The 140371-nt window shown below is 55.1% G+C and overlaps 2 protein-coding genes across 2 annotated transcripts in view; one reads left to right on the forward strand and one right to left on the reverse strand.

Moving 5' to 3' along the window:
* The first annotated feature begins 28354 nt into the window (after positions 1–28354).
* Positions 28355–114118, forward strand: ITPKB (inositol-trisphosphate 3-kinase B). Its single transcript, XM_032393936.1, has 7 exons — positions 28355–30329; positions 101905–102004; positions 103234–103447; positions 106995–107199; positions 108438–108539; positions 110038–110109; positions 112326–114118. Exons 1-7 carry the CDS (start codon positions 28422–28424, stop codon positions 112539–112541), a joined length of 2817 nt encoding a protein of 938 aa, XP_032249827.1. The 5' UTR covers positions 28355–28421; the 3' UTR covers positions 112542–114118.
* Positions 114119–126489: 12371 nt separating this feature from the next.
* The window catches only part of STUM (stum, mechanosensory transduction mediator homolog), a 59126-nt gene continuing 45244 nt past the window's right edge, over positions 126490–140371 (reverse strand). The window contains exons 2-4 of the mRNA XM_032393923.1: positions 136724–136903; positions 133336–133344; positions 126490–132336 (exon numbers count right to left, since the gene is read on the reverse strand). Of these exons, the coding sequence (XP_032249814.1) occupies positions 132302–132336; positions 133336–133344; positions 136724–136903 (224 nt within the window). The 3' untranslated portion in view covers positions 126490–132301. The remainder of the gene's footprint in view (positions 132337–133335; positions 133345–136723; positions 136904–140371) is intronic.

A 140371-nucleotide genomic window follows, 5' to 3' on the forward strand; every position in this document is an offset into this window, starting at 1 on the left:
GCAGACCTGCCTGACTGCAGACGGTGGGGCCCAGAGGCTAACTCATGCATGTGTCAACCCCACTGCCCTTTCTTTTCCTTTCCTTTTTTTAAAAGATTTTATTTATTTATGTGAGAGAGAGAGAGTGCATGTGTGTGCATGAGCGGGGGGGAGGGGCAGTGGAAGGAGGGTAGGGAATCTCGAGCAGATTCTGTGCTGAGCGTGGAGCCCAGTGTTCGGCTCGAGCTCATGACCCTGAGACCATGACCTGAGCTGAAACTAAGAGTCGGACGCTTAACCGACGGCGCCCCTCCCAGGCACCCCAAGAGCGCCTTTTCCACAGCGTTCCGTAGACAAGGTTTTCCAGGGAACACTGACCCTGGTTTTATCCAGGGCTTCACCGAGAGTGGGTCCCCATTTCAGGAAATCCCATCAGCTAAGGTCGAGCTCCTTGTGCGACTTGACTCACAAACCACACACTCCTGGCGGCCTGCACTTGGCACCATCACGTTTATGGAGATTCCCACACCGATGCCAATATCTTCCCTCCCATCACGTGTTCCGGAGAAGGTGCACCCAGTTATGTTCCCGTGTTGAAATATGCACCATTTGGTTATAAATATGTTCCTTTTTTCTTCCTCTGTGTGACCTGTGTGACCTAGTTAGGGCTTCACGGTGATTTTTTTTTTTTAAGAAAATGTATGCATGTAAGTTGTATTATGTATTCATTCCCTTCCAGGAGATGTAAACTGTGTGTGGGTCAGATGGGGCTGATGTGATAGCTCTCAGGCTTGGTCGCTGTTTCGTGTCTGCTGCGTCAGAAGTCCGTCTTCCCTGGTAACCCCCAACCCCAAGGCAGGCCTGACATTTTGCACATGGCGTCCTGCCACCCTACCACCCCAATTCCTTCCGACCCGCACTCTTCCACCTAGCTGTGATTCAGTCTAGAAATTCCTCTCCGCCGAGGGCTCTAAGCAGCCAGCTTGCTGGAGTTGGTACCTGCGACTGTGCCCTTCCAATGCAGAAGGAGTGGATGCCTTGGCCACACCGGTCTCCCTGCTCCGGGGGCTTGGCTCAGACCCCTCCCAGAAGGCCTCCACCCCCAAGGCGGTGACCCGTGCTCATCACATCTGTCTCCTGATTTGCAACTGCCTGATGGTTTCTCCCCCTCTAAATGCAAGCTTTTTGAGAACAGGAGCTGTGACGTGGCCCTTGGTCGGGAGGGGGAGACCAATAAATCTTTGCTAAAACCAAAGGGACCCAAGGGTCACCGGCTGCCAACTGCCCCTTGGTTGGGGGAGTCCCGGCACAGGTCGGGGGACAGGGTGGGCAAGGGCCTACTTGAGATCAGTGGTGTTTTACTCAGGACTTAGCATCGTGGGGGAGGGACCCTAAGTCACAGGGCCAGTCAGAGATGGGCTGCAAGTGTCCTGGGGGGCATGGATAGGTGTCAGGGGTCTGGGGAGCGATAACCACTGTGCCTGGTGGTGACAGCCAGTGACCGAAGTGAACGGCTCCTGGGCAGGGTGGGTGTCCTACCTGGGTGGTCCGAGCCTGGTTCTCCAGTTCTCACCTACCCTTCTGGTAAACCCCTATCTCAGATTCTCGCCCAGCCACCCCCAGCTTCCTTCTTCCCGTTTCTCCCACCAAACCTCAACCTCACCCCTGCCACCCCTGGGTGGGATCCACCTGGCTCCCCGGGTGCTCCCCCTGCCCTGCACCCATCAGGTCTCAGTCCGCTGTCCGCCCCAAGCTCTGGCTGCCCCAGGACACTGCCCTTGCTCTCCAGGTGGACAGGGGCATCCCAGGCCTAGTGAGGCAGACCCCAAACCCAGAGAAGCTGTTAGATCAAGACCCATGTTCCTTTGTTCATAAGCTCTTATGCTTCATTTTTAGTGCCCAGCACCACACGTAATGAATGAGGAATGATGTTCTTAGTTCCGAATGAGTGCGAGGAGCCGTCGCTGTCAGCTTTGGTTTCTCCTGCTCTGCCCAGAGACCTACCAGAATCATACGAAAGAAACACTAATCCCTAGTGATTCCTTGCTTTGTTACCCTGAGAAGGGCTCCGGGCTCCATGACATTCTTTTGATAGAGGGGAATAGAGAGATTATTAGTTCAATCTTCTTGCCACACCGCCCGGAATGTGTGCTGAGCCAGTGCGACTCCATGCTCAGCTCAGTCCACGCCAGCACAGGACAGAGAGGGTGTCACCTGCTGTCACACAAGCCAGGTGCTGGCACAAGTATCCCTGCTGTGCAAATGCAGAACAGAGGCGCACAGGGACTCAACAAAGATCCCACAGCTGCGTCCAGCAGTCCTGGATGCCAAGCCCCGAAAGATGGAAATAGATGGCAAAAAGGCGAATGAGGAGAAAGTGAGCAGCAGATTAACACCTCTTGGGAAAATGTTAGAATTCCCTGACAAGGGCGCCTGGGTGGCTCAGTTGGTTAAGCGACTGCCTTCGGCTCAGGTCATGATCCTGGAGTCCCTGGATCGAGTCCCGCATCGGGCTCCCTGCTCGGCAGGGAGTCTGCTTCTCCCTCTGACCCTCCCCCCTCTCATGTGCTTGCTCTCTCATTCTCTCTCTCTCAAATAAAAAAATAAAAAAAGTAAAAAAAATCTAAAAAAAAAAAAAAAAAAAGAATTCCCTGACAATCCTCATCTTCTAGAATCTGGGGCAAAGAGGTAGCACAAGGGACTGTGGGCCAAGCGAGGCACATTTTCTCTAAAAAAAAAAAAAAAGAAAGAGGGGCGCCTGGGTGGCTCAGTTGGTTAAGCGACTGCCTTCAGCTCAGGTCATGATCCCGGGGTCCTGGGATCGAGCCCTGCATCAGGCTCCCTGCCCCGCGGGAAGCCTGCTTCTCCCTCTCCCACTCCCCCTGCTTGTGTTCCCTCTCACACTGTCTCTCTCTCTCTCTCAATTAAATAAATAAATAAAACCTTTAAAAAAATAAAAAATAAAAAAAGAAAGAAAGAAAGAAAAAGAAACACTCTAGGTTTTAAAAATCCATTGGCTGGGTGACCAGAGAAAACCATCTGCTGTCCCTGTTCCAAAACAATAAACAGACTTCCTCTTACAAAAAGGGGACCGCAATGACGATTTAACACAAACACACTCTTCTGGAAAAACCCGCGGAGAACGTGTCTCACTGTCCCGCCAGAGCCTCAGAGCTGATGGCACTGGGTTGTGGTGACAGATGGAGACCCATGTCGAGGCAGTTTCTGGTCTGGATGCTCCCAGGCCACTGAGCTGCAGGCCGCCGTGGAGGACGGTCCCCAGCCCGTGCTTCTCTCTGCCCCACACACACGTGCACACACAGTGCAGCAAGTCCAACCACACACAGAAGCTTTGTCCCTGGGCTCTGGTGCTCAGGTCTGTAACCCTCGACCTCCCTCGTGTTGACTGACAATGGTTAGGCCCCAGAGAAAGGCCTCTCCACTCCTCTTGCCCTGTATTTTCAAAACACAAGGTGCCTGCATCTGAATGCCGCGAGCCTGTGGACTGTGTCACCGTCAATGCTGGGGACGGACACTGTTTCTGGAGCGGAGACAAATCTGAGCAGTGGAAGAACGTGGGTTAGAGACAGATGAGTTAAGTGGCTCAGCCCTCTTCCCAGCGTGGGTGGGATGAGCTCGCAAGCCAAGAGGCAGCGTGTGGCCCCCATGCACCGTGGGCCCCCCAGTGCGGCTCAGTGTTTGCCACAGCTGTGCGAGCCAGCCGTGGAACATTCTGAGGCATTAAACAACTCTTAAATCTGTATACACAGTCAGTCCTCATGACTTGCAGTGATCACGGCCTGTAAAATCCCCACAGACACTGAATGAGCAACACCGAACACTGTTCCTATGGGAAAAGCAGATCGGATTCCTGTGTGCCTCTGCTCACAATTTCTTTGTCAACCGATGAATACGTAACCTTGTTTTATGTGTGTCTCTATATATAGGTGCCTTATTTAATACATACTGTTGTTTCGCTGACCTTGAGCTTGTGCCTGAACAAAGCCTATCTAACAAACCTTTTTCCTCTGCAGGCCCCTCACAGCCGTCTGGGCTCAGGATCGCTGGACAGCACACCGCTCTGCACTTGGGGGCCACTTCCAACAGCAAAGCCACTCCAGAAAAGCACAGAAATTTGATAAACATGGTACTAAATAGACCGCAGGGAAGACACTTGTTTTCCCCACGTGAGAGGTGAAACAAGGAGGCAGAGCACCATCTTGTTCTAAGGAAAAATCTGTGTCCTAACATGGCCGACAGAGCCAGCGAGGGAGTCCCAGTCCAAGCCCCAGGGCTCTTCCGGGTTCTTCTCTCTGCTCTGCTTCCCGGTTGGGCCAATCCGGGTTCCTCTCCCTTCCCCTCTTCGCGCATGCGCCGAGAGTGCCCAGTATGCGGAAGTAGAAGTGTATAAATTGCCCCCTTTGTGCTCAGGGCTCAGACCTTTGGAGACCACTCTTCTCTGAGCCCGCCAGAGTTAAATAAACCTCCTATCCTCCAAGATCTCCGGTGCCGCTTGGTTCTTCTGTAGGGAGATCTAGTCCAAGTTCCGTAACAGTTCAACCTCAGCTTGGAACACGTGTGTCAGGAGATCGAAGTCTTCACCACGCAGGGTGTGTCTGCAAATGCCCTGGGAAGCGCTGCAAGTATTGATCTGGGGCTTACAAAAATGTTAGCAGGTGGGTGAATTCCTAAACACAGAATCATGAACAAGGAGGATCAAACAGGTGTGATCCCCATGTAACTGGTATGAAATGAGACGCTGACTCTTCATAGTATATGAACTAGCTAGGCACGGGAGGCTAAATGCAAATAGTTTTATTTTTATAAAAAGGTAATAAGATTTAATTAAATTTTCAAGATTTGATAAAAATTTTGTTTTTATTTAAATGATTTTGATCAAAACGTTTATATTCATGAGTTATAATTTACAGTTTGGCGTTTACTTTTATTTTTTATTTATTTTTAAAAATTTTTATTTATTGGGGCGCCTGGGTGGCTCAGTCGTTAAGCGCCTGCCTTTGGCTCAGGTCATGATTCCAGGTCCTGGGATCGAGCCCCGCATCGGGCTCCCTGCTCCGCGGGAAGCCTGCTTCTCCCTCTCCCACTCCCCTGCTTGTGTTCCCTCTCTCGCTGTGTCTCTCTCTCTGTCAAATAAATAAATAAAATCTTTTAAAAAAAAATAAAATAAAATAAAATAAAAATTTTTATTTATTTATTTGAGAGAGAGAGAGAAGGAGAGACAGGGAGAGAGTACAAGCGGGGAGGAGAGGGAGAAGCTGGCTCCCCGCTGAGCAGGGAGCCCAACGTGGGGCTGGATCCCAGGACCCTGGGATCATGACCTGAGCCGAAGGCAGATGCTTAACTGACTGAGCCACCCAGGCGCCCCTGGCGTTTACTTTTAATAGGCAAGGTTCAATGTTTTATTTTTTCAGTTTTTTTTTAAAGATTTTATTTATTTATTTGAAAGAGAGAGAATGAGAGAGAGAGCACAGGAGAGGGGGGAGGGTTAGAGGGAGAAGCAGACTCCCCGCTGAGTAGGGAGCCTGATGTGGGACTCAATTCTGGGACTCCAGGACCATGACCCGAGCCGAAGGCAGTCACTCAACCAACTTAGCCACCCAGGCGCCCCTATTTTTTAAAAAGAGATTTCTTTTTTATTTTATTTATTTAGCTTTCTAAGTAGGCTCCATGCCCAATGTGGGGCTTCAACTCACAACCCTGGAAGTAAGAGTTGCACACTCTACTGACTGAGGCAGCCAGGCATCCCTAAGTTTAAATATTTTAAAAGAAAAATAATTTTTTAAAAAAACATGTCATTTTAATTTTTTTCGTCAGAGTTTAGTGAAAATATATTAAAATTTTGTGTACTTCAAATATAATTCCTCTTATCATTTACTCTTTAGATCATTACTATTTGGAAAACAAATTATGTGAACATCTAATTACAATTATAATGAATAATGTTGCTAAAATGAAGACAACAAAAACAATTCATATGGAGGGGCACCTGGGTGGCTTAGTCGGTTAAGCGTCTGACTCTTGGTTTCGGCTCAGGCCATGATCTCAGGGTCGTGAGATCAAGCCCCAGGTTGGGCTCCAAGCTCAGCGGGGAGTCTGCTTGAGATTGTCTCTCTCCCTCTTCCTTGGTGATGCCCCACCCTCTCTCTCTAAAATAAATAAATAAAATCTTTAAAAAATCCAATTTATATAGGATAAATACTATGATAATACGCGATTTATGTGGGTATTTTGTTACTCATCTAGAAACTGCCAGCCTATCACCAAACACCAGGTGTGTCCTACAATAATAAAATTTAGGTACTTTGATATCTTGTTGACTTGTGGTCACATAAAAATAATAAATAGCTTTACACATATTTTTAAGTGTTGTTGCTATAAAAACGAATTTATCAGGCTAAGAGGGTGGAACATGTCTTATTTAGGAGTTTACTGGTGTGATTTACCGCTTCTCACCATTTAGATGCACAGCGTGTGGGGCTCCGTTTGTGCTCTCGCCCTGGGCCCACACGCATCTGGTGAGGGCCTGTTACTATGGAGACTGAGGGCTTTAGGGTGTTTGGGTATCTGTATCCAAGATGAGCAGCAGCCAGCCCAGCAGACATGCTGATATTCTGGTCCGGCGGAGCACCAGCATGGAATCAAACTGGAAACCCCCAATGACCTGCTAAACATCATCCCAGCACTGGGAAAAGCCACCCCAGCAGGCTGGTAGAGACAGGGAGGGGTTCAGAATATGCAGGGCGGCCCTGATGTGATGGCCATGATGGGGGCAGGAGATGATGCTCGGGGAGGTGGCAGGGCCGGAGGTTCCTCTGCTCCACTGATCCAAACATGAGCTGAATGCTCTCCACCGTCCCACTCTGGAGGAAATGCCACGGACCTCTCTCCAATGGGAATGTGTCCAGGTCCTGGGCATGCTGCTCCACCACTCTGAGCACAGAAGGTTCTAGGCTATGGAGCTGTGTCCTGGGGCTCCCAGCTCTGACTGTCCCTGAGCCAAGGCCCCTCCAGAGTGTGTCTATAAGGAACTATGCACGACGCATGGAGGCTGCCTGCCCGAGGATGCAGACTTGAAGCTTCAGGGTGTGTGGAGCCTTGGGGAACACAGAAAGTGACCTGGGTTCCGCTTCCAGCTTCTAGTTTCCCTACTAACTAGCTGTGTGACCTTGGACGATTGCTTTAACCTCTACGGGCCTCTGCTTCCTCATCTTGAAAACAAAAGCAAAGTCTCGGGTGATTGTTCAGGTCCCTCTGGCTTTGTAACTCCACCACGGATCTGCCAGAGGGATTCCTTCTGTGTGTCTTGGACTGGGTCCAGTCTCAGGATTACTTATTTCAAAAGGTAGTTGTTCTTTTGTTGGTTGGCCTCGGGGGGACCCCAGATATTTTATGATGTTACGGGGAGCAGAGGTGACTGGCAGCCAGTAGCACCCTCTGCCTCAGGCCCGCATCACAGGCCCCGGCCCAGCCTCTCTGGCGGAAGTCAGCCCAGCCTTGTTCTGTGGTCAGACTCACTACCTTCTGGGAAGGCCCACTAGACAAGAGGTCCCTTCACAGCACTGAGTCTGCTGGACGGAGACAGGCAGCCCTTGGGTTCTTTAATGGGGCTCGGTTTGTAACTTTTTTAAACGATGACTTATCTTTATTCACTTATTCAGTAAATACTTAAATAGGGATTTATAATTCCTACTTTATAGTATGGCTGGGAAGAGTAAGCAGTTCATATAGAACTGTGGACATTGCCTAACAAAAAAGTGCCAATGGGCTTCAGCTGTTGAGCACGTGCTGCGTGCCAGGCACGCACTAGATGCTGGAATGCCCAAAGGAGGAAAGCCAGACGCTTGGGGAGCGGACGGAGGGGAGACGGACATGCGCCCAAGAGCACACTACGTAATACAGGAAGAAACAGCAGTTATGGGGGTGTAGACAGAGAGGTGCTGATCCCTTCTGGGGCAGGAGAGAAGGATGGAAGGTTTGGTGGACATCCATGGCTCCCCTGTACCCAGCATCGCATCCCTTCTGTTAGGCAGGGAGGGCTGATCCCAGATGAGGGCAGGTGACCCACGTATAGCCAATCAGAATATCCACATCCCCGATGATAATCATTGGGTCAGGGGTGAGCAGGTGGCACACATGGGGACAATCAGAAAGTGACTGAGGACTTTCATCAAACCTCCCAGAAAAGCATTCATTCTCTCCTGGTCTAGGATCATGAGTTTTAAGGAAAATGCCTGCCTGGAGCTCCCAGTGACTATCTTTAACTGTAAGTGGAGAGAAACTGAAGCCCTGTCAGAGGAAAAGCTGGGAGGGAGGGAGAGAGACAGAGAGACAAAGGAAACAGAGAGATATGGCATTCTAAACCCCTGGATCCAGCTGGGCCTGAAGCTACAAAAACTCCTGGTTACACCAGCCAGTAAAGCATTCCTTTGCAATAATCGCAATATCGTAATAATCACAGAAATTCGCAATAATCAGCTTTGGCTAATACAGAACATTTTTGGCTTACTTTAAACACAGAAAATTTTAAAGAAGAGAGAATGTGTGACCTAAAATTTGAAGAACATGCTGGATTTCATCAGATAAAGAAGTAACATTAATCCTTGGGATTCAGGCACAAATCATCATTCCCAGGAATTCTTGGGAGTTCCCCAAGATCATATTCTGCATTTTTACAAGACTTTATTTACTCATTTTTAAATGTTACTGAGTGACCTAATAACAAACAATGAGTTGTGTTTCTGTGGTAGAATTATAATCCATGTTTCAGAGGCTGCCTGTTTTAAAAAGACATAATAAATGTACAATTTATTGTTGTTAAGAGAAAATATACAGTGCTTGTAGTTACATATTTCAATACCGAAAAAATTCTCTACCCAATGTAGATATTTGTAATAGAAAACATTGGAAGGAGGAAAAAGGCATAGAAAATAAATACCAGGGGTGCCTGGGTGGCTCAGTCGTTAAGCGTCTGCCTTCGGTTCAGGTCATGATCTCAGGGTCCTGGGATCGAGCCCCGCATCGGGCTCCCTGCTCAGCGGGAAGCCTGCTTCTCCCTCTCCTTCTCCCCCTGCTTGTGTTCCCTCTCTGGCTGTGTCTCTCTCTGTCAAATAAATAAATAAAATCTTAAAAAAAAAAAAATACCAAATACAAGTCATTTAAACAGAGAAAGCATTCATTGCCTTAAAGAATAGGCTCCATTTCTGTTTCACAACACACGTTCCGGAGGCAGAAAAAGACCTTTCGTTTTGTGTTGGCGCCGGGTGAACAGCTGGTCTTAGGATCCATCCACGCTGCTCATTCCCTATTTGATGATGAAAGCATTGTGTCTCCTCGCTCCGATGGAGGTTTTGGCTTTGAAATCATATTGCTTTGGCTAGTTCAGACGGTTAGACCGTCAGCAGCTTCCATGGCCAGGTCACCTTCGCTTCTGCTTGCTTTCTTTCCGGGGTCCAGCTGGGCAGGCAGGTGCTCAGCCATTCTGGCTGGTGGGAGAGCCAGTGGCTCGGAGCCCAGCTCCACCTCGGGGGTCTCCAGGCAGCTTTGAGCCCATGGCAGCCACTCTCTGCCAAACCTTCCCCCCTAAAGTCCACCCTCTGTCCAACACCATGCTCGGCCAGGGGCTGGGCACCCCAACTCCTGGGCAGCTCGGTGCCCTCCTCTCCTCATCCCTGCCCCACGAGTTCCAAGGCCCTCAGCAGTCCTGACCTCTGAGCTTTGCCCCTCCCCCCAGCTCAGAGAGACCACCTGTCTCTGCATCTCCTTGCAGGGGCTCAGAGGGTGTCCTCAGGAGAAGGAACCCCGGGGGGACGTGGAGTCACCTGTGTGTATCCCTGTTCTCCAGCACCTCAGCCACGTGTTTCTGGTGGTCCATTTCCTGGAAACAGGTGTCTCCTCTGCTTGGGCACTTTTATAGTTGTTTAAGCAGGCCACTATTTCTAGGACCTGTCCCTCCGACATGGCCAGATAGGAAAGCCCATGCCTGGTTTCCAGCAGAAAATTGCTATTATTGTTTTTACCCACCGTCCAGGTTTATAACATGGATGTTTTGTTGGGCAGCCATAATTCCATCCCTTTCTTTTCCTTTTAGCAACAATTCTACATTTAAATGGGTTCAATATTCTCTCCAAGTCTTTTTACAACGGTCTCTCCGTTTTCGAGTTCTTCACTTCATTCCCCTGCAGGTTTGATTTTATAACAAGCAGGAGTTTTTTGTTTGGTTTGGTTTGGTTTTTCAGGAAGGACTAAGGGTGCTGCATTCCCTGAGCCCTTTGCAAATGCCTGCCTTTTGTCTTCCTGCCCTTTGTCTTCCTACAGGAAGCAGCACCTGGTCCAGCCATCATTCCTCGGTCCTGCTTACTTTATGGTGCTCTGTTTCCTTCCTTAGTTCTTTCCCTAGTGCTTAAAAAAATCTTCAAAAGTGTTTCCTTTTGAAAGGAATGTTGTTTCCTTTATTCTCCTGAAATATTGACACCTACAAGAATATGCATACTGTATAGATCATAAGTCATCACGATATAACACACAAACTCCTCACCCAGCCGGTCCCTGGCACATTTCTTCTACTGGTGAAACTCCCCTCTCGCTCCTCCCAGTGGTAACTTCCCACCCCGGTCCTCACAGGGGATCGCGGCCCTGGTTCCTTTAGAGATTTGGCATGAAATTTTCCTCCAGGGACACACCGCCTAATTTTGTTTGCTTTTTAACATGCTAAATGCAGCATGTTTCTGAGATTCGGCGACATTGATGTGTGTGGCTGTGGTTCATTTGTTATCGCTGTGATAGGGAGGGTATTCAATGTATGAATTTAGGAATAAACTGCAATGTCCTTATCTGTTCAGCTGATAGGTTGTTTCTGGTTTTTTCCTATCACTCTTGTGCCTGACTTCCAGCATAACTGCAATCATTTTTGTAGAATATGTAATATATCCAAGCATGAAATCGGCAAGATTGTAGCTGAGGTGCACATTCAGGTTTGCAAGCTAATGCCAGATAGTTAGAGGTAAAACAAGCCAGTGACAGTGGACGGCCTTCCGCCAGCTCCGACCCATCTCCCTGGCCAGGAATGTTGCTTGCGTGGACACAGAGTCCCCTCAGTTGTTGTGACCCTGGGGTGGTTTGGTTTTTCTGTGAAGATGCTTGAAGAATTTGTTTTTAAGATTTTATTTATTTATTTGACAGAGAGAGAGAGAAAACACAAGGAGGGGGAGGGGCAGAGGGAAAAGCAGACTTCCCCCTGAGCAGGGAGCCTGATGTGGGGCTCTATCCCAGGATCTTGGGATCATGACCTGAGCTGAAGGCAGATGCTTAAGGACTGAGCCACCCAGGCGCCCCCGGAATTTTTTTCTGATGCTTGAGTTATGATGTCTTCTCATGGGGGGCCTGGCTTTTGCCTGCTGCGTCCCCCCCTTTCCCTCCATAGCCTGCTTTCATAGCTGTGTTGCTTCTCCTTCCCATCTGCTCGCACTCGGGAGGTGCATCCGCAGGTTTAATTTGTTCTGATGGAGGGCAGGTGACTTCTTGACTCTTCCCTCTTGCAGCTGAGATCAGTTTGTTTTTCTCTGTGTCGTTGTGGGGGTCGGGGGGCCTCGGGGTGGGGGGGCAGGAAGCTCCGCGGGCTGGGTGTTGGCCGTAGAAACCTGGGGTCTGCTCCCTCTGTGCAATTTTGGAGATGTGTCAGGCTTTACCCCTCCGGCTGGGCAGTAACACCGAAGGCTTTCATTGTTGCGGGGTTTGGCTGGTTGCCCTGGAGCCTTCACTGTGGTCAGAATTAGCCCCACTGTTCACTCCCCACATTTTACCACTTTCTCCCCAACAACCGTTTCTATCTCAGTCCGCGGAGGAAATGCATATGGATACCTACAGTCTCCGCTTCCCGGGGCTTTGGAGGTGCTAGTCAGAATCCTCAGGACCTTGAACATTCTCCAATGCAGCTTCCAGGGGAGGAAGGACCAAGCTAGGAGCGAAGCTCCCTCCTCCCCCCCCCCCCCCCCCCGCCCCACCCCGGGCTTCTCTACTCCATCCAGCATCTTGTTTCTTGTCTTGGTTAACTGTTTGTGAAGTTTATTGTACTAGCTATCCCTCATTCCTAATTTGATTGCCATTGATGACTTTTTTTTTTTTTGCTTACTCTTTATTTTGGCTATTTTTGAGGTATCGACAGAACAAAGTCTACAAGAAAGTTCCAATCTGCCATCTTATACAGAAGTCCTTTATCTGTTGCACGTTATCTGGCTACATCATAAGAATGTAAATTCCACAGGGGCGGGACTCTTGTTTGGTTCATCCGTGTCCCCAGGTCCTCAAACAGTGCTTGGCATATAGTAGGTGCTCAGTAAATATTGATAGGAGAAGTGGACGGATGGATGGAGAAGCAAAAAATCAATTAGGAGACTGTCACTGTGGCTTCATGCAAAGATGAGGTGAGCCTGACCATTGGCAGCAGAGATGGGGAGGGAAGGGTGAATTTGACATACACTGGAGGCCAGAGTAGAACTGAGTGTGTATCCCAGGTGGGGGAGGGGTGGTGAATAAGAAGCACAATTCACTCCTTAAGGTAAACTGAAGACCCTAGGGTTTCTAGCTTGGATGAATGAGTGGTGTCATTAGATTCCTTTTTTTTTTTTTTTTTTTTAAGATTTTATTTATTTGACAGAGAGAGACACAGCAAGAGAGGGAACACAAGCAGGGAGAGTGGGAGAGGGAGAAGCAGGCCTCCCTCGGAGCAGGGAGCCCGATGCGGGACTCGATCCCGGGACCCTGGGATCATGATCTGAGCTGAAGGCAGACGCTTAAGGACTGAGCCACCCAGGTGCCCCTGGTGTCGTCAGGTTCTTAATTAAGGGAAGGAGCAGAAGATGCTGGGTTCACCTTGAACTTGCTGGGTCTAATATCACTGGACTGCCTTGCCCATGGGGCTGAAGTTCAGGAAAGAACAGGGCTGGACAGAATCTGGGGTGTCATCAGCTAGGGTGAAGGTGGAGGCACCAGGGTTAAATAAGAGAGTGGGGCAGAGGTATGAACCACTTACCCGCATTTAAAGTGAGGGAGAGACCAGAGGCAAAGAAATCAGATTCCATGAAGCTCCAGCTCCCAGAAAATGTTTCCAGAAATAGAAAAAATGACTATGCAGATGTGTGTCCCATTTGTGCCCCGTTTGACTTCCTCCAGGCCCACCTTCTTCCCTATTCTGCCACCCTTCACCCAAGTGTTCGCAAAGTACAGGAAGAAAATGCAGATTTAGATCATCTCAAAAATGTGAAACTGCCGCCTTTAGCAACAGGAATGGTTTGATTCTTTGTGCACTCACTCAAGGGCACGGTATGAGTCATCTGAGGTTCTGAAAATTCAGCAGGAACTAGGCATTTTAATACCCTAATTGGCGAAGTGAAGGGAGGTGGGGGTAGAAAAGCACCAGGCAGGAAATGCTGAGTGTCAGACGAGGGAAGATCCCGGGAAGGCTTACACCTTAGGCTCTGGAAACAGTGACGTCAGCACACGGGGTGACCCCAGTTGAGTCAGCTCTCTCCTTGCTTGGGACCCAGACCCAGGGCTGGGGACACTTCCCAGGATCTCCCAGCCTACCCCCCAGCCCCGCCCCACCCCCTTGGTCCTACAGCCTGGGACTTGTTTCAGGGTTGGGTTGATGACTTCATCCTGAGTCTGAGTCCAATCTCTGCCGGCGACACCAGGGGCCAAACAACCTGTGCCTCCCGGGCGGCATCACGGGAGTGGGACACGGGGGATTTGGGGCCAAGCGGAGTTGCCTTGGACTCCAAGGGGCTTTTGTTACTGAATTGCCCCAAGCAGATCTGAACCAGGAAGCATTGCCCCGTGAGGCAGGTAGGCGTTCCTGATTTATGAATTCTTTTTTTTTTTTTTTTAGATTTTATTTATTTGAGAGAGAGCCAGAGCGCACAGAGGGAGAGGGAGAAGCGGACTCCCTGCTGAGCAGGGAGACCAACGTGGGGCTCGATCCCAGAATCCTGGGATCATGACCTGAGCCGAAGGCAGACGCGTAACGACTAAGCCACCCAGGCGCCCCTGTTTTATGAATACTTATCCTTCTTCAATCAGCTAGCTGAGCCTTCAGAGTCAGGTTGATTGTCACAAAAATTACAATTATAATCACTAATCACAGGAATGACTACTTATTATTAAATTAATACTAATTTTTCTATAGCTAATAATTAATTCTTATTTATACACTTATAATACTCTGGGATAGACTAACTTCAACACGTGATCTCACCTACCCATCATGACGAGTCCTGAAGGATACATTGTCATCTTCATTTTATTTCTGAGGAAACATGTTCACTCAGTTATTACTTCAGTAAAATGCATCTCTTGCCAGCTGCCGTTGAAAATGGGAAGAAAGGGGCGCCTGGGTGGCTCAGTGGGTGAAGCGTCTGCCTTCAGCTCAGGTCATGATCCCAGGGTCCTGGGATTGAGCCTCACATCAGCCTCACATCAGGGAGCCACTTCTCCGTCTCCCGCTCCCCCTGCTTGTGCTCTCTCTCTCAAATAACTAAATAAAAACTTTTAAAACCCACTTTATTGAGGTATCATGGACACACAAGAAGATAATCAGGCACATGCACGAGACTCTGACAGGCAGGGCCACATAGAGCCTCGGTGGTGACAGGGCAGGTAGACTTGGTGGCCGCATCCAGCTCCGGGGACGGGCCATGTCCTTCGTGTCTTGTGTGGCGCTGAACTAGTTCTCAGCACAACGTGGGCCAGGAGCTTCCCTGTCTCCTGCCCCACTGCCCAAACCTAATGTACTGGCATTATTCATGATTTGATGAGATCGCCAAAATCCTATACTGTTTTATCCTGACCTTCTGCTTATGGAAGCAAAACTCAGTCTCTGTGGCTGGCCGTGAAGAGCCCTGTCCATGCAAGGCTGTGCCCTGTGATCCTCCACAGCCATGAGCCCCAGCCCCCAAAGCGGGTGGGGTCGCGCAGGGACAGCTGGGAAAGGGGGCCACTGGGGAGGCAGCAGCCTCACAAAAACCTTAGCCGCTAACCATCTACCTTTACCACCGTGGCTGCCGCCTTGGTCCCAGCCTGCTAAGGAGAAGCCTGGAGTCCAGGCTGTGTCCCAGCCCAGCAGGGCTCGCTTTGTGCATGACCCTGAACAAGGCCTTGAAGTACACCTTGGTCTGCACCGCCCACCTCGGCTACAACTCGGGTTTCGTTACTGGCGGAGCTCCGATGGGCAAGGCCTGGGCTACATTCTTTTATATCTACCCTCGAGAGCCTGTGGGGTGAGCAGCTGTACGCCTACTTTGCAGTTAGGATGCTGATGATGCTCAGACGGGCTACCTCGCTTCCAAATTCACCCGGCTGTAAATGGTAAAGCGGGGGTTCAAGCCTGTGTCTATCACAGACTTTGAAACCAAAGGACCTTACAGTAATAGAATAAAAAGATGAACAGGAGGGGCACCTGGGTGGCTCGGTCGTTAAGCGTCTGCCTTCAGCTCAGGTCACGATCCCGGGGTCCTGGGATCGAGCCCCGCATCGGGCTCCCTGCTCCGCGGGAAGCCTGCTTCTCCCTCTCCCACTCCCCCTGCTTGTGTTCCCTCTCTCGCTATGTCTTTCTCTGTCAAATAAAAATTAAAAAAAAAAAAAAAGATGAACAGGAAAAGTTCAGCTATTCAGCCTGTCATAGGACCACAGCGATAACCTCATATGTGACCCCCCCACACACGGGGAAGCATCCCCATAACCGCTGGATTGATACAGATAAACTCCGATCTCACAGCCCCCTGAGAAGAAGACCCCTACCTGGTTTTTCCCGGGTGATTCTGAGATGGTGTAAATAAGATCTGTCTCCTTCCGTAGAGACAGACCCTGCAGGTGTTCACGCCCCTGTGTGATCGCCTCCCCTTGAGTGTGGGTGGGACCTGGGACTTGCTTCTCAGCCGGATGGAGCAGAGCAGGTGGGCCGTCACTCCTGGGACTGTGTTAGCAGATGGTCTCCAATGCCTTCTCAGCTCCCATGCTTTGCTGAGGCAAGTGGCCGGGCTGAGGATACATCACAAATCTGTGTTGTTGGAAGCCCCCGAGTTTCTGGTGGCTTGTTACGGCGATAAACAATCGGCTGCCAGCTGCTGAGAGGCAGGCGTGTTGTCCCCGGGGCCTTCGAGGTGCCTGCCCAGCATGGCTGCCCCGAAGAACAGGTCTCTGACTCCGCCCCTCCAATATGTCCCCCATATTGCCTCAGAGAGATCATTCTGAAATGCTGATTTATTTGTGTCACTCTCCTCTTTAGACTTGTTGGTGGCTCCCTATCATTTTAAATAAAAATCCAAACTATTTAGCCTAGCAATCAAGGAACGTCCCTGTCAAACTGCTGTGCCAGGCTCTTCTGGGCACTGCTGCTGACCCCCTCCCACCCTGGGCTCCAGCCACTCCCACCGGCCACCCTCCCAGCTGCCCCTCCTTGGGTCAGAGCCCCTGCACCTGCAGGCGCCCCCGCCAGAAGACGGTCTCTCTTCTTTGCCGGGTGAGCTCCTACTCATCCTTTACAGCCCCCTCTCCTGAAGCCCTCCCACCTCCTTCCAGAGCCCGAGCCCCGAGGTCAGCCCACCACTGAGCTCCCCTGGTGCCTTGCAGGCCGTTACGCCGTGCATCACACTGAATTAGAATCATTTTTAAGCTCAGCCCCCTTTCTAGTCTGAGTTCTCTCTGCAGAACTTGATACATGTTCTCCTTCTTCATGTCCTTTTGTTCCCCCTCTTTCTGCCTGGAAAACATGGCTTGAGGAGTAAATGCAGGGCATTACTAACAACACCCAAGGCTGAAGTGAGGCTCTCGCGGGTCAGAGGGCAGCAAAGCCGATTACTGTAGCGGGTGCACAGGGCAAGCTCTGTAGACACGTGAAGCGTGAATGCAGGGAGGTCTGCAGTTGCCCGAGATAGAATCTTGTGTTGCTGCTATTGTCCCCTCACTGTGAGGGACAGGCCGGGGACCCGAGAGACTTCCTCTTTCTGTTGGAGAGAGCCACCTACTCTGTGTCAGAACATTACAGAGTGACCTTTCCTGAGACTTTGTTCTCAAAGACCCAGCATGTAAACTGTAGTACCTTCCTGTCCCTAAAATATTAAATGATGGGACAGGCTTGACTCAAAGGCCCTCTCCGGCTCTCCTGGGCTTGCCGATTGTGACCACTCAGACACAAGCCTTGGTATCCAAACCACAGAGCAAACGGCTTCTCTATTTCATGGAAGGGGCCGCCTGGCTGGCTCAGTCGGTAGAGCGTGTGACTCCTGATCTCGGGGTCATGAGTTCGAGCCCCACGTTGGGTGTAGTGATGACTTAAAAATAAAATCTTTAAAAAAAATTTTTTTCTCACCACTTATTTTGTCCCAGGTGGGGAGGGGGGCACAGATGTCACACAAACCCAGTTATCCAGAGAAGGAGGCAGGGGAAGGGTATAGATAGTATTCCTGACTCCTTCCCCGTTTAAACTTACAGTGAGAGCAGCCTTAAGTCACAGACAGGCCGATGTGGGCAGGGATCCCTGGAGAAGGGGTGCATGCAGCGAAAACCGTGCGGCCAATATCTGAAACCAACAGCAAATGACTCAGTTTCAATTTAAATGAACTGTTGACATCACATTTCAACATGAGGGTTGGAGTTGGCCAAGTTCACATTTAGATATGAAAAGCAGGAGTACATCTTTTCAATCTATCTCTTATCAGTTCATGGTTGATTCCAGACAGTGAAAAAAATATATACGTATATAAAAAAACCCCACCGGCTCAGATAATGGCTGATCCATGGCTTTTGGGGTCTCCAAGCTTGGGTCAGAGCCAGTCCAACGGCGCAGAAATCTGTGATTTGAGTGGCTGAGAAGTCAGTGTGAAAGGAGAGCACTGTTTCAGGGTCCACACGGGGTGGAGGACACCTGTACGTATCCTGTGCTTCACTGCAGGAGTGTTTCCAATCAGCGTGGTTCCCTCCTCCCAGCCTTAGAAAATTGTTCATTTATTCCCCTTGCCTGAGTTGCAGACATCGATCATCCAAGAAATATTTATTAGCCTTCTTTACATTGGGCACTGCAGATGCAAATTGGAGTAAGGCTTTATTATTTCCTCCCTCAAAGGGGAGACAAAAGGTAGCAGGTTCCAACAGATTGTGTAGTGAGGAGGGGGTGTTTAGTAAACGTTTCAAGAAGGAATGAACGAAGAATATGCTATTATAATGGGGGAAGCCCCAATACTATGGCGTGTGCTCAGGATGACACTAGCTAGGACTGCGAGTGTTACACTAAAGTCTTTCTTCCTGGAGCCTGGGTGGCTCAGTTGGTTAAACGTCGACTCTTGATACCAGGCTGTGATCTCAGGGTCATGAGATTGAGCCCAGAGTCGGGCTCTGCACTCAGCGTGGAGTCGGCTTGAGCTTCTCTCTCTTCCTCTGCCCCTTCCCCCCACCTCCACTCACTCACAGGCTCTGTCTCTCTAAAAAAAAAATACATTAATTAAAATAAAATAAAATCTTTCTTCTTCATATCAACCTAGAATCATAACATTTGGCCTTTGCCCTTCCGGATTCCATCATGGGTTGGTAGTGTCAGGGGGCAGCACGACTCCATATTCGTTTAAAATAAATAAGGCTGGGGCGCCAGGGGGCTCAGTTGGTGAAGCGTCTGCTTTCAGCTTGGGTCGTGATCCCGGGGTCCTGGGATCGAGCCCTATGTCGGGCTCCCTGCTCGGCGGGGAGCCTGCTTCTCCTTCTCCCTCTGCCTGCCGCTCCACCTGTTTGTGCTCGCTCTCACTCTCTCTCTCTGTCAAATAAATAAAGTCTTAAAAAAAGATAAGGTTGTCTTTTTAAACATAGTATTTTTTTAAAGACTAAGGAATTACTCATGAATAAATACTGATGTGTAAGGCAAGGCATTAAGTGGCTGAGGGAAGGAGGGGTTGCTCACATAATCTGGGGTAGACCCAGAGCCTGCCAGCTTCCCAGGAATGGGGTCTGGGAGGCCCCCCTGCAAGTCAGGTGGTACTCTGCCTCTCTCGGCCCACAGCTGCTGGTTCCCTCGTGGGGACACGACTGTTCCGCACACCCTCGTGCTCACCCAGACCCCCTTTGCTCATTCCTGGTCCCTCCCTCTCAGCTCTTTATGAGGTTGACCTCTGGATCCTTCTGCTGGGCTCTTGGAGCAAGGACTCCAAAGTCCCACAAGAGGCCCCCTGTTTTCATGCCTGGCCATCAGCCAGCCTGTGGCTAGCTGTCGGTGGGACCCTTGTGCACCTGAGTCTAATCAGCGAGGAGCCCGTAGTGGCCCTTTGACACTGGCATTTCTAACTAGGGAGCGGGGCAGGCGGACTCACTCGGAAGGGCCTGTGGGCCACGAACAGGCGTCTCTTGTGTGGTTTTATGTGTGGCATAAGCCATCTGGATGTCATAAGACTTCAGAGTTTCTGAAGGTAGAGCAGAGAGAAAATGCTCAGAGGGCCCCCAGATCCCAGAGTCCCCCACCTGGTGATGGGGATCAGAGCAGTTTGGGCACAGGAAGGAAGGTCTCTGGTTGTGGAAGAAGCTCATTGTAGAAGCAAAGTTTTATCGAGTCTCTGCATGCGTGGGGCAGATTCTTAGATCCACTAAGTCTTGGATCTTTTTTGGTACGAGGTGCTAGGGGATTGAGAGCTACTTTTTAAGAAAGCATATCTTCTGGAGTGCTTAATCATGCATTGCTAATAGATCGTCCTAAGAACATTGTGGATTGGGTGTTATAATCCTTGCCATTTTACAGAGCTCCAAACTGAGGCTCAGAGAGTTTCTCTGCCTCAGGACACACAGCTATGGTATATGGAGGAGTCTGTAAGAACCTCAGATCTAACCGAGCTGCCTTCTCCACCCCTCCTTGGCAGCAGCCCCCAGGAGGGCACAGCCTGTTCCTGATGGGCTCATGGGTCTCCCCCTGGACCGGGGGGCAGGGAGGGGCTTTATCACCCCATCCCTAGGGCCCACAGTTCATGCTCAAGAGGCCAGTACATGAAGGAATGGTTGCATAATTGGCTGCATTACCCAGATCAAGGGAAAAGTGAGGGAAAAGTGAAGAAGTTTCCAGAGGGCCAGGGCAGAGGTGAAAGGCAGTATGAAGACCCTTCCTTGTGTGTGGCCTTGGCCACATTCAGCCTGTGCTGGGTGGGAGAAGGTGCAGTAACCTCCCTTAGGGACACAACTCGGCCTCAACTGTGCCTTGGGCTAATGGCTTTTTGGGAACTTTGGAAGTAAGATTTCAAGCAAGGAGTACAGGTAAAGGGAAGACCCCTCCCAGCCTCTTCCCACCAGCCAAGCTCCACGGTGGGAAGGCCTCCCCACTAGCTGGGAAATGGGAGGGGGCCGCTTTCCTGCTGGTGCTGATTGCTCAGTTTTGTTTGCTTATTTGTTTTGTTTTGTTTTGTTTTATTTTTTTGCACAGTGATTTGATTGTTTGATTCATCTCTTGTTTTGATTTAATAAACATGCATAGATCGACTCTGTGTGGGGCTAAAACCTAAGGCTGGAGAGATAAATAGATTGAGGCCCTTTCCTTGAAGGGAACAAACAAGGAGGGGAGGTTGAAGCATCAGATAATTTTACCAAGTTACAGATGATGGGAAGTGGAACGCAGAGTTAGTCCATGAAATTTTATGAGAGTATCACCGAATGAAGGATTTAATATTTTACCCATAGGAGATATTCTGTGTCTGGCACTGTGCTTGACACTAGAACAGGGCCCACAACATCCTCACGGAAGGCTACCTATCCACAGCTATGTTTGTTTTGTTTTCGTTTTTTTAAGATTTTATTTATTTGACAGAGACACAGCGAGAGAGGGAACACAAGCGGGGGAGTGGGAAAGGGAGAAGCAGGCCTCCCGCTGAGCAGGCAGCCCGATGCGGGGCTCGATCCCAGGACCCCAGGATCATGACCTGAACCGAAGACAGACGCTTAGTGACTGAGCCACCCAGGCGCCCCTCACAGCTATATTTTTTAAGAACCAGCCTGATCGAGCTTTAATTCATATGCAATCAAGTGCATATATTTAACACTCTATGATTTGCTAGTTTTCACTTGTGAAATCATCCCCACAACCAAGGTGGTGAACGTAACCATCACCTCCAAAATTTCCTTGTGTCCCCTCTGTCTTCCCCATCTCCCACCCCTCCCATGGCCCTCCATTTTCGGGCAGTCAACAATCTGCTTTCTGTTACTATAGATTTGATGGTGTGTTCTAGAATTTTCTACAGATAGAATTGTACAGTGGGTGCTCTGTTTTGTCTAGCTTCTTTCACTCACATGATCATGTTGAGACTCATCCATGCTGTGTGTCTGTCAATGGTTTATTTCTTTTTGTTGACGAGTAGGATTCCCTGCATAGGTGTACCACAATCTGTTCATCCATTCACATGTTGATGGACATTTGGGCTGTTCCTCATTTTTTGGCCCATCCGAATAAAGCTGCTTGTGTACAAACCTTTATATGGGCATATGCTTTCTTTTTTTTTTTTAAGATTTTATTTTTAAGTAATTGCTACACCTAGTGTGGGGCTCAGACTTATAACCCCAACATGGAGAGTTGCACACTCTACTGACAGAGCCAGCCAGGAGCCCCTGGACATATGGTTTCATTTCTTTAGAGTAAATACCAAGGAGTGGAATGGTGTATGTTTAGCTTTTTTTTTTTAAGATTTTATTTGTTCAGAGAGAAAGAGCACGCGCGTGCGCATGCAAGTGGGGCGAGGGGCAGAGGCAGAGGGAGAGAGAGAGAATCTCAAGCTGACTCCTCGATGAGCACGGAGTCCGATGCAGGACTCAATCCCATGACCCGGAGATCATGACCTGAGCTGAAAATCAAGAGTCGGATGCTCAACCGACTGGGCCACCCAGGTGCCCCGGTATGTCTAGCATTCTAAGAAACTGTCCAACTGTATTCCAAAGTGGTGATGTCATTGATATTCCCACTAGCAGCGTATGAAAACTCATTTCTTCTACAGGCACGTAAGGGTGTTTAGTTGTGGTTTAAATCACATTTCCCTGTTGACTACTGATGTTGAGTATCTTTTCAATGCATATTTGCCACTTCCATACATCCTTGGATGATATGTCAGCCCAAATTTCTGCCCATTTTTTACATTCTCTGATTATTGAGTTTTAAGAGTTCTTTATATGTTCTAGATACTACGCCTTTAATCAAATATTCACTTTGCAGGGCATCTGGGTGGCTCAGTCGGTTGAGCAGCCAACTCTTGATTTTCAGCTCAGGTCATGATCTCAGGGTCCTGGGCTGGAGCCCCTCAGTGGGGAGTCTGCTTGGGGATTCTCTCTCCTTCTGCCCCTTTCCCTGCTTGTTCTCTCTCTCAAATAAATAAATAAATCTTCAAATATACACTTTGTGTATATTGTCTCCCAGTCTGTAGCTTATCTTTTCATTTGTTTCAGAAGAGCATCTAATTTTAATGTAGTCCAATCTGTCAACTTTTTTTTTTTTTTTTTTTTTTGAGGATCAGCTCTGGTGTCGTATCTAGGAAATACTTGTTCAACTGAAGTTCCCAAAGATTTTCTCTTATGTTTCCTTATAAAAGTTTTATGGTTTTAGGTTTTACACTTAGACCTATGAGTTATTTTGAGTTAATTTCTGTACATGGTACAAGATATGGATTGAATTTCATATGGATATCCATACCCAGTTGTTACATCATTATTTGTCAAAAGATTCATCACAGACCTGTACCTCTGAAACAAATAATACATTATATGTTAAAAAAAAAGAAAAGAAAAGAAAATAGTAGGAAGGGAAAAATGAAGGAGGGGAAATCAGAGGGGGAGATGAACCATGAGAGACTATGGACTCTGAGAAACAAACTGAGGGTTCTAGAGAGGTGGGTGGTGGGAGGATGGGTTAGCCTGGTGATGGGTATTGAGGAGGGCACGTTCGGCATGGAGCACTGGGTGTTATAGGCAAACAATGAATCATGGAACACTACATCAAAAACTAATGATGTAACGTATGGTGATTAATATAATAAAATAAAGTTTTACAAAAAAGAAAATAATGAAATCATAATTAAAAAAAAAAGATTCCTTTCTCCACTTTTGTGCACCTGTATCAAAAAATCCATCTTCTCTATACATATCTGTCTATTTCTGGACTGTGTGTTCTGTCACATTTATCAATTTTTCTAACTTAATGCCAATACTGTTTTGTTTTGGTGATTACAGCTTTATAATAAGTCCTGAAATCAGTGAATCCTTCCACTTTGGTCTTTTTCAAAGCTGTTCTGGTGAATCTGGATCCTTTAGTATTTCCCTCTGAAGCTTACAATCAGCTTGTCAGTTTCTAAAACAAAACAAAACAAAAAAAACAGATGATATTGATCAGGATTGCACTGAACCTGTAGATTAATTTGGGGAGAACTGACACAGTAACAATCCGGAGTCTTCTGGTTCATGCAGGAGGGATATCTTTCCGTTAGAATATCATCAGAGGCGCCTGGGTGGCTCAGTTGCTTAAGCAACTGCCTTCGGCTCGGGTCATGATCTCAGGGTCCTGGGATCGAGCCCCGCGTCGGGCTCCCCGCTCTGCGGGGGGCCTGCTTCTCCCTCTCTCATTTCCCCTGCTTGTGTTCCCTCTCTCTCTGTCAAATAAAATCTTTAAAAAAAAAAGAATTTCATCAGTAGTGTTCTGTAGATTTCATTCTACTGTCTTATACCCTTTCTGTCATGGTGATTCTTATGTATTTCATAGTTCCTGATGCTATTATAAATATTATTCTTTTAAATTTGGGTTTCTGATTGTTCATGGCTGATCTATAGACACACAATTGATTTTGATGTATTGATCTTGTATCCCGCATCCTGGCTGTTATGGGCTGAATTACGTGCCCTCAAAATTTACATGTTGACCTTCTAATTCCTAGTACCTCAGAATGTCACTATATTTGGAAATAGGGTCTTTAAAGAGGTAATTTAGCTAAAATTGGGTGGGCCCTAATCCAATATGACTGATGTCCTCATCAGAAGAGGAGAGTGGGACACGGACACACAGGGCAGACCGTGTGGGGACATGGGGAGAAGATGGACAAGGAGGGAGGCCTCAGAAGAAGCCAGGCCTGCCACCACCCTGATCTCAGACTTCTTGCCTCCAGAACTGTGAGCAAATAGGTTTCTTTGTTTATGCCACTGGGGCCCTGGTACTTTGTTACCATAGCCCTAGCAAATTAATACACGTGCTAACCTCACTTAGAGCTTTGTTGTGGGCTCCATTGGATTTTCTGCATAGACAATCATATCAACTGTAAATAGAGCTTCGCTTCTTTCTTTCCAATCTGGAAGCCTTTTATTTCTGTTTCTCATCTAACTGCTCTGACGAGGACTCCCAGTACCACATTGAATAGGAGTGGCAAGAGCAGACATCCTTACCTGCTCCTCATCCTATGGGGCCAGTGTTCAGCCCTTCACCACTAAGTATGATGTTAACCGTAGGTTTTTTCATAGATACCCTTTGTCGAATTGAGGAAATTCCCTTTCTGGTTCTTAGTTTCATAGCTATGATTTTTAAAATTCCATTTCAAAAGTGGGAAGATGGAAACCCCAAATAGCTGGTCAAACTTTCCCTACCGTTTCCTACGGTTGTAGATATCTAGTGTAGAATATGGAGAAATTGTCACAAGCACGGATGCTAGATCCATACTGCACAGGTGTGCCTTACTTTCTTCTTCTGTAAAATGGGGATAATCATAGTATCTAGCTCATAGGGTTGTTCTGAAGATTACAGTGTGAACAGTGCCTGACTACTAAGAAGTGCTATGTAATTTTTTTTCTCCCCTATGTTCATTTCAAATCATGGAAGACAACCAGATTCTGCTTTAGGAGGCAAGCCAACCATGCTGACTTCCAGATATGGGTTTTGCTCCATCTTTTCCCCAAGCCATCATGCTCTTGGTAGCGCAGTTAGAATTTTAGACTGGAACAATTGTCATCTGCCTCTACCTCCGGCCCAAAGCAGGAATTCCTTCTGCAGGCCACCCCTGACCAGCTGCTGGCTCCCTTCTGAGCAAAAATTCTTTAGGCTAATTGCATGTCCCGGAAGCCCGAATTTCTCAGTTCTGGGAAAGTCTAGCCGTGAGGTGACAGTGAGATTTCCCAGGGACTGGGAAGCCAAATTTCCATGCTCACTGTATGCATTACTAGGTTCTCCAGTCGCTTCCACCATGACACCTGACAGAATGGGTCTCCTGGGAACTGGCAGCTCCTGGGAACCGAACTAGGGTCAAGGGTAGGCCTGGCATCTCTGCTTTAGCAACTGCCCAGATCCTGAGTCAACACCTGAATAAAGTCTAGGCTCCTTTTATTTAGCCCCATTGTGGGTGGGAGAGTAACTAGGCTCAATCCTTTCATGGCATATTTGGAAAAAAATTTGAAAGGACTCAAAGTCTGATTCCCAGAAATTCTTAGCTAAAGGAGCTCTTGGTTTCAGATTTGACACCAGTCTTTCCCTGATAGAGCAGCAGGCTGTTTTGCTCACTAGAACAGTATTGTTCCATAAACAAGCAAGAGATGCATCTGCTACAAAGTCAAAATTTCCATCTAAATTTTAGCTAATAGAAATATAAGGACGGATTCAGGCTCTAGATTTTTAAATCTCCTGAGCCTCGCAGCTGTGTTTTCACTCTTTCTACTAAATGCTGCAGTTTAGGATTTACGGAATTATGAAAAACACACTGGTGGCACCAGAGCTCAAATGGGGTAGGCTCCCCTGCCCCAAGTATTGACTGATGCACCTACACCCCCCTTTTTTTTGCTGATGGTGGGGGGAAAAGGCTCTCGAAAATGATCCAGCTACAAGAGACTGAGCAAAGGGTCTCAGGCTTTCTTAGTTTGAGGATCCTTTTTCTTAAAATAACTGAGCATTAAGTGCAAAACTATGCCAATGTCACATTTGCTGTGCTCATTTAGTAACAGATAAGCGTGCAAGGTCCGGACATGTTTATACAACTAGCAATTGCTCTGCAAAACCATCAACAGCTCACAGCCCAACAATCTTCCAAAATACTATGCGATGCATTTAAAATCTGCAACTTTGCAAGGAGGCACCCACAAAATACCTTCTTTGAATTTGCATATTTGTGTACGAGAACACACACCACACCGTTGATATAGGATTTGAGCTAGTCTTAAATGCTAAAAAGGTCCCCACAATTTGCTTTGCTTAAATGCACACTCAAAACTTTATTAAAAACATTTTTCAAAAATAAGCAAGACATCAGCAAGGCTCGGTGGAGGGGTGGAAAATGGATCGTATATCTTTAACCCGCAGAAGCTAAAAGGCTTTTTTTGTTGTTGTTGTTAGCTAACAATGGAAACTTTTTTTTTTTAAGTGTTTCCCTCCCTCGGTCTTGCCAAGCAATAGAAAAAAAAGAAGAAAAGAAAAACTTGTTCCGCTGAGTTCAACCCCAGACGGGCTCACAACTTCCTTCCTGCTTTCCTCCCCCAAGCCCCCGCCTTTCTCCCTCCTCCCGCCCCCCTCCTACCCCCCCCCCCCCCCCCCCTTTTTTTTTTTTTTTTAATCGCACATTGAACAAACACTGAAGTAGCCGGAGCAGACGCTGACAGGAGTAGTGTCTGCACGGCCCAGAAGGGCGTGCGGGGCCGGTCCGGCGGAGCCTCAGCGCGATCGCCGGCCCCAGCCCGGGAGCTCTCCCCCAGCGTTCGCGCTCCCTTTTTTTGTCTTCCATAACTCGCTCGGGAGGTCGATCCTGAGCTTTTTCACTTTTCAAGCCATCTTGTTCCTACGAGGTCTGCGTCCCTGGGCCGTACAGTCTGCACGGGCCCGGGCAGCTGAGAAATAGGTAAGTTTGGCGGCTTTTTCACGGCTCTCGCCTCCGAGCCCTCTCTCCCCTCCCCTGCCCCAGAGTCAACCTGGGCGTTCCGGGTTCTGGAGAGGCGCAGAGGTGGGCGGCGGGGACGCGGACGGGGTGTGAGCCGGGAGGGCGGCGGGAGCCGGGGCGCGGGGAGGGGAAGAGGGACGGGTTCGGGGTGTCCCTCCGGCTCGCCTTCCGGGCCGCCGGCCCCCGCCGCTTTCCCCGCGCGCTCCAGGCGCCCACGGCTCGGGCGGCCGGGCTGCTGGGCTGGCGCCGGGTGAGGCTGCCCAGGATGCGGACGAGCCCGGCCCTCGGCCGCTCCTCCCGGCGTTCGGAACGCGGGCCCGGGCGGGGTGCGGAGCCGGGCTGCAGGCGCGCGGGCCCAGGGGTGCCTCCGAGTGGGCGCGGGTCCCGGTGCCGCAAAGGCAGCCGCGTCCTCGGGTACAGGGCGTGCGGAGGGCTGACTCCCCGTGCGCGCGCGTACACACACACACACACACACACACACACACACACACGCCTCCGCGGGGCGCACACACACACACACACACACGCCTCCGCGGGGGGCGACGACAGGGAGCGGCGAATATTGGTTCCGGTACAGGGGACGTGCAGCGCCTCGGCCCCGGGCGCGCGCAGGCGCGCCCACACTCACAAAACACACTTGTTTGGGGACAGGCGACAAGGCCAGTGCTGAAAAATGCCTCGGCTGCGGCCCCGCCGCGCGCCCGGGCCTCCGTAGTCCGAGGGTCCCAGCCCCGAGCCCGGGGTCGGCGAGGTAAACGGCCGGCGCGCAGGCGTCCTTCCGCTGCCCGGCGCAGGTAGCGGCTGGGTAGGCAGGTCCCGCTCAGGTTCCCTCCGAGTGGGTCCCTGAGGCCAGAGAGGGTGGTGGCGGCAGAAGGCGGGCTTCCCCCCCTCCCGCTTAAAGCAGGGTTTGCTCGGCCCGAGGAGACCCGCAGACGGTGGATGGGGTGTCCGCACCCTCGGAGAGATCCGAACCAGCCGCGCCCGCACGCAGCACACTTAGGAACCAAGTAGCCCTACGGGGGCCCCTGCCAGCCCGCGTGGCTCTGGGGAGGAATCTTAGAATTGGACTTTGCAGGGACCTCCAAGCGCACATCACACCCTGGGGTGAGGGGTGGGAGCGCACTCGGGAAGCTCACACCCGCAGCCGGGCTCTGTCCGCGCCGAGCCGCGCCCTCGCGGTGGCTGAGACGTCCAATGGCACCGGACCTCCGACAGACGGGGCTTCCGCGGGACGGCCGCCCCCGGCCCCCCGTCCGGTGTCCCCTCCCTGTCGCCCCCCTCCCCCGCCCTCCGGGGTCCTGACTTTCCTCCTTGTGTCTCCACAGCGGCGCTGTCGTTTATGGAGCTTTGGGCGGGGGCTGAGCCCTCGGTGTTGCCCTCCCACCCGCAGCCCAGGCCATGCCACCGCCTCGGCGCGCTCAGCCGCGGCCGCCGGGCCTCCGGGGCTGAGCCGGGAGCCGCGCGAGGAGGAGGCGCCGGCGGCGGAGCCCGCTCGGGAGCCGCGGCGGCGGGCAGCGCGGCGGACCCAGTACTATGGCTGTGTACTGCTATGCACTCAACAGCTTGGTGATCATGAATAGCGCCGAGCAGGTGAAGAGCGGCGGCCCCCGGCCCAGCAGCAGCGAGACGCCCCCGCCGCCGGGCAGGGCCGTGCTGAGCCCTGGCAGCGTTTTCAGCCCCGGGAGAGGCGCCTCTTTCCTCTTCCCACCCGCCGAGTCGTTGTCGCCCGAGGAGCCCGGGAGCCCCGGGGGCTGGCGGAGCGGCCGGCGCAGGTTGAGCGGCGGCAGCGGCAGCAGCGTGGGCAGCCCGAGTTGGCCGGGCCGCCCGCGAGGGGACGGGCAGCAGGTGGTGACCGCCGGTTCCCTCTCCCCTCCGGGGCCGGAGGAGGCCCAGAGGAAGCTGCGAATCCTGCAGCGCGAGTTGCAGAATGTGCAGGTGAACCAGAAAGTGGGCATGTTCGAGGCGCACATCCAGGCGCAGAGCTCCGCCGTCCAAGCGCCCCGCAGCCCTCGTCTGGGCAGGGCTCGTTCCCCCTCCGCCTGCCCCCTCCGCAGCAGCAGTCAGCCCCCAGGGAGGGCCCTGGCTCAGAGCGAGGAACGGAGGACAAAGTCGTGGGGGGAGCAATGTCCAGAGACTGCAGAGGCCGGCTTCTCGGCCGGGAGAGGAAGAGCGCCGGGCCTGTGCCTCTCCGAGGGCGACAAGGGGGTGGCACATTTCCCCCACCCTGCCGCCCCGTCAGGACCAGGGGCTCAGGGTGCAGCGGTTTCTGCAAGAATGGAGAAGGGGACCCCGGCCAGACCCCACTGTGGCTCACCTAGAGCTATGGAAATTGACAAGAGAGTCTCTCCGCCTTCGGGGACGTGCAGCTGCCAAGCTCCCCCGTCGGGGCTGGTCGGCGTGAACTTAGGGATGGCCACAGAGGGGACAGCGAGAGCCACATCCAGTGGGCCACACCATCCACACGACGCTGGCCTCATTGAGCGGCCTGAGAGGGCCCGCGAGCTCGGGGGTGTGCACCCCGGGGAATCCCTGGTGCAGAGTCAGGGGCAGTCTCTAGGCAGCCAGACAAGCCCAGCCCCAGAGAGGGGCGGGCCCCGCAGCGGAGAGCCCCCTGGGAAGGTGGGGAAAGGAGATCCGCCGGGTGGCGCGCAGGGCCCTGGGGCGCCTGAAGCTGGAAGGCCAGAGGACAGGACTGTGAACGCGCAAAGCTCGGAGCTTTCTGAGGCCCCGAGCCGGGTCAGGCCACCCCCAGACCTGGGCTCTATAGGCCCCGAGGTGACCCAGGGTGGGGCCCCGGTGATCAGGGAGCCTCCACAGCGCTCCAGGGGAGTGGATGAAGGGTCTCCAACGGCGTGGGGCTTGCTTGGGGGCAACCGCTCTGCGCAGCCAGGGACCCAGGAGGTGGACGCAGGAATTTCCTCTGGCCGAATGCTGGAGGCTTTGCCCTCCTGGGAAGCCGTGAAAGATCTGAAAGAACCTCCGTGCCTTCCTGGGGACAGGCTGGGGGTGCAGCCTGGGAGCTCCAGGGCTTGGCTGGGCCCCATGGAGGCAGCCCAGCTGGCTTGGACGTGTGGCACAGGGGTGCAGTCGGAGGGTGCTTGGGGAAGCCCCCAGCAGGACAGAGCTACCCACCCCAGCCCAGAGCTGCTCTCCCCAGACGGGAAGGACAAGCCTTCCCCGAGAGAGGCCTGCAGCCCCAGCAGTATACCCGCCGTCATCATCACAGACATGGGTGCCCCGGAGGACGGGACCTTGGAGGAGGTACAGGGAAGCCCCCGGGGTAGCCTGCCCTTGAGGAAACTGTCATCTTCATCTGCCTCCTCCACGGGCTTCTCCTCCTCCTACGAAGACTCAGAGGAGGACATCTCCAGTGACCCTGAGCGCTGCCTGGACCCCAACTCCGCCTTCCTGCATACCCTGGACCAGCAGAAGCCCAGAGTGGTAAGTCACGTTCTGACATTTTCCTTCGACTCCTTTGCACGCCCCTGTTGTTCTTACTTTGTACTGAGTCATGAAGACTCCGATCAGGGCCCTGGGGCGGTCACAACTTACGATCGTCTCCAGGTGTGTGTGCTGGGGAGGTGGCTGGGCACATTGTAGTGGGGACAGTAAATCCAGTCACTTCGCTTGCCACTCCCATGAACATCTTAAAAAACGATATTTAAGGTACCTTTCTGGCAGGTCACGGCTCCCTTCTCAGGGAGACAATATTCCTGAGTGTTACCAGAAACTCCCTGATGAATCCCAGAAGATAATGAACAGAGCTGCTGAGTATAGCTTTTGTCTGAGCAGGCGAAACACTTAATTCTGTGATACCTTCGGGCAGAGAAAGACTGACAAGGTCATGAAATTATCTCGGCTTCTATTCAGGCTGGGAAAATGAGCCGTGTGATTCTATGTCGGGGCTCCGAAACCTGGGGCTGTGCTTGGGCCAGTGTTGTGGGTGAAGAACCACCTGGCCTCAGGTGGTTAAGTCAGGACAGCGCAGTATTTGTGGGATCCGTGTAACTTAGATACAGTTTGATGTAGGAATTAAAATAAAAACCATACTTTGACCTACACAGACAATTTTTTAAAATAGCAGAATGTTATATTCCATTATATTGCCTGAGCTAGGCACTGGGTGATATCTCTAGGATAGAGAGTTCCTAATGCATATGCTTGCTGGCTGGTGTAGGTACATTTTAGGTATGTTTTCAGTACATTTGTTTTAAGATTATTTATTTATTTGAGAGAGCGAGCACAAGCAGGGGGGAGGAGCAGAGGGAGAGGGAGAAACAGACTCCCTGTTGATCAGGGAGCACCATGTGGGGCTCGATCCCAGGACCCCGCGATCAGGGCCTGAGCTTCACCTCCTGAGCCCCCCAGGGACCCCTCAAGCGCCATTGTTTTGATTCACCCTACTAACATCTTTTTCTAGTCATGGGTATTTATTTCTGTTACATAGTTAATCTCAGTCCCAGGCTGTTTTCACTCTTAGGAGGATCAGAGTGTCTTAACGGAAGATGTTAAGAGTTGAAGCTAACACTTCTGGAAAGGTCTGGACTTTCTCTTACTTTTCCGGAGTATAGGGGAATTTCCTAGTTCAGCGTGCAAGGGGAGGGGTTCTGGTGCTACGCTGGGGGAAGGTCTGGGTTTTATTGTAGTAGGGAGCCGTCTGACTGCATCTTGAGTATCAAATACTATTCATCCTATGGCAGTAACTCCAACCACAGCTGCTAAGAACTTTGTATTTCTAGTTTGCATCCTTCTCGAAGGTGTTTTGGACCTCAAACCCCTTCCCTCTTGGACTTCCACTTAAGTAATCACAGTCTGAATTTTTGAAGACCAGGCATTCCTTTTCACGAGACTCTGCTTTCTCCGATGTTGGGGAGGCAAGTGTGTATGCAAAATTTGGCCCCAATTAGCCTGGCGTTTCGTGGCAGGACAGGGCTGTCACGGCTTGGTGGGGAGGAACGGTGCACCTGGGAAGGGATGGACATGCTTCTCAATGTAGGCGCTCACGTTTCTCTGACTTCGTGCCCACAATTATAGGCCTGGTGGAGAGGGTGGTCCTCGGTTCCACTCTTACCGTTTGCTTTCAAAACCCTGACCCGTCGCTGGCACAGCCAGGTCGCTTTAACTTGTTCTCCAGTTTTTCATTCGGCCTATCTAGTGGCGGATTAGCAGCTCCTGTTGGCTGTCTCTCAAAACAGCTTCTGTGTCCCTTTGAGAAGGGCTGTTGTCTGGAAGTCAGCTGAAGGGGAGATCAATAAGGAAGGGTGCTAATTTTTTTTTTCATTTGCCAGAGGGATGCCAACTGAGAGGCCAGATGGTTGAGTGGTGTGCTGTGAGCTAACAGGTCCACAGGTAGAAATGAGGCCTGCCCGGCGCCTGGGGGGCTTAGTCCGTGAAGCCTCGGGCTCTTGGATCTCAGCTCAGGTCCTGATCTCAGGGTCCTGAGTTCAAGCCCCATGTTTAAAAATAAATGAGAATAAACAAGAAATGAGGCCTGCCTGTTGTCCACCCTCCCTCCCACCTCTACACAGGTTTTCAGACATGCACAGAGGAGAGCCAGGGAAAAATCCCCTGCCAGCTTGGCTCTGTGTTACGTGAGGCCTAGGGGGGCCTGTGTGGGGGGAAGGGTGGGTAACCAACTGGAAATGATGGGATCCTAGGGACTTTTCAGCTGTTGGTTGAGGGCTTGCACGATAAGCTAAATTTTCTTTTTCTTGTACAGATTGTTATGGTGGAGCCCTATCTGTGTCACCAAACATCTGCTCATTGGGTCAAAAATCCCTTGATTACCTGATATTGATATTTTGTCTACGGAAGGCCAGACATCTTGATTGACCCGGCCTTTTGGCTGCGCTCCTCAGTGCTTTGTAGATAAGCCTGCTGCTTCTGTCTGTGGGGCTGCACTTCGCTGCGGGTGCACACACCCACAGCCGTTCACGCTCACGTGTGCTCACTCTCTCACACACCCTCACGTGCTCACACACACGCCCTCAGCCGTTCACACTCACATGTGCTCACACTCACACACCCTCACATGTGCTCACACACACACGCCTGCTCCTGTTCACGCTCACATGTGCTCACCTTCACACCCTCACACGTGCTCACACACACGCCCACAGCCGTTCACGCTCACACGTGCTCACACTCACACACCCTCACAGTGCTCACACGCCCACTCCTCTTCACGCTCACACGTGCTCACACTCACACCCTCACACGTGCTCACACACACCCGCACCCATTCGTGCTCACACGTGCTCATACTCTCACACACCCTCACACGTGCTCACACACACGTTCACTCACCCCTTCACGCTCACATGTTCACACACCCTCACCCATTCATGCTCACACTCATACACCCTCACCTGTTCACATTCACATGTGCTCACACCCACATACACACTCACACTCACACATGTTGGCACTCACATGCTCACGTTCACCCTTGGCCTCACATGTTCATGCTCACATGTATGTGCTCACAAGCCTTACATGCTCAGGCACGCACACACGCTCATACACGCTCACACACCCTCATATTCATGCTCATACATGATCACACTCACATTCATTCACCCTTATGTGTTCGCACTCACAATGCACTCAGGTGCTCACACTCATACACTCACCGTCACACATGCTCGCACACCCACTCACACCCACAGGTTTGAAATTGCATGTTCAGCCTCTCAGTCTTGCAACCAATCGCTGGTCCTCAGCCCCACACTGAGAATTTTTTTTTTTGCTGCCCTGCCTTTCCCCAGAGGGGAGGCCTTTTATGCCTTGTGCAGCTTGTTCTTTCCTTCTGTGGAGGAGTGACTGTGGGTGATGCTGTGTGGGCGGAGGCGACAGCCCAGGGAAGCCTGAAGCTGGCTGCTTTGTTTGCTCTCCTGCTGTTGGGTCCCCCTGCTGCTCATCGCTGGTGGAAGCCCCACGGCCCGTGTACCGGAATCTAGAAGCCCTCCCTGTGGTTAAAAATAAAGTGAAAAGCAAGTTGTTCGGGAGTGCACTCTGAAAATCACTTAGCCATTTAGATGATGCAAATTAGCCGTGGCCCTTTTACTGGGAGGGAATGTGGTCGGAAGGCTGGTGTCCCCCCTTGTTTCCATGGGCAGGAGCTGTGCAGACAGCCTCAGATGCATGCGCCGTGCCTCCGGCTTTCTGCTCCTGATGAGCCCGACCCACAGGCCTGTCCCTGAAGTCGAGTACTCCAAGGCTTCGCACCTATCTGTTTATAAAGGCTCAGATGCGAGACATTCGCTCAGAAGTAATTGTATTGCATGCCTTATGTCTGGGGCTTAAATTCAGGCACCTTCACACTTACTGTTCTCTGTGGTCTGAACAGAAGCGAACTGCACTTGAGCAAGGATGGTGCTCTTGCTTGTTGTTCTTTAAGACAACTAAAAATCCCGTCAGTACGTCTTGCCTTCCCTCTATCATTCCGTTACGAGTATGTGGGCCATGGAAACACCAGGCTTAAAGGGTATGTTAAAATATGCACGCATCTTACTTCAGAAAGTAGATTTTATTGATTTTTCCAAAATTGTGTTATCAGTTATATGTACAGAAAATAAGACAAAACACTGGCCTGGTTACCTGGGGGATCCGTAAAGAAGTATCCTAAAAACTCTTGCCTTCTTGGTACTTAATATTTTATAAGGGCCCTTGGAATTTTGTTTCCTTTGCTTTTTAAAAAAATTTGACTAGTTCTGTGTTTTGGTGTGTGTGTGTGTGTGTGTGTGTGAAAAAGTAACTCACACATGTAGTAAAAAATTCAGACAGTTTAAAATGGTTTTACGTGGGGGCCTGGCTGGCTCAGTTGGTGGAGCATGTGACTCTTGATCTCAGGCTCATGAATTCGAGCCAGGCGTTGGGTGTGGGGCCTACTTAAAAAGAATATTAAAAAAAAGTTAAAATGGTTTTATGTGGTTTTGAAAAGTGTAACACTTATTTTGGGTAAACCAAATTAAAACGTAAAAGCCTTAGAGGGGTACTTACCAAAAAATAAGTGTAATGGTGAGAACCTTTAAATAGAACATTCTTTTCTGGATAAGAATATCAAAGGCTCGGATTTGTGGGGTTTGGGGTTCAGGTTGTACATGCTGCTTGCTTGTGATGGGGCACACTTCTTTTCTCTCGGGTCTGTGGGGAGGATCTTTCTGACAAGGCCTCGGCACATTTGCGATCTGGGAGGACCCTGGGTCATCTGTGTGAGGTTCAGGCATTAGTTACTCTGCTCTGTTTAGGGATAAGGAAACCAAGACTCAGAGAGGCAAAGAGACCCAAGGACGACCTATGTGACTCAGTTTCCTCCTTTTAAAATGTGCGCATTTCGTGAAGATGATCTCCAGGAGGTCTGTCTAGTTCTGGCTCTGTGGCTGTATAATTCTAGACTTCTGAAGTAAAACCCAGCCTCTGTGAAGTCCACCTCAGGGTGTCGGAACATGTGGCCCTCAGACACTGAGGCCCAAACCGGGCACATTTAATTTTGTGCTTTTACTTAAGATCGATCTGTCTCTCTTTGCCAGAAGACCGGTTCTTTGTCATATCACATTGCAAAAGCGTCATATATTCTCGGTGTCATACCCGAGATACTCATAAATCGACTGTTATTAGAGGCGGTTGTGATCGGATGCCAGGGCACTAACCTGAAAAGTAAAAGATGCATTCCGTTCCCTGTTGTATTTCAGTTTGCAAACTCTCCTGCACAGATGATTGCTTTATCAAAGCGGGGGGTAAAGAGAAAAGGGGAGATCGATGCAGAGGCATTGCAGAAACACAGCTCAGGATTTACCTGGCCTTCAGGTTTTATAAGAAAAATGTGTTAAACAAACCAGGTGCTGCTTTTAGAGAGACGCATTTCAGGTGTTGGATAAATAATTTTCGGGACTTTGGTTTTTAAGCGTTGAAGTCGCTTCTCTGATTTTGTTGGCACGTACCCATCGCCTGTAGTCACAGATTAGATTAGTTCTGTGTAGTTTATTTATACTCCTAGGGGGATCGATAAGATTGTCGAAGCCTATTTTATTTTGGCAGCTTTCAACGTAGTTAGCTAAAGGCAGAATTGTAAAGTATTTAATGGAAAGAGTTTTAGATCTTGGTAGAAAAAACTGTGTAGACTTCCGGTAATCAGCAGATGATTGATTTAGAATTAACTCAGGAACCCCTAGCCCGTGTTGAGGTCACACCTTTGGGGTGGAAGGTTCTCTGGTTTTGACAGAAGATAAGGCTTGGGCATTACAGCTTGTGACGCCGAACCCTCAAACCTGGGACAGAGTGTGTCTTGCAAGGATTTTTTTCCTGACCAGGTACACTTGGCTCCAGGGAAAGACGTATTTTTCGCAAATCGGGGAGCACACTGTTGAGGAAATCAAACCCAGCCCAAATGTGAACTCTTTCATACTATGAAAAGCCATGTAGAGCGCCAACTGCTATTTGAACATCTGGATGTCCAGTTCTCCCGAGACCGCAAGCGCCCCTCCTAGGACAGGGTACTATTGACTTGGTGAGTCGAGGTCATTGGTGCTATCGACGGTCTTAGCACATGGAGCAGGAGCACCCAGCATTGTAGCTGTCCCTTAAGGCCAGTGGCCCCAGTGCATCTGGCGGTGGAGGCCCCCGCGGAGGTCTGGAAGAACCCGCCGTCCCAGTCCCAGGACCCTCCCTCCAGTCACACGTGACTTGCTGTAGTTCTGACACCAACCTTGAGTCCCACTGCGGTCCTCCCAGACCCCTGGTCATGCACTTTTCCAGGAGTGAACTATTATTTTAAAGACAATTCAGGTGGGGGCACCTGGGTGGCTCTGTCAGTTAAGTATCTGCCTTCAGCTCAGGTCATGATCCCGGGATCCTGGGATCAAGTACCACATCGGGCTCCCTGCTTAGTGGAGAGCCTGCTTCCCCCTCTCCCTCTGATCCTCCTCCCTACTTGTGCTCTTTCTCGGTCTCAAATAAATAAATAAAATCTATTTTAAAAAAAGACAACTCAGTTCTCCCATGCATGTATATGAATCCCATTAGGAAGTTGAGCCTCTGTTCTTGGTGTTAAAAAAATAACAAGAACTTCTCTATAGTGTACGTAGTTAGCATAATACAAAGCTGGGTCTGGGAGAGGCTCTAAAGCTCATTTCCTCCATTACCCACATTTTACAGATGAGGGACGCAAAGCCAGAGAAGGTTCAATACAGTGACAAGACCCACGTTTACAATTCTTTTCACTTAAAAACCTTGCTTAGTGGATAGGCTCCTCACTCCCCCTGGGAGCGCCTCCTTGGCTTTAAACACAGCACATGTTTTCAAAAAAGGTTTGTTAAGGGGAGGGAGGGATGGCTGAGTGAATGAGCGACAGTATGTCTGCTGCGTTATCTACCCATGAAGGAAATGTCTAACCATCTAGAAGGTGGAGAACAAAGAAAGGGGGAAAGGAATGATGAAGGCGAGCTCACTGCTTCCTCCTGCGAACTTGCTGGCGTAGGGGTGAGGGTACTTGACCATTCCAGTCTGCGCCTGGCCTGCAGGCCCCAAGGGAGGCAGAGAAACAGGTGTGACCTCACGGGCCGCTGCGCATCGAGTCAAAGTGCCCAGCACCACACCTGGCAGGCGGGAGGGGCTCAGCAGGTGTTAGTCGAGGCGGCTCGGGAGACATTCTGAGCTCTGGTGAGGCAGTGTCTGCCTGGAAAATCTGCCGGGCCCCTTGCGAGAAATCTCTGTAGCAGTCCTCGGATTTTGTTTAGGTTCCACTTGCATCCCAGTACAATCCTGGGAAGCGAGTCCCCCCCAGGCAAAATGGAACGCAATGAATTTCTCAAAGGCCCGGATTTCCAGGCCAGCTGTGAATCCGTCCCATGCAGTGGTGGGACATCGGGAATGAGGCTGCCGCCCCTTCTCTCTCTGGTTCCTAGAGTGGTTTCCCCTCGTTCAGTCTCAGGGATGGGAGTCCGTTAGGGCGGAGGTTCCAGGGCACACCTAGCGACTAGCTCGGTCGCAGCGCATTTGCAGGGGAGACCCTGCCGATGCTGTCACTGGAAGGCGGCACCTGGCAGGCCTTCTCTGATGAGGAGTGACTTGTGATAAGTCACTGCGCAGGCTTTTGACTAACTGGTCGGGCGTGTTTCTCAAGAATTCCATTAAGAATTAGCTGTTAGAAATCGGATCTTTCCCCTCTGTTGAGCTTTACTTGGGCATTTTATTGACTTGATATCCCCTGGTGGAAGGCCATTCGGTAGAAGGTTCCTCTGCAGGCCTCTTGTCAATACTACACATTCTTTATTTCCTGAAATGTTTACTTCTCTTTTGCACCGAAGCAGCTGAGTTTTACAGGGAACCAGAAAGGAGCAGCTACAGACAGAAAGCACACAGAACGAGCCTCTGCCGTTCATTTTTACGTATCATTTAAGGGGGGAAAATGCTGTGACTCCCCACCTCGGAATCAGTTGGAAAACTTCTCACCCGGCCCGGGCTGCTGGTGGTGAATTTCCAACCCAAGAAGAGCCTCCCTCGTGAAGTTCACTGTTATCCTGTTCATCTAGCATTTTACTTTTGTGGTAATAAGGTTCTGGTGGAAAGGGAAGATGAAACGATCAGCGTCTTGAACGGAGGCCTGGAGATTATTTCCGTTGACCTGGTGACTAAGATTAGGGGTGGCCCAATTTAGAGGTGATACGGTGTATTACTGGCGAGGGGTGAGGCCCCACCCGCGGCCCAGCAGATCTCCTCCCACGGGTTCTCCCTTTGCCCGCGTTTGTAAAGTTGGTCTCAGTGCATCAGAACGCAGGGACAGGGGACTTGTGCCTTCGGCACTGGGGGCTCCGAGAGCAGTTTACTTTCTTCACCCCTTCTGAAGGGTCCTCTGCCTTCTGCACGCCCCCCCACCACTTCCATCAGAATGAATAAACTGATGGTCCTGTTTTCCAAGAAGAAGCTGTAATATCTTCTATCCCATCGCACTTACCACTTTCCTACTCTGCAGGGAGGGTCCAGCCGGCCGCAGGGGCAGGGACGGAGGGATTTGGGGGCCGGCCATCCCTCAGCACGATCTTCAGTCTCTCTTGGTAGACCGCCAGCTGCTGGGGCCTGGGCGGTTCCAGGGGGAGGTCACTGCACCCCCCGGGCAGTTTCCAGCAAGTGCTTTTCCAAGTTCACGGACATTCTTTCCAGGCTCAGCTCAATTTGTTTTTTCTTCTCTATGGCAATTGATGACTGAGTCGTCAAGTGTGTGAGTCTGCAGGATCTCCCGTGAAGGGCTTCCTGCAGAGCTGCACGGGAGCTGGCTCTTCGTCTAGTCTTCTCTGTGCATGGGTGTGGCCTGTTGTGTTGTGTTTTCACAAGTTAGCTCCCCGAGGAGCAGATTTAACAAAATGCACCTCTTCACCATGGGAAGACTGCCCTGGTTGGGGTAGGGAGAGGAACTTGGGAGTATCACTTCTGTAATGCTTAAAATGCTTATCTAACCTGAATCTGCCAGCAGGAAACTGAAAAGGCCCGTGTATGACAATGACATAGACAGTTTGATCTCTTAACAATGTCAAGTGGAAAATCCAACTGCAGCAGCCGGTAGCTTAAGAAATGGCTAGGACGTTTTGGTGGGACGGCCAATCCTCACACCCAGGTTGCTGAGCCAAGGGGAGGAAATGTGGCTGCTCAGTGGTGGAGCTGGGGGGTGGGAAGATGCCGTTGGGGTTTGAGAAACTATTGGAAAATCCTCACGGATGCAGAAATGGCTAATGTGGCAGACATTTTGAATGCCTTAGAGTTGGTATTGTATTTTAAGATTTTTATGTATTTATTTGAGAGAGAGAACGCACACATGAGAGGGGGGAGGGGCAGAGGCAGATGGAGAAGCAGACTCCTCGCTGAGCAGGGAGCCCGACTCGGGACTCGATCCCAGGACCCTGGCCGAAGGCAGACACTTCATCGCCTGAGCCCCCCAGGCGCCCCTCTAGTTCTGCACTTTAGTCTAAGACATTTTGAATGCCTTACAGTTGGTATTTTAGCCTTTTCCACCCTTCCCCACCTCATCACAGTGGCCACAGCATTAAGCACTCATTAGCATCGAGCATCTTGCTCATTCCAAGTCATTCGGCAGGTGGCCAGTGCGGGGCCTCCTCTGGAAACTCTGCTAGGCGAACTCCGGGGGTGCAGGGTGCTAGAAGGACTAGTGCCTCTCAGATCCACATCTGGCCTCTTTGGGCTGTGGGATCCTCATCTGTGAAATGGGTATATTGATGAAGCCTTCCTACTTCACGGAGTCTTTGTGAGTCTCAAATGAGATCATTTTGAGAGAGTGATTCTTTCCTGCCTAAACTAGTTTTAATTATGAGCTTTGAAAGCTTTCCTAAAAGAGGATGGACAAGGGCAGGTGCTGCATGTGTGCAAGATGGTCCCACGTCGGTGTCGCCAACCCAGAAATTGCCTGTGCCAGCCTCTCAGCTAGAGTGGACTGCGGACGAAGCGTCCTGCCCTGCGCTTTGCTGTCTCATGTGCAGGTGGGGCGCAAATGTGATGTAAGTTTGAGAAGCCAGAGTGGGCGCGGAGGGGGCCGCGAGGCAGGGGTCAGTGTTCCCGGCACAGGGCCGTGAGCTCCTGCATAACTGAGAGGCGACCGTGCTCCATCTAGAGTTTGAGGGTACTTAAAGGGGGCATTGATTTTTTTCCAATACCACGTGGTGGTTTTCTCTTCCGTGTCCTGGAAAGCGAAAGGAGGAATCCAGCAAAGTCTTGAATTTTTCGAGCAGACGCGACATTCAGCAGATAGAAACTGGGCATTTCCTAGACCCAGATAGAAACTGGGCCCTGGATCGGGAAACCTCCGCACACAGCTGGCCGCCCACGCTGACAAGCGGACGTTTGTCCCAGCGGCGCCCACACATCGGGCAGCCACGCCCGTGCTCTGTCTGCGGATACCTGTGCTGAAGGAATGGCCTGGTCGATGCTCTCCCCGTCCCTGGAGACCTGCCCTCAAGGCAAAGCTGATGCCCACAGATAGACTTGAGAGTTGTGAAACTCAGGAACAAGTTGTATGGCCATGAATACAAGCACGTTCACTAAAGAGCTAATAAACGGAGTTGGTGTTGGCGTGTGAGACACGCAGGGGGCTCCCCATGTGTGCTGTGCAGCCTCGTGAAGGGGGACTGAATTTGGGCACTGGCCCCTGGAAAGGGAGTCTGGATGAGACCTTGAGGAGGCCGCTACTTCCATTCGAAGCGGCCAAGCAAAGGGACTGTTCTGGATCCAAAGGCTCTATCTAGGAAGTTGGAAAGGAAGAGGGAACTCGCCCCCTGACCCCCTCACCAAGCCTTAATGCCCTGTACTGAACTCCACGCAGATAGGTTTCCAGTGCATGGAAATGTGCTCTTGAAGGCTAAAATGGGGCCCCGGGAGACAGCCCACCCCCACCCCAACTGACCAGAGGAACGTGGTCAGGAAAGCTTGGCACGGACGTCTGTTCAGTAAGTATTTACTGAGCCTGAGCCTAAGCAAGGGCCCTGGGGCAGGCTGGGGCGTGGCGAGCCGTGGTGTGGCCTCGGTGCACAGTGCTGGGTTTGAGTGTGAGCTGTGTGACTCTGTTTCTGCCCGTCTGTAAGACGGGACTGATGTTACCGCCTTCAGGTTGTGGGGAGGGCTGCTCTGGTGAGCACAGAAGTAGGACGGGCGCGGGAGAGCCTGCAGACCCAAATTCACACCCTCCTTCTGCTCCAGAGTCTGTCCCTGGGGGCCTTTCACTTCTCTGCGCCTTAGTATCCTCATCTGTCCCTCCTGGCTTGTCGAGAAGGTGAAGTGAGACCCGGCCTTGGGCAGGCGTGGGTAGGGGTCGCCTTCGCTGAGTGTGGGGGAGCCCCCATCCTCATCCCAAGTACAGCTCACGCAGGATGATAAAACTGGCGTCAGGGTTTACTTTCCCAGAGGCCTGGCTTTGTTACCAGGGGCTCAGAACTTGAAGTTGAAGAAACAATCCACTGTATTCAGCTGCTGGCAAGGGGGTGTCAGGTTACCCCCCAGGGACCAGTCTCCTTTTATTCTGTTTTGGAGGTGGAAACTGGCCGAGGTCATCCAGGCGGAGAGCGCCCAGCTTTTGGAATGTGGAAGGCTCCATTCTTTCTCCCCGCCGTCCCCCCGCCCCCCACTCCTCTGCTTGCCCTCCACAGCTCCTAAGTCAGAGAGGGCATATATACATGCATATATAAGGAACGCCGCTGCTTTGTATGGCCGTGGCTCTTGGGGCCTGTGAGGTCTCTGAACAAGAGTGATTGGCCTTCCCTGTGCCCTCTCTGCTGGTAGGGGGTGTGCATGCTTACTACGGCAGGCTCTTTCTTTCGCTGCAGACCCCGCTGAGGCCTTGAGGACCAGGCTGGGGGGTCTCCGCAGGCCTCTCTGCGCCACCCCACTTCCTCGGATGGGGAGCGGAGGAGAGCCTGCTCAGCACACCTCTTGAGTCACACTGCTCTTTGCCATTGTCCTGACTGAGCTGTGTGGAGCCTGCTGGACTGTTCCTCAGGGCCAGGGTGGTAGACGGCGGTGTGGAGGGTCAGGTGGACGGACCCTGAGCGTACCAGCTCACATCGGAGCCCCGGCAAGGCCCGGGGGACCTGTGCGGGCTCTGGCGGGAGCTGGCGCTGTGTGGGGACAGGTCCCACCAGAGCAGCACGGGCCACTCCTCAGCCAGGCACGGACACAGTCTCGGGCACCCCCACCTGCCAGGCACGGGCTTCTGCTTCATGACATGCTGAACACAGGATGTGGAAATCCTTCTTTCCACCACAGCTGTAGTGTGGGGCGGGCAGCTTGCTGCGGTGACCCTTGGGGTCCCCGTCTTTCCTGCCTGCCGCTGGTCCCATGAGCCTCCATGTGTCCCAAGACGGCCGTGAGGCCTCTGGGCAGAGTGTCCAGGCACTGAAAGGTCCGCTCCTTCACGCGGCGTTTGGGGGCCGTGCCCCCTTTCGGACCTGTGTGTCTCCAGCCTGGCCTCTGCTTACATCTTCCCCGAGCCCCAGACTCCTGCCCTTTGCAGGATCCAGAGGCTGGCGTCTGGGAGGAATGAAACCACTAAAAGAGCTTGTTGGTATGTGGCAGCCTTGACCTCAGAGGCCGTGTGAGTGGCAGCGTGCTGGACAGTAGCTTCCTTATTGCCCCGACCTGGAAATGTACACAGCGCCACAATTAATTTCCATCGCGGGCTGAAGCCATATGGAGCAGCATCTGGGACCCTGTTGGCCTTGCGCTATCACACTATACATTAAAAACGGTGCTGCTTCCTCGGGAGAGCCGCCACCCACCCCACTGCAGGCCTCGATTTCCCCTCTGCTGCCGCTAGCCTCGGATACCACATCCCTGGGGCAGGGAGGGGCGGGGGAGGCAGGAGAGGCTCACCCAGGGGCTGCACTGGCTGGGACCCTGGGGTCCGTGTGGGTCAGCCCGGAGGGAAGTGCCCTGAGCGTCCCAGCCTGGCCTTTGGGGACACGTGACACTGACTTTGGAAAGAGGATCTCAATGACCTCAGGAAACAGTTCACTGTGACCCCATGACCAGGTGTCATAGAAGAGAATGTGAGTCCTGAAGGGAGGTTTCAAAGAGTCAGCTACATGGGGGCACCTGGGTGGCTCGGTCTGTGGAGCGTCCGACTCAATCTCAGTTCAGGCCTTGATCTCAGGGTTGTGAGTTCGAGCCCCATGTCGGGCTCCATGCTGGGCGTCCTTCCCTACATGAAGGACAGGATGGAGGCGACCTGGCTCGTCAGTACTGCCTGTGAAATTTGCTGGGAGTTACGACACTATTAAAAAATTCAATATAAATTAACTGTGTGGTTAAAAGTGCTGAGCTGGGGCGCCTGGGTGGCTCAGTTGGTTAAGCGACTGCCTTCGGCTCAGGTCATGATCCTGGAGTCCCGGGATCGAGTCCCACATCGGGCTCCCTGCTCAGCGGGGGGTCTGCTTCTCCCTCTGACCCTCTTCCCTCTCGTGCTCTCTATCTCTCATTCTCTCTCTCAAATAAATAAATAAAGTCTTTAAAGAAAAAAAAAGTGCTGAGCTGTCTTTGGGGGCACAATAATAATAAAATAAGGCCAGCTCCGATTCCTGGCTCATCTGTTATGTGCCAGGCATGGTCTATAAATTACTTCACTGAATTTCTGCAAGGTCTGTATTTTCCTTATCCCACGGCAAGCAGACTGAGGTGATACCAGGTGGACAAGGCTGCAGTCCGCAGCACAGCCCTTCCCCCCTGCTCCCCACGGTCTATCACCGGGAGGACACAGGAGGGTGGTGCACTGTGCACAAGGAGGGCTCGGTTCAGTTCTGGGCCCTGGGCCGGAGAGGGATGGGGGACTGGTTGCGTTGAATGCGGAGTGAGATGGAGGGGTCTGGGCAGAAGCCTTAGAGGTGGATGGTTGAGGGCATTCGGTTGCTTGTGCCTTGGACATATTCCATCTGGGGGGTGAGAGAGTTGGATTTGCATCGTTGCCCCAGAGTCATGCTTCAGTCTGGTTCAAGATTAATTTTCTATTCTCAGAGGTGAAACCAAGAGAAGATTCTTTTCCTTTTCAATGAATGGGCCTTTGTACAAAAAACACAGACTCAAGTTGATGGAATGGGAGCAAAAGGGAGCTTTGGAGCTGCCTCAAAGCTCCCAGGCCTGGTGGGGAGGGAGGCAGAGAAGTTAGCGGCTTCTCACTGCTGCCCACGGAGCTGGGCAGTGAGTCCCTGACAGTGGAGCAGGGGAGACACCCAGGCATTCCACATCCTTCTAAGTGACACGGGTAAACACCTGTTGCAGGTGTGGCACCTAAACTGGAAATGAATGCGTCACGTGGTGCTACCTCCCTTCGGACTACAGTTAAATCGGGAGACACAGGACGATCAAGGGGAGAAGAGAAGGTTTATTCCAACGGGGCCGGTGGACAGGACAGGAGGCCCAAACTTGCAGTAGATGGCTGTCCCCGGATTTCTTACCTGCGAGAAGAGACCTGCTGTGCCTGGCTTCGGTGGGCAGAGCAGAGTCTGAGGCTGTGAACCTCGAGACGCCGTGGCTCCACCTTACACAGGGGCAGCGCAGTATCATCACGGGGAGGTGGCTCTGTGAGCTCAGAGAAGGTGCCGAGGGGTGGCGAGCGGACACCATAGGCCAAGTCCGTCCCCAGCGGGGTGAGCACCATGCCCTCCGGGAGCCCTTAGCTGGAAATGGGATTGCTCAGCCTCACTCCATGCTCGTCTGAGACTCTGACGACGCTGTCCCTTTTAGGAAGGGACGTCTGTGCTGGGGCACCATTTGGCCATTACAAACAGAGCTGCCACGAACAGGTGCGTCCAGGGTTTTGTGTGGCCGTAAGCGTTCCCTTCTCTGTGATAAATGCCCAGGAGTGCACTTGCTGGGTCATATGGTAGTCACATACTTGCTTAGTTTTTTAAGAATCTTCCAGACTGTTTCCCAGAGTGACCGCTCCACTGTGCGTTCCCAGTGGCAGTGTGTGAGCGATCCGGGTTTCCCACATCCATGCCAGCATGCGGGGTGGCTACGGTTTTTTATTTTAGCCACTCCAGAGTTGCGTGGGGCTATCTCCTTGTGGTTTTCATGGGTTTCTCCCCAGTGGCTAATGGTGTTGAACATCTTCTCGTGTGCAGATTTGCCACTGCTGCATCCTCTTTGGTGAAATGATCTGGCTTTAAAACAAATTCCCCAGAGGTGCTGCACAACGCAGGCAGGGTGTCAAAAGCCTTGTGCCTTCGTGGCCCCCCTCCCACCCTGTTGAGGGAGCTGCTCCTCTCTGCGCCCCGAGGAAGGTGTGTGGTCACCCAAGGTCCCCTACTGCCCCCACTTCCTCTGACTCCAGGATAGAGCGCTGACCCACAGCAGCCTCCCCTCTGAGCGGCCCCCACGCACACCATCACCTTCCCGCACCTGTGGCCGCAGGATCCCCCCAAGGCTGACTCACTGGGGCTGTGTTCAGGGCGAGCTGGCTCTTGCTCGTCGGGCCTGGAAGTAAAGAGACAGCCAGGCACCAGCGTGGAGTATCTCCCTGGTGCCTGCTGGGTCTCCCTCCCGGCCTCCCTGAGGACTGCGGCTGACGTGCAGCCTCCCCTCCGGGCTTCCCCTTGGGTCTCTTCAGCTTGGCCTGCGCTTGGGGTTTAGTTTTGCAACACAGTCGTGCTGAAGGTCCCAGAAATGCTTCCCTTTTTGTGTTCATGAAACCGAAGAGAAAAAGCGTGTGTATCCTTTTACACCACTCCAACCCGTGGTGACCGAAGTACTTTTCCTCCTTAGAAGCAGCACTGAATCGCACCCCCTCATAGCGGGCTGATGGGCAGTGTTGCTGATTTTCTGCCCTTTGCCTCCTGTCTCGGGAGGGGCCGCAGGAAGTAGCCTTGAGTGTTAATGGGGTGGCTGCCAGCTTGAGGGCCTGCTAGAGGGTTCCGGCTCCGAGGGGAAGTAGGGGGGGATGTCATCTGCTTAAGAACGGATTTACCTTTGCTTTTCTGCCTTGTGGAGGACCTGGGGCTTCACAGTGTGTGAAATGCACATCCTTCATCTTGGCTTTAGTGACTCATAGAAAACGAGAAGGCGGGGCTGTTTCTTCCTTGGTCTAATGAAGTATAATGTTTGCAAACTCTCCTTCGGTGAATTGGTACAAACAATCCGTCACAAAGAAGGAATTGTTTTCTACGTGGGCTTAGAGGATTTTTGGAGAACGAGCGAGCGGAGGATTTTTACAGGAGGCCCTGAGCCCGGGTGGTGGACATGGTCTCATGTAGGTAGATGATCACAGGCTTTCCACCCAGTCCCTGTGGCCTACTAGAACATCCCAGCACATTGTAGCAGTCATCTGATGGGGCCCAAGATCAAAGAGGTAGCTGAATCACATGATGGTTTGGTTCAGAGTCTTTTTCTGGTTAGGTACTTTCTGAAAGCCTAGGTTTCATTCTGGTTTGAACTTGTTCGATAGTCTTAAGGGAAGAAGATGGAGAAAAGTAACACCCTTGTTACATTCCTGGGTCGAATTAAAATTTGATATCTGTGCTTGGTTTGAGGTCGAATAAATAAAATGTGTTATGGCTCTTGGGGAGTTGTTCATTTTGATTCAAGTCACTTCTTCAGATAACATCACAGTTATAAAATTTATTTCCCGTGAACCTGCATTCTTCTGGGATGGTGTGCGTCGGTCTCATTTCTTAAATATTCTGGTTAACTGAGAGTTACTGTAAATTGCCTTCGTCCTTTGCAGTGAACTAGAAGAAATAAAATACTTGACGCTCAAGCCAGCAGAGGTTTTGCTAAATGCGCAGACGTTGTCTTTGGGGGACCGGGAGGGAGGTTTTATCCACAACTTGCCACCGGGTAGCTTCCAGGAAAGGGCCGGCTCTGGTCTTGAATGGCCCACACACATGTATTGGGTGCTGGCTGTATCCAGGTTGTGCCGGCAGGAGGGATCTGTGTGAGTGAAGCGCAGTCCCTGCCTTCTGGGAATCTTAGCTCAAGGGAGGAGGCAGATGGCAACAGCTCACGTCTCTCATGCATTGATTACGGGTAGGCATTGAATGAGGGGTTAAGTGATATGCCTAAAATCACAGCAATAGAAGAATCAGGACATGAACCCAGGCCTCCTAACTGTAGCAAATGGTTTCTCAAATTCGGCCCTATTGACATTTTGGGCCAGATATTTTTTTGCTCTGGGGGAGCTGTTCTGTGCACAGTAGGATGTTTAACAGCATCCCTGAGCAGCAGCATCTCCCCCCGGTTGTGGCAACCAGAAATGTCTGCACACATTGACGGATGTGCCCCAAGAGACAAATCGCCCCAGGTCGAAAGCCAGGGTTCTAGAACTTGTCCTGGTAACGAGCATTCCATGCTGCCTTCCGGGGGCAGGTGTTACAGAACTGCGTCCGTGTGTGTGGAGGGGAGGGATGGCTCCATCCAGGGCCCCCGCCCAGGGTCCCGCTGGAAACAGAGGACAGCTGCTGCTCTATCCGGGGCTGTCCGGAAGAGGAATTGCAGAGATGGTGCTGTTTGCGTGGAATTTTGATGGAGTTCACCGAGGCAGAAAAGGGGAACTATCTCTGGAGTGGAAGGACCCCCACACAGGCGCGAAAGTGGGAGAGACAAGGCAGATAGTTTGCTGTGGGCCCTCACTTCCCTCCCTCTTGCTGTTTTCTCGTTCCCTCCTTTCAAGCAGCAAGCTGGTTCCCAGCAGCTAGAGAAGCTCTTCAGTCGCAGGTCTGCATCGGTCGGGACGGGTGCGGCTCCATCGCAGTAACAAACAGGTCCGCAATCCGTATTTTCAAACGGCAGGGGTTTATTTCTTGCTCGTACTGCATACCTGCTCTGGGGCAGCTGGGTCTTCACTGTGCGACCCTGGCTGACGGTGCAGCCACTCTCTGGAGTGTCGCTGGTCACCACAGCAGAGAGAACGAGAAGATGGGGATTCACATACTGGCTCAGAGAGCTTCAGCTCAGAGAAGTGTCATGTTTCTCTTCTGCTCATATTTTCCTCTCTTTCCTTCTTCCTTCCTTCCTTTCTTTTTAAGATTTTAGTCATTTATCTGAGAGAGAGAGAGAGAGAGAGAGAGCACGAGCTGGGGCAGGGGAAGGCAGAGGGAGAAGGAGAAGCAGCTTCCCTGCTGAGCAGGGAGCCCGACGCAGGACTCGGTCCCAGGACCCCAAGATCATGACCTGAGCCAAAAGGCAGACGCTTAACCCACTGAGCCACCCAGGCAGCCCTCTTCTGCTCATATTTCATTGGTCAAGCAAGTGTTGTGTCTTCACCTAACCTGAAGGGGACAGGGGCATCGAGTCCTACCATGTGTCCAGGAGAAGAACTGGAAATATCTGGGGGACAGCACTGATGTCCAAGGCCCGTACCTGAGCCGTGCGAGCATGGGTCACTTGCCCTGGCTCTGAGGGCCTACCACCTTGGCTTCAAAGAATGGCCTATTGCCAGGCTCAGTGAGAAACTGCTGAGCGAAAAGAGAAAAGTAGACCATCAGGATTCCAAACAAGTTTAATTCTCTGAATAAGTCTAAGAGGTCTCTGTGGGATAGGACCAGGTTGCAAGCCCTCATTGTTAGAGTTACGATGTTGGGCGTGGGAGAAAGTGTTCAAGTAAACAGGGTCTGGATGCAGTGGGCTGTGTCCATAGAGTGGGAGTAGTGGATGAGGACACTGGTGGTTATCCGGGCCCCAGACGCTTCCCCTGACTGTTACTGTAGGAAACAGAACGGCTTTCAACCCAAGCTAAGTGTCCAGCAAGATGGCGTCCTTTGTGAGCCATAGATTTATGGGGCAGTTTTGAGATAGTGGAACGCGCACTGGCTGTGAGCAGACGTGACTGAGCCCCTTCGGGATGCTTTCAGAAGGCCTGAACAAATTCCTTATAAAACCAGGAAGAGTGTTTCTTGTTGGAAACTCATTCAGACCACGACTCGGTCCCAGGCCCTGGAGTGGGGAGATAGAGACAGAGCCTGGCTGTGGTGGATCTAAAATGGGATAAAACCGGAAACCTGTGGGAAGGACACAGGCCTTGTCACCCCTCGACAGGGGGCACAGAGGTCTTAGAAAAATAGAACTAAAAATAGCAGCTGTGGGCCACCTCTCTGCCCAGTGACGCGCTCTCTCCAAAACTGGTTTCCACTCAATTTCTGAACTGGTTTTCACCACGGTGTGTAGGGAGCCGGGGCAAGTGAAGTGGACAGAAGTGGGGGTGGGGGTGGGGGGGCACAGGCCTTGATTCAAAGGGAGACAAAATTAGTAAGCCACCGTCTGGGAACTGGGAGGTTAGGGGCATTCCAGAGATGGGAAGCGCCTGGAGCAACCGGCTGGGTCCAGAGTCTCCCTGCAGCGGGGGCTTGCTGGAGCGTGTGTGCGTGTGTGCGCGTGTACGGGGTGCGTGTAGGTGCGCACGCATGTGCCCCCCAGAGGAGGGCTGCCGTGGAAGGGTGTGCAGAGGACCCGCCTATGGTTTGCTGAGCACTGTGTGTTCCCCCTCTCCTCTGTCGGGGGCCCCAGGGCACCCAGGATGCAGTGGCTCCCTAGCATTTTCCACACCTCCAGCCTGTACTGAGGGCAGCAAAGCCATGGTGTGCTTCTAGAAGCTTCCACAGGCTGAGCAGGACCAGTAAATGAGCCTGAACAGATGGGTGGGCCTGAAGGGCACAGATGGCGGTTGAACGCAGGGCCAGGGCAGCCAGGGAGAGGCCAGCCGCCCCTCCGCACAGGCCAGTGCTCCCTCCCCCGCGACCACTGTCCCCTCCACGTGGACCTCTGCTTTCTCAGCTGCGAAGTGGGCATGCTGCATTCAGCTGAGCAGGAAGTGCTTGCAAAGGTGCCCGCTCTGGGAATTTGTCTCCGGAAAGGAGGCTCCAGCGGGGGGCCCCGTGGCTTGGCTTTCTTCACCTTCTTTCCCCACCGCCCACTTGGCATGGGGCCGCCTCGAGCACCCGCCTGCCCTTCTCTTGCCCTGGGGCTGGGACTGCGCCCACAGGGGCTGGGAGGGCAGGGATCCGACTACTGTGGACCTCTCCAGGCCCCCCAGTTCCCAGCAAGAGGCTCAGGCTCTGAGAAGGGCTGCCTCCCAAGCCTTGCCCACCCCTCAGGGTGGCAGGAAGGTGGTTCACCCCGCTCTTACCCTGGGCTTTGAGGTCTCCGGAAGACACAGGTACGAAATATAAAACCATGACGACTATCTCACTCTTGCTACGTTTCCACCCTGGTGGCTTACTGTACATCACCGCAGAAATTTCCTGAAGCCCTTCTCCCAGGCCCCTGGGGCCAGGCCGGAGGGCACTTTCTGTGAGAGACTGAACATCCTCCCCACCCCCCCAGGAAGGCCTGTTGCAGGGCTTGCTTGGGAAGAGGGAGGAGAACTAAGGTTTTCTAGAAAAACACCACCCTCGCACGAGGAAGGTCCCGGGAACTGATCTGGGGCAGCAGCGTGGCCCCAGACTGCCGTGAAACCCCATCCCTCCCCTTCTCGCCTCTGGGTTAGGGGTGGAAAGGGGGGTGTGGCAGACGCCCAGGTAGGTTCAGTTGAGCCCTGGAAGAGACGATGGACAGTAGTCCTGAGGGATTTCTCTTGGCACCTGTGGCCTCCCTGACGAGCAAGAGGAGGTCCCGATGGGTAGGTCTCCGTGAAGCTCCGGTTTCTCTTACGCAGTTTTTCCAAATGGGGCATTATTGGCATTTTGGGTGGCAGAGCTTTTTACTGGGACTGCCCAGCACCTGCGGGTCATAACCCTTCGGCACTGTGGCCCCCTCTCGGGCCGGGCAGGGGGTTTCTGGTTAGCAGCCACTGCGAGGAATTCTTCACTTTGGCAGAATCTTGAGAGGATTGCAGGTAGAGTTAAGGGACTTGAGGGGGTGGTTGGGGCAGGCAGGCGATGTCAGACTGAGCAGTGTCTTGTCACCTTGGGCGGGGTGTTGGCCTGATTTTTTAGCGATGAAGTTACATTTTTCGTCCTGTTATGAGCACTGGGCACCACCAGTTCACTGGAGAATGTTTTGGGCTGGTTTCCTTTCTTTCCTCCTTCTGTCTTAATGAGCATGGTCACGTCAGGGCTCTTCCATGAGTGTGTGACCAGCACAGGACGGGCCCCAACCACCCAGGGTCGAACCCTTGGGGTTTAATGCTGTGCGGTTACCGTATTGAAATTCTGTTTTTTTAAAGATGTTTTATTTATTTGATAGAGCACAGGCGGGGTGGGGAAGGGGCAGAGGCAGAGGGAGAAGCAGACTCCCTGCTGAGCAGGGAGCCCGACGCAGGACTCGATCCCAGGACCCCGGGATTGTGATCTGAGCCGAAGGCAGACGTTTAACCCACTGAGCCACCCAGGCGCCCCTTAAAATTCTTAATAAATCTGTCTTTGAGTGTGTGTTTTGTAAACAAAGTCCAGTGTCACAAGGGAGCAGGAGGTCCCTGGGCTCGGGCCCCACCTGGCCTCCCTCTCCCCACCCACCCCCCAGCAGCTGCTGACGTCTCACCAGGGGCCTGGGTGAGGGCTCCCGGGGTCCCTGCTGCTGGTGTCCCAGGCTGGCGGAGCCACAAACTGAGCCTCAAGTCCTTCCCGATTCAGGTTCCCAGCGGGAAAGGGGAGACGCCCTGCCCCTGGCCAGGGTCATGGGGTGAGACCCCTGGGTCCCCTGAGGGTCTGCATTCGCCCAGAGACCTCAAATAGCAAAGAAGCAACGCTATCAGGGTGAGCTCGAGACTGCCGAAGAAAGATCTCTATTTGATTGCCCCTTGTGGCCCCTTCTCCTGCTGGTTTTCCTACTTTTTGAACCAGAGGTGATGCATTTTCACGCGACCCGGAGCTCGTTCTCACCTGCAGCGTCTGGTTAGTTTTCCCTGCGTCTCTGGGCAGAACAAAGGCAAGTGACTACAAGGGATCACCACAGGAGTGTCCTTTCGGTTCTTCTGACAGCCCCAGCCCAAGGCCATACCTCTTGGCACAGCATCTTTTCTAGGAGGCCACCAGCCAGCGGGCAGAGAGGGGCAGGGGCGGGAAATCTGTCTTTCGACGGGACTTGGCTGCATTTTGGGGGCCAGTCGGTCATGAATCTTCCGTAGTCCGTGAGCTGCTTCTTCGCAGGTACTTGCCATGGACCAGCTCTGGGCTGGTGCTGATGCTGGGCAGGACGCTGCAGGAGGCGCAGACGGGACCATAAAGCAAGGTTCTGGGAAACGAGGCTGGGCTCACGGGCAAGCTCCATTAAGGGATTGTTTGTGAGCAGGTGGATAGTGCCATACAAGGGAGATGACACAGACCTTGTCCTTGGCCTGGGGGACCATGGAGAAAGACTGAGCCCAACGTGACTTCAGATAAGGTGAGTCTATAGCTGGGAGACAGGCGAGGGCGAGGCCCCCCCCCAGCCCCCACTGCCACATTCTGTGGCTTGTGGACAGTCTTGGGGGGCTTCATATTTAGACAGGTAGGGTCAGGGAAACATCAGGTCTTCTGCTTCATCTAAGACCTTCTTGGGGGGGCCGCTGGATGTCAGGGACCACTGTGCACCGTTCCCAAACATCCCAGGGCCCCAAGGACGGCCCTTCCTATGTCTCAGTGTATTTCTCAGAAGATCCCCCCTCCCCCCTGCCCTGGCAGACATCCCTGTGTCTCTCTGACCGGAATGTGTCACACGCTTGTGCCCAAGTCAGCCTCGGGCGGGAGAGTTGACTCAAGACCATTAGCGATTCCCGCTGCCATAGCTCGGGACACACATTTTGCTGAGTTCCCTCTGGGGAGATAGAGGCGCCCAAACAAAATCACATCCCTCCCTCCATCCCCCTCCTCATCCTAGAAAGGGTTGGAGGTTGCGTTGATTTTTTCTTCTCTGTTCTTTTTGATTTTTAACATAAACTCAAATGTTACTAAGAAGCTAATGATAACCATGACCAAGTGAACGATTTAACTCCTTCCAGGTGTACTTGGGTCTTTGATCAGCTGCATAACTTTGTTGTACATGATTATAATCTGATTGTACTCGCTTTATCTTTTTGATTTTATCATTTTTATGTCAACTCATGTTTTCTTTTTCGTGAGTTGACACAGGTCACCTGCTTGTGATTTTCAGTGAGTATAATATTATATAATAATGATAGCAGTGAACTTTTATTTATTTATTTTTAAATATTTTATTTATTTTTTTGAGAGAGAGCAAGCATGTGGGGGGTGCAGACGGAGAGGGAGAGAGAGAGGATCTTAAGCAGGCTTCATGTTCAACTCGGAGCCCAATGAGGCGCTTGATCCCATGACCCTGAGATCATGACCTGAGTCGAAATTAAGAGTCTGATGCTTAACCGACGGAGCCACCCAGGCGCCCCAGCACCAAACTTTTACCGAGTATTTATGTGCCAGGCACAGCTCAGTGTTTTATATGGATTACTTTTCCTAAATCTCATAGCCACCCCTTTTCAGAGGAGGCAAACGAGTATCCAAAAATGTGGTGTCTTCTGATTCCCAAGCCGGGGCTTGAACCTCTGCAGCGGTTCCATCCTCGTGCACCTGCTCAGGTATAGCTGTTGCTGTCTGCAGCCACGAGCATTTTCGTAAAGGTTACCTTTCTCTTCTTCCCGTGGTTACTTCCTTGGGAAGTGTTCCCCTCGGTGATGTTGTCCTCGGCGCCCAAGAAGAATGAGCAGCCACCTCATCGTGTCCCCATCCTCTCTGGAAAGACTGGACCAATGATGGAGCCATCCGCAAAGACTCTGCCGGTTCCTCCACCACCACTGGCTTTTCTGTGTATCTGCTGCTGTCTGATTGTCCCTTCAAGGTAGAATGTGTAATTCTTCAGCTTTCAAATGGGACTCGCCATGCTTCCTTGTGACGATGCCCTTTAATTATTCCTCTGTAAGCTCTTGCTGCTTCCCACTGAGTGACTGCCCTCTAGTAGTGATGGCGTGAGCTGCTAGCATTTCTATATAGCGAGCTCTCAGTTGCTGTTACAAATATTTTTCTGTTCTGTGGTTTGCTCTTAAAATCCTACTTTAGGGGCGCCTGGGTGGCTCAGTCGTTAAGCGTCTGCCTTCGGCTCAGGTTATGATCCCAGGGTCCTGGGATCGAGCCCCACATCGGGCTTCCTGCTCAGCGGGAAGCCTGCTTCTCCCTCTCCCACTCCCCCTGCTTGTGTTCCCTCTCTCTCTGTGTCTCTCTCTGTCAAAGAAATAAATAAAATCTTTAAAAAAAAAATAAAATAAAATAAAATAAAATCCTACTTTATTGGCGGCAGTGTTTTCATTCTGACTTACTCTAATAGATTTTTGTTGCCCCTTGTGAAATTGGTCTTAATGATGCTGGCCTGAAAGTAGGGACAAGCTGGTCTTTGAGGGAGATGATTATTACTACTGTTTCTTTTTTTTTTTTTTTAATTTTATTTATTTGACAGAGAGAGACATAGCAAGAGAGGGGAACACAAGCAGAGGGAGTGGGAGAGGGAGAAGCAGGCTTACCACGGAGCAGGGAGCCTGATGTGGGGCTTGATCCCAGGACCCTGGGACCACGACCCGAGCCGAAGGCAGACACCCAACGACTGAGCCACCCAGGCGCCCCTATTACTACTGTTTCTTATGCAACCAACCTTCGGGATGGGTTCTTAGAGGACTGGACTGTGCCTCGCCCTCAGAAGGGGTTTTCTGAAAAACCCCTTTTTTAATTCTCAGGAAGCCCTGGGCTCAGAGCAGGTGCCTGGCTGTTAGCTAGCTGGCTCCCGGCCATATCCAGCCACCCCCAGTCTCCTGCCCATCTGCACAGCTTGGCAGCAGAGTAGCAACCAACACACCCAGGCCCAGAGAGCCAGACAGAGTGGCGGCTGGAAACTTCTTGGAATCCTTGTAATTAGTAAGGGAAAAGGCCTGTTAGCTCATGTGGTGTCCTCCTCCTCCCATGGGCCCCAACCAGCTGTAGAAGATGACATATAATTTGCTCGGTCACCTGGAGCACTCAACTGAGCTTTCTGGGGCTCCTCTGTGAAACCCAAGAGCTAGACCAGATCAGTGGTTTTTAACCCCCTTTGGGTCTTGTATCATTTTGGAAAGTGGTTGAGAGTGGTGTACCCTCTCCACTAGAGAAATGCATACTTCACAAACCATTCTCCGGGCTCTTGTAGGACATCTGTGGCTGAAAGCCCATCTCAACTCCAGCTACAGTCTGTAGGCTTAGAACCCAAAGATTTGTTGATCTCCGGGCTCCATTTCAGCAAGCTCTAGAAAGTTTCCAGTCAAGGAACCTAGAGATGGAAGGTGGGGAAAGGGAGCTGCTGGTATTTACTTGGAGGAAACACCTGTCCAGCCCCCAAAGCGTTTCACTATCAGTTATGTGTTAGCTATTTGTTATTTTTCAGGTCTGAGTTTAACTTTGTGATAGTGCGTTCTATTCCTTCACCTGACTCTAAAAATTTTGCCCCGCCTCTGACTGAAACTATTGAAATCTTTCAGGTCTGTGGGGCAGGGGTGGCTTGTGAAGGCGTTTGACCTTCGAAGCACAGGAACGGGGAGGGGGGACATCTACCCAGATGCCCCTGGCAACTCCCAGCCACCATCAGCCTTAGCCCTCAACCGCTTGGAACAAGAGAGAACAGGCCGGTAGGGTGATCTTTTGTGAGTAAATGTGTGCTTGGGAGTTGGGAGAGAGGGCAGAAAATCTTTTCTGGTTGATCGGAGTGCTTTCCCAGCACCTCTGGGTTTGGTTAAGAGGCTTTGCTTCAATTCCAGGGACTTTTCAAATTCCTGAAATGACCTGTTTGAGAGGGAGTTGCAAGGAGCGGCTCAAAGATGTTCTCAGGGTCAAGAGAAACCTCCCAGTGTAGTTTCTCGGTCGCTGGAGGGGAGATGCCCGCAGCCTCCAGTGTCGAGGCTGGCGCAGCCTCCTGGAATGGGATAGAGGCAGTCACAGACACAGGTCTTTCTGGTCGGAGGCCAGAGGGATGTGTGTGCACATAGGCCCAGAGGCACTTCTGAATATTTGGCTTTGACTCAGGAAGTTGAGGACAGGGAGGCAGGAGGGAGAGAATCAAAGTCACGCACCTCAATTTTATGTTTCTGAAATCTCTTCCCTCCCTCTCACCGCCAGGATGTTTCTGTGAAATGTGGGGCGAGAGATAAAGGACTTTGCTCCTAAATCTTCTGTGAAATTTGGGGATGATTCTGCTGTGCGGAGAGTGACCTGTGTGCAGGGAGCCTGTGGATCTGCTTTTACCGTAGTGATTGGTGCTGTTCCATGTCTCTGAACATGAAACACTTTGGACCAAGCAGGAGCCATGCCGTGATTCTCTTAAAAGCACTGCGAACAACCTTGCTAGTAGCTCTCTCCAATTCTAAGTTTGCTGAGGTGTTTCTTTCACAGAGGAAAAGGAGCCTACAACTTTAAGAAAGTATATTCCAGCTCCAGGTTTCAAATGAAGGTGAAACTGTGTGAAGTCACAGGCTGTCCGCTGTGGCCTGCGGAGGCCTGGGCCCTCACTCCGGCTGGGGCACTGCGCTGCTGACCGTCCATCACGGAACGTTTAAGTAGCCAATGATCTCTGAAAAAAAGGTTGGCGGTTAAGGTTGCCAGAAGGATGCACTGCTTTTTTTCAAGCCAGGGTAAACTCGTTCCCGGGTTCTGTTCACCTCCAGGACATGTGTTGCAGTCTTTCTGTTTGTTTCTCCAGAGTGACATGATGTTGCATTCCCCAGAAAACCTCCCAGGAAGACTAATTTCATTGAAATTTTCATAATGACCCAGGGGAAAAAAAAACTTTTTTTCCTCCGGCTTCACATCATGTAAGGAAATTCTCACCACTTGGACCAGTTTTGCCGGCTGTTGGGGTATGGCTAGCCTACAACATACAATAATCTTTAAAAGAGTTAACGTATGCGGAGTTAATAATTTGTCATTGGTATCTTGGGGCGCGCTGAACAGATTTTTCTGAGGTGCTTGTGCTGTTAATGTTTATTCTTCTCATTCATTTCGTGGCTCCTTTTTTTTTACACGGCAAAGAAGGTTGATGTCAGCGTAAGCTCGGGTTCTCCGAAGATCTTGGGTGGGAGGGGGGGTCGGGACAGGAAGTGAGCGACCCTGACCCCCCCCTCCGGGTCTGCAGCCTGAAGCCTTTGCAGGGCAGTGTGATCCCGAGAGACAAGGATCGGGGTTTTGTGTGTGCGTCTCAGGCCTCACAGGGCTCGCAGGGGGACCCACACTTGCTGCTCCCGGGCTCAGAGGCACGCGGGAAGACACGGACGGGATCGTTGGGTAATTCGGCCCACGTGGCTTGAAACGCGGGGGCTGCTACACCACCGGGCGGTGGAAACAGGGGCAGAAATCCGTGTGGCAGGCCAGCCGCCGCCAACTACAAACGCTGTGCGCCTTCCATAGACGATTCGGCCCACCTCACAAGCGCGCAAACCGAGGCTGCGAGGCGGCCTTCCAGACCCCGGAGGGGGCGGTGGCCGGGCCCGTCACGTGACCGCGCGCCACCGCCCGCCCGTCACGTGGCGCGCCCCCGCCGCCGAGCATGCCGGGAGGCGGTGCCTAGCCGGTCCGGGCTTGCGCGCGTGGCCGGCGGGGCGGGGGGAGGGGCGGAGTCCGCGCCGGGGAGAAGCCCCTGGGAGTGCTGGCCGGCCGCCGACCCCCGGACTCCGGGCCCCCCCGACTCACCGCCCCTCGGAGGGCGGGAGGGCCGCCGCTTTGGGGCGGGGGCACCGGCGCGTGGCGCAGGCCGGGCCGGGGGTCCTGCGTGCACCTGCCCCCCTGCCCTGCCCGGACGTACCCCCTCGTCCTCGTGGCCACTCTCTGCGGCTCAGACCGGTACCCTCAGCCCTCGGCCCCCTGTCACACCTCAGTGTTGAGGTTGCTGAAACACAGGCATGTTTGGCTGCGGTATTTTTCTGTCGTGAAAATAAACCGCCTCCCGCAGGGACACACCAGCTCAGGTATTTCCTCCACGGGGTCCGCGGACATGATCCACCAGAGGGGAAAGTGTGTGATTGGAAAGGAGTAAGGTCATTCCACTCCTGGTCCCTTGAGAGCGGGGGCCGGGGTAAGGGACAGTCACAGAAAAATGCCGCCCCTGAAATGCGCTCCCGGTTGGCTGCAGTGACCCAACTTCACCGCCGCCTGTCCAGTGCCCAGTGCGCAGTGCAGCACTTGGGTGTCCTGGGGCCAGCTGATGGACCTTGGGCTGCGGTCTCAGCGAGTGTAGCCGGCCGTCTCACCCCTAGGCACTGCGCCAGGTGTCCCGCCTGTTTGGCAGACGGATCCAGTGAGGCCCTGAGAAGAGCAAGGGCACCAGCAGAAGGTGGTCCTGGGGGTGCCTCACTGTGGTGAAGTAGGGGAGCCATCGCCTGGGTCTTTCTGTCAGGAAGTAGTTTCCCTGCTTAACAAATACCTGATGCGGTGTTCTTGTCTCTTTCTGCTCCCAGGTATTGTCTCTGGTCTCAGGGAAGCATTTCCGGCCTTTGCTGACCCTCCCTGGGTGTGCAGGGAGTGTTAAAGGAGGAGGGGGAGGAAGATCTCTGATAAAGGAGCAGTTGGTGAGCAGAAATGGCTATTTGGCACTGACTGTTGAGCAGAATTAGGGAGTGTTTCGGTGCTGATGCTGTGAGGTCAGGTAGCAGGGTTCGGTGGGTCGTGATATTGAGCCTGTCATCCCAACCAGGAGGGTTAGTGAGGGCCCCTGCCGTGTGCTCATTTCAGGCCCAGCTAGCAGCGGCCTTTGGCAAGGCTCCCTAGCCCTCCTAATCCCTGCCACGCGGACAGTATACCGAGCAGGTTTCCCCACATCCGTGGAGCGTAAGACCTGAGGTCCTCGGAGAAAATGGGGAAAGTCAACTTTTTGAAGTAGAGCTGCGAGCAAGACACTAGAGCCTGCAGAGCCTTGTAGGAATCCTCTTTTGGGTTGGTCCTTTCTGTTGTGGAGAAATGGTACTTCCTCCAGAAGTGGGAGTTGGGGCTGATCTAGCAGGGAGCCTTGCTTGCGCTCACAGACCCTTCTCGGGTGGCTTTGGATCCGAGTGCCAAGAGCGTGTGAGGTTCTCAGAGTTGTGTTCACGGGAAGAGTCAGCTCTTGAGAAGTCTTGTCCCCATCCACGTCCACAGACCTGGTTTCCGACTGCCTGTCGCTGTGTCTTCTCGAAGGTGCTGTGTGGATCCATGCTGTGCCCTGTGTAATCTAAAAACCCAGAGGCAAAGGGAAAGCTGCAGTAAACCTAGTATCCAGAGAAAGAGACAGACCTGTACGAGATAGTGAATTTCTTCTGATGCCTCTCAGCTTCTCCTTTTTGTATTCTGTTCCTCTCTTGCTTGACTTCTGTCTGGGCTCCCTCTCGTTTTGTGAAGGGGAGGTTGTGTTCAGCATTCAGGCAGGATAGCCTATGGGAAGGAGAAGCAGGCTCTATAGTCTGAGGCCGAGTTTCAATCCTGACCTGGCCAATGACTAATAGCATTTTAGGCAAAATACTTCTCTTCTGTGAAAAGTGGTGAGTGGTACTAATTGTTTTGTTTTTAAATTAATGAGGCTGTGTTGTACTGGGTGCTCTAGGGAGTATCCCAGCAAGGACTGCTCTTGGAGAGCTGACAGATGAGAAAGGCTAACTGTTGAGTGCACGTTATGTGCCAGGCATCATGCTAAGTGCTTTAAACATTCTGGCTTCTTCAGTCCTCACAATGGCCCTATGAGGGAAGCCTTGTTCACGTAGCTCTTCTGCAGGTGAGCAGACAGAGGCACACAGCGGTTGAGTAGCTTCTCAAGTGTGAGAGAAAATTCTAGAATGTGAACACAGGCCGCCTGGTGCCAGAGTCTGCACCCTTAAGTGCTGCACCCTACCCTGCCTTCCAGGGCAGACTGTTAGGTTCAGGAATGGGCATCGTCAGCAGCCTGTGAGGGGCCTGGCGGTGCCGAGACCCTCAGGTCCTGCTCCTGGTGTCCTGCCGTGCCCTCGTCCTCTGTCACTCTGTCACAGTGCAGCTCTGACCAGGACACTGCTCAACAGATGGCCCACTGAGTACTTGCCTTTTGGCCGACAGCTCCCTGCCTCCTGGTCTGATGGGTCCTTACTATCAGCATGTTAGAAAGCCAAGGCTGGGGGTGCCTGGGTGGCTCAGTAGGTGAAGCCTCTGCCTTCAGCTCAGGTCCTGATCTCGGGGTCCTGGGATCGAGTCCCGCGTCAGGCTCCCTGCTCGGTGAGGAGCCTGCTTCTCCCTCTCCCTCTGCTCCTCCCTGCTCATTTTCTGTCTCTCTCCCTTAAATAAAATATTTTTAAAAAAAAGAAAGCCAAGGCTGTTCCTTATGGGGGATGGTGGGAGGGAGAGGAGGGCCGTGCAGAGGTCCTAGAGCCCAAGGAGATGGTGAGGCAGTGCTTCTTGCCTGTCAGCCCTTCCCTGGGCCCTCCCCAGCAGCAGCTGCAGCTTCCAGATGACTCCAGATGGATGCTGGCTTCCCAGCTCTTCCCTGAGCTGCTAAACTCAGACTTCTTAATTTGAAGCAAGTAAGGGCAACAGGCTGGACAGGGCAGCAGTCTGAGCTGTGAGCCGAGGAGCAGAGCTGGTGCCACCCAGGGCTCCCTCTGCAGACCATCAGCAGACGAGTGAGGACTGAGTCAGCAGGACGGAGCAGAAGCCAGGTCCGGAGCTGAGTGATGAGAGCTTGCCTCATTGGGGATGCTGCTTTCCAGATACTCCTGCCGACGATGCTTTTCCTCTTCCTGCTCTGATCTCAATCGATGGCTCCTTCGTGTTGGGCTGGGCCTCCCGGAGGAAGAGTTTTGCTGTTCATTCTTCTCCAGCTGCTGGTGAATTGGTTCATTCACCTGTGAGTGAGCAATGCCTGTTCCCTGGGCCTCTTGTTTTTTCCAGGTGAGGTGTAGCTGGGCTCCGCCCTGAGTCCAGGAGAGGCAGAAGGAAATGAAAAGGTACGCACCTTCCCACCTGGTGGTCCTGCCAGGGCGGGCCTCCTCTTGAGGGCATCCATGTGCATTTAGGAGAGACTCATCCCCTGTGCCCTGTGCCCTCAGGCCAGCTGTGGTCGCTCCAGAAAGGAGCTGTAACTGCTTTAGGGGCCTTAAGGAGCCTGTGACCTTTCTCAGCTTTTGCATCAATGGAGATGTCCCAGATATCTGCCGTATGCCAGGCACCGTGCTGGGTGCTGTGCAAACAGAGAGCAGCAGAGCTTCTGCCCTGGAGGAACCATGCAAGGCGGGTGATCCCTCTGGCTCCTCGACAGTGACACCCGTGACACATAGGGGACAGAAAATACGATTTGAGCCGGTCGGGCAGACAAACTCAAAGTTGCTTTCAGCCCACAGAGCTGGCGTGCCCGGGCTAGAGTCACACTCGCGCTGCCTGCTGAGCGTCGTGCACAAGCCCCTGGCTCCGGGTCTGCTGGCTGAGAGGGTGTTCGTGCCTCTCTGAGACCCCTTACCAGCCAGGGGTGAAGGCGCATCTGTTCTGCTGGCTGTTCTTGCTCACTCTGACAGTCAGAGAACCCTCCCCTGGAGCCCTCTCTGGAGAGATGCTCAGCTTTCGTGGGTACGGGGAAGGCACTTTGGGGAGGTAACGTGTAGCAGGGGCTGGCCACATTGGCAAATTCTGCCTTCCCTTTGGGACTTGGTTTTGGCGGTTACTCTCCCCCTTGAGCACTCAGCGTGGGGAGGGAAGGCTGGGGAGCCCGTCACCCCTCTGTCCTGACCCCCCAGAGCTGTGTGAGGTTGCCCAGGAGACACCCACTGGCCCTTGCCGAGCACCCTGGCATGGGGCATGGCTGGTCCCGGGTGTGTTCATGGCAGCCTTGGCTTGCTGAGTTGGGGAATCGGGTGCAGAGGGCTCCCGCCTGCCTGACTTCAGCCAGGGGGTTGGCGAGAGGAGGAAACCGGAAACCATTCCCCTCGCTGCTCATGCCCGGCTCTCCTTCACAGCACTCACTTGCCTGAAAGGGGGACATTCTCTTTCTCGTGTTTTCTGTGTATTTGGGATATTTTCAGATTTCCTTATTGGGGCGTGGGGGGAGGGAAGGGGAAAGACACTTCACATTTGTTGACAGTTCACCAGACACTAACTGCATCACGTCTTGCGTCGATCTCCGTCATCTGTCAGACCAGGAAACAGATTCCAAAAGGTTAAGCAAGTTGTGACAGGCACGCAGCCTGAATTCAGTGGATTTATTCCTGGACCTACCAGCTTTCAGTTGCGTTTGCCCGTGTTTTCTGGTTCGATGAGCCGTATTTGGTTGCTCTCAGACAATAATACCTCCGAATTCGAGTGAACCAGTTTGTTTAGTGTATGGTTTATTCCCAGGAGGCCTGGATGAATGAACATCAGGATATGTCCTCTCTTTAATTAGGGACATTGTCCCCGTCCTTCCTGTAGGAGACTGGCACCACTGAGTGTGATCCATGCCCGGGATGTTTTCCTGGGAGTGGGCACAGGGGGTATCCAGCCCCCCTGAAGCTGGCGGGGGGCTGCCTGCGGTACTCAGGCCTCCCGGGGAGGCCCAGGCCACATCGCCTCCACGGTGAGTGTGACAGATACTTAGAAACTCTTCAGAGCCCTCACCGGATGTTAACCTTTCGTGTTGTTGATTTTTCTCATTGCTGTTGTCGGCACTAAATTCTCTGGAGGGAGTCGTCCTCTTTAATGGTCACTTTGTCACCAAAGGGACCCTGAGAAATGGTAGCAGCGAATGCTCCCAACAAGAAAGTGGTGTCCTCAGGAAAGAGAAGAGACAGTCTGGGCCCAGGCCTGCCTTCTCTGAGCCTTCACCTTGTCCCATGTTGGGGCTGGCGTTTGGGGCAGTGACATATGGTCCCGGTTGGCCTGCCAGGATCGCCCATCATAACTGATGCTAGCTACCGGCGCACACTTGCCCTGAGCAGATCTAATTCTCATTTAATCCCGTGAGCAGAACCAGGAGGGTGATATTATTGTACTCCTCTCCTAGATACGGAGACTAGGGCTCTGAGAGATTAAATAATTGGCCCCAAATCACACTAATGGGTAGAGCCAGGATTTTAACCAAGTGTATTGGATTCCAAAGAGTCCCAGGTGGGGACATTCGTGGGTGGGTATTGGGCTCAGTGGATGCTCTGGGCGAGGAGCGGGACGAGCAGCGGGAAGGGCAACAGTATGGGTGGGGATGAGTATCAGGCTGGGGAGGAGGCCAGAGAGAGGCCAGCCTTCCCCTTGCTCTGCCTCCTTCTGTCCTCCTCTTCCTGGTCTGGATCCCCCCTGCATTTCCCCCACACTCCCCTCTTCCTTGCTTCGTCCTTACCCTCCCCGAGGTGCCTGCAGATCTCACCCCAGGTCTGGGCCCTGCCCAGGCTTCTCCCCAGGCCCCTCCCTCCCTGTCCCCTCTTCCTTCCTGTCATCTGTCTGCCAGTTTACTGCACGGCAGGCTTCTCAGAAGGGCAGGGCGAGGCTGGGGCAGAGGCAGATTCTCCAGGGGAAGTGGGGGGGGCGGTCTGCAGGTGTCTGGGGCTTGGCTGCCGCAGGTGAGGAGGGGCTGGGGGGGGAGATGCCAGGACTGCTACCCATAAGCTCGAGGCTGACCCCCCCCCTTCCTTCCCCTGCAGTCTGTCGTCCCTAACTGCTGCCACGCCAGCACCTTCGGGCTCTCTTATTACTGATGTTGGCCTAGCACTTCAGTCAAGATAGTTTGGATTCTTGGTTTCTATGACTCGTCATGTTCACTATCCCTCCCAGCTTTTTTGAGAGCGTAGAAAGAATTGAGACTTGAATTCAGAAATTGGCCCAGCACGTTTTTAACTCTGGACTTTGACCAAGCCAGTGGGTTTCAACCAGGGCAGTTTTGCATTCCCCACCCCCGACATTCAACAATGGCTGGAGACCTTTTTCTCCATCACAGCTGTAAGGGGAGTGCTACTGGCATTTTGGGGGGTGAGGTGAGGGACAAGGCTATGCTAACCTTTTACGGTGCATGGAGGAACAAAGATTTTCTCCATGCAAAATGTCAGCCTGGCAGAGGCTGAGAAATCCCGAGTTTCTTCACCTGCAAAATGAGCATAATGAGACGTGGCACCCTGCCTTGGGAGGCTCGAATGAGGTGAGGTATGCGCACGTCCTTGGTAGAACTGGGAAGGGCTGTGTGTGTCCAATTCATGCCCTTATCACTTATGATCAAGGGCATTGCACCCCGATCAGGACTGTGGCTGTTCATTCACACATCAGAGGAGTAGTTGATAGAGAGCTTGACGAGGATTAGACTCAGGAAGGAACCTTCTGGAGTCCTCAGAGAAGCATTCCACAAGGTTCCTAACGAACGGGCCGTGATCAGTAAGTAGCCTCCAGAGTGTAGCTCAGATACCTTCAAAATTGTTCAGCCCTTGGGCGCCTGGGTGGCTCAGTTGGTTAAGCCTTCGGCTCAGGTCATGATCCTGGAGTCCTGGGATCGAGTCCCGCATCGGGCTCCCTGCTCAGCGGGGAGTCTGCTTCTCCCTCTGACACTCCCCCCTCTCATGCTCCCTCTATCTCATTCCCTCTCTCAAATAAACAAAATCTTAAAAAAAATTGTTCAGCCCCACTCGGATGCAGATTTATGTCTGTCTGTTTTTTCATGCACCTCAAGGAGATCTAAACACATTCTCCGTGGCATTCTTTCTGGTTTTATAGCTTGCCCCAGGAGAAGAAATGAGGTTGGTTTGTTGAGACTTTTCCTTATAGAACCCATTTAGACTGTTAGTGACTTCTGCTCTTCCCTGTAAATGTTCACAAATCACTTGTTCTATAATCCAGCCAGGCAGAAGCTTCCAGAGTCCAATTTGGCAAAAAACAGGAGACAAATATTTACCTGTCTTTAGTCTCCTGACCCTTCTCCCGTCCCCCGTGCTGTTCTAAAGGATGCTAACAATGGTTCTGTGAACACACAGTTGAGGTCTTTCAGGGCTGCCCTTGAAGACAAAGAAAGCAAGCCATGTGTGCCGTGGGAACCCACCGGGGCAGGGCCCCTGGCTCATGTGAATTCTCTTCAAAGCACCAGTGTGGGGCTCTACAGGGAGATGTGAGTTATCCAGAACAGGGGAATGAGCTAGAAACCAACCCCTGGTAAGTTCGGTCTGACCCATGATGTCAGCCTATGAGGTTATCTCAGAAAGGTAGGACCGGCGGCAGGAATCTTCCCAGCAGTGTTAAAACCACAGATCGTGACCCTGAAATGCGGGTCAGGATTCGGTGGTCACAGCCAGTCGTTTTTGTTTTTTTTTTTAAGATTTTATTTATTTATTTGAGAGAGAGAGCACATGAGAGGGGGGAGGGTCAGAGGGAGAAGCAGACTCCCCACTGAGCAGGGAGCCCGATGTGGGACTAGATCCTGGGACTGCAGGATCATGACCTGAGCCGAAGGCAGTCGCTTAACCGACTGAGCCACCCAGGTGCCCGCCAGTCAGTTTTAATGCAGGAGAGTAGCACAAAGCCGTGCTAAGTCCTGGTTTGTGAGACTTCTGTTACCAGTGTGTGTGCACGGGTGTGGGTGTGTGTGTGTGCGTGTGCGAGTGCACAGTGTATGTGGGGGGGGCATGACGGGCACATGCTGTCAATATGACTGCTTACATGGGTCCCAGTTAAAGGCCAGGTGAGAGCACGCAGTCGTCTCTAGACTCACATAGGAAGTGGTTCTCAAGTCTAGAAATTGAATTCTGCCCCTGTGCCTCTCAGCATGTGTCGTCATCTCTCCGTCCCCGGTATGCTCAGCGTTGCTAGACGACGGGCGCTCAGGTGAGGCCAGCCAGGGAGAGGCAGTGGGGCAGGAGGGTTGGTGGAGGGGCCCCATGAGCCCGAGGCGGTCCCAGCTCAGCGTCTCCCACCTCCGTGCCCAGCACCCATTCAGTCCCCATCTGAGCAAGCAGGGCTCGGGGGGCTGTCTGCCCCCAGAAGGTCCCCAGAAGAGTCTGCTATGGGGTGCGCTGTGACGGGCTCCGAGGTCCCGCACAGAAGCAGCGCCCAAACCAGGACCAGAAGCTGCTTTGTTCCCTCACCAGCCAGGCGCTGTGACAGTTGGACCCCCAGCAGGTCATCAGGGATTTCAGCTGCGCTGCTCCCCCCGCCCACCCACCCCCACCCCCAGCCCAGGACAAGGCCACAGCCCTGGACTCAGGAGCCAGCTATTGAGATTTTTATTGTCTGCTGATCGTTGGTGCTCGTTGGTAAAAGGGGAAAAGGAGGAATGAAAGACCGTGTCCATGTTGGTAAAAATACACAAAACAGGGTTGTTGTGTGGAGACTGTTTCTCTCCCTCCCTCCCTCCCTCCTTCCTTCCTTCCTGTTAAAGTTAGCATGTTCCTCAAACCTAAAGGTTTACTTTTATACTTTGGCCATTGATCTCTTGAACAACCAGCATCTCCGCCTCCCTTTCCTGACAGTAAGCCAGGTGGTGGTCTGATGAGGCTTTGCTCAGAGACCGTCAGCTTGGGTGCTGCCCGGAGCCCCGCTCTCTGGACGAGGACAAAGTTGAGGACAGGGTCGAGGACCTAGGCTAGGCTTCGGAGGCCGAGCTCAGCGCAGGGTCGGGGAGGATCCGCACTGGTTTATGTTAAGGATTCCAGGCTGGGGAGCTGTAGTGCTTTCTGTCAAAGCTTACCCCTTTAAAAGTGATTTCCACTTTCTTATTTATTTAAAGAGGCTTTGGGACTTGTGTTTATAAGATCTCTTCCTGCCATTTCATGTGACTTGGGACATAGCCCTGGGATGATGTTCTTTTTACCCAGATGGAAATTTGGTCTGGGCTGGGGCCTACGGAAAACTTGGAGAACTTTGGAAGCCAGGCAAGCAGGATCTCCCCCCTCCCCCGCAAAAAAAACCCCAAACTAACAAAACAAAACAACAAAACAAACAAACAAAAACCAAAATAGCTCATTCTGAGAGGCAGCCCAGTGTCATAGAAACAGTGTAAACTTTGGGGTCAGGTGACTCCTGGGGGGATTCTGAATTTCTTCTTAAAAACCTGACAATCACAGGGTTGTGAAGGCTCAGTGAGGAATAAAGATACAGCACCTTGCACACAGTAGGCCCTTGATAAATGCTAATCCCCTCACAGGCCTTTTATCCCTGTCTCCCCAGGGCTGTTACTGTTCCTCACTGGCCCTTGGTTTGGTCACCCATCTGGGCTCTGGCAGGTACCCAGGAGCCCAGAACAAAGCACTGCGGACACCGGATGGACCCTGGGAGCACTTCCACCGACGCTGGCCTTCAGGATGAGGGCCCCTGAAAGCCTGTGCGGCTCCCCACGCTCCTCCATGCTTGGTTTTTGGTTTGGGGTCCTTGAAACTTGACCTCATCCAGTACAATGACGTGATGGGGAGAGAGGGTGGCAGCGTATACGGGGCGCTTGGCATTAAGGCATTATCATGTTGGGTCATTCTCGAGAACAGTTTTCCAGAAGACACTGGTCTTCAGACAAGCAGATGTCTGTTCGTTTTCCTCCATTAAAATTATTGGCTCTGCTCTGCATTGGGCCAAAGGCAGTAGGCAAGGTGCTGCTTTGTAGGTGGTGGTGGTGGGGGTCTGTTATTCTAAGCCCTCTCCTTCCTGCCTTCAATTCAGGCCCAGGCTGAGGCATTCGTGAACATTCGGCGGGGCGGGGTGGGGGGGGCTTCCTGGGGCTGGTTTTAGCGTGCCGCACATGTCGAGCCCTCCCCGGACCTGCTAAGCCACAGCCTGGCCCTGCCACTGTCATCAGAGGCCTTATGGCCTGAGGTTGGGAAGAGAGTAGAATAAATCAATCTCACAGAAGTGTCTACGGTTACTTTGGAGGAAAGAACGTGCATCCTTACCCCCAAAGAGAATAAGCTAGTTTTTAAAAATTATAAAATATACGTAACCTAAAATTGACCATTTTAACCATTTTCAACTGCATTTCCGTGGCGCTGAGTACGTTCATATTATTGTGTAACCCTGACCACCATCCACCTCTAGAAGTCTGTCGTCTTACCCCACTGAAACCCTGGCCCCGTGAAAGGGCTCCCCTGCCCTTCCCCTCCCGAGAACCACCATTCTACTTCCTGTCTCTGTGACTGACTCGACGTGCCTCCTACAGGGGGGATCATACAGCATCTATTTTTACGCCGGGTTATACGCCTTTTAGCACAAAGTCCTCAAGGTCCATCCATGGTACAGCAGGTGTCACGCTTCCTTCCTCTTCGAGGCTGAGTAATATTCCGTGATGTAGATGCGCCACCTCTATTCACCCCTTCCTCCATTCGTGGACACTTGGGCTGTTCCTACCTTTCAACTCTTATAAGAAGCCAGTTTTGGTGGACGGTCCCCTGTATGACTAAGTGAGGTATGTGCGGATATGTTTGAGTGCCTGTCTGTCTAAGTTGATGTAAACAGGGCAGAAGAGGCCTGTTTCATATCTGAAGAAGCTCTTCCTACCACCTGGCTTGCGAAAGGCTCTTGACAAAAGGGTAAACAGGAGGTGCTTAGAGGCCAGACTCGGAGTTGGACAGACACGTGGCAAGCTCCTGCTCTGGGTCCCAACGCGGACGGAGCTTCCCTGAGCCGATCGGTGGCGGGAGGGCGGCCTGGGGGTGGCAGCCTGGGGCCAGCTCCAGCTCTGTCATTTCCAGGTTGGGTGACTCTGGCTAAGTACCTAGCCTCTCTCCATCTCAGCCTCTGCGTTGAAGAGGACTCGTGTGTGTGTGTATTAAAGGCAGTGCATCGAAATCTGTCAGCCTGGTTGGTGTGTGTTCAAAAAATCCAGTGTTCCTCCTCCCTTCTCTACCCCAAGCCCATTGCGGGGAAAGACCGCGTTCCATTGACCTCCAGGACCCCCGGGGCCTAAACGGAACCAGGCACACAGTAGGGCTGCCAGTTGAATGCTTAGGAACATTATGCTCAACGCTCTGTGTCAACCAGAGGCTATTCTACAGGACTTTGCAAAAATTTTTTGAGCAAACACAGCTCCGTGGACTGAGGGCAGGGTCTCCAAAGGGGACCGCTTTGAGGAAACTATTATTTATTCAGATGGGTAGACTCTGGCTTGTTTGGAAAACAGAAACCTCATATTGGCTCCATTACTTTTTTGGTCGTTGCCTCCTTGGCTGTGTTTTTTAAAAGATTATTGGTTGGAACTTTCAAAACAGGCCAGTAGCCAGATGTTTTGGCAAGAAAACCTATCCCGATGGCTTTAAGAATCTTCATAGAGCTAAACCTCTCTGCTTGGAGAGGGCTGTTTTCATCGAGTCAGAGGAGGTGGGAGCGCAAACTTGGGGGGTCACGAGCACATCCGTGAACTAGGGAGGACTTGGGGGGGAGGATTGCATGGTTGCTTGCAGGAGCGAAGCACATTCAAACCATTCCCTCCGGACCCTATCCCCAGCCCACCCAAGGGCATGTGTCTGTGCTTGGACCCGTGGATCGTCAGCCTCCATGGGTAGTCTGTGGCTCAGGCAGAGAGAAGGACAGGGACGAGGCTCGTGGGTGGGTTTCTGAACATCAGGTGCTAAGGCACAGGAGACGTTCCGGCATAAAAGCTCCAGCCTGGGCTGGACCAGCTGCTGCAGCACAGGGAACATGGCACCAGCTCTGTGGCCCACATGGCCCCGTGGCAGCCTGCCCATGTGGGGGGCTTCATTAGCACTGGGTTGCTCAGGACGGAGCCCCCTTTCCTCTCTTCACCTTGTGGCTTATTACCATCTAATGTCAAATATAGCAAAATCGGGTGGGGGGGTACTCTTCTCTTTGTCTTACAGGGGACCCCGAGCAGATGGGACTGGGCTGGCAGAGCCTGGGGTCTCTGGGAGTAGCTCTGTACAGCACTGCACCTGTCACTGATAGGGGGCCATTCTTGCCCCCAAGGGCTGCAGGGATCTTTGTTATAGTGACATCACTGGCCCGATCTGCCATTCCAGGGGGGCTCCGACTCACTGCTTGGCGCTGTCAGAAGGGTTAAGACTCTCTGAAGCACTGAGCCCATGGTTTTCCTTCCTGGCCTTGGACTTGGGCCAGACTTGGTATTGGCCTCCACTTTAGGTCTGTTATCTTAAGGAAAGCTTAGGGGGCTTGGGGCTTTCTGGTATTTCTTGTTACATGAGGGGGAAAGGTTGTTGCAGAAACTACCCTGCTGGTCCTGGCAGATGCCTGGTTTGTGGGATTGGCTCTTCCCCCTCCCCAGATGCCTGTGGGAGTTGGTGAGTGCTCCGGGTTGGTGCGGGGGACCGTGTCTTTTGACCTCAGTCTGCGTTGCCTTGAGCAGAGGGCCACACTCAAGGGGCCCTTGAAGCTGAAGAGCAACTATCGTGCTGTCCAGGCCCCACAGCGTCTCTGCACCAGGCCAGGCCCCTGGGTGCGTGGATCCGCTGGGGCTGCAGCTTCAGGAAACTCTGAGCTCACTCGTGTGCCAGTGGCTTCCATGCAGAAAGCTGTTCCAGGTGTTCCAGGCAGTCTGCTCCCCAGGCTGGGGCCCGAGCTGGAGAACAGAAACCGTGCAGCTGGGAGTGACGGCCTGGAGGCCGAGGGGACCCCGGGCCCTCCTGGCCCCTCTTTTCTGCCCACTTTGGGCAGCCCCATGTGGGCAGGGGGTGAGATGTCTTGTTTTCATCCAAGGACGGGAGCCGTATGCTTGTGGCTCCAAACGAGCTCTCTTCGCAGATAGCTCATGGTTCTGTAGCCCATGGCCCAAATATGTGGCAGCACTCTGCCCTAGTTTCTGCCTTCTCTTCTTGACCAGAGTGCGCCTTGCTCCACACTGAGCTTATTTCAGCCCAAGTGTAAATGATGCTACGGAGAGATTCTTTTTTGGGGTCGTTCCTTTTTGCACCCAAGCTTTCCTGCTCCCGCAGGTTTGCACTCCGGCACCCCAGCCTGCGGCTGGCCGCTCCAGGGGGCCCTTGTCCTGGCACATGGCAGACAGGTGTCAGCATGCACACCCGCCGCCGGCGTGCCCCGCACAAGCCTCGGGCGGGCTGGACACATACCCAGGCCCTTTGGGATGGCCTCCTCCACACTGTGCGGAGCTACCTACCACATTTCAAAAGGGAATGCTGCTTAGAGAGGAGGCACACGCCCTGGAGATAGCCTTTTAGTGCTGGGGAGGTTTGGAGAGTTCCCTGGCCCATGGGTGTAATGAGGCTTAATGCCGGCGTAGGTCTGTGCTGGGGCGGAGGGCACGTCACACCGCAGACTGGAGGAGGTTCGGGCCTCTCGGAGGGTAAGGAGGGCCGTGCGGGAGCTTTGTGTTTCCCCACCAAGCTGACGGAGGCTTGGATGGGCTGAGCCTTTACAATCTGTCCCCAGTTCCCCAGAGCCCGAAGTGGATCCCCAGCTCTGGCCTAGGAGATGCTCTAGGGGACCCGAGTCCAGTAACCGTGTCTCTGTGAACCTGAAGGGATTTTCTCCTTCCCTTGATAACTAACCATGACCCCCTTTCCAGTCAATACCAGTGGTGCCCAGAGATGAAATTAGGCTGTCTAGGAGGCTGGAGAATTGGAGACCTTCTTCAGCTGGCAGAGCCCTGCTGTTGACCCCCGGGCAGATGCTTCTGGGAGCTGGCTGCCTGCCTCCACTGCCTCCCTGTCCCAGCAGATAAAACCGGTCGGGACGCCTGCTGGCTTGGCTTTCCCTTGGGTTCTCAAGAAGTTCTCTGGTGAGCTGTGCTCGTGGGCCTCCTGGAGCACGCCAGCTGGGCTGTTCCCTCACCCCGAAGCAGCAGCCTCGCTCATCGGGAGCTGGTGCGTCTTCATCCTCTTCCCACTCTTCACCTGCTGCCCACACCGTCCTCAGCCCCCTGTCACCCCATGTTCATCTGCCCCCGGGGGGAGCCTCGTCCCCCGTGCTGCCTGCCAGCCCCCCACGCTCCTTGCACTCAGAAGCAAGCCCCTCACTCCCCCAAATCTGGAGCCTCATGACCAGAAGGGGATTTTTTTTTTTTTAGCTTCTACTGTGTGTTTGGACTTTTCATTGTTTCATTTTACAGACACTGAGCTAAATACTTTGCACATGCTGGACATTCCAGCCAAGCGAGCCCCAAGGACCTGCCGTGCGTGGTGTAGCTGGTCGGGGAGCTGTGCAATCAGATTGTGGGGCCCAGGAGCGGCAGGGGCAGGGCGGCGTGGCTCAGCCAGGGAGGGGTGATTTCTGCCCTGGGCGAGCCAGGAGTCTCCCCAGCAGCTATCCCAGAAGCTGGGACAGTTGAGCCAGGTGTGCGGTGTGGACTTGGACTCCTGTGGCTGGACAGGGAGGGAAACAAGATTCCAAGTGGAAAGACCCCACAGCCCAAAGCCGAGACAATGTGGCGGGACCGGGAAATGGTGAGTGGGACGGGACATAGGGGATCGGCGGGAAGGGGGTGAGGAACTGGGCCTCCTAAACGTGGAGCACAGTACGAGCTGGGCTTTGGAGGGCTGCACTCTTGGGAAACGAAAACGTCCTGTGGTTGACAAGGAGACACTTCCGGTTTTGAAAGTGGCATTGACAAATCCAGGCATAGAGAGGTAATCACTGAGGACAGGGACTTGGGGGCGCCTCTTTCAAGACGCTGTTCCCCTTTAAGGACTGATGCTGAGTCCCATCCTCCAGCAGCATATCAGCACCCACCTCCGCGAGTGGGGGGTTGGAGGGCCAGAGGCGGGGTGCCCTGATGGGCAGCACAAGGCCCCAGTGCCTCTGGACTCTGATCCCGCCGCTGTGCCTGGGTCTTCTTATCTCTGGGTCCATGCCCACCTTCTGGACGCTCCACGAAGAACACAAGAAATGCCCTATGGCAATGTCCTTTTAAGAGCATAAGGCCTGACATCCTCACGCATTCGCTTGTCTCCCTGGGGAGGAGAGCTTCCAGCTTCCTCTGTGGTGGACAGGACTTTCTGCCCGAGGTGGGCTCGTAGAGATCCCGGTTCTGGGACAGGAATGGTTTCGGGTTTGTATGGATTGAATCGGTGGTCACCCTTCTCACGTTAAAAAAATAAACAAAAAACAGCTCCCCTTTGTCATCCCCTCCCCTGCTCACTGGCTGGTGGGCTGCTTTGTGACTCCAAATGCAGGCCGTCCATGCAGACTTTGGAGAGAGGACATGGGGGTCTCCAGGCCGGCTGCTCCGCTCCCCGGCTGGGGCTCACCCCCTCCTGGGAGCGTCGTGCCAGGCAGGCCAGCTGCAGAGCGCCTGGCAACAGATGAGCAGGACTTTCTCTCGCCATGAATTCTTTGCCGGGGGGATGCTGTCCTTCTTCCTCGTTCCCTTCCTGGGAAACACTGAATGCTGCTTCTTCCTCATTCTCCTTGGTTCTGTTCCTAAGAACCCCGGTGTCAGTACTTTGTGCCAAGGGTGAGGGCTGGCTACCTTTCTCCTGGTTCGTTTATTATTTGTGTTGGAAATTTCCTGGAGACCCAGAAAGCCAGATGGTTTGTCAGTATGGGGCATGCCCCAGGGTATCAGCAGGATACCCGCACCTTCTTTGGCTGGAATCAAACATTTTCCACTTTGGACCAGTGACGTATAAGCCCTCCAGCAAGAACGTTGCTAAGATGAAAGCTGCCCTCTGGGGCATAGACTTTGTAAGGTGCTTGGTGGTTGGATTGTAGTTCTCCTTCACCCTGGCCTTGGGCAGGTGGCTCTGCCATTTCTCCGATGAGGATAAGCGAGAGGCATAGTAAAGAGGGAATGATGTGTGACTCAAGTGCACAGTTTTAGAACTGAGAATCCAGCCAGCCACCTCTCCCTCCATCCCCCCAGTTCCCAGTATGCTCCCACAGCGAGCAAGGGGGAAATGGGCAGAGGGCAAGGGGCTGTGGCATGGTGGAGAGCAATGGGTTCTTGGCATGCAGACATGGATTCAAGTCCTGGTTTTGCTTCTGAGGGATTCTGTGACCCTGAGCAAGTCAGGAGATCTGCTGAGCCTCTCTGTTCTTATTGGTGAGTTGGGGCATCTCGCCCCCCCTCCCCACCCCACCGTCACCTGCCTCACTGGGCTGTTCTGAGCATCATGAGAACAATGTATGTAAGGCAGCTCCACCAAGTCTACTGCTGTGAAGGGAGAACAGAGAGAAAGGAAAAGGAGAGATAGCCACGCGTTGGCAGCAGGTTCTTTTGTGCTGGGCTGCTCGGAGGGTGAATGGGGAGCTCTTGTTCCGGAGGTGGGATTCCCCTGTCCTGTCTGCCTTGGGATACCTGTCACAGATTCCCAAGCTCTAGCTTTGCCACCAGGTTTGCCCGTGCTCGTTGGGAACAGGTGACGGGCCACCATGCAGTGGCTGCCCCTCTGGGGCCTGGCTGCCCCCAGAGCATTTCAGGGCAAAGTGGGAGGGAGAGAGTGGGCGTGGGTCCTGGGGTGGACAGACCTGTCTTGGGCAGAGCTGCTTGGGGTGACACAATCCTGTCTAATTGCCACCCACCTTGGGAGGCAGAGCTGCGGCCAGATGCACTTAGACTCTCCCTCTAAGTGTGCACCTCCTCCAGAGGCTGAACTTGGATGTGGAGAGGGGACTGGGGGTGGGGAACGACATCTGGAGCGCTGTGCAGGCTGAGGCCCTGCCCTGCCCGTCACCCACACCACGTTTGGCTTCTCGTTGTTTGCTGCACAGCTCCCCCCCCCCCCCCAGGGAAGTGTGACACTCCCTCTCGGGGTCCCCTCTGAAGAGCGCGGTCAGCCCACAGCTTCCCTTCTCTTCAAGACCAAACCCAGGCTAAACCCCAGTGCATTCAGTTGTTCACAGTCCTTGGCATCATCCATTGAGGACCTAGTATGTGCCGGGCAGGGTCCTGGGATGGCTAGTTCTTAATACATCCCGTGAGGGATGTCTTATTACCCCCATTTTACAGATGAGGAAAGTAAGGCTCCGAAGCTTTCAGTGGCTTCGCCTCAGTCACACACCGGGCAAAGTGCTGGAGCCGGGATTCAAACTTCTGCTTCCTTGGCTCCAAAACCTTTGTTCTCCCTTGCCACCTTGCCTGTCACTGCCGATTAACAGAAGTCCCCCTGGGCTTTCTCTGTTCTCAAGAACCCCACGTGGCTTGCTGAATGTTACTCACTTTTTCCTAGTTCTTTTGGGCCACTGTGACCAAACACCAGCCCAGTGGTTCTCCCCTAGGAAACATGTGGGAACTTGGGAAGGTTGGAAACGTTGGGGCCTTCACCAGTCCTACACCGGACTGCAGTCCCCACCAGTTAAGTCCGAATCTCTGAGAGCGGGACCCAGGGAACGGGGTCATAAAGCCCACAGGTGATGCTCATGTGTAGCCAAGGTGACGGACCGCTGTGCGCACCCGCCAGCCACTAGCTGGTGGTTCTCCTGTTGCTCCTTTGAATAGTGAAGGTGGATCCCTGCCTGGGATCCCTCAGCCAGCCTTCTGGGGGGCCTGCCTATCTGGCTACAAACTGTTTCCAGATAGCTCTGCAATGACTTCTTATTTAATGGTGTCTTCCCGTGAGCTTCCACGCGGCATCTGAACTCCCAGCCTGGGCCTGGGAGACAGAGGCTAGAATACAGACAGTTGTTTTGAAGGGGGGAGTGAGGTATCATGGAGAGCTGTGTTCTGCAGCCCTGCCAAAAGATGGTCCGCTAATAGCCCTGCTCTCACTCCCTTTTTCAGTGCCTGGGTTACGGCATTTAAGTGTTGCAGGTGGGAAAGGACAAAGCACGGATCCAAATCTGCAGAATGCAAAGATACGCAAATTGGGTTTTAAAAGAAAAGACTGCATAATTTTTTTAAATCAAATCTTTCACCCTGATGGAGGAGTTCTTCCGCGTGGTGCAGGCAGTTGCGAGGAGGCTGCCTGACATCTGGCAGAGACCTTGGTTGGATCTTCGCTGCAGATTTATCAGTTTCTACACTTCAACTCTGCGCTCCTGCCAACGTGGCTGTGAGCACAGAGCACAGATACAAGCTCTGGCATGGTGCCAGGCACACTGTGTGCATCCGACACAATGTGAATTCTTTCCCCTTCCTTCCCTGCCCCATTTTCAAGATGTTCTGCAGGGGCAAACTCACTAGCCAACCCCATGGTGGATGAAGGAATGCCCCTGAACAGCAGAAGCACCAGTCTAGGCCTGAGCCTAATCCTCAGGCTGGGAAGAAAGCCATGTGGCTTCTCCCGGGGAACCGGCAACAGCCCATGGGGCTGAGACCTTCTCACTAGACCCCTGGGTCTGACACGGGGAGAGGAGGCAGACGGTCAATTTTCTGACCAGGGTGCTCAGCTGCAAAGCCGCCAGGGCATGAATCACCCTGCCATCCTGGGCAAATTCTGGTGGCTGGTACAAGAACTTTAGTCCTAGTCTGACCACTTTCTATTTGGGGACTTTTTCTTGGGGCTATGGAGGAACGTGCCCACTTAGCCTACTCGCAAGGGTGTGTGTGTGTGTGTGTGTGTGTGTGTGTGTGTGTGTGTTGGGGGTGGGGTGAGGTCTTGCATTCACCCAGCATGAGGTGCAACGTTTTCCCTCTCGTTTCTCCCACAGACAGGCTAGCTGTGGTGCCCAGTGGGTTTCAAGGTAAGGGGGCAGCGTGAATCCTCAGGTGAGAGAGGCATTAAAAATGCCTCTTGGACAGTAGTTACCTCCACCTGCCTCTTGGGCTTGACTGCATCTCAACCAAGCTGAGCCTGTTCCCAGAGAAGTTCCTAGCACCGATGCCAACTTCTTTGCCAACGCCCTTGCTCAGGGGCCTGGGCTCCCTTTTTCCTCCCGCCCCAAAGTGTGAGATTTTGCTTCCTTTTAACGCCAAAGAATCGTGGGTAACTTAGCACAGTGGCTCATGATAAAAGTCCAGTCTGCAGTAACGCGTTCACCTGTGTTCCTGGACAAGGACCCTAAAATCATCTGTCTCTTACGGGGAGAGTTTCTGTTCCTCCTGCCGGGGCTCGGCTGCACCTCTGCCAAAAGGGATTTAGAACGCCGATGCTGCCTCTCAAATCTCAAGAAATGCCACTTAGATTTCTAGAAGCTGGGCGCTCTCTCCGGGGTCGCGCTGAAGTGGGCCCCGCCTTCCGCCACGCTCCGCCACGCCCCCCCCTCCGCTTCTTCCCACCTTCCTGCGCTCTGCCACGCCCCTCGTGCTTCGCCCCGGCCCGCTCCCGAGGAAGGCGGAGGGCAGGGCCCTCCGCCGTCACTCTTGGGAATGCGGCCCCAGGGGCGGGTCCCCGCGCCTCCAGCGACCTGCGTAGGCCAGGAGGTGGTTGGTGCCCGTCAGCAGGTCCCAGGCGCAGACGCGGGGCCCAGGTGTCTAGCTCAGTGGGAAGCACCAGGGTCTGGGTTCCCGAATGTCCTCTTCTCCGCCTCCGGCATCGCTTCGATGAACCCTCCTCTGGTGGGAGCGCGAACGCTTGACACCGGTGAAGACAAGGATTTCAGAAGTCAGCCTCTCTTCTTCAGCCTCTCCCCAGCAAAATATAATTTTACACAATAACTCGTAAGATTGTTCAACACACCTTGTAGGTCCACTGTAGATAACTGGATAAATCCAGAAAACCGTAAAGAAGTGAAAATCAACCTATACTCCCCGTTAGACATTTTTTCTGAGCACTGAAAAAAATTTTCATGTTGTCAAAATGCAATTTTCAGTATACTCTTTTGTGTCATTCTGATAAGGAAGAAAATCTCCATCCTCTGATCCACTTTCTCCCTAAAAACCACTTCAAAAGGGAAGCCAAATCTGAACGTGGGTCAGTTCCCACAATTCAGCTTTTTTTGAGACTATCCCAAACCATGGAATTTCAGGGCCAGCCATTATTTGTGAGCTTATGTGGTTAATCCTTCCGTTTTGTGGACTGACGCTCAGAAGTGGCATGACTTGCTAGGGGTGCGGAATTAGCTGCAGACCTGGGACCCAGAAGAACCCAGGCTTTTTCCCAAAGCCAGGCTCTTCCCCAAACTCCAGGAGCACTGAATAGGACAGCCCTTTTGGTTGGAGACTTAATAATAAGCAAGGCAGAGAAGGGGAGAGGTAACATTACAAAGGGACAGTTTTCTTTGGAATTTTGGTACAATCTAATCTCTTTTTACAAATGGAAACAAAGCCACATCTTGTAAAATTTTAAATAGACGCTGCCCCCCCCCCCCCGCCCCCCCCCCCCCGTCGGAAGGAGACACCAGCAAGTCAATGCATGGAGAGTCAGAGGGCTCTGTCTTGGAGAGGCACCCAGTTCTTTGGGACACATGGAGGGATCCCCGAAGAAGTTGGCCCGGGGCCTCGGCTAGCCCCTGAGCCTTCTGCTGGCGTCCCTCTGGGTCTGTCAGTAGCACCTCCCCTGGGACCTGCCCCCTGGGATGTCCCTCTCTCCGGCATCCACTCTGAGCCTGCCGTCTGGCTCTTGCTGGGAAGACTGACTCCTCTGTTGTCACTTCCTGGGAGACCTCACTGGTCACACAGGAAACCTCCTTCTGGAGAGCAGCTTGGAGTAAGTCCACTGTGAGCATGGTTGTCGAGACCACGTGAAAACCTAACCAAAGCCTTAGCCCAGCCTGGCTCCTTTTGGAATAGACAATTCATCCTTTTTCTCTCTGACTGGGACAGATACTCATTTTAACAAAAGGAACACCTAGAGAGCATCTGATGCGATCTCACAGTGTCCCAATCTCATTTTACAGACGGGGAAATGGATGGGACACCGACAAGCCCGCCTGAGGTCAACCAGGAGACCCGGCTAGCTGGCTTCCCACAGAGGCTCGGCCCCTCCCCTGTGGCATCCGCCCACAGCTCGTACTTTTCTCCCTCTTGGGTGGGAGTCTGAGGTCTTGCAACACTGGGTTGGTGTCTATGCGCAGTCCTAAGTCTGCGCAGCGGCAGGTTTTCATTTTATGTTGTTCAGTTTTGTTTTCCAGCGGTCATTTGTCATGCTTAATAACGGTGATTGGGTATTGGTTCTTTTGCAAGATTTTTCATATGAAGAATGTTAGCTAAATAATCTTTGGACAGGAGTAGAAGTGGACCAATCTGTTTAAAAACAGACACCCACCCCCTGACTGCCAGCACGTCTTTTTTTTTTAATTTTTTCATTTGATGTTTTTTCAAAGTGTTCAAGTAATGCCTGTACATGCCTGGTCTAGATAGTGCTTGAGGAGATGTACGCAGGTGACACAAATCATCCTCTCCTCTTAATCACCATCAGCCTGGGCAGCTGAGCCGTCCCAAGATGGTTTTCGTGTCTGTCACTCCAGGACGATACCCCCCTTTTGTGAAGGAGAGAGGGCGGCGTATGTAGCAGGTGCTCTGTAAAGGGCGGTAGTAATGTGGGGGCACATATGTGCATTTAGGGCTGCGGTAAGTTGGATTTTGCCATGGATGGAGGGGCTTCTCCAGCGTTCTGCTGTGTTTCTCTGGGCTCCTCCATCCCGCAGAGTCGGGCCTGGCCTAGAGCCCAGCCGGGCGGGCAGGTGCGAGGCTGTGTGACCATCAGGGCCCAGAGGGGACAGTGGGAGCACGCCTGGGCCTCCTTGAGGCACGGCCAGCGTGGGGCCGAGTTCCAGGGTTTCTGATCCTGGGGCGGAGCTTGTCTGAAGTTCAAATGAGGTTAGGGAAGGAAGGAGTGACTACTTGAAGCCCCCCCCCCTCAGTGATATTATTAACTGCTCTGCTCACATCCTCAGTTGTTGTGAGGCTCATACGGAGGAATAAGGCATAAAGTCGGGGGTTCGCTGGAAACCCTAAGGCGCATGCAAACGCAGGTTGCTACTACCGAACGTTCAAGCCTTCAGAAAGCTTTCTGGAGGGCTGACCTCTGGCTCTCGGCTCAGCCCTTAGCTGCATCTCGGCTGGACTACTTCCCCAACTCAGCCTGCTGGGCCTTCTTCTGAAAGGCCCTTCTCCCTCTCTGGAGGAAACCTCAAACAGCTCCTCCTGCTTCTCTCCTGCACACACACCTCTTCCTGCCTTCTCTACCTTGACACAAAGGTCTCTCCCCAGCCTGGTGGCATCTTGCCTGGGGTGCTAATAATAGAAAGGGTAGATCTGCCAGGCTGTGAATCAGAAGGCCGTCCCAGTTCTCTCTTGTGCCAGGAATCCTGGCAAACGTTTGTGGGACTGACTTGGTAAATATCCTTTGTGAGCAGAATAAGCCTTTGTGTGTCCTGGAAACTCCTGCTCTCCCTCCCCGAGGGTAACACCCTCCTGGAAGGATGATGGGGATGCCTTTGGCCTCAAGACCTTAGGAAAACAGAGCTCTGGGCTTCCAAACAGGCCCCGGGGGGCCGGGGTTTGCAGGTTTGGCCAAGGAGCTGCTGAGGTGCTCCGGGCAAAGAAGTGGGAACAGAGAGGACTTGCGAGACCACATTTAGCTCTACCTAAAAGGCAACACAATACGCTTAGATCCGTCCTTTTCGAGGCTCTAAAGCAGAAATGAGTGAAAGAAGAAAAGTGGAAGAATTAAAAGTTTCCCTATTTAAAAAAAAAGTCTAAAAGCCTACTTAGCACTTTAAGGTCTTGTTTTTGTGACTCGCTTGGATAAACTTTAGACTGTTTAAGAATGCCTCTGGGCGGCTAGCTTAAAGTCTTCTTAGATCAAGGTCGGACCTCCATCCGGGAATGGATTAAAATATAAAACACCTCCAGGTTCCGGGGTGATTCTCAAGGCACTTTTGCGAGATACCCGGCCCTTGGACCTCATCTGTGGTTGTGGCAATCACCTTGGCAGCCAGGCAGGGCCCGTCTTGTCATTGCCGTTTTACAGATGAGGAAGCCAAGGTCTGGGAAGGGTGAGCGGCCTGCTCAAGGTCACGCGGGGCCAGGGGCCAGGGATGGAGCGCGGGGTGGCCGTGATTATGCAGTCCCCGTTGCCTTGGACATTAGGTTGCCTCGCAGGTGAGCCAGAGCTAGAAGCCTGTGTACAAAAGGCATCGCGGTGGCAGCCAGATGTTCATTTTAATAAATGGAAACTATGAGTCAGAACTAGAACTGGCCTGACCCTCCGAGCAGGCAAATTAGTCATTGAGGGGGAAGGCTTGGTCTTTGGATTGGAGCACATGTGGGAGCGGGGGGCCCGTGTCACTGATTCTCCCTGCTGCTAGCTGGTCGTGCTTACACTCCACTGAGCACACTCTGTCGGATATTTGCCATTCTGCAGAACTGTGGGCAGAATTATGAAGAAGGCCCAGCAGGCTGAGTTGGGGAAGTAGTCCAGCCGAGATGCAGCTAAGGGCTGAGCCGAGAGCCAGAGGTCAGCCCTCCAGAAAGCTTTCTGAAGGCTTGAACGTTCGGTAGTAGCAACCTGCGTTTGCATGCGCCTTAGGGTTTCCAGCGAACCCCCGACTTTATGCCTTATTCCTCCGTATGAGCCTCACAACAACTGAGGATGTGAGCAGAGCAGTTAATAATATCACCGGCTCATAGAGAGGAAGTAGAAACCCAGAAGCAGGAAGGTTGAGTAATTTCCACAGCTTGTAAATGGCCGGGCTGGGACTATAGCCTGGGTCTTCTGACCCTTCCTTCCTCCTACCCTGAGCCCCCAGGGGCTCCCTCTCAGCCTCTCCGTTGGCTCAGGGTAAGGGAAACAACACTGAGCATTTTTCCAAGAGCCGAGATGTCTCTGGGAAAGAGCGGAGCTGTGTCAAGGTCCTGCTCTGTGCTTGAGGGTTTTGGGGCAATAGCACCGAGTCTTGGGCACTCGGCTCTGGGCAGTGTTTGTGCAAGGGTTTCCAAGTGTGGTGGCCTCTTGCACGCTGCTAGTGGAAAATTGTAAGAGTTCCATTTTCCTGTTTCAAGCAAGTATTTCCCCCCCTGGGGTTATAGTAACCACTTCCTCCTCGGCACCCAGTGGAACATAGTAAACACCAGTTACAGCAGAGCATTCCCTTCTGAGCACTTCACTGGGTTTCTTTTTTTCTCTTGTCTTTAAGCGTGCGCGCACACACACGCACACGATTCTGAAGGACCAGGCTCCTTTCCCTCAGGTTTAGAGTTTTCAGGGTACCCCGCAGTGCCCCTGGAAACAGGGGCAGATGCAGTTTTCACCGAGGTGCTTTGTTATCCTGCTGCTTTATTTTGGGGGGTATCTGGGTTGGAGTCAATTTAGTCGGACTGCCGAGTCATTCAGGGTGGGGGGGCCACGGGGTGGGCCAGAGGCATGTGGGTGAACAGCTGAGTTGCAGATGCGGTGGGCCCCCAGGTGTGACCCACAGGAGACACCGCGGTGGATTTTCTGGAAGTGGCAAGGGGAGCAGAGCGGGACTTGGTGGTCAGGTAATGAGGAGAAGGAAGCAAACGGATTCTAAAGAAACTGAAAGCAAGGGGGGGGGTGCAGTAAAAAAGTCATAAGAGAGGCTGTTGATTTTAGATATTTTTAAAAATACCTTACCACTTTAAAACTTTATTTGTAAGGGCTGGTTTGGGTCACAAGAACTTTTGAACCCCCCAGTGTCGCTCAGAGCCTTCGAAAGCATGGAATTCTAGCACGACAGACTTCTTCTGGCCTGGAACTTAGAACCCCTGGCTTTGGGATGGCCGCTGAGCTGGGGGTGGGGCATTGGAGCTTGAGGCACATGTGGAGATCCCAGCTCCGACGGTGCTCCCTCTCTTCTGCCCATTTACCTAGAGACTGTGGCCCCAGGACATTAGCCCAGCAGTTGGTTCGGGAGATTGGCTGGGTTTTCCTTTCCTGAAGCCTCACCTTCTGTCCTCCACCTGACACCGTGACTGATCCAGAAAGGGAAGTAAAGCCCCTCTTTGTGTCTGTGCCTCACCTGTACGCATCATTAAACAGAACAATAGAAGAGCAGGTCTCTGAGCCCACCTGGCAGAGCCCTCTGGGCAGACGAAGCCGCAGCTCCCTGCAACTCTGGCCGAGTTGGAAATCAAAATTGCACACAGGCTTGTCTTGCTTCCTACTTTGTGCAGATAGAGATAATGGAGCTGAAAGGACAAGAGATTCGAAATATATGCCACGTCTCACGTACACGAGTGCCTTACATGTCACCCTATGGCTGTGTCTGGAGGCTCCAGAGGCTTCGCAGAGACTTGCACCCATGCAGAGGGTTCGGGAAAATCCCCTAATGGGGAAGAGCTGAGGCTCGTCGGAACGCTTGCTGCCCACATGTTGGGCAGATGGACCATATGTTTGTGTGCGTCTGCCTCCCTCCACGGAGGACCGTCAGGGACTTCACTGTGTGTCTGTCCGGCAGTGAGGGAGGGCAGCGATCCCTTAGCGGAGGCATTTACTGAGCTCTTCCTTGGGCCCCGTGTTTGCAGCGAGGGGACAAGGATGAATCCCAACGGCCCTGCCCTTCTCAGTGGGAGGGTTCTGCACGTTCCGTTCACCCCTCCGGATCCTGCAGGTGCTATCTGAACAGCGGGAGGGCCGTCACCGGACGATTCTAGCTGTTTGTTATCCAGTGGCCCTCCGCTCAGGTTCCTGGGGTCCTAGAATTCTGCGGGCTTCCATTCCGGGAACAGTGTCCAGCCCTGACCTCATGGAACCTGCACAAAGGGGCATTTGGAGGGGGCAGCAATTTGTCCACTTACCTGGTTTTTTGGTGATCTGTGTATTTCGTAAATCGTATAAAGCAAACTAGCCATATTATAGACGTTTTGGAAATAAAGATGGTGTAGGGTGCATATCATCGCAACCCTAACATCATAGGTGTAGAGTGCATATCATCGCAACCCTAACATCATAACTAAACATAACGATTCTGTCGATTACTAATTAATCGGTGAATGTATATTCCATCTTAATTCAAAAAGGATTTGAAAGTGCTTACCCACTATATGTGCAGTATAGTGCAATTTAAAAAATAGCTAAAAAATCAGAGCAAGAGGCCAAATAGTTTTGTCAAATTCAGTATAAACGTAGTATGCAGAAATGCATACTAATGTAGCTATTTTTATAAATTGGTGTGTTTCCACCGAGCCTTTTAAAGCATGTACGTGTAGGGGTGCCTGGCCGGCTCAGTCGGTGGAGCGTGCGACTCTTGGTCTCAGGGCTGTGAGTTCGAGCCCCTTATTGGGTGTCGAGATGACTTTTAAAAATAAAATCTTAAAAAAAATTAACTATGTATGTGTTTTATAGCCTCTCCTCCTTCCTCCCCTTCTACCCACCCCTCCCCCCACAGAATATTATACAAACTTTTCCATGTGTCTTTCTAACGCTTAGGACTTAATGATCAGTCCCAAGGATGTGCCCCTGATTTACTTGATCATTCCTCTATTGTTAAGCCTCAGGCTATTTTCAATGCTATTGTGAAATAAACAATGGCATCGTTAACATCTTGGTGCTTGTAACTTTTTCCATAGTTCCTTAAGTAGATTTCCAGAGGTAGAATAGCTAATGGAAGGTTCAAACATTTTGATAGCCTTTGACACATACCCCTGGGCTGCTTCCTCCTGAGGGTCCCGTGCATTTAGGGCGCTTCCAGCCCCACGTATTGGTGCGTTCCTGTGTGTCCTCCTCCCCCAAGCGCTTGTGTTGCTATTTTTCTGGTTTCTTGCTAATTTCATAGGGAAAGAGCACATTGTTGTTTTCACTATGTGTGTGTTGCCAAGTTTATCTCTTGGTATCTGAGGGGTTTTTTTTCACCCTTGTTTTTGAGTTCTTCATGTACAAGATGTATCAACCCTTCTACAGTAATAAATTTTGTAAAATACTTTCTCCAGTTTATTTGACTTTTACTTTGGTTTGGGGGATTTCTTTGCCTTTGATCCTTAGAGGTTTTACATTTTAGATAGTCGGAGAAAGCTCTAGTACTGTCCTCCTTCGTGTCTGCCCATTTACCTAGAGACTGTGGCCCCAGGACTTTAGCCCAGCAGTCTGCTTGGGAGAAGTTGGCTGGGTTTTCCTTTCCGGAAACCTCACCTTCTGTTCTCCACCTGACACGTCGTCAGGACACTGAACCAGTGGTATTATGCAGCATATCTGGCACTTGGCGTGAATTTTTCTAACACTCTTCTCTCCTGGATGACAAAATCATTTTCAGCAATAATCAAGAAATAAAACAATGAAAATGGCCAGAAGAGAGTTGCAGACAGTGAAATTGTCTACTGTTGAATTTTGTGTATATGATCGCGTTGGTAAAAAAACAAAAACCAAACAACTGTGTGTGGGGGGAGGGTAGTAATGGATTTAGTACTTGTTTTTTTTTTAATTGAATTTTATTATAATTCCAGTGTAGTTAACGTACAGTGTTATATTATTTTCAGGCATATGATATGGTGATTCCACACTTCCTACATCACCTGGTGTAATACTTGTTAAATACATTAATGCGTGTTTAGGGGAAAGGGAGAAATCACACTTCTATATGGGTCTGTGGCTGTAATAAATAACAACGTTATAGTTTCTATTTTGAGTCTCGTATATATTTGTCAGACTTCCTAAGACCTGATCTCTTCTGCCAGTTCATGGTCGGTGGAGAGCCAGGTTTGTCAGACTGCCTTCCTTTATAGCTGGCTGCAGACCAATTCTTATTAATTTTAATTTTGAATAGTTTCTTTCCACTGAAGCAGGAGAAATACAAATAGAAAAAATCTTAAACATAAAGATGAACCTGGCAGAAAGTCACAAATTTCCCCTTTCTCAGTAAATCCGGAAACTGTCATACTGTCCTTAACTCTGTTTCTCTGGGATTGATTAAACGTCTCTGCTGCTGAGAAATTTAAAACATCACTAAAATTGCAAGGGGTCTCCTTGAACAAAACAGGGTGGAAGGAGGGAGCCGCAGTCTGTTTTCTGCATTCCCACCATTTATTTCTCGCCTGCTCTGGAAGTTCAGGACAGGACTCGGGGATGCAAACCGTGCTGAGTGGGGCCCCCCTCAGATTCTGAATCCTGTGAATGTGCCCCAAAGCACGGAGTTTCCGTGTGCGTCTTGTCTGGGGGGCTGACTTTACACCTGAGAGCTTCTGAAGGACCTTCTGGGTGGTGGGGTGCAGTGTGTATTAAGGATAGCTAACACAGCTGGGAATTTGAAACTTACATATATTATTAAAATGAAACCATTCGTGCAGCAGGTGTATAGGATCAGACAGGAGGCTCGGAGGTCGGGAGCAAAGGCAGGTAGGCATGTGTTCATCCACAATTGCTGGCTCCTGGTGATAACAGAAAGCTGATCCATTTCATTATTTTATTTGCCCTCTTAATTGCTTGACTTAATTTCGTTCCCGTCTCCCAAAGAAACTAACTCCCCGTGGCCTGATATCTGGGCCTCTATGAGGTCACTGATGGTTCTGACCCTCTTTTATAGTTATTCAGCCCCATGCTTATCCTCTTTAATGGACTGTGGCTCCCCAGGACACAGCATTGAACCCCGTACCGCACACATTGTGGGATTTGAATGGGTACAAATCATCCCAGCCAGCAAAGTGCAAGAGGAGGGGGAAAGAGGCAGCAGAGCTACCAGATTTGGGGTTTCAGGAGAGAGCCCAGGGGGCTGCTTCCATCAGAAAAGGGCAGGGGGTCGGGGGCCTGGGGCAGGGAGAGGGCACAGCAGCACTGGAGGTGGCCTGTTTGTGGGGCCACCATGAACCTAGGTGTGGAGAGACCTGAGGCTTGTCTGCTAAGCTGTGGTCTGGGTGGACAGGGGTGTGAACTGCAGCTGCTTCTTGCTCTGATGTGCAGAGTACCCCCCCCCAGGTGCCTTTGGGGGCTCTGTCTTCCTCGTGTGCCCAAGCGCCCCCCCCCCGCCCGGCAGCCGTACCCTAAGTCTGCAGGACTGGCCAGTGTCATGTGCGGCCAGGGCCGGCCTCGGTATCAAAAGGTGTGGGTGTCCTGAGGGAGGCAGCCCAGGGTTCCCCACCTGGGTCCTGGCTCCGGGCTCTCCCCATTTGCCTCTTTTCCTGAGGTGCTGGCCCTTGGAGGCTGCTGCCTCGAGTTCTTGACCTCCTGGCTCATGTGAGGCTTCCTTCCCTGGCTCTGGAACACCCTCCCCACTCCCCCAGCCGTAAGCCAAACTCCAGGGTTGGGGCTGGGGGTTCCGGCGAGGCTCCTCTTCGGCCTTCCCAACCAGGCTGAGTCTTGGGGGACTCCCAGCTGTTTAGGTACCAGGCATTCCTGAGAAAGCAGCACGCTGGGGCCGAGGGATTCAGGGTGGACGAGCCGTTTGCTGCCCTGAAGGCAGGTTCACTCCACTGGAGGGGACACTGAGGTACAACCCAGTCACGTGAATACGCTCTGAGCCGGGCAGCACATGGACATGTGAGGCCTGGGGCACAGGTGCCATGAGGGGAGACACGGTCCCTTTGCTCCTGCACTGGGCTAAGGGACATGAGGTCTGAGGAGAGTGCGAGGAGGAGGTGATGCCTGAGTGGGGTTTTGAAGGATGAAGACGAGTTCTCTGGGCAGGTTAGGTGAGGCGTCTCTGCCCGAGCAAACAGCACAGAAGGCTCAGAAGCGTCAAGCAGCGTGACGTGTCTCGACAAACAGGCTAGTTTTTCTTCAGCATGGGGGCTGCCTGGGGGGAGCAGGTGAGAGCGCTTGGGGATCATCTGAAGGAGTCTGGTCTTTATCCTGAAGCCAGCAAAGGTTGTTTGTTTGTTTGTTTTTAGTTTTTTATTTACTTATTCATGAGCAACAGAGAGTGAGAGAGGCAGGCAGAGGTTGAGAAGCAGACTCCGCCGCTGAGCAGGGAGCCCGACGCGGGGCTCAGTCCCAGGACCCCGGGATCACGACCTGAGCCGGAGGCAGACGCTTCATCGACTGAGTCCTCTAGGCGCCCCGCCAGCAAAGATGGGGAGGGGCCTGGAGTTGGCATGCTGAGATTCACATTCTAGAGAGCTGTCGAGGCTGAAGTGCAGAGGGGCTTCCTGGCAGCGTGTGTCAACAGCCACCGTGTAGTTGGCCGCCGGGCTGTGACTACTCGGAGGCACGGGACCCTCCGGTTTGCCCCCGGCATTGAGTGTTGAGTTTTATGGCCAAGATGTAATGCTGGGCTTCCTCCTGGCCCACCTCGATGCCGTCGTGTCTCCCATCCCAGGCCAGGCCGCGGCTGGCAGCCCCAAGTGGCAGGTGCCCCATTCTAAATTCTGCTCTAACGATGGGGGCAGAGGCCAGTGAGGGCCCGCGCTGTTCAGCCGTGACTCAGTGTTGTTCCACTTCTCTGGCGAGCCAACAATGGGGTCCCAGCCGTGGCGGCATGCTTGGGTGGCTCAGAAGTCCCGGCTTCTATTTCAGCTCCCTTCGGTGACCACCGAGCCATGTCGTGGGCTTCTGCTGCCCCGCTCGCCTCTCCCCAGCTACTCCTCTAACCAGAGAGGCCAGCTTCCCTCGGGCATTTTCTTTTCTCCCTTAGCCCCGAATGGCCAGTGTCTTACTTGCATATGGTACAGTGAGTGTTCAGAGCATCCCCTTGTTTTCCAGCGTCATCCTCCCTACGGTCTGAGGCGTGGGCAGGGCTGTGCATTTTCCTCTCCATGTGCAGATGGAGAAACAGAAGCTCAGCAAAATAGGTGACAAGTCTGTCCACACTCACTTGACCGGCAAATAGACTCCTTAAGACCCGTAGAGGTCCTGACGCCATCTTTGGCTCCTCTCCTTCCTCTTTGTCTTTAAATCCAGGGGATCGACTCACATGCTGTCAGGCTCTGGGCAGGTGCTAATGTGGGACCAGGGCCTGGGGACCCATCTCAAGGTGTCCTCTCAGCTCCGGCCCGTAGATGGACACCTCCCAGGAGGGTGGGCCACGGATCGCAAAGACAGTTGGAGATCTGGGCTCTCCAGATGTGTGAAATGTTTTCATTTGTACGTGTCAGCGACTAATTTAGAAAAAAAAATTGTAGCCACAGAAAATAAGTCAGCTGACTACTAGCTGGACTGGCCCACATCATCTGGTCACTTGTTGCTAAGTGGCTCTACTCTGGGTCTGACGGAGGGTTGAGGGGGAACCTGCGGGGGAAGGAGAGGACCTGGCCTGGGGAGGCGAGGAGGAAAGAGCTTGCGAAGGTGCTGGTCTACTCACGTCCCACTGGCCAAGACCTACGTACATAGCCAAGCCACCCGCACTCCCACATTCCCAGGGCACATACTTTCCATTCTCCTCCTGGGTCACCCTGAATTCTAGGGTTCTGTGGTGGTTTATTGCCTTGCTTTCTTTTCCCAAAATTGAAATGACGACCGCTTGAAAGTATTTTCTTCGGTTGGGTTTTTCCTTAGTGACTTCACTCAGAGACAGATGTGCCCTATTAATAGCCTTGAAAGTTAAGGGGAATAAGTCAGCCAGCTGGTTCTGTTCCCTAGAAGCGATGTCACAGTTCCTAAATGTGGGCCATCCTCAGTGGCCTCGGAGGGGCCGAGCCTGCCAGAGGGCTGTAGCCACGGTGAGACTCCATAGTCCCTCTGCATGGGACAGAGTCCTTCCTGGCGGCTCACGATCGCCCAGGAGGACAGCTTTCCCACCTCATCCCTTGTGGCGGCCACTTGCTCTGACTTCCTCCAGGATGCGTGTGACGCCCGGCGGGTGGCAGGTGCGGGTCACAAGGGGGCTGCTCTCTGTGCTCGCTCAGCTCCCACCTCTTGCCTGTGGCCGGAGCAGCCCCATCCTCCAAGCGCCTCTCTAGCTCCCCGGATTCAGGGTCAAAGTCCTTGGCGGGAGGGACTTCCGCGGAGCCCAGTCCTCAGCCTCTGGCCTTCCAGAATACATGTTTCAGATAACCCACTCACGTCTCTGAAATCGTGTTTTCTTGCCCACGAGTCAGTAGGAGGCAAGAGGAGTCTGAGAGAACCAGAAGCTTTCTGTAGGCCGTGCAGGCCACCGATGGGGGACTGCGGTGTGGCTCAGGCTGCGAGGAACGTCGGACTGTTGGCCCGCTGCTCTGTGACGCCGAGGGAGAAGGCAGGCTTCTCTGGCAATTAGAGGCCCGTGGACTGCCTGCCTCCCCGCAGGCTCGGGCTGCAGGGGAAAGTGCTGAGTAAGCACTTGGGGCCCAGTTGACAGAGACGCGTGGGGAAGGGCGATGAGTCAGTCTGTTTATGAAAATCACACGTACCGACACAGACGTCGAGATGACCCGGGGGACAGCGTGTTCTGAGAGCCAACGAGTCTGGCTCATACTTGGGGGTTCGCTGCTGTGTCTTTTTGGCAGCCCGTTTCCTGTGCCAGCGGTGGCCTATGCGTGAACAGGTGCATGGCTGCTTCGCTGAGAACGGCTCTGTCCTGACGAGCTCAGGGTGGAGAGGGAGGCTGGGTGACCCGGGGCGGGATCCAGGGCCGCGAGCCGCCCCGGCTGCGGGCGCTTCTTTGGAAATGAGCTGCTGCCCGTGTCTGCAAGCCTGCATTCCTATTTGCTCGCCGCCGCTTAGCCACAGGCAAATCAGTGGGATCTGTTAGAAATATGAACTGCACCAACACATCTTGATTAGACTTCCTAAATAAAGCTCAAATATTTGATACTACTGCATGTAAGTTCTCGTGTGGCATTCACTCTCTTCCTGAAAACTTTCCATCTCAGAAATTCCTTACGTGGGAGTTCCCAAAAATCTGGCTTCAGAGTTAGCCTGGACTAAGCCCCTTAGCAAATCTCTTATGAGCACTTTCTGCATTCTCAGAAGCTACTTAGAAGGCAGTATTGTGTCCGTGCACATTCTTGGCCCAAAGAGGTCAACTTTTAAAGATTTTATGTATTTATTTGAGAGAGAGTGAGAGAGCACAAGCAGGGGGAGTGGGAGAGGGAGAATCAGGCTCCCCGCTGAGCAGGGAGCCCGATGCGGGGCTCAATCCCAGGACTCCAGGATCATGACCTGAGTCGAAGGCAGATGCTTCCCCGACTGAGCCACCCAGGCGTCCCCAGAGAGGTCAACTTTTAGCAAGCTAGAGGTTGAGGAAGGCTTCTGCCCTGCCCAGTGGTGTCCTTAGGCTTTCTGATTTACAACCCAGAGTTTCGATCTCAAGGTATCGTCAGAGAAATAACCAGGAGTGTGAGAGTGCTAACCCAGGAGGACTCTGTGTCAGTAGCAGGGCTGTGTTTCTGAGAACTGCAGGGCAGACAATGACACTGTAGATTCCTCAACATTTTGCAGAAAACCTCCCTGCATTTTCCTGGCGGTCTAAATGTCATGCTCCTGTGTGGGACAAAGCTGCGCAGCCGGGCCTTGTTGTTTGGTGGAGCCTTTGGGAAGGAGCAGAGTGACTTCTTTCAGACCCTAGGTCCCTAGGGGAGGGCTGGGGGGGAGGGGAGCGTCTGCTGGGGGCACAGGCTGGTGGCTTGAGGGCCAGGCCGCCTCTCACCTGCTGTCTCCAGCACCAGGCTCCATAAAAGCGTCTCCTTAGCCTTCTGGACTTCCAGAAAGACTGTGGAAGGCAAGCTCCAAGCTCCTCCAGGGTTCATTTCCAGGCAAGGAATGGGACCGTGGTGGGGACCCACTTCCTGCCAGCTGCGGCCTTCATCCTCTGCACGTCCCTCTGGTGAGGAGGAGGGATCTGAAGGCCCGCACTGGGGCATAGAGGAGGAGGTGACCCGGCTGTGCGGCTCACATCTGCTGAGCCAACACAGAGCCCCTGCCATTGCTTCATCCCCCAAAGAGGCGCCCCCCTCTGGGGCTCAGAGACCAGACACCCATGGTAGGTATGCCGTCCTCACGTGACTGGATGCTTGTGTCTGCTAGCCAGCGCTGCGTGCGGAGACTTCCATCCTGAAAATAAGCCTGCAGGACAGGTGGTATTCCCATTCTGCAGATGGGCTGGAGGCTGGAGCTCAGAGAGGCTGCTGACTCGTCTGATCCCACCAGCCAGGAATACCAGCATTTCAACCTGGCTTGATCTAGCTGGAAGGTCACATGCCACCAGTGATAACGGGGCAGCCTGGCAGACTGATGAAGGGCTTGACCCTGGAGCCAGACTGCTTGGGTTCAGATCCTGCCTTTGCCACTTACCAGCCATCGAACCTGGGACAGACGGTCTAACCTTCCATGCCTCTGTGTCCCCACCTGTAACCCAGGAGAACGGGAGTCCCTGTGTGGTGGGTTGAGGCGCTGGTGTCCTACACACGTGATGCTTACCGAGCTCTGCGTCTGGCTCTCGTACTCAATACTGTTAGCTGCTTATTACGTTACCGGCTCAGTGCGCGTGCTTTTGGCCCCACCGCACTGCCTGCATGGCCTTCCCTTAGTCTCCGGGGGCTGAGAAGGAGGGGTTGAGGGCCTGCAGCACCCCCAGGCCAGGGAAGAAGCAGGAGCAGGTGCGTGGGGCAAGGGGGGCACCAGGTGGGGGGGTGCTGTGTAGCCCCGCCCTTCCTTGCCAAGCGTCTGGCTGACCAGTGAGGACCTTCAGTAAATTTCCACCCTCTGTAACGGGGCTTTGTTTCTTTGCATTTTACCAAAGTGAAAATAAGGTCTCTGGGGAAGGGTGGGTGAGGCGAAGTGGGGGAAGGGCCCTGGTGCGTGTCTCAGGGGTGCCCCCCCCAGTTGGGCAGAGCCCCGTGTGCCCTTTCCCAGAGGAAAAGCTGAGCTCTTCTGTCCTGTGCGCTTTGTCCACCGGGAGGTCAGCTGCTGGAGGCTGCCCTCCCCCAGCCCAGGGCCCTTCCGCCAGCCCGGCCTCTCCCAGTTTCCTCCTATTGTTGGTCCTGCAGCCTGGAGGCCCCCTGGCTCCTGGTGTGAGAGGTACACTAGGCCTCTGTGCGTGCAGAGCACCTCCCTCCCTCCCTCTCTGTCTCCCTCTGTGTGTCCTTCTCCCTCCCTCCCCCACTTCCCCCACCCCTCTGTGTTTCCTCTAGCCCTCCATTATTTTTAGTTCTTGAGAGGATGAAGCCCAGGAGGGAGGAGGAAGGAGGAGCCAAGTTAGTGACCTTCCAGACCTGAGGTGGAGCATTTGTGGGCCCCGCCTGGTAGGGAGTGTTAGGAACATTTCCATTTTGAGTGAAGGATACCTCCATCCCTGGCTAGCCAAACAAAGGGTGGGTTGGCAAGATTGCAGGTCCCTTGGATGCCAGCTCGTGTGAAGCTAGGAATTGGGGAGGAGGGTGGGTCTGGAATATGCACTATGAGAAGAGCTTTCTTTGCTGGTTGACTGATCTGAGCTGGGGGGGGAGGGGTCCTCCAAACCCTCACGTGTGAGTGTGCGAAGACCCCTGGGGTCCAGGGCCAGCCAGGCTCCCAGCTGCCCAGGAGCCATGGCGGGTGTAGGGAACCCCAGGCAGACGGAGCGGGAAGTTCCCGCAAGGATGCCCCTCCTCCCTGGAGATGTTTCTGGAAAAATCCAGGCCCCAGCAGGTGAATCTAAGGAAGCGTGTGCCGGCTCAGGTGTATTTTGTCTTGTAGGAAGTGCGATGTGGCAGGGCCCGAGCCCTTGCTGTGTGCTGGGCCTGCGAGGCTTCCCCCACAAGCCCCCCCCATCAGTCAGCCAGCCGGGGGTGCTGTAATCCAGTGTGTGTGCACCTGGGGGGCGTGCAGCTGGGGGGCACACGGCAGCGCTAGGCCCAGCCCCCCAGGAGCTCACCCTCTGCTGGCAGACACAGCACACTACGCAGAGTCAGGAGGCACTTGTATCCTCTCCTGGGCTTCCAGAACGTGGGGCTGGAGTGGTCTAAGCAGCTCCGTGGAGAAGTAGGGCCAGCTCACAGCTTCCTGCGGGATCGGCTGCGGGGATAGGTAGGACGCAGATCAGCAGAGGGGAGGACGGAGGGCAGAGCATGTGCAGCTGTGTCGGCAGAGACCTGGGATGGGGCAGGTGTGGGGTGGGTGTGGGACAAGGAGGGGGCCGGCTGCCAGATGGGTGAGGATGGGAGAGGCCCTGAGAGCCAGAGTGTGGGCGTGGGGGCGGAAAGGCCTCTGGGACTGGCCTGCGTCCCTGGGGGGCCAGCTCCCTCCTGGGGGTGACGGGGGGCACTCGCCAGCCGGGCCAGGGCAGCCCCCCCAGCCGAGATCTGGATGTTGGCCGAGGGGAATCTCTCTGACTGAGGACCCCAGTGTGCCAGTCCAGGTCTAGAAAGTGGGCCTCTCATTGCTGCGGGAAGGAGCCAGCTCACCGGGGGAGCAGAGCTGGGCAGCCCTTCAGGGTTCTGACTTTGGCCAGAATGTGCTGGAAGGCATTGGCTGGCCGGGGTGGCCCCCCTCACACAGGGTCAACGGGGCTGAGCTTGCATCGGGAGCACCCACTGTGGAGCAGGAGATGTAGGTCCTGACCAGGTCCTCCACCCCAGAGCTGGCGTTCGGCAGCCCTCACCCCGAGAACCCCAGGCTGGGTCCCACCTCTCACGCCTGCAGTGGCCGAGGTGGTGGCCTCGGGGGCAAGAGAGGGCTGCCCATCCTTGCTCTCCGGCCCCAGGCCAGCTGCCGATCCAGACTGGGGGTTACTTCAGCCACCCCACCCTGCATTGGTGGCTTCTCCGAAGGACAGGTGGAAAACCTGTGCCCGGCCATAACCTCCGCTGAAGGTGTTCTGACCCGCCCCCCCCCCCCCCCCCCAGCCATGGGGCCAGGGGAACATCATGTGAGGAGGCAGGAATAAAAAAGAACATTCCTCGGGTCTTTTTGCAAAAGTGTTTTTGCGTTTGGTTTATGGGGGAATTTTCTTGTTTGTTAAAAAGGGGAAAGACGGTTGGTCTTAAAGCCCAGACTCTTATTTTTAGCCAGAGCTACCTGCCCTGCCAAGTCCTTGGGCTTAATTTTTCCGATCCTTGGGGTCTTGGTTTTGAAAGGCCCTCTTCCCTCCCCCTCCCCCAACGCCCCAAGCACACAGCTCAGCGCTGGGGGCGGGGCAGCTCTCGCTTGGGGCACCCCGCCAGGTTTCTAAGCAGGGCTGCAGGAGGGAGCTCTCGAGCCAGGGGTGCCTACCTGCCCGGGCATGCCCAGCTGCCAGCTCGGGAAGCTGGGCCAGGACGAATACAATGAACAAAGTTGGCCGGCCCGGCCTGGGAGAAGCGCAGGTTTTGCCCCAGCGCAGGAGGGAAGGATCACCCGGGAAACCCTAACTGCTTTTTCAGAGAGACCCGAAGAAGAAGGAAGAAAAAAAGCATTCTTCCAAACATGGACACCTCAGTGACTTTCGCTCAGACTTTTGCAAGAGCAGAGCAAAGGCACTGAGGCAGAGTGGGCCTTCGCTGGGCAGGGGGTGTCTTGCCCCCCATCTCAGGACTTGTGAAACGTGCCTTCCCTAAGTGTGCGTCAGGGAGGCGGTGCCGGGAACTAGGCAGAGCAGGTCTTCGGGGAGGCCTCCCCCGTCTGAGAGGTCGCTCTTGGGACAAAGCCCTTGCTGTTGATCTGAGGCTATGTTTTAACTGGGGGAGGGGAGCAGCCGATAGCCCCAGAACAGGCAGAGAGGACGGGGCCTGGTTAGCCTGTTGGCTGAAACAGAACAAAATCCTCAGAATTAAATGGCGGGAACCAGGAAACTGTGTGACCTTGGGCAAGTTACTTAACCTCTCTGAACACGTGTCCTCATGTGCAGAACAGACAGGGCTGTGTCAGTGTGGTGAGGGAGGACGGCCTGAGAGCTTAGTAATATGCCTGGCACTACCTTTGCCATGTAACATGCAGTTTCTCCGCCACTTTCCCCCACACGCCAGGTTATGACCACTCACTTAGCACACCTACACACACACGTGTGCCGCAAAGCCCGGCCTCCCGGCAGTGTTGTTTTGGAGAGTAACGGGGTCCAGAGAAGATTCCCCTTTTCAGACGTCTTAGAGATTTCTTCTCATCTCTTATACTCAAACAAAAAACAAATGGAGACTCTGTGTAATTATCTAAAAAGAAAAGTCAGCCAACTTGTCAAACTATTTCGATAAAAAGGGAAGCACTGGAGGAAAAAGAAGAAAATTGGGGGAACCAGTTTGGTGGGAAAAGGTTAAGAAAAGTCTATAAAACTGCCTTTTATTATAAAATGAAATGTGCTCAGCAATCTCACTCTTTACCCCCAAGTGCTGCTCTTCGGGGGCACCTGGCAGACTTCCACATATGTGAAATGGGGTGATTTGGGAGACTCTTCTCCTCTGGGCAACTTTACTGATCTTCTGACCCAGAACCTGGTGTCAGCACCTGAGCCTGGCCGGCTCTGGCTGTCCCTGAGGCCCGGAGCACGGGGCGTCTGGAGCTGCCCCGCGGGCTCCCAGCGGCCGAGAGCACCCAAAGGGAAGCATCACGAGCAATGAATACACAGTTACTCATCTTCTTGCCCCCTGGTGATGACTTGACCCTCTGGAAGCGCCCAGCTGGATTCTTGCCCGTCTGCTGTGCCTTGGAGGTGAAAACTATTTCAATTACCAAAAGAAAAAAATATATATACAGAAGTAAAAGCAAAATGAACACCTGAGGTTCTCCTGTCCTGTGACCGTGAACAGAGCACCTGCCCATCTGTATTCTTCCCTCCTCGGTTCTCCCCACAGCCCTGTGGGGTGGGCAGGCCGCGTGACACGTTCTCGAGCCCACTGTACAGATGAGAACACTGAGGGGGGCAGAGGGCACAGGGTCAAAGGCCTGCTCACTGCCGAGGCCTGGAAACCTCAGCTGGCCCCAGGGGGCTCTGACCACGTCCCAAGGGGCAGACCCAGTTGGATTTGGTCTCCCTCCTCCTGAACCGTGTGGGGCCTGGCTCAGCTGCAGGCCAGGCTGACCAGGGTGGCCTCTCAGGGACCCCCCTGGCGGGGCTGGGGGCCTGGCTCTCAGGAGGCTCACACTCGTCCAGATAAGAGCTGGTGTGCAGGCATGCCCAGGGCCCTGCGGAATCACCCAGAGGGAGGGCTTCCAGGGCACAGGGGCTCAGAGCTTCATGGGGTTAGCTGAGTTCTCTGCAGCCATTCTTGGGGGGAATTCCTGAGGGCAGAGCCCAGACACCCTTGCAGGTGTCTGAGGGTGGGTGGGGAGAGGTGTGTGGGGCCCGGGTCGCCTGCAGGATCTCACCAGCCTGGGAGAGTACGTGTTTAGTGAGCTGCTGTTCATACTTCCCTGTGGGGGTGGGGGCAGCTGCCTGATGTCACTTCAACGTCACTCCCCTTTCTCCCCACCCCACCCCAGTTTTGTTGGCTACGAGGGGCAGGCCCCAGAGGGCCCCGACCCTGGGCAGCTCCTGTGGGGAAGGCTGGGCACTGGGCTCAGACACCCCCGTGGGGACCACTCTCCTCTCAGTGCACGAGAAGGAGGCCCCCAGGCGGGACGGAGCGAGGCCAGACCCAAAGAACAGGCATGATGCTGTGTGTGCAAGGAGAGGAGTGCTGACGGGTAACCGTCCTCACCCCTCCTGCTGGGCCTTTCCGGGGGGGCTGCTGGGAGCCCCCCAAGGAGAGTCTCAGGCCACCCGCGCTGGAGCCCTCCCTGCCCCCCAGTGCTGAAGAGCGGCCCATGGTCATCGGCAGAGGGCGAGCAGGTCGGGACCCAGAAGGTCACCTGCTCCTGCTGACCGGCTGGGCGCTTATCCCCCGCAGGAGGCGGGGCCGGCTTCCCTGGTGGGAATGCTGTGCAGCCACAGAGTGCCCTCGCCTCGCAGGGGCCCCACGCTTGCTTCAGCCTCTGCCATCCCCGTGTGGACAGTCTTACGGAGTTTTGGACAAGGAATCCCATATGTCATGTCGCTGGTCCTGTGGGGGTGGGTTGGCTCCTCCTCCCCCAGCCCGGCTCTGGGTCCCTGCTCCTCGTCCTCCTCCTCCTCGTCCTCCTCGTCCTCGTCCTCCTCTCCCCACTGCATCCTTCTTGTCTGTTTTATGGAAGACGAAGGCCAGACTCTGAGGCGATCCCAGTCGGCCCTCCCATCTGTTGGAGGCAGTGTCCCCTGCAGCGTGAGTGGGACATGTGGGGGAGCAACGAGAGGATGGCGTTTTCCCAGAAGCCACGAGCCTCACGGGGAGGCTTGGAATCCAGTTTAGAAAAACACACAGCATCAGATGCTAGCCAGGCTGCCTCTCTTGGGCTCGGCCTGGGCCCTGCGGCCCCACTGGCCAGGGGACCATTTCCGCCCCGGGCCCTTCTGGGGCCACGGCAGCCTGTCCGCTCGGAGGCGCCCATGTAGGCGCCGGCCTCTAGCAGGTTCGCATCTGCTGTGAGGCCAGACATCTCGGTTCCTGCGGGCCAGTGATGTAGGGCGGGCGAAGTCTGAGCTGCCGGGACGGGCGGGTGGGCTGTGGTGGGGAAGGCTCGTCTGGGCTGGGCCAGGCTCAGGCACGAAGAGGGTAGGGGTCTGTTTTCAGGTCTTTTTTCTCCCCCTACAATCTCTCCACGTGCTCTGACCATTTCCGCTCCTGTGCAGTCAGGTGCCAGGGGATGGAACCTCCTGGAACAATTTCCAAGCATCAGGCATCTCCAGGCCGCTCACCTCCCCTGTCCTGCTGGTTTTGGGACCTTTCCTTCTGAATCGCCCCGTGCAGCCGGAGTATAGAGTGAAACCCCACCGCTCACGGGGCGAGGTCAGGCGTGCAGCAGGTCCCCTGCACGTGGGAAACAGAGCAAAACCCAGATAGTGCTGATTGAACCCCGGGGGCTTGTCAGCGAGGGATTTGTGTCGTGGGGTCTCATCACACTCTGTAAACCTGCACCGCTACCTGGAAAACCTCGCTGCAGGAGGCTCTCCCACGCAGCACAGAGTGGAGGTGAAAGTCTGCCTCGTGGCTCCGCACCTGCTTGGCAGGCAGGCCGTTCCATGGTTCTTTCCTTTCCCTTGAAGTGCTCCCAACAACATCCCAAGTGCCGCACTCCAGCCAAGGTCAGATCTGACTGGTGCAGAGCCTGGCGTTATCTGGTAGCTAGGCTGCAAATGGCAGGGCCCAGCCCCCACATGGGACGTAGCTGGGGTTTGGGTGGCCAGCCATGGTGCGTCTGCCGAAGGCTCTGGACTCTTCCGCTAAAGGAGCGCTCCGAAGACTCCCCTTGAGCAGAGCGGCTGCCAGCCTCGCGTCCTGACTGCCCAGGGGACCTGCCTTGAAGAAACGTCCCTAGGGTGGGGGGGCTGATTCTCTGCCATCCCCCCCCACATTCCCACATGCCTCCGCTGCTGGGGGCTGGGGAGCGGTGGCCCTGCACCCTCCTTTCCTGGGCCCGACCATGATCTGGACATGCTTTCTCCTGTTAGTGTTGGTGGCCACATTCGGCACCACTTCGGTGCCCCCAGGCATGCAAAGCCACAGACAAGAATGTTCCACCGTCCTCGACCGCCCAGGGCAGCCTTGCTGTGGGAGGACTCTCGTGGCCTTGGCGCTTTTCATGTGAAAGGCACGCTTTCTCGTGTTGGGAAGGGAAGCTGAGCAGAAAAGCTCAGCTTGAACTGTCGGGGACCCACCCCGAGCACCCTTCTCCTTTCCAGCTCCGACTCTCCCACACATACCCCATCCTCGTGGAGTGGCTTTTGCTCCTGCTATCAGGGGAACCCGTGTGCTGGTCCCATCTTACAGGTAAGGGGGGTCCACGAGGAAGGTCAGGAGCTCATCCAAGGGCGGTCAGCAAGGAGGGGACGGAGCCAGGTCCACCTGCCTCCCCTCATCATCACGCTGCCCTGCTCCAAGCTTCCCGGCCCAGCCTCCAGAGCTGGCCTCGCCTGCTCACCCTCAGCCCCTGCTGGACCCAGCTGTTCAGGACCCAGGCCGAGGCTCCGTCCCAGGGGCCTGCAACAGTCTTCTCCCCCAAGTCTGTCGGCACCCTGCCTCTGTCCGGCACAGCCTCCACGAAGACCTTCCTTCCCAGCACACACCCATCTTGGCACACCCCTCCCTGGCCGTAGGACCTGTCCTCCCTGGGTCATGTGTCACCACTGCATCTACAGATACATTGTGCAGCCGGGTGACGCTGGCCCTGAGGGTCCAACTGTTCAAGAGCCTGGTGGACCAGCTGTCCCTCCCTCACTGGGCAGAGGAGGAAACTGAGGCCCCAGAGGGGCATGAAGCGGGGGTGCAGGGTGGGTTTAGTCGTTCCCTGGTGGGCTGGTGGCACGGGGTGGGGTCCAGGCTGGACTGGGGACACGTGCCGTCCTGCTTCCACGCTGCACCTGTGGCACCTTCGTTCCCTGTGAGCTGTGCCGGGTGGTGGCCGGCTGTGCGCTCTGCCTCCGCACTGACCTTGACGTCTTCCCCGCGGGGCCGTCGGACCACCGCCTGGCTCCTCTCCTGTAATGAGGTTTTTCCGCTGTTGCCCCCCCCCACGCCCCGCGCTGTTTGTGCGGCCTTCTGGGTGCTGAGATAAGAACGCCTCGGCCTTCCTTAGCCTTCTTTGGTGATCTCCGTCAGAACGATCTAGAAAAACAACCTTGCCAGTAGAGGCCCGGCCCTTTTGTCACATGGCCTGGCGTAAGAACAGACTAGGTCTTGGTGGCAGGGTGAGCGTTTCTGGCACAGCGAGAAAGACTGCCAGGTTCAGTAGGGAGGAATTCCTCTCCTTAAACAGATTTTCACTTGAAAGCCTGATGACAGAAGCAGCTGAGTCTCAGCGAAGAGAACGAAAACCCGGGGCGACTGATTTAACCTTGAATCCACCTTGGGCGCCAGCAGCCTCTGCAAGGATGCGGCCTGTGTCCTCGGGGAACACGGCCGTGGGCAGGGAACGAGGAGCTGCTGTGTCTACAGGCCCCCCCCAGTGGAGACGGGACCCCTCCTCCCCGCCCCCTGCCCCTGTGCAGAGGGGCTAGCTTCTCCTTCCCCCAGCGTGGAGCCCCGGAGCCCCGTGGGTTTGCGCTGTGGTTTTGCTGGCCAGGGACCGGCTCGCTGCTCAGGGCGGGCTCCCACCCACCTCCAGGGACGCCTGTGTTGGGGGCATGTGGTCTTCCCCGCTTTGTCTCTGATTCTGTCCTAAAGTTAACGTGGGGATGTGTGTTTCTGGAGAAACGTGTACTGCTGGGGGGAGAAGAGGATTTTTGTAAGGTAGTCGTATGGGATGGAGGTTTGCGTGCCAGCTTCATTCATCGCTGACTTCTGAGGGTCACGTTCTACCCGTGGACGGGACAGTGACGGCCCTGCATGCTTCTTGCGGAGCCAAAGTAAGGTGCTAAGTCAATGTCAGTTCTTTCTGCGCAAGGAGCCCCTCCTGCACACCCGCACATGCACACACGCACACATATGCACACTCACACACGCGTGCATGCGCTCAGAGGTCTTACTTGAGAAACTCCCTAAGGAGAAGTACGTTGAAGAGGAGGGAACTGCAGGCCCTCTCACCCCGAGTGTACCCCAACTGTGGGGTGGAGGGTGCTCTCCCCGGGAACTCCCTGCAAAGTCTCTCTTCAAGCCCCTTGCAGGCAAGAAATACCTCTGCCACCACACCCACGGGTACAGCGTGAGGGGACACCGGCCCTCTCTCATCTGCCTCTGAGGGGCCAGTGCTATTGGGACGCCAGGGTCATTTCCCAGAGCCCTTGAGGGTCCCGCCGTGCTAGGAGCCTGGTGGACCAGCTGTCCCTCCCTCACTGGGCAGAGGAGGAAACTGAGGCCCCAGAGGGGTATGAAGCGGGGATGCAGGGTGGGTTTAGTCGTTCCCTGGCGGGGCGGTGGCATGGGGTGGGGTCCGCACTGGACTGGAGACACGTGCCCTCCCGCTTCCACGCTGCACCTGTCACACCCTCGCCCTGAAGGTCCCCTTGCATCTGGGCGCTCTGCTCGGCAACAGTTTTGCCGAGCTCCCTCTGACGGTACGTCCGCCATGTAGATGACAGAGGGTGAGGACCTCGGAGCCGCCAAGGGCCCCTGCCCCGTGGGCGTGGCGCTTCTCATCCTGGGGCCGCCGGCACCGAGTTACCTTGCTTTGAATTTATCCTAACGGGAAGGTACTCGTTCTCTTTCTAATGGAGAGTTTTTTGTTTCTTGTTTCTAGAGCAAATCATGGAGGAAAATAAAAAACATGGTTCACTGGTCTCCCTTTGTCATGTCCTTCAAGAAGAAGTACCCCTGGATCCAGCTGGCAGGACATGCAGGTACTGAACCCCCCCCCCCAACCTTCCCGCCGGACCACCGGCTCCCTCGGGAGGCACCCAGCATGCGGGCGGGGCGGGCCTGGCCCTGGATGCTCCTGGGGATGGGAGCATCTGGAACAGCTTCTCTGAGACCCCGGGGTCTGCAGTCTCAGCCAGACATGCCTATGTGGCCACAGCACTGCCCTGAGCACAGCTGCCCCCTCCAGGGCCCGTGCCACCCCTTCCTCAAACACACACACCCCCCCCCCCCCGTCTCTGTCGCATTCGATCTTTCTCTCCTCCTCTGCCTCTCTTCCGCCTGAGCCCAATAAAACTTGTGCCGTCATCAGTCTTGCCGCTAGCCCACCATGGGTCAGCTGGGACAAAGGGGCCACGCCCAGCGCTTCAGTGCACGCCAGCTCTATCCCCGCATCACCATGGTCTTGGGGGTCACCACATTCTTGGAAACGTAGTCTCTGTCCCAAAGGAGCCTGTAGGTGGTGGGGGGAAGAGGCAGGCAGGTCACCCCACAAGCCAAGGAAGGTCCTAGGTGCAGGTGGCCAGGGCGCCCACCAGCCACAGGGGTGGAGGGACGTGTCACGCCAGAGCCCGAGAGCTGGCCAGTCCACATGTGGGGTCCTTTTGGTGAGCATCGTCCTCTGCGGAGGTTTCGGTGACTGCCCCAGACTTGACCTTCATGACCGCAGACCAGCACGGGGTCTGACATTTCCTCTATATCTCCGAAACCTGGGCCCAGCCCGAGGCGCTTGGACGGACACCTTCCTAAATAGATATTTTCCTGGAGGTGTGACTGGAGCAGTGCTCGGGTGGGCTATGCCTCAGACCCCCGCTTCTCAGCCAGTGTCCCTGTCCTGAAACTGAAGCCGGCCCTACCAGGACTCCTGTCTGGAGACTGGAGGCACCTTCAACACCTGAGAAGCAGGACGGACGATGGGCTGGGGGTGGTAACGGTAATACCAGTAGGACGGCACAGGCCCTCCAGCGGTGAGCACTGGAGGCCTTCGCCCTTCAGACAAGGAGCCTGTGGTCGGGGAAGCCGGGGAACCAGCCTGTGAGCGTGCCTGGATGCCGGGACCTGCATCCACTCCCCCTAAAGTGCTTGGTCCACAAGTGGGGACCTGGGGGGCACCCCCGGGAGACTTCCCGAGGGGGCTGTGGAGTGGGGGGGGGGTCAGTGCAGGGCGGGCCCCAGAGAGGGACCAAAGACCTCCTCCCACCTTGCCCCACAGGGAGCTTCAAGGCGGCAGCCAACGGCAGGATCCTGAAGAAGCACTGTGAGTCTGAGCAGCGCTGCCTGGACCGGCTGATGGCCGACGTGCTGAAGCCCTTTGTACCCGCCTACCACGGGGACGTGGTGAAGGACGGGGAGCGCTACAACCAGATGGACGACCTACTGGCTGCCTTTGACTCTCCCTGCGTGATGGACTGCAAGATGGGCGTTAGGTGAGCCAGGCTCCACAGAGGCCGCCCCGAAGTCCAGTGTGTACGGGGGAGGCTTGGGGGTCCAGGGGGACCACTGGGACCCCCTCCCATCCCGGTCCTATCACATGACGTGCAGAGGGGACGGGACCCTGCTTTGCTCCTGACAGCCTCCTCCCCTCTCTGGAGCCAATAGCTGTGGGGCCGGAAACAGGGCCTGGGTCCGTGCTGAGCCTCCCTGGGGAGGGCACAGAGAACTGCCTTTCTGGGCAGGGGGGATTGCTTGGGGTGGCCGCACAGGGAGGCAGGGGTAGAGGCCCTTCTCAGTGCCCCCTGTGCCCCCACCCAAGGGAAGGGAGCGCCCATTAGTGGAACGTGCTGGTTTGCGAACAGAGACTTGCATCTGCCCTTTGAGGGGAGGGAGAGCCCAGGAGCTGCTCCCTTGGCGGACATGGGGTGCTCTGGGGCCCTGAGTAAGGCATAGAGGCCACAAGGGGCTGCGTGGGCCTGTGCTTGGAATCGGGTCCAACCCCTGGTGTCTGCCCAGGGAGATAAGTCAGGAGAGGACTGGGGAGGGAAGGAGAAGGAAGAGCGGCCAGGAGGAGACAGGGTGGTGCACCGGGCCGAGAGGAGCCGAAACCCCGCCGCCTGCACCACCCTGGGCCCTGTCTTGGCTGCGTGGTGTTCTCATCCCTCTCAAACTTGGACCATTCGATCCCAGGGGTCCCCGAGCAGCTCCTTCTCTCCTGCAGGCAGGGCTGTGGCCACGTGGTGTCCGGGAGCCACGCTCACCTCGGGGAGCCACCGGCTGCAGGGGCCCAGCCTGGACAGGCAGACGCCGGGCTCCTCCGTCCGACCCGCGGCTCGCCGGGAAGACCGGGCCCTGGGAAGCAGCTCCGAGCTGGGGCCTGTGTTTGCTTTGGGTGGTGTAAGCAGATTTCTTTCTTAAGAGAGGAGAATGAGAGAGAGGGTGTGTCTGTGTGTCTGTGTGTGTGTGACAGAGATGGAGGCTGGGGGAGAAGGCCGGTTTCCCTTCCCTCACCCCTCCTGGGATTGTCATTAAGTCAGGCCCCGCAGGCTGCATCCCCTCTGTGTTGTCTCCAGGAAGGGACCAAGGGATGGGGAGGTACGGTCCCACTCGGCTATTGTGTGTCCCTGACCCACTCCCTCCCTCTGTCCAAGGCCCTCACCACTCCGGCCCACCGAGAGGAAACAGAATGTCCTTCCAGACACCACTTTGCCACTGCTCTTCCCCAGAGTCTTATTTCTGTCCCTGGAAGGCCCTCCCAGCGTATACCAGGATGGGCCCTCTCAAGGGAAGACATAAATATTCTGATGAGTGTTCACTCCGACCGTGGCCAAAAGTACAGCCTGAGGGAAGAACGTGTGGCTAGTGGGTCCTGAAAGGCTGCCCCGTGTGCCTGTCTGTTCCCCGGGAAGCTGCTGGGGGCAGGCGCCCCCTCCACCTGAGGCTGGGTCCTGCAGCTCTGTCCCCCCGGTGCTCTCGGGAGAGACCCAGAGTGACCCTCGAGGCTGGAACAGTTTTAGCCCAGGTGTGGGCCGGGCCCGGAGCCCGCGTGGAGGGGAGGGGTGGGTCTCCCCAGAAGGGGTCTCGCCCCAGCTTCTCTCTGCTTCACCATGCCAGGGATGGGCTCCCCTGCATTCCTGCCACCCCAAGGCAGAGGTCACGGCCCAGTCCGAGTAGGGGTCACAGATGCCACAGGGGAGGGACCCAGCAGGGCCGTGCTGGGCCGACAGGCCAGCCAGCCTTGTCTGGACCAGGCCCCAAGGAGGCTCCTTGGGACCCTGTGCCCCTGCGGGGACTGCACTGCCTCGCCAGCTCCGTCCATCCAGAATGCTTGACCTCACAACCTCCCCTAAGACCAGCAGTCGGTGGCCACACCTGGAGTGTGGCCTGTGCTTGCCAGAAGGGGGAGGCCCGAGTCTGCGGCATGAGGGGTGGAGACTTGTCGCAGGGAAGAAGAGGGCAGGCTGATCAGCAAATCCAGCGTCAGCCCGGGTGGCAAGGGCACCGGTAGTGTCCTAAGCCACGGGCCTTGTGGGACCGGAGTGCTGCTCGGACACAGGCTCACGTGGCCCTGGGGAGTTTTCTTAGATGTGACCCTGTGGTCCTTGGAGGTGTCGCGTTCCTCCAGGGCCGGCGTCGGGGAGCTCGGGCCCCACTGTCCGGCTGCTGACCGTTTCCTCTGCCAGAGGGTGGGCTACTCCCCCCGGAGGGACCGCGGGCCAGCTTTGGAGAAAGCCCCGGTCAGTAGGGACTGGAAACTGAGGCCCGTGTCCTGTTTAAGCAGCTAGTAAAAGCTCTTTGCAGAAATCGAGCCACCCACCCACCCCGCAGGCCCCCACAGCGCCCGCCGGAGCACTGGGGATGGCCAGGCCGCCCCTGCCACGCAGAACGCACACACAGGCCCGCCGGACGCGCCTCCACGCGTCACCGCCCCTCCCCCATCGCCGACCGGGCTCTGCAGGCCCAGCGGTGTGGGGATGTGCGCGTGCGCGCGGGGGAGAGCTGTGTGCACGTGCGTGCGAGGGAGAGCTGTGTGCGCGTGCGTGCGGGGGGGGGATGCACACGAGTACAACGGAAGGCTCTGAGTGACGAGGCCGGTGTTCACACCCAAGGATTGGGTCTTTTCTTACGTTTGATACAATGGTTTCTGAGAACTTGTCCTTGGAAGAGCTCAGGAGTTGACGTGCAGTCAGTTCTGGGTCCCAGCGCAGCAGCTTGGAGCTGGTGTGATGGGCAGTGGCCAGCGAGGCCCCGGGACGGCCGGGGGGGGGGGGGGGGCGGGCCGCGGTCACAGCCGCCCACTATGTGGGCAGCCCCCACCCACGAGGGCCCGCGCCGAGAACTTTCCTCCGTTGCAGCTCAGCGCTGTGTTTGCTGTTTCAGGAAGGCTCACCGGCAGCCATGGAGCCGGGGGCAGGGGAGCGGGGGTTTGATTGGGGAGCAGGGGGGCGTTTGCGTTCGCCTGTATGTGCAGCAGGGGTGGGTTCCCCACCTCAGTCTGGCGATGGGGGCAAGGGAGTCAGCCGGTCTGCCCCTGCTCCCGTTACCCCACCAGTTTCCAGGGGACCCCTGCCAGATCAGCCAGCAGGCCCAGCCGGCTGGTGTGGAGGGCAGGCAGTGAGCAAGCGTTGGCCACGCTTTCTCAGGCCCTTCAGGCTGGAGGCTCTGCTGTGAGGAGGCACGGGCTGGGCGAGGCAGGCTGAGCCGCCCGTGGGCAATACAACAGTGGCAGTGGGACACCCAGGCTCCCTCTCCCGGTCATGGGTTTCCCCCTCCCCCACTTTCTGGCCCTGGCCTTTGTACTCAAGATGTCCCCTCCTGAGAGAGCCTCTTCCTGGAAGGGAGATCCCTGGGCTCTGCCAGGCCTCCTCAGTGATGCTGGTGTGGGGTACCCCATCCGCAAGGTGGCCCTGTTCTCCACAGCCTGAGCGGAGTGTGTGCCCATCCCGGGTGAGCATGCCTTGGCTAAGTTGAGTACAGCCCTCGGGCAAGGCTGGAGCTGCGGTGCAGCCAGTGGTCCTCATCACCCCTGTTCCCACACAGGACCTACCTGGAGGAGGAGCTCACCAAGGCCCGGAAGAAACCCAGCCTCCGCAAGGACATGTACCAGAAGATGATCGAGGTAGACCCTGACGCCCCGACCGAGGAGGAGAAGGCCCAGCGGGCTGTGACCAAGCCTCGGTACATGCAGTGGAGGGAGACCATCAGCTCCACCGCCACCCTCGGGTTCAGGATCGAGGGCATCAAGGTGGGCCAGGTGCACGGGCTGCCAGCTCCCAGCTGAGGAAGGGATGGAGGCTCTGACATTCACCCATGGGGTCATGGATGTGCAGACCCTGGTCCTTGCAGCATTGTTGGATTTCTATCCTCGACCCACTCTGGGCCCCACCGCCCAGCCCTTGCATCGGGGTTGGACGGCTGGGAGCCCCCAGCTTGCCAGTGGGCTGAAGGCAGGGCACCCCTGCAGAGAGTCCCCTGGGCACCGCTGCTTTTCGAGCTCTGGGCTGAGAAGGCCATTCACCTTCCCCTGTCCTCTGAAACCAGCATTTTTTTTTCTTTTTCTGTATCTAGCCCTCAGACTGGCTGCAAATTTCATGCTCGTCCCCCTCCCTGTAATGCTCCTTTTCCTCTCCTTATCTGTTTGAAACGATCCCCCGTTTCCTTACCTCTCCCTCTCCAGCTGGATGTTCTGGCCTCTGTTCACTGTCTGGCCAGCATCCTCCCCCCAACACTTCACCTGCCTCTCCCCTCCCCTGCTCCAGGAAAGGGTCCCACCCCCAGAGATGGGCTGTCCACCTGGCTGTCCCTCCACCCCAGCATCCTGCTTAACCTTTCAGAGGCAAGCACATTGCGTTAACTAGCCTCCGGCCTGATGGCGCACAGACCCAAGTTTGGTGGCTCCTGATGGAGCCATCTTCACTCACCCTTTGTCCCCAAGAACAGAGCTCCTCCTGGGGGAGCTAAGCTTCATGCGCTTCCCTGGAAGAGCCTGGAACAGATATAGTGCCAGATTAAGAAGTTGGAGCAATCTCTTGCACCAGGTGGGCCAGGGAAGAGATGGGCAGGCAATATTATATCTTGGTTTCCAGGGAACCTATGATAAAAGATCTTACGTTACAGAGCGAATTTAGCTGACCTTGGGGTAGGGGGCCCCTCTCTTCTGTCTGGACAGCAGCAGTGTCCCCTGGGCACTCGGGTTCCGAGGCCAGGCCCCGGGGGAAGCCTTTGGCCCCTGCTGCCCATGGCCCCGCTCTTCCGTCCCTGGGCTCCACACCCCCAGGCCTCCCCTGACCTTCTGCGCTGCCACCTGACTAGCCTCCCTGGGATGGTGCACGCACCTGCCTCCTTGTCCTGCACATGGGGACCATGACGCCTCCGCGGTCCCCCCCGCCGAGCTGCCTGGCTTCCTTGGGCTGCCGGGTCGGTGAGCGCCCCGCCGATCCCCAGGCCCTCTGCTGACCCGTCCTGGGCGGGTGTTCTTCTCAGAAAGAAGACGGCTCCGTGAACAGAGACTTCAAGAAGACCAAAACGAGGGAGCAGGTCACCGAGGCCTTCAGAGAGTTCACTAAGGGGAACCACAACATCCTGGTGAGTCACCCCCAACCCCCACCAGAAGGGGCCAGCTACACAGGGACCACCGTTGCGCCCCCCAGGCTTGCCCAGCCCTAGACCGAGCTGGGCTGCGGTGCCCACACGCCGGCCCCAAACTTCCGCTGGGCAGGTGCAGAGGAAGGTGACTTGGTCGCCAGCCCCATCCGAGGGTAGATGGGGGCACTCGGTGGGCTCGCTCTCTGCCTTGCCGTCCCCTCACGGTGCAGAGACGGTTCCCTCCCATGAGAGGATTGCTGTCACTATAGCCTCGCTGCAAATCCCCAGGGAGCCATCTGGGGCGGGGAGACGTTCTTGTCCGCATTTGACAGGTGAGGAACTGAGGTCCAGGACACAGCTAGGAAAGCACAAGCTGGATCTCATGCGCAGGCCACTGCACTAGTAGACAGGCTGGACAGATGGCTCTGACCTCTGCGGTCAGGACCTCGATCCTCCAGGCGGAGGTAGGATGTGCTGAGTATCCGTACCCCTAGGGAAAGGCACCCTGGGACAGACCCAGACACACTGGGGACATGGGCCCTGGAGCCCCTGGGGATAGGCTCCTTCTGAGCAGGGGTGGACACGTACAGCCTTTTCTCTGAGCAGACTCCTCGCTGGCTGGATCTCCCTCCCTCCTTTGCAGGCTGGGTAGGCTTCCCTGAGCCCTTGGCAAGGAGGCTTCGGGCATGGTGTGCACCCCCGAGGTCTTCCACGGCCCGAGCCCTCTGTTTTCCGGGTCACCTGCTCCTTCGCGGTGCCCGCCCCAGAGCATGTGGTGCCAAGCCCCGGGCCACGACGTTCTGCAGAAGGGCATTGAGGGACCGTGGGAGCCTGCGTGCACCGGGCTTCCCCGGTCCCTGGGGACAGCAGGCACCCCGGGAGCCCGCACAGCTCCATCCCTGTCCGAGGGCTCTGTGGAGAGGCCACTGGCCAAGATATTTGTGGCTTCCCCACTTCCTCTGTCCTTTGGAAAGTCAGGGGCATGGAAGTTTGTATTCTGGAAGACACCATGGCAACCGGGCTGTTCGGAGGCACACTGCTGGTGTTCCAGAATAAACTTCACGCTCGTGTGAGAGCTCGGAGGGGCTGCATGGCTGTGCAGGGGTGGGGGGTGTGGATGAAGCATGGCCCCAGGAGCCCAGCTGCCTGCCTCGCCTGGGCCTGGAGGTTGAAATAAAACCTCAGGGTGTAAGGTCTCTTGCATTCTGACACCCAGCGATGCTAGTGGGCCACACGGGGCTTAAAAGCCACCCCACCCCCAAGTGTTTAAAACTCTGGCCATTTTCAAGTGACTGCCTTTGGCTCAGGTCATGATCCTGGAGTGTCAGGATCGAGTCCTGCATCGGGCTCCCTGCTCAGCAGGAAGTCTGCTTCTCCCTCTGACCCTCCCCCTTCTCATGTGTGGATGCTCTTGCTCTCTCTCTCTCATTCTTTCTCAAATAAATAAATAAAATCTTTAAAAAAAAAAAAAAAAACTCTGGCCATTTTCTGTTCCCAGATCGCCTACCGGGACCGGCTGAAGGACATTCGTGCCACCCTAGAAGTTTCTCCCTTCTTCAAATGCCATGAGGTAGATACCGGGCTTTCCTTCTCTGGGGCAGAGAGCCTTGCTCTGTGGGGTCAACCATGATCTTCGGGCCTGCCCACCTGAGTGGTGAGCGCACCTCCCACACTTCCAGACCTGCTTGTTCTGGAAGCCTGAGGGGCACTTTTTGGACCATGCAACCAGAGGCAGCCCACCCGGGATCAGGCCCTTCGCTGCCAGCAGGATCCTCGTCGGCACGCGTCTGCACCAGGCTCCCTGGAATGACCACGCAGGCTGTCCTGCCTGAGCGCTGTGGTCATCCTCATCCCACTCCTCCCTCCCCCTCCCAGCAGCTGAAGCTTCTGTCCCACACGCTTCCGGGTCTTACGGCAGAGCCACCCATCACCACCCAAGACCTTCTGAAGGGGCTGGCCCGTCTTAGGCACCACTCTTGGAGCAGGGCTGGAACGTTCCACCTGTTTCTGCTTTCGCACCTGTTTGTCTGCAGGGGCAGCGGGCAGGCAACCCAGACACCCGAGAGAGGGTTGGGAATTGTCAGCAGTTTCCCTGGGGGGTCTGTAGGATCCTGATGTCAGAGAGTCCAGGGCCCCCAGCCCCTGGAGCATGCGTGCACATGTGTATACGTGCGCACACCCCTGTATGCTGTTCCCAGAAATGGTACTGCCGTGGCCAGGTGCATGTGAAGCAGGGATCCTATGCTCCCTGCAGGCTTGCGGCTCCTTCCAGAAAGCAGCCCCTCTTGGGTTCTTGTACGGAGGGAGCCTGAGCCTGAGCCCGGCCCACAGAGGGGGGCAGTGAGGGCAGCAGGAGGAACAAGAAACGGGTGGTCCCAGGACCCCAGGCAGAGGGAGCTTCCCCAGAGGGGGGTGGGCCAGGCCCTGCTAGGCCTCATGGCATCTTTGAGCAGGTGACATGGCTGGCCCCGCCTCTGGGCACACAGCCTGGCTTGCCCTGGGATTTTATCCCTAACTGGTCCCTTGGTCAGGATGCACCTGTCCCACGGGGTGGCTCTGACAGCTGCCTGGATAGGACTGCCTGTGAGGGGGGAGTGTGGTGCCCAGAGGGCAGACGGGGCGGGCTCTGCCCTGAGCAGCTGCCCCTGGCCTAGCCATTCCCAGGATGCCCTTTCCTCTCCTCCTCCACACTGAGGCCCAAGGGTGTGCAAGCCCTCCGCCCCACCCAGGGCCTCTGGATTCCCAGCTCAATAAAAGGTCTTTGTGCAGCCTGCTGGAGCCTCCCTTCTCCCCCGCCCCCCCAAGCCTGCCTGCGTGCTCCAGAGGGCACAGGCCGTCCGTGGGCCTCAGAGCCCCAGGACCTGCCCCATGGACCGCACCGCCCCCGGTCGGCAGCCCAGGTTTTGTCTCGAACATCTGCCTTTTCTTCTTCTGCACCTTTGCTGTTATTTCTGGAAGATTGTTTTTGCTTTACTCCTTCTGGAGTCTCATTTGAAAGCTTCAGTCTAGAAAGAGCTGGGGCTTCTGCCATTTTCCATCTGGGAAGAGGAAGCTCCTCTCTGAGTTCAGCATTTCCAGGAGCTCTTCCCTGTCCTGCCTGGGGCCCTGGGAGCTCTAAGGACCCTACACCCTCTCCCCGTACCCCCTTATTTTCTCCAGTCCCACACAGTGACCTAGGGGAGGGTTTGGGGGAGGTGTTCATATTTGGGAGAGCGCCTTACTTCATGCAATTGCTCTGAGCTGGCCCGGAGTGGGGGAGGGCTCCTTGGCGCCCATGGTCCTCGGAGCAGGGGCGTAGGCAGGGACCAGCCCCAGAGGCCCTGCCGGGCCTGTCTGCGCAGGCTTTGCCTGGGTTGTGCTGCTGGAATGGGGGTGGTCTGGCCCTCCCTGCCACCCTCTTGGGTGGGGGCCTGTGTGTGCATTTGGGCAGGTCCATCAGGGTGAAGGAGGAGCACGGTGAGGCCCAGGGTTTAGCCGTGGTCTGAAATAGTGGGAAGTGTGCAGGCCAGAGCTGGGGGGTGGGGGTCTGCCATCCTAGACGTCCTCCGTGCCGCTGCCCACGGAAGGCACGGAAGGCGGTGGCTGTCCTGGTGGCCGGCATCCTCTGCCCCCTGGTCAGCCAACCAGGGTGGGCTTTGCCATACAGGATGGAGCTTTGAGCTCTGGGCTTCACGCCCCCCATCCCGGGCGGGCATGCCCTGGGTACACTCCGGCTACGGTGGGGCGGGCTGTGGGGGCTCCGGTGCTGCCTTCCCCAGTCCCCCACTCACCCCCCTCTCCCCCCAGGTCATCGGCAGCTCACTCCTTTTCATCCATGACCAGAAGGAGCAGGCCAAGGTGTGGATGATCGACTTCGGAAAAACCACGCCCCTGCCCGAGGGCCAGACCCTGCAGCACAACGTGCCTTGGCAGGAGGGGAACCGGGAGGACGGCTACCTCTCGGGCCTGAACAACCTCATCGACATCCTGACAGAAATGTGCCAGGGCGCCCCGCTCGCCTGAGGCCCCCCTGCGCCCTCCTCACCACACCTTCCCTTCCTCCCCCTGTGCTTCTTTTTTTCTCCTTCCTTTTCTCTTCGTGTCTAGGGAAGTGCGAGCCCCAGAACTGATCCTCCTGAACTGCACTACAAGACACTTTGTAGAAACGAGATGGAGATTTCCAAGAGCAGAGGGAAGATTTTCTGGTGACTTTCCTCATGAAGGGTTTGAAGCTGGGGTCTCCACTTCTGTTTATGCGTAGGATCTCCGAGCAGAAGAGGAATGCCCAGACCCGGGCTCAGCGGCCTATAGGGCAGCTCCATTGGGTTTAGGTCTGGAAGCAGGCTCAGGTGGCCACCGGATGGGTTCCTAACCCAGCAGCCAGCCCCAGCCTCCGCTCAGGCTTCCTGTGGGGGCCTCCTGCCCCCTGGTGGCTGGTGCGGTCAGTGAGCTGCCCAGCTCAGCACACAGGCTGGGGGGCCGCGGTGAGGGGGTTGTAAGAACCCTGGCTTCAGCAGGTGCCTGGCTGCAGGCTTCTGGTAGTTGGGGTACCAAGCCACTGGGAACTGCATGTTGGCCTTTAGCAGTCCAGGGGCGCCCCCGGACGGTGGTGGCCTGCTAACACAGGGCTCCCACCCATCTGGTATTGAAACCCTCCAGCTATGGGCCAGACCTGGGAGTTCGGAGATGCTGGAGTCGACTGGCTGTGCTCTCTGACCTAGGCCTTTGCAGGAGGGGGTAGGCAGGAACTGTGCTCTTCCCTCTGATGCTCACCCTCTGAATTCAGAGGACACTCTGCACACCTGAGCTTCCAGGGATGTCCCTCCAACCCCCCAGAGCCATTTGTGCCTCCAGCCACCCACCTTGCAGTGCCGAGGTTGGGGTCACCGGGTGGGGTGGGCCGGGGCATAACCAGCCCCGGAGAAAGAAGATGGAACCTACAGAGCACAGATCCCATACATCCCTTCACCCCCCACCACCCCCACCTCCCTGGGCTTCTTTCATGAGGTCAGGTCCCCAGAAGGTTTGGTGGGCTTCAGGGCAGCGCTGAGCAGGGAAGAAGCAGGTTTCTGGCTTACTGGCCTCATCTCCCCCTAAAGTAACTCTTAGTGCCTGAAGGGCTTAGACCCACATTTCCCAAATGTGTGGGCAGCTCCCAGGGTAGGTGGTGGGTGCCGGGGACGGGGAGGGGGGTGCTCCAGGCATCTCTCCCTGGAGTCTCCAGGTTGCCTAAAGATGGCTGGGGAAGCCATTAAGCCGTGTTTTAATTTTTAAGCAAATTACGTCTTTGTTAAGGAGAAGAATGTAAAATTGGCCAGACTTTAAGAACAAAGCACTCAGCTCTCTGGCCATGCGGAGCTGTGTCCCCCAGGTGCCCTCCTTTGCCCGTGCAGGTACGGGGGGGCCAGAATTGAGCTCTGACCAGGCAGCAGGTGCTGGGGCCAGTTTCTCTGCTGGGAGCTGTTTCAGGGACACGGTGGAGACGTGTGCACCTAGGTGTGTGCGCCTGGAGGGACCAGTCCAGAGGTTTCCTGGGCTGCCGCCCCAGGGCCTCTGGGGGACTTCCGACCTCCCCACACGACACCAGCATTTCCCCTTTCGGGCGGGGTGAGTGACGGTGGGGGCGGAGGGTGGGACATATGAGGATGTTTAAGTACAGATTTTTTTAAAAAGGAAATCACTTTTAAACTTCCTGGCTCTTGTTCAAAACAGTGGTGAGCTCCCGTGGGGGTTTGCTAAAGGTCACGCCCCCGCCCAGCTGAGCGAGAGAGGCCTCGTGACAGCATGTGATCTCTGAAGGCAGGAGCACCAAAGGCAGCTCTGGGTCTCCTTCCGGAGCTGGAGTGACTTGTGGCTCGGAAGGGGCCTGAGGGAGGGACTTAAATTCTGACATTGAAATTCAAGATTCCAGCACTGTGGGCTGACCAGAAATCGCTCTCTATCTACCAAGAAAGTTTGCCAAAGCAAATGATTGCTCCAAACAAAAAGTGCAGGTGACCAGCTTGATCTACTTAAGAGAACAAAATTTCCAAGCACTTTAAACAGGCACCGATTGTTTGCAAACGATGGGCTGAAGTGCAAGTGATGTGTTTGTCAGAGGAGGTCCGTGCTGCCTCATTGGCAATGGGTTTCTTTGGGTCCCGTTGTGTCTGTGAAAGTGGTATGAAGCGGCATCTTCGTAGGGTTATTCTCTTCCTTAGAGGTTGGGGTTCTGTATTTACTCGCTAACTTCTCCCCCATTCCCTGCCGCCTCCTTCTAGAGGAGTAGATGGATCCCGAGTGGAATTTCTCAGAACCCTTCCCCGCCCAGCCCCAGTCCCCACAGGGACGCCTTGGGTCCTGGCCGCGCAGGGGCCGGGAGGGTGAGCCAAGCTGCGTGCACACAGGTGCACGGACAGCCTTCCTGCCTGGTCCTTGCCGGGCCCCCAGGAGGTTCTCGGTGAGCAGCATGCTTCACGTATTTGAGGAAGGTTTCTCTTGCCTTTAGTGTCGTGTAAGAAGTTTTTAAGTTATATTTATTTTTTCCGGTTTTTTTAATTGCACAAAACACTAAGACTGGGAGGTTGGATTCTGTTTGTCCTTTAAAGCTGTGCCTTCTTTCTGAACTTCTTTTCCCACTTGGGGGAAAGAGCCCGGACACAGCACTGCGCCCCCCCCAGATGGACTCTTTCCCCTGTTCGCTGTATCTAGCTTTGAGTTTGCCTGCATCCAGTCCGCACCCCGCCCCCGTGTGTATATAACCCAGGCCGCCAGCCTGGGAAGAGGCGGGGGATTCACACACCCCCCCCCCCAGCCAGTGCCTTTCTTCAACTCCCCAGAGGGTTCTCTTTCCTTCTGCACCCCTTTCTCTGCGACACCTTGGAGTAAACAACTGTTACAAACCACCCCCCCGCACAGTGCCTGTCAGACAGACCGCACCGCTCTGTACCTTCTGAATAAAGGCCCGAAAGACCACAGTGCCGACTGCAGTGCGGTCCTTGCCACCCCAAGCCCTGGAGAAGCACCTCGGGGTGGGTGGGTGGTGGTGGTGGCATTCTTTGGAAACTGGAGGATCGTGCTGGGGTTCTGGGGATGCCCCGGAATGGAGGCTCAGACTGGATAACATTTCGACCTGCAAAGGATTTAAAAGTCTTCAAATCCAGTCTATTCAACCTTGTCCACAAAACCTTTACATAGTCATTCAAGGGTGCAGAATGGCCATGAAGAAGTGCTTGTCCCCCATCCCGCGGGCTCGGGGGGGCACCGGGAGGCCATTGCACGTGGAGCTTAGCTCTGTGCAAGGTGAGGGGCTGGCTGCTTGCCTCTGTGGCCCCCTTTGATTCCCGATCACCTCCACGAACAGGGCTCTGAAGTCTGCTTTTTACAGAGGTGGAAACAGGCCAAACAACAGGACCTGGGCAATAAATGGGGAGCAGAGATTCAGATCCAGACTTTGCCTGGTTGCAGACCCGATTCTGTCTTCCTCTTCTCCAGGGAACATCTGTGGACAGAGAGCCTGTCCTGTCTTGGCCCTGGGTCCCAGGCTCTCCGCACGGGGCTCGGCGCTCCCTGGCCTTGTCCATCGCTTCTGATCGAGGGGGCTGTGCGCTCTCACGAAGCAGTAGGAAATAAGCCTCCCCTCCAGGTAGCTTCCTGGAGAATCTGTGAACGGAAGTACAGTCTTGGCTCCACTATTGGCCCCTTGGAGTGGGGTGAGGACCCCAGGCAAAAGCGAGATGCCCCAGCCACCGTCTCCCACAGTGATGGTCCCACCCATACCTTCTCGGTGTTGCAGCCACCCATGGGATTTAGACTCTGTCCACGCCAGTGGGATGTCACCCCGAAGGCGGGGGCTTGCCCCCGTGAACTGGTGTTTCTTCAGCATCTCGCAGGGCCAGGCCCAGGACAGGTGCTTAGCCAGTGTCTGCTGATGGGGCCCCACCGAGCACCGTCAGTGATAATGGCAGTTGGGTGCGTGGATGCCCTTCCTTCAGCAGAAGAACGACTCACAGTTGGCCTGGGCTCCCTGGCTCCTGGGTCTTGCGCCCCCTGGGGCCGTCCCTCCTCCAGGTCTTACTAGACCTTCTCATTGCCAGCAGAGCACCCAGCAAACAGTTGCTGGAAGGCGTGAGCGCCGGTCCCCCTTCTACTCACAACTGTCTCCTCTGTGGCCCCCCAGGGCTTGGTGATCACCCCCCACCCCCAACCCATGAAACCCCCCCCCACCTGTGTCCCAGGCCCACGGCTCCTCCTGAGCCAGGACTTTGCGGCCCGGGGTTTCTCCAGCGGGGTCATCAGTGGGACTGGGAGCATCCGGGCCTCCTCAGCTTCTGCACCCCTCCTCCTGCCAACCTGGAGCAGACCCCACACATCCCCCAGAGGTCCAGCCCTGGAGAAAAGACCCCAGGCCGTGGCAGAGGGGCTTAGGGGAGCCCGGGCACCACCAGGGCACATGGGCATCCCCTGTGGGGGGGGAAGAGTTGTCCTCTGGCTCACTTAATGGAGTCTTGGGTCTTTCTGCCTGCTTCAGACAAACTCCCACAGCCAGGGCTGCCTGTTGGCCCTGCCCTGAAGACGGAATCAGCATGCAAACCAGAGAGAGCTCCGGGTCCATTGCCCACAGTCCCGCCACAGCCCCGGTCGGGGCGGGGGTGGGGAGAGGCACTCCAGCAAGGTGGGCAGGGGCGCCTCTCCCTCTGTGGTGGTGGTTCTCACCAGGCCTGGCCCGGCTGGAAATCCCTGGAAAGTGTGAGTCTCTGCTCCTCGGGTGAGGATCGAAGGTGAGTGCCCCGTCAGGTGCAGGTAAACACATCCCAGTGCTGCTCCTGGGAACCAGGGCACCAACCACAGGCAGCTCTGTGGACCCACTGGGCCCACTGTGACGGGGACTTGGGCCAAAACTCTTACTTCCTGGACTCCGTCAGCAGAGGGCCGTGGTGGCATCTCGGGTGGTCAGTCACCCTATTGCTTTTCCAGGTCACTTCTGGCACCAACCGGCTTGGCCTGGGTTCCCTAGAAACTAGGTAAAAGCTGGCCTTTTTCGGGGAGAGCGATCCCGGGGGGCCTGACATGGGGGGGCATGTGGAGCGAGGCTGGGACAAGGCGAGGGGCAGGGTCAGCAAGTGTGAGCTGCTCTCCCGTCTCATGGGACGTCTTCGGAGAGGCCCAGAAGCCAGTCCGGGGTCGGTCCTGGGGGAGCAGGGCTAGGAGTGCAAGTACAAGTGCCCCCAGCTCTGCCTCCCACTGGCCACCCTGTCCTCAGGGCATCAGTTTTGGTGGGCAGCACTGTCAGCCTCCTTGGGTGCCCGTGTGGGTCAGCAGCAGCCTGGCCCTGACCATGGGGGCAGCATGGGCTGTTGCTGGGCTGCTCCGGTCTGGGGTGCTCTGGGAACCAAGGTGGACCAGACTTTCCCAGTAAACACCAGAGGGCAGTGCCCATTCTGCCCCCACCGGCTGGCCAGTCCTCCATTCTGTGCCTTGCATTTCTCTGAGGGTCTCACCCCCTTACCCTATTGAGCAGGATGCTGGGGTCCCATCAACCTGCCAAGTCTGGGGAGGGGAGAGAAACTGGAAACAAGGAAGCTCCCTGTGGGTCTGCAGAGGGTTGGCTGGGGAGTGCTTGGGCTGTCTTCAGACCAGGGGCCCATAGGAAAGCCTCCCAGAACGAGCTTGAGAACCTGCAGTTGGTGGGAAGCCTGCTTTGGTGAGGGGGGGAGGGACCAGGAGACCCAAGCCTGCCTCTGAGCAGTGGCGGGCCTGGCGAGCCCTGGTGCCTCTTCTTCCCACATTGGCTAGGGCCCCAAGGTCACTGAGCATCTTCACTAAAGTCTGGGGAGTTGCTTGACTCAACAGGGTGGTTTCTCACCTTTTGGGGATCACAGATGCCTTCGATAATTTAAAGGAAGCGATGAACCCTTTTCCCAGAAAAATGCCCATAAGCATATGCACAAATTTATATAGGAGTTCAGGGATTCCTGGACACCCCCCTTTCCCCCACCAAAGCCCCTGGATAGATCCCCAGGTGGTGGATGGGTCTGGCTTAAGAATCCTTGGTTTGTTGTAGCCCTTCCCGGTAGGGGAATGCGCCCAAACCCCCTCACTGCAAAGGGCATCTCTTGTCATCGGAGGCCGGCCTGGCCGCTGTCCCCCTTTTTCCCTCCCTTAAGGATCCAGCCTTCTGAAAGGCGTCATCTTAGAACTACAGCCTACCTATTTTTGTAAATAAGTCTTTATTGGAAACAACCATGCCCATTTATTTATGTACTGTCTATGGCTGCTTTCGCACCACAAGGCCAGAGCTGAGTAGGTACCCTAGTCATCCCGTGGCCGCAAGGCCTAAATACTCACTACCTGTCCCTTTATGGGAAAGTCCTCCAATCCCCATCTCATGCCGACTGCAGCCATAGAAAGAATGACTCCCTGCCTGGCACCATGCTAAGTGATTCACGACTGTTAGTCCAATCTTTATAAAACCTCTGAAAGAGGAGCTTCACTAACCCCGTTTTGCACATGAGAAAGCAGAGGCACAGAGAGGGTGAGTAACTTATTTAAGATCACACAGCTGGTAAGCAATAGACTCAAGCTCTTTCCACGACCCTGCACAACTGAGCCCACCGACCAAGTGGCAGGGTTGGTCCGGGCATGTGGCTGCATTACAGAATTTTGGGGACGGCCCGTGGTCAAGCCATGAGTTCCAGTTTTGGGGACTAGAAACCTGACAAGGCCCTGGAGATGTTGATCCCAAGCATGGCCCTCTCCGGGGAGCGGGGCGGGTGGGGGTGAGAGCTGAGCTGCAGAGCCCAGGCTTTGGCTCTGGCCCCCACGACCAACAGGCAGGACCTGGAATCCTGCCAGCCTGCGGGAGTTGGGCTGGGGGCGGGGCCTGGCTCAGGAGCTCTCTGGGAGGCGCTGTCTGTTCTAGGCTCCAGGTGACCCTGCAAGCAAGCACCCCGCAGCCTTCCTCCCGCCAGAGACCCTTGGCACGCAGAGCCGCAGTCATTATTGCCCCCGACGCCCCCCATAGACTGCCAGTTCCTGGGCCGGCTCACACGTCCTTCCAGAGAAAGACAGAAAATGCTTCCTGTTCTCGCAAACACCAAGGCACGTGTGCGCGTCCTGTCTCCCTTTGCTGCGACACATTTAGTGCACCGAGCACACAGGCCTGAGCAGGGAGGCGGGGCCCGGAACTTCAGTGAGAAGAGAGACTTCACACCTCAGCTGGGTGTGAGGGCTTGCAGTTTTGGGTTTTTTTCAACAAGAAAAAAACTAGCCTGATATAATACTCACAATAAAAATATGAGAACGGGAAGCGCTTCCCCCAGCAGAAATTTATTTTCTCACAGTCCCGGAGGCTGGACGTCCAAGATCAGGGTCTGGCAGGTTGGTGTCTGGGGGGGCCCTTCCAGGCCGTGCACTGACCTCGCGGGGCCGGGGCGAGCTCTGCCGCGGCTGCTCACACAGGGCCCTCGCGTCTGAGTGGGGCACACCGCTACACCCTCACCTTGCCGGCTCTGCTCCAGACACAGTCCTGCCAGGGGCTCGGGCTTCGGCATGTGAAATTGGGGGGCACACAAGGCAGCCCCTGCCCCTGCTGTGTGCTAACACCGCTGTTTCCAGCTCCACGTTCCATCCTGTACCTTCCAAACTTGTGAATGAGTGAAGCGGTTTTGGGGTGTGGGTTGGGGTTGGGGGAGGGCGTCGCTGAGTTCTGTGGTTTTCAATGTGGCGACACGTATTTGGGTTATTTTAGAAATAGTTTCTGCAAATCATGGGCAAACAGTGTCTCACTGGGACAATTTGCTGGCGGCAGCTGGCCTGTTTTACTTCAGTGGAAAACAAGTGCCCGACTTCAGTCACGCCTGCTGAGCACACGTGCGTGCAGGAGTGAGTCAGGACCGCTGCCCAGGGAGGCTGCTGGCGTGGCCATGGGGAATAGTGCCCCCTTCTGGACGGTCGTGTGCAGGACAGCCCCCCAGGAGGAAAGGAGGAAGTGTGGGAGCTCCTTCACCGACAGGTCGCTGGGCGGGCTGGTCCGGGCCTCCAGAAATGCCCCGGGGCAGACAGAGGTCCCTGGCCTTCCTGGCTCCCCCCAGCCTGGCTGCGTCTTTGTCCTGCTGGGACACAGCGGCCGCCGCAATGTCGTCAGAACCCCGACAGCCAAGCGCTAGGGTGGGTGCTGAGCAGTGCACGTACCATACCTCCTAACCGGCGCCGCGACCAGCGCGGGTGCGTGCTGTGCGTGTCATTACCTGTGCGGTGTAAATTAGGAAACGTGAGCAAGGTCGCGCTGCTGGCAGGACCAGACCCCAGGTGTAAGGCATGGCGTGGAGGCCGACAGGTGAGCGGGCTGGGGGTCCTGGCTGGGAGGCAGGGCAGGGCGCCTGACCCCGGAGAGGGACAAGGCCACTTCAGAGAGGCTTTGCAGAGGAAGTGCCCCCCAAGGTCAGTTTATCCAGAATTATCCGGAAGGGCTGGGGGGGTGGAGGAATACATGAGAAGCCGCTGAGGCACCTGGAGGATGCGGGGTCTGCAGTGGCTGCAGGTGGCCCGAGGTGGCTCCATGTGGGGCCCCGCTGGGGGTGGGGCTGGCGGGGTGGGCAGGGACCCCCAGGGCGCCAGGGTGGGGCGTGCAGCTGTCTTCAAAGGCTCTCCCACCAGGGCACGAGAAGGTGGCATGTGGGGGGGTCCCGCTGGCGGCTGGTGGCTTGGGGGAGGGTGAGACCAAGTGAGGAGGCTCGGCCAGAGGAGCAGTGAGGTCAGGCCGTGGGCTGTAGAGGTGTGAAAGGGGTTTGTGGGCACCCCTCTGAGGTGGCTGCGGCTGTGTGGGGGTGGGGGGACCCCTGGGGACACCTGGTCTGAGCAGCTGTAGGCTGGGGGTGGGGGTGGTGGCAGGAGGGGCTTGGTTCCCACCTGCCGCCCGGTTAGAGGGGACACCCCCACGGGGGCATTGGGGACGGCAGATATGCGGCCTCGCGTTCCAGAGCGAGTCCCCGGGAGCCCGAGTGGGACAGTGCTCACAGTATCCCATCTGGTGACAGAAGCCGACTTCAGCGTCCAGCGAGCCCTTTCTTTTTTCCTTCGTTATCCTTCTCTGTGTATTCCAAACATTCTCCACGGGCACGCTTTCAGATTCAGGACTCTGGGTGGGTGCAAGCAAGGAGTGGGATCCCGGCCACTCTAGTGTTCTCCCCATTTCCTCCCACGCTCTTGCCCAGCCAGCTCGCGGGCCCCTTCCTCATCCCCAGCATGTGCCCCACGCTGCACCCCCTCCACACACACACACACGCACACATGCACTCCTCGACAACCAAAACGTGTGCACTGGGATTCCTCAATCAGAACAGAGCATGCCTGGCAGCCAGGTCTCCTGAGTGGTGGTGGAAAGGGCCACAGGTGTTTTCTGTGCAGAAGGGAAGGGGAGGTGGACGGCAGATGGCGGCCATTGTCCTGCGGAGGACGGAGGGCATTTCCCACACCCCTGTCTTATCCTCCGTCCTGGGTCCTGGAGAGATCCGCAGGGACTGACAGGTAGAAGTTGCAGAAAAGTAGGGGATGGCCCAGCCAACATGTCTCTGAGAGTTCTTCGCGACCCGCAGAGGAATAAGGTGGTGAGTCCCGGTCTTGGGGGAGTTACACGGAAATTTGTGACCCTTTACCTGGGAGACGGCGGAAAAGGTAGAAAGGTTGGGCGCCATGCCCTTGAGATTTTTGGTTCCTCAGAAGAGCCGCTGTCCATTTAGAAAGTAATTTTCATTTTTTTAAAGTTTTTTTTTTTTAAAGATTTTATTTATTTATTTGAGAGAGAGAATGAGATAGAGAGAGCATGAGAGGGGGGAGGGTCAGAGGGAGAAGCAGACTCCCCGCCGAGCAGGGAGCCCGATGCGGGACTCGATCCCAGGACTCCAGGATCATGACCTGAGCCTAAGGCAGTTGCTTAACCAACTGAGCCACCCAGGCGCCCTTTAAAGATTTTATTTATTTATGAGAGAGAGAGAGCACAAGCTGGAGAGAGGGAGAAGCAGGCTTCCCGCAGAGCAGGGAGCCCGATGCGGGGCTCGATCCCAGGACTCTGGGATCATGACCTGAGCTGAAGGCAGACACTTAACCGACTGAGCCCCCCAGGTGCCCCTAGAAAGTAATTTTCAGTCAACAAGTATGCTTTTATTTCAACTACTTTTTTCTATCTTCCAAAATGTTTTAATGAATATATATGGCTACTGTGCTGAAAAGATACATTTACTAATGTAGTCAGGTTCACTGCATCGAATTCTGCAAAACCAGGGGGGCTGCCTGGGTCTTGAGGAGGATAGAGAGGCCGCATAATTGGCAGGAAGTAAATCTGGAAGCAATCTAGCGCGGCGAGTCTTGGGCTGGAGGGTGTCCCCTTCTCCACCAGTGTCAAACCAGACTCCTGTCAGCTGGAGAGAGACTCTGAGATGGACTCCGAGATGGACTCCGACTCCACGCTCAGGGCGGGCCCCCTCCACGGTGCAGGCCACCCCAATTTCCACGGCTCCAGGCCCTGGGAAGCCTTTGCAGCCTGGTGACCCGGAGGCCACGGCAACAGTGAAGCCTGGCACACCGCGCTCTCCATCTCTGCAAGCTGTGGCTCAGGTACGGCTGCCAACCTTGCCCCCAAACGACCTGAGGCCCCGTGGGGCCACATTGAACAACGCCCCTTGGGTCTCACAAGGAAGCCAGGGCAGAGCTGGTACGTGAAATGCTTTCACTGAAATTTCAAGACACTTTGGAAACCCTGTCGAGCCTCCAACGTTCCATCAGCCCTTCCTGAGGCTTGGCTGTTCATCTTCTTCCAAGTGTTTGCTCTCTTTCTGTCTGGCTGGCTTCTCTGAGAGCTAAAATTCTTTGAGCCCATAGGCCTGTTGGCTCCTGCTTATTTGCATGGCTAAGTAACCAACACTTCAGACAGGCAGGAAGCCAATGGAAACAAATCCTGTTTCTATAGTAGGTACAGAGAGGACTCTCTGCAGAAAAGAGTTTCCATTTTGGGTAGAAGGGGGCAGGTGTGTTCATCAGCAATTGACCGCTCCTAACTCCACCTTCCCTGTGTAATGAAGTGATCCTGGAGTGGGGCCAGGTGGAACGAGGGAAATAAAACTATTCTAGGACCTGGCACCATCTGGGGGAGCGTTTTGTGGCTGACAACCCTGGTTCCCTCTATGAAGAGACTTGGGCCATCGTCCTTGCTTGGTGGGTAACACAGCAGGGCTGAGCGGCAGGACACCCCCGAGGGTCCAGGATGGTGGAAAATCCCCAAGGACTTTTCGATGCCAACCTCGGGGTTCGGTTTCTGCAGGGGCTCAGAGAGGAGACGCTTGGTCTCGGTCCTGGGACTTCCACCCCCGGTTTCTCACGTTCTAACCCGGTAACGACTCCCAGCATGCTCCCTCGAGGTGTCCTGGCTGGCCCCGCACCTGCCTGGGGCATCCACACTTGCCATCAGGTTGATGGGAAAAGAAAGGATTTGTACATGTATGTTAACCTTCTCGGGACCTTTTTAAATGGAAAAAAAAGTTTTAATTGGCATCGTTGTGCATGCATGTAATTTTTCTTTATTTTTTTATTAAAGTTTTGTTTATTTTTAAGGCATCTCTATGCCCAACGTGGGGCTCGAACTCACGACCCCGAGATCAAGAGCCGCACCCTCCACTGACTGAGCTAGCCGGGCCCCCCTACAATTTTTTCTTTAAATACTGTGCCCCATTACAGGAGGGGACAGGTGAAGCGGGAAGGTGGGAGGCTGGGCTGGGGATGAAAGCTTACAATGTCTAAGTGCCAAATCCATCGCTGGTCACCTGTGGAGAGCACATGCGCGTGTGCCCAGGCCTGGTGCACGCCTGTGTGGGTGTGTTTGTCCTGTGCAAAGACCGAGTCTGTGTCAGTGAAGACAGAGACTCCGAGGACACTCTCTGGAGCAAATATCACTTTCGGGCTTTTTGTTATTAGCGAGAGAAGGTCACTTTGAACCAGTTTGCGGACCGCTCCTGGTGGGAGGGGCAAGGCTAGGACTGGCCTCGGGGAGGCAGGATGAGCCACTCTGTGTGCTGCTGTCTTGTCTGGCCTCCCGTATCCACGAGGCGGGAACCTGAGGCTTATAAACTACAGCCTCAGGACCGAAGAGGAGAGATCCCAAAGACCTCAGGAAAGACCTTGAATTTTGCAGGCTAGCTCAGTGAGAGGGACAAGCTATTGGCCGGGCTGGGATGGGATAAGTCGAGGGACGGGCAGCCTCCCCCCAACACAGCATGGGTTATGTGAGGGGCACAACTGGCCCCTGGAACAGAGGAGTGGAGGGCAGAGCGAGCAAGATCAGTCTGTCTCACCCTGGGGGATGCCGTTCCTGAGCTGGGCCTGGGGAACCAGGGAGGATTTGAATGGGGGGAGTGAGAGCAGGTGCAGACTCTGGGGACCCCCGATGCTCCAAGCAGCAACACTGGTTTCTTGGTGATAAAATCCATTCATCTCCACCTCAGCTTCTTCAAAAGATCCTGGACGTGTTTCGAGGTTCCCCAGAAGCCAATGGCGAGGGCGAGTCGTGACTTCTGGGCTCCCCTCCTGGCCCGGAACCTCAGGAGATGTGGACAGCTTCTAAGTGTTCTGGAAGTGCTTATTTCCCCCACCAATGACATTCCCAGTTTTAAAAGTTTCTTTGCTTTCTAGAGTTTTTGTTTTGTTTTTTTAAACATAGCTATTTTGGGTGGACATGAAAATACCCACGGCTCTGACTGGAAAGACAGCTGCAGGCTCCTGCTAAGAGCACGGGCCCCTCCTCGTCCCATAACTCCCCACAGAGCCAGAGCCCCCCTGGGGGCCTGAACCCAGTGGGTGGGAGGAGGAAGCCCTCCCCCAGGGGCCGTTCAGGCCTGCAGACCCATCACAGGCCGTCTCGAGTTCCCCTGGGCTCGGGATACCCTGCTGCCCCTGAGCCGCGAACGCGGATCCCATTCACACCAGCAACGCTTGTACTGTCTCCTCTTTCTGTGGGGCCCCCTCTTCTCCTCAGTAATTCCTGGCTTATGTCACCGCAGGAGAAGTCCCTCGGCGACCCGGCTGGAGGGTCACCTCTGAAGGCCATGGCCAGTCTGGGGTCTGGGGGTGCGGGGGAATCCTGGGGAGCAGATGCCTTCATGCAGCCCGACTCCCTCCCCTACCCCCGGAAGGGGGCCCCTCTGAGGCCGCAAGCCTGCGGAAAGCTTTCTCTGGCAGAGAGCATCCCTGGCATGATCTAAGCACAGTAAGTCTTTGGATCAAGAAAGATCCCAGGGTGTGCCTCGGGTCATCAAGCGCTGACTGCCGCTTTGCAGATAGAGCCTTCTAGAACGCGGCCTGGAGCCCCTGACTCGCGGGCGTGAGGGAGAGCGTGGGGCGCTAACGGCCCAGGGCAGCTGTCTCCTCGAGCTGTTAGCTTCAGCTCACAGATTTCATCTGGTTGCATTACCTCTGCCTGTCAGGAGCTCTCTGAACTCCCATGTGTCCATCTGGTCTATCTACTGTCTTTGGCCACGGATTCCACAAGCTCTTCGGGTCCTCACCCCGTTAGCAAATTCCAGCTGGGCCCGCAGAGCTTGTGGACTGAGCCCTGCACTTCCCTCCCAGCTCCCGTCAGCTCAACCAGTGCCTCGTTACAAGTCCTCCTAACCACGTCCTAACACTTCCACACGTTCCCCTCATCAGCCGGTCCACGGGCGAGCAGATGAGTCTCACCTGCCCCGCATTCCTGCTAAACCTGGTGGGGGCCCGATGCCCAACTTGGTGGGCAGATTCCCGCTTGCAGAGGGATCTGATCGCCGAACACGGGGGTCCCCAGGACAAGGGGGGCGGGAGGTGAGGGTCTGAAGGAGGGCCGGGCTTGCCCTGGGGAAGGATAGCCTTCATGCTAAGACCACCGCATGAGCAGAGGTCACAGAGAGAGGGCGCGAGTCGGGATCCGGCCAGCTGGAAAAACGAGAGCACACAGGGCTTTGAGAAGCCACCAGAAAGGTCATATGAGTGACCTTTATTTTTATTACATAGAAATATGTTTATTACATAGAAAAGAGGGAAAGGAAGAAAAAGTTTCTAAAGCCGTATTTTCAGGATTTAAAAAAACACAAACTTGGAATGCCAAAGAGATGCCATGCTTTGCATATTTATAATCGGAATATATAAATATGTACACGGAGATATGTACACAGGATTCGACGGTCATGCGCGCTGCTTCCCATTACACGGACGGCAACGGTGCTTGAGCTGGGACTTCCGAAGCTGGCGGGGCGCTGGGGAGGTTGGGACCCTGCCTCCAGGGGCCCTAGGGGCCCTGGGGACCCGGGCAGCAGCGGGGGCGGGCGGGACTGCTGGGGGCTCGGTCCTGAAGGTGTGGGGAAGGCCAAGCCGCAGGCCGGCCTGGGCCCCAGGCGGCAAGTCTAGAAGCTTCCCTAGGTCCCCAGCTGGAGAATTTCTTCCTCTCGTGGAACCAAGGAAGGCTCCAGTCACTGGGATGGGCTGGAGACCCCCTTGGCTGGCTAGGATCACAGGGGAAGTGGCTGGGGGTGGGGGGCAGCCCCCGAGGATCTGGGCAGAAGTAAATTGAGGAAGCCCTGGAGGTCGGGGAGAGGGTCTCGGCAGAGAACAACAGAAACGGACAGCGATTCCTTTAAGGGGAGGAAGACAGACCCAAACAAAGTCGCTCATGTATCAAAAACTACAAATCACAGCACAACACTCATCCAAATATAAATTCAGCTAATATGCACAGGACCAGTGTTGTTTTTATGTACGTTGTTTTCAAAGATTTGGCACCATTTACAACGGCATGTGTACTTTAGCCCGTGCAAAGGGCCCGCCAAGTGTGTCCAGGGGGTGCCCCGGCCACTTACAGCCACCACGCCACCTCCCTGGCTGGGACACCCGGCCAGGTGCTCACCCAGAAAGCAGGGTGGGCGTGACCTCTGCCCCCTTCTCTCCTCACTGCTTCTCATCCTGGGGCCGGGGGGTGGGGGGATGGTGGGGATGACTGCAGCCCCAGAAGAGCCCAGAAAGGGCTCACAGTCCCCTCCTCTCTGGGAGACCCATGTCATCCCTCCCACAGAAGGCCAGTCGGGTTTGGTGGCCGGGGGTGTGGAGCCATGGACCCCGGGAGGAAGTGCTCCTGGCCCAGGGGCCCTTTGGATCAAGGGAGCTGTGTGTGTCTGGGCCCTGGGTGGGGTGACAAGGACAAGTGCCGCCTGCCAGGGCGCACGCTGGAGGGACGGCTCCCAGGCAGTGTGAGGGCCTCTCTGCAGATGTTAAGGTCTCAATCCTGAGACCTGCCCTCACCCAGCAGCCGGAGGGGCTGTGAGCATGCGGGGGGGGGGGGGGCGTGTGTGCACACGCGTGTGTGAGAGAGCGTCATGTGTCTGTGCTTCTGCCTGCCTAGGGTGCCGGTGGCCTGGCCTGGGGATGGCTGGCATGTTGGCAAATCCAGGCAGGCAGGGAGAGGGACTGGGGACTAAACCTAAAGAGACAACTTGTACAGGAAACTCAGGACACCTACAAAGACAGCCCTGTCATCGGCCTCCCGTGTGACTGGATCGGGAGGGGAGAGAGCGCCCATGTCTGTCACTAGAAAGAGTCCCTGCATGCCAAGTCCGTGAGGCCCACACAGGAGCGTGGCTGCAGGGCCCTGGGCCTGTCCTCCAAGGCCTCTCCTCTGACAGAAATGGGACCGGCATCAGCTTCCCAGCCCCTCCCTGCCCCGCCTACAGATGGTCCAACTGAAGCACGAGACGGGAGGAGAGACAAACAGCACTGAGGCTGGAACTCGCCCCAGCGTTTGCGGCGCGGGATTCCCCACGCATCAGCACAGGGATTAGGGCAGATTCGCGAGTCCGGCCCAGCTTGCACGCCTCCATGATCCCACGGACATTCTGAAGCTCTCAGAGCCCAACAGGTGAAAAATGCGGACCCCGACCAGCGCTCACCTGCTCGGGAGGCCCCCAGCCCCCCCCACAGCCTGGCCTCATGGCTGCCTGGCCTCGTGGCCTCCTGGCCACACGCAGCGGCCTCCTCCGTGGGGAGAAGCGCCCTTCCTGCCTCCGCTCGCCTTCCTGTTCCACCTGTGCGGGCAGGAAGGGCAGGTGCTGTGCCGCGGCCGCCAGGGCGCTGCTCTCTGGGAGCCCCCCTCGGGTGCATCGGTGCCCGCTGAGTGCTTGCTGGATGCACAACTGTGGAACACGGAGCCCCGCTTGGGAGAACTGCCTAATGGCAGCACAGGGGGCCGCTGAGAAGAAGGCACCCTGGCTCCCTTCAGCCTCGGGCAGGTTCATGGGGAGCAGCTCACACGGCTCCCCCACCCCCCGCGAGGTCACGGTCTCCGGGGAGGGTCAGTGCAGCCGGGGGTGCTCTAAGCCTCCAATCCCTCTGTTGAAAGCCCTCCAAACAAACCAGCAAGAGGGGTCAACAAGGGCCTGCGACCACAGACTGGGGACTGACATTTAGATTATACGTCCCCAAGCCATTTCCACAATGCCGAAGTGGTCAGCATCACCAACCGGAGAAAAACATCCAGGGTCATGAATGCCTCCGGGCCCCGGGAGCAGGATGGGGCCCCATGCTGGCTCAGGCCCTAGGCCCGGCGGCTGGGGCCAGGCCCACACCCAAGTGACCCTTGCAAACTCACCCCATCTGCGTGAGGATGGGGTTCACCCAAAAAAAATTGTAGATTTTGGGGGGGGATTTTAAAGAGCTGGGCTGGCGCAGGAGGACCACCTCAGTGGACCCCTCGCTTCCTCCTCCAGAGTCAGGCCTTCGGAAGGCATTCTCTTGGGCCTGGGGGCTCAGCCCACCTTGTGCTGGCCTCGGGGCTCAGTGTTCGGCTTTCCTTTCTTAGGTCTGGGTCCTTCCGGGGGAAATTCTGACCGTGTGGCTTCCTCGACCTTCTAGAGTTCGCGTGCTCCTCACTGTGGCTTGGGCCTCGTGACGTCTGCATGAGGCCCAAGCCCCAGCCAAGCCTCTGGGAAGTGGGGGGTCGGGGGCCTGGAGCAGGTCCCCTGCCTGCTCCGGGCTGCAGGTTGGAGGGCCGCCCAGGACGGCATGTGGTGGAGCCAGCCCCCCAAGACCCCTTCCCGTCACCTGCTACTTCTGCACGGGCAAGGCGGTCCAGAGAACCCTCCGACCCCCCAAGACCCCTTCCCCTCGGCTGCAAGACTTCGCTGCAGGCCGTGTCAGCTACGCCACGGTGTTCGGGGCCTTGCTCTGCCGGCGCCTCAGTCCTGACACCTGGAAGGTCCGCAAACTCACGGCCCCCCCGCCAGGATTGTTGGTAAGGGTCACCGCGGGTCAGATGCACCACACCGAGCCTGGCAAGGACCCAACATCTGGAGGCTGTCCTTGTCGTCCACGTCATGTGGACGTGGGGTCGCAGAGGGAAGCCATCCTGCCCCAGGTCCCTTCCTCACCTCCCGTCCCTCATCTAAGCCGGTGACGCTTGGGCCACAGTCTCGTGGAGAAAGTTGCTGTCTCGAGCTGCTCCCCCACGCGGCAATCCTCACAGACTGGGGGTTCCATTCCTCGCACACATCAGCTACACGGGAAGGGCTTCCTCCAGAGGCTGACGTCCTCTCAAGTTTGGAAGCAGCTGGGGCCGAGGGGAGCCTCAGGGGCCGAGGTGGAACTGTCCTTCCGAGCCCACAAACCCCTGTATGAGCCATCCCGTGCCGGGGTTCACTCAAGAAACCCCCACCTGTGTCTGGATCGCCACCAAACATGCTGCACAAATTGCTGTCTCTTCTCTCCCCCTCAGCAGCCGCCCCAGCCCGAGCCAGGAAAGCAAGATCCTCGGCCCCCACCGATGGGGGCTGTGCCCGAGGCCGGGCATCCCTCTGGGCGTGTGGGGTGAAGGGCCCGGCCCAGCCCTCAGCCCGAGCTGCTCTGGCCTGGCTACAGGGGTGGCTCCCTTCTCTGATGCAGCCTCCCGGGGCGCAGCCAGCAGCCACGGGCTGCTGTCTTCTCGGCCCAGAGGATGCCGTCTTCACACACCAAAAGCTTCTGGCTTTCTGGATAAAACCAAAGCTGGTCCCACGCCTTGAAAACGCACAGGATTCCAAACACGAGAGAAGCAGCAGACGCCGGGCTGGGGTCAGGAGGGAAGGGGGGCAGGATCGGGGGGTGGGGCAGGGGATTTGTTTCTCCATGGGTGCCGAGAGCTGCCCAATCCACAGGGAGCCCAAGGCCCACTTCCCTGGCAGGACAATAATCAGAAAGCCCAGCGGGTGAGGTGACTGGGCTCGGGGAGCGAGGGGGCCTGTCCAGCTGCAGGCTCCCCAAGCACACCCATCCAGCCACGGGGAAGAGGCCAGACACGTCACTGCTCCAGCCCTGGCCACATTCTGAGTCTCCGACAGACAGGAAGAGCTCCCTCGGGGAGCCCAGTGGGGTTGCAAACAGCTTTGGGCCAGTCCCACAGTTTAGCAATTCCCATGTTAGGAAGCAAATGAAAACAGACGGGTAGATGTCCACCATGACTTTGGATCGCCTTTCTCTTCATTTCAGAGCAATCCCTGACCCGCAGTGGCCCCAACACCTCCTGTGAGTTCCTCCCCCACCAGGATCCAACTCCCGAACAATCACGCACTGAGCAGGTGCCCTGAAGGCCCCGACCTTCCCTTGGCAACGGGAGGAATCCCTGTGTAACAACAGCAGGATCCCCAGGGCCTCATCGGCAAGAGGGATTTTTCAGATAAAAGCCTGCCACCCCATACAATTTTTTTTTCTTTTGCAATTCTCAATCCTCAAAAGCCCTTGAATGCTAAGTTTTCTTCCATAACTTATTTAGGCCAAGATCTGACCTGAACCAAGCAAGGTGAGGCTATTTATGGTTTTTATTGATCCCAATTAGTCTGACTTTTCACAGGATTCTCTGCAAAAACAGTCATGCACTCGATGGTTGGGAGGTGCGCCAGATTGCGGGCGTGTTAGGAAATGCATGGTACGTGGGTCTTATTCTGTCTCAAATCCACGTTTTCCGAATTTGGAGACCCGTCCGGCCCCAAGGATTTTAGGAGGACTATTGACCAGGAGTGGCGTTCAGTATAATGTGAAAGGCTGCTGGCCTGTGCTCACTCACACCCGCGCTGGGGATTCTGTGTATGAACACCTGGCAATTCTAGCCGTTTCACCCAGGGATGGAGTCGCTGGCCACCTTCTAGGGAAACAAAGGTCAAAACACACCCAGGCCCAGAGATTTCAGCGGCGAGGAGGGGGGTGGGTGAAGGGTAGGCTACAGTAAGGGAGCGCGGGGCCAGGAGAGACTTTCAGGGGTCCATCCCCAGGAAGGCGCGGCAGGCCTTTCCACACCGGGCTGGGGACATGTGCATCCTCATTCCTGTCCTGGCGCGGCCCCCAGGAGACCACAGCGCAAACACTCAGACAGGGGCTGGGGACTCAGAGGAAGGGTCCACCGCACCCTGCCCCTCGGTGAGCCCCTGCTGCCTGACCCGGCAGCTCCAGGGTGCCCTCACAGTGGGCAGGGAGAGTGCAGGGCAGGGGAGAGCCGAGCATCCCAGCCTCGCTGTCCGCAACCCTGCCCCCACGCCCCCCCCCAGATGCTCTGGGGGCCTGTGTCTTTCTGGAGCGTGGGGGTGGGGGTGGGGGGGCTGGCAGCCTGGCAGCCTGCCAAGAAAAACATATGCATTTTCAAAATAAATACTGTTTTTTAAATATCCTTCTTCCACTCCGACCCCAGGAGATGGCAGAAGGTCCCAGTGCCACCCGCGGCCTGGTACGGCCCCCATGGGACCGCCCTGGAATTCTCAGCAGCTCCTTCGGCCTCACAGCTGCTGTGGGATGCCCTGCTCCTTGTAGCCTGTGGGGAAGAAGCACAGGAGAGAGGGTTAGATGCCCGCTTCCTTCACGATTTCTCTAGGAGGTGCCTGCGAACCGCGACATGGTCATGAGATCTTATTCACACTAAGGTGTGAATGAGAGCTATACTCAAGGTCCACCTTTTCCCGAGGGCATGGACTTTTTCACCAGGAACGGAAAGATGCAGGAAGAACTGTGGAACTTTGGGTTTAGTGGGGTTACAGGACAGGAGGGCATCCGGGGAGGGGGGTGGTGGCACCGTGATCGACATGCCCCTGGCTCAGAAGACTAGGGCGGGCCTCCATCCCCGAGCGCCGGGTACCTGGGACGTGTGGACGGAGAGGAAGACGGAAAGGAAAACAGCAAGACAGCACACAAAAGACTGTCACCGTGTGTGTTCAATCAGCCGGACGTCTGGGACACAGACAAACATGACCGAGGACTCCGAGCCTTTAAGACACAACAGTGTCGTCACAAGACCCCTGGGGAAATTGAGCCACTGAAATATTTAGGGATGAAGTTATGAGTTTGGAATTTGCAAAATGCCCCCCACCTCACCGTTAGCTGCCAACTTAGCCCCAGAGGAGTTTCTGAGGACCTAACGGTTGTTTTCTCTCATTATTTACCAAATTATTCACCAATTTTAAGTCTGAATAATGTGTGGAAATGCAGGAAATAGATAAGACGTCACAGATGACACAGGAGTGACTATGTGTTGTTGAAGCCTATGGGCCCTTAGGGGCTCAGTGCACTAGGCCCTCGACTTTTGTCTACGCTTCTACGTTTTCCAAACTAAAAAGCTGGAAATCCAAACAAACAAAAAGAAAATACAAACAGAAGAAACAGAAGCACAACAATAAATGAAAATAGATAAAAACCAAAAACAAGATGAAAGCCCAGTGGCCAGCTTGGTGAGTGTGTGTGAGGAGGGTGCAGGGGGGCAGTGGGGGTGCAGGGGAAGCAGCCCAGGCAGGGGCCCCACGCCCAGCAGCAGACTCACCTTGGGAAACTTGGGGGCAACACAGGGTTGTGAGGCCACAGGAGGGACAGGAGGAAAAGAGAAAGAGAAAACAGGGTGAAAACAGAGGCCGGAGGGACTGGCTGAAGTCTAAAAGGTGTCAGGACGCGTGAGCGCTGTGCCGGGGTCCAGCGACCGGGAACCGCAGGTGGGTGCTGGGCTGCAGGGGCGCGTGGCCGGGGCTCCCCCCTCCCCAGGCTCACAGCCTGTAGCCCCGCCAAGAAGCTCCCTCGGGGGCCGCCCCTGCTCTGGGCTCACCCCCACCCGGCCTGGAGACACCAGCCGGGTGCACCTGTGGAGGGATGGCTGTGGGACACTCTCAGGATTTTGAGATGCCCCCTCCTGGCCCCAGTCCAGCTCCGCCTGAGCTGTCTGGTCACCCCGTATAGGGACAGGAGCCACATACATAGACCCTAATGCCTCGGGACAGACGGAGGCCGGGACATGGCAAACAGATTTCGTCCTGCAGACATCTTGGATGGAGATGCCGGAAGCCCTGTGTGGGGAACACGCGGATGGATGAGCAGACGGTGTCGTGATGAGGGGGGCAATGCCTGCTGTGGGCATGGGGCAGAGAAAGCGCAGAGAACCACGGCGTATTTCTCCATCCTCGACCAGGACAGGCTGTGGTTGGCTTGTGATTATTATCAACAGAGCCGCTTGCTTCTGTCTCTGGTTTTAACATCTACTTAGATCTGGAATTCCCTGCTTGTCCTCTTAGCGGTTTTTCCGGACGGTGTGTGTGCTGATGACACCTTGGCCAGTGCTGTGTGGAAGGTCATCCTTGGGACGCCTGGGTGGCTTCAGTCCATCAAGCGTCTGCCTTCCGCTCAGGTCATGATCCCAGGGTCCTGGGATCGAGCCCCGCATTGGGCTCCCTGCTCAGCTGGGAGTCTGCTTCTCCCTCTGTCCCCCTCCCTGTTCCTTCTCTCTCTCTCCCTCTCAAATAAATAAAAATAAAATCTAAAACAAAACAAAAAACTCACCCTGTACTGTTCCAGCTGAGAAGTTTCCTTCATTTTTGCGGGAAGGGGCTGGAGTGAACCCAGAAAGAACGGCCCCCACCCAACTATCAATTAGGACAGACGAGTCACTCGTGGGACCTCCCCCCAAAGTCGCCATCCTGGGACATGCATGCTTTGCTGTTGCTCAGAGTCACCCTGGCCTGCAGCCGCATCTCAAGAGTGGCAATTACGCATCCTTCCAGGGTGGGTTGACTTTCTGGAACAAGGCACCCCTGCAGAGATGGGTGGCTGAGTCCGGAGGGCAGGCGCGGTTGGTGGGCCGCGGTGAGGTGTGGCGGGTTTTCTCGTGCAGCTGTCTGAAAAATCTGACGCAAAAAAACCAGCATCCCCGGGGCCAGCGTGCAGACACCCAAGAAGCTGACTGGCCACAGCGAGAGCCCGGGGCCCTGGGGCGGGGTGGGGACGGGACTCCTCGTACCGGGTATCCCGCCGCCCGACCACACCCGCCACAGCAGCCATAGGGCCGGGGTTTCTGGTTAGGCCCACGGTCTGGGGTGGTGCAAAGAGAGGAAGTAACCAGGTCCCCATCTTACTTCTCGGGGTCCATGCTTCCTTGTCTAGGACCTGATCAGGGGGCCCTTTCAGTTATCTCTAAGATACAGACCCCGTGGCTTTTAAAACCCCTGGGTTTTAAGGGTGACCAAGATAAAAATAACCAGAAAGCTCTAGGGACTAGGCACTAATTCACTTTTATTGAGACGGGCCCCGGTGACGTAGGCGCGTTCCACTTTGGTGGAAAGTTTCCGTCCTCAAGTGCCCAAGTGCCTGGCCAGACACTGGGGTGACGCGGGAAGAAGCAGTCAAAGGGGTCAGGCTTTCTGACAGTGGCTGAGGACGTGTCCCAGAGCAGGCCTCCCAGGTTCCAACTGGGAAAGGGGTCAGGAGGCTGTGGGCCATCCCACAGGCCCCTGGGGAAGCCTCGGGCTCTGCAGCGCTCCCTGCCTGCCGGCAAGTCTCAGCAATCCCTGGTCAAGGGCACAGGGTGAGGCACCCAAGATGGGCCTGCTTCGGTCTCTGACTCCTCTGCCTGCTCCCCTCCCAGGGTCCCCGTCCTCCCTGACGTCCTGACGGGCTACGCCTGCCCTGAGAGCAGCCCTCCCCAGCCTGCTGACCCACCCCAGCCTAGCCCTCCCCAGGGCCAGCCCATCCCCCAGCCACCAGCCAGGCCTGCTCTCCCCCTCCCATTTCTCTGGCTGCCCCCGCCTCTCAGGGTCTGCCTGGGATGTCCTGGCAACAGGCTCCCCACTTCCTTCCTGACCTCTGCTGCTGGATGACCTGCTCCCAGGCAGCCAGTCTGTCCAATCCACTGGCTCCGCTGGATCTCTCCGGCTCTGGGGCCTGCACTTTCTCTGGCCGGCGGCTTGACTGGTCACTGACTGGAGGCCTCGCCTGGCCCTGGCATCTGTGTGTGCCCTGCATCCTCCGAGGATCCTGAGCTCAGATAGAGTCAGCTACAGGTCATTCTAGATCATTCTAGGGCTCCCAAAAGCCCGTCCTGCCTCGGCTGTCCCTCCCTCTGACACTGAGAGTCCCGCCTAAGAGTGGCTTTGTTGTGTCAGACACCACGGGGCGCCTGGTGCCTGAGGGAGGCGGCCCGTCGGCGGCAATTCGTGGTGGCGTGGACAGAACGTGGGGAAACGCAGGCCACGTGCAGGGCTATTCCAAGGCACGTGCGGTATCTGTTTTAAGAGCTTGCTAGGTTATTTCATAGATGTTAAGTCATCTCGGTGACCTTTGTAACGTTAGGCACTTTCACAAAACAGTTTTGTGTCTGAATCAAGTTTGTGCTAGCTGAGTGGCGAAGGTCCCCTCAACAGGGAACAAAGCTTAGGTCAAAGGAAAACCACGCTGTCCTGGCTATAAAAACAAAACAGAACAAAACAACCCACAGTTACAGGGCTTCCTGTGGGCACAGATGCCACGTGGGTTTCCCTTCTTTCTGGAAACTGGGGCCGCCAGGCCCAGGGGACATCACCTCACACAGGCCCCACCCCGGCTACCCAGGGTGGTCCGGGACAGTTCCCTCGACAAAGAGGATGCCCGATGCGTCTGAGCTGAAGAGAAGCTCGGTCCTGTCTTGTTCACACCCTCAGGCTCAGGTCTCTGCCTGTCTGTGCTCAGGACTCCCTGCAGGCATTGGGCTGGGCGTGTGGGGGGGCAGGGGTGGGGGCGGCGGGGAGGGTCCCCTCTGCCAGGCGGCTGCGGACTCTAGTGACCGGCAAGGCGCCAACACCCTGCAGGACCACAACTACCCAGACCATCCGGCACCTGACCCTCCTCCAGCCCTGCCCCCGCATCCCGGCCCAGCCCCCGACCCAGAAGGCGTGGCATGGGCGGCTACTCACTGGCCAGGATGACCATGTCCATGCCCCAGAAGATGCTCATGATCCAGCCCACCATGACGATGGCCGTGAGGGTCTGGATGAGGGCTGCTGCGATGTTGAGCCAGAAGACACAGCATACGTGCCTGTCCGGGAGGTCGGTGCGGGCTCCACACAGCACGGCGAAGGCCGAGACAAACGTCCCTGTGAGAGGGGACAGGCTTCTGAGCGCACTGGGGGGCACAGCCACACGCATGCTTCTGGACGGCGTGGGGCCCTGCTGCCCGCCCCCCCCAGGGAACTAGGAGAGGGGCGGCCAGAGTCCAGCACCTTCCCACTCAGACCTGGCCCGCCTCTGATCCCCGTGCTGGGGGGCCGAGGCACCAGCCTGAGGACATGTGGATGGTTGGCCCCAGGCCCAGCACAGTCTTGGGGCCACGACAAGACGTCCCTCCCACGAGGGAGCCACAGTGCAGCCCCCTGCAAGGACAGTGAACAGCCCGGGGGAATGACATCAACCTCTCGTGGCAAAGGCTGTAAAGGCCTAGCAGTTCGGAAGTAGGAACCAGCATCCCTGGGGTGACACGGAAGTCGCCCACGGAGATAAATTCAGGAAGTGACCCCCAGCACACTCGCTAATTGCGAAGGGACAGGCGCGGAGGCCCCAAGTGCCTGCAGAGTGGAGAGCGCAGGCCAGTGCCGATGTTTCAGAGACCCTTCTCTGACAGGGTTCCCCCAGACACCCCAGACCTGCTGGGGGAGGGACAGGGTGCCCAAGATTTATTGAACACTCATGATGCACAAAGTGACGTAATGTGTGTGACCAGGTCCCTTAGCTGGTAGGACTTCCCAGATCCCCATAGGTACCAGCACTATACTTACTGGCATTTTCCTAGAGCCAGGCTCTTTTCCTCCGTGGGCTCTGAGCCTCAAGGCCACCCTGCAGGGCAGCCGGCCCGCTCCCCGTCCGTGTCGGTCACCCCATGGCCGCCGGCCCGCTCCCCGTCTGTGTCGGTCACCCCGTGGCCGCCGGCCCACTCCTTGTCCGTGTCAGTCACCCCGTGACCGCCGGCCCGCTCCCCCTCCGTGTCGGTCACCCCGTGGCCGCCGGCCTGCTCCCTATCCGTGTCAGTCACCCCGTGGCCGCTGTAACAAGTCACCACAACCTCAGTGGCTGAAAGCAACATAAATACACCCTCTTACAATTTGGGAGATGAAAAGTCGGGAATGTCCTCGGGGTCCTCCTGGAGGCTCTTTTCCTGCTTCCCGGGGCTGCCGCATGTATTGGCTCCCGCCCCTCCTCCACCACCCCTTCATCTTCTCTCCCTGACTCTGACCACTGGCCCCCCCGGGGAAGGACCATTTGAGCACATGGGCCCTCCAGATAATCCAGGTAAATCCCCCCATCTCAAGTCACATGTGCAGAGCCCCCTCTACTGTGTAAGGGAACACTTGCACAGGCTCTGGGGTCAGGGTGTGGACACCTTTGGGGGGAAGCATTATTCTGCCCACCACACTAACATCCCATATTACCCAGGTGTTCCTCATGCTTCCGCACCTGGGGTCTTGCTGCCCCAGAGAGACTGTCCCTAGAGCTAGTACGTGACCTCCCAACCACCTCCTTTATGGGCTCTCACCCTCTGGGCCCTTAGCCCCCCACCCTAATCGTTCAGGGCCAGATACTAGACAACCAGGGACAGCCCACTGAAATTATTCAAACGAGCTAGCCGTTAGCCAGCTTACCCTGCCTAGAGTGTTCCTTCCCTTGAAACCACTATAAAGGCCCACATTGCCCCCCGTGGCCTGCCCCCTGACCATCTCCGGCACCTCCTCATGTGGGGTCCTGCAGCGTGGCACACCCCTCCTCTGAGGAACTGTAACCAACTGTCCTTTCAGTGGCTGCCATTTCTGATCTGCTGGGCCCTCCATACCTAAGCAGTAATAAAACCTACATTCTAAAGGACGCACACACTCGAGAATCGAGTATCCTGTCCAAGGTCACAATCACAGGCAGGCACGGACCCCACGGCCATGTGATGCCAGTGTTCTGCTCCTGCTGGTTCCCACTGCCTCCCAGGTGGGGATGAGCTGTGACAGCAGGTCCAGACGAGGGAGCAGTCCATTTGGGAAACCAGCCCGCAGACCAGCGACCATCCTCACGCTCCTCTTCCTGGGTAAGCTCCTCCCTGTCTGCACTCTGGCTTCTGGCCCTTCCCTGCTCAACCCTGGTGGCTCCCCACGGCCTCCCCAGGTGGCCGAGGCACCCATAAGCCTCAGATCCAAGGCTGACGCCAGGGTGCATGTGCTGATTCCCGATCCCAACCCTGCCCATCCTCCTCCTCTTAACAGCTGCCTCCGACTATGTGTGTTTCTGCCTCTCTAGGTGCTGACAGTCCCCCTGAGACCCCAGGTGGCATCCCGACCACCCTCTGCCCGGGCCCCAGCACAGTGCGGTATACAGTAGGCAGAGGGGCCCCCGGCACGGTGCTGTATACAGTAGGTAGAATGTGGGGGTCCAAAGAAATGCAACCAGTGTGAGGTGCCTCCTCAGACCACCTGCTGTCACCTGTGGTATTTGCTAAAACCACAGATGACTGGAGGGAGTGACGTCACCACGATGGTGACACAGGTCTTTGCTGACACCCCTCCCCTTCACAACAAGAACAGCTAACAACTGTTCATGAGCAAAACACCGAGAGGATCCCAGAAGCACCCTCTGCCCCACAGAGACCAAGACAGGCTGCACTGGGAGGGCCAGAGCCGCGGCTCCCTGCTGACCACCCTGCCCCTCCCCTACCCGCCCACCACCACCCAGAGGCCTCCCCTGAGCCTCTGGGGAAAGGGGAGGGGACAACCAGCCCCGGCATCGTGGGTCACTTCTAGGGGCCCCTACTCTGATCTGGCTGCACAGGGAGATCAGTGGGGCCCGAGCACCGGAATCGGCTTGTGATGGGGGTGGGGCAATCCTCAACAACGGGCACAGATCTTGGGCACGGAGTTCACAGTGGCAAGGCCCAAGTCGTCATCCCAACAGCGGCCTCGCTCACCTGCGGAAGCACATCAGTGATGCACTCTGACCAGGGGCCTGGGTGGGCCTTAGAGCCCGGCTTGCCCCCACACAGGCAGGGAGCTGTCACCTGTGTGGGGAGGGTCTCCCAGCCACATGCGACCAGAGGGCGGGAAGGAACATGTGCAAGGAACATGTGCCGAGAGGCAGGCAGGCAAGCTAACCACCCCCAGGGCAAAGCCAGTGCCCACTGTGGAGGGTGTCCCTGCTCTGCAGAGGCTGAACTCATGGCCGAGGCTGAGGGTAGCTCCCAGCCCCTCCCAAATGGAGAGTCTGGGAAAATGAAAGTTGCCCGGAGCAGCCCCCCACCCCCACCCAGACAAGGTATGAGACACAACCCTATCTGCCCAGAAGAGCTCCTGTGCCCTCTCTCTCTTTCCCTCTCCAATAAATAAATAATTTAAAAAATATATATATATACATAGAGCTACAATAAGCAAACCAATATGGTACTGGCAAAAAAACAAACAAACCAATGGAACAGAACTGAGAGCCCGGAAATAAACCCAGGCATATACAGTCAACTAATCTTTGACAAGGACACTGAATGGGAGAGAAGACAGTCTCTTCAATCAGTGGCGCCGGGATAACTGGATATTCACATG

The sequence above is a fragment of the Phoca vitulina genome, unplaced genomic scaffold (genome assembly GCF_004348235.1).
Source record: "Phoca vitulina isolate PV1807 unplaced genomic scaffold, GSC_HSeal_1.0 scaffold78, whole genome shotgun sequence".
Lineage (NCBI taxonomy): Eukaryota > Metazoa > Chordata > Mammalia > Carnivora > Phocidae > Phoca > Phoca vitulina.

Bases quoted from the DNA above. Each gene is read 5' to 3' on its own strand.
- ITPKB (XM_032393936.1), top strand. From the start codon at position 28,422: ATGGCTGTGTACTGCTATGCACTCAACAGCTTGGTGATCATGAATAGC. The intron at 103,448-106,994 runs GTGAGCCAGGCT...GTTCCCACACAG, and splicing joins GACTGCAAGATGGGCGTTAG to GACCTACCTGGAGGAGGAGC. The intron at 107,200-108,437 runs GTGGGCCAGGTG...TGTTCTTCTCAG, and splicing joins TCAGGATCGAGGGCATCAAG to AAAGAAGACGGCTCCGTGAA.